The 144179-nt window shown below is 33.9% G+C and overlaps 14 protein-coding genes, 1 long non-coding RNA gene and 1 pseudogene across 20 annotated transcripts; 7 read left to right on the top strand and 9 right to left on the bottom strand.

The window, feature by feature from the left end:
* Positions 1-16783: 16783 nt before the first annotated feature.
* LOC122582802 (RHOMBOID-like protein 13) lies at positions 16784-18130 on the top strand. The gene has a single exon (XM_043755240.1). It carries the CDS (start codon positions 17091-17093, stop codon positions 17883-17885), a length of 795 nt encoding a protein of 264 aa, XP_043611175.1. The 5' UTR covers positions 16784-17090; the 3' UTR covers positions 17886-18130.
* Positions 18131-20055: 1925 nt separating this feature from the next.
* Positions 20056-25863, bottom strand: LOC122585931 (BTB/POZ and MATH domain-containing protein 4). Its single transcript, XM_043758047.1, has 4 exons — positions 25250-25863; positions 23388-23730; positions 22475-22751; positions 20056-20537 (listed from the first exon to the last, which is right to left on the bottom strand). Exons 1-4 carry the CDS (start codon positions 25639-25641, stop codon positions 20344-20346), a joined length of 1206 nt encoding a protein of 401 aa, XP_043613982.1. The 5' UTR covers positions 25642-25863; the 3' UTR covers positions 20056-20343.
* A 2199-nt stretch (positions 25864-28062) lies between these two features.
* LOC122585930 (laccase-17-like) lies at positions 28063-30575 on the bottom strand. The gene is made up of 6 exons (XM_043758046.1): positions 30424-30575; positions 30157-30308; positions 29809-30053; positions 29552-29680; positions 28487-29437; positions 28063-28383 (listed from the first exon to the last, which is right to left on the bottom strand). Exons 1-6 carry the CDS (start codon positions 30523-30525, stop codon positions 28253-28255), a joined length of 1710 nt encoding a protein of 569 aa, XP_043613981.1. The 5' UTR covers positions 30526-30575; the 3' UTR covers positions 28063-28252.
* An 11133-nt stretch (positions 30576-41708) lies between these two features.
* Positions 41709-45370, top strand: LOC122586030 (protein PATRONUS 1-like). 2 transcript variants are annotated; one of them, XM_043758147.1, is made up of 5 exons: positions 41709-41755; positions 42006-42100; positions 42811-43071; positions 44740-44780; positions 44879-45370. In XM_043758147.1, the coding sequence occupies exons 2-5, from the start codon at positions 42034-42036 to the stop codon at positions 45062-45064; spliced, it is 555 nt and encodes a 184-aa protein (XP_043614082.1). In that variant the 5' UTR covers positions 41709-41755; positions 42006-42033; the 3' UTR covers positions 45065-45370. The 2 variants fall into 2 exon arrangements, with proteins under 2 accessions (XP_043614082.1, XP_043614081.1); XM_043758146.1 differs by lacking the exon at positions 41709-41755 and having other exon boundaries at positions 41931-42100.
* A 391-nt stretch (positions 45371-45761) lies between these two features.
* LOC122579901 (mitochondrial fission 1 protein A-like) lies at positions 45762-47521 on the bottom strand. Its single transcript, XM_043752164.1, has 5 exons — positions 47335-47521; positions 47093-47228; positions 46766-46887; positions 46233-46296; positions 45762-46084 (listed from the first exon to the last, which is right to left on the bottom strand). Exons 1-5 carry the CDS (start codon positions 47428-47430, stop codon positions 45990-45992), a joined length of 513 nt encoding a protein of 170 aa, XP_043608099.1. The 5' UTR covers positions 47431-47521; the 3' UTR covers positions 45762-45989.
* Positions 47522-51621: 4100 nt separating this feature from the next.
* On the bottom strand, positions 51622-70887 carry LOC122602184 (proteasome adapter and scaffold protein ECM29). The gene is made up of 35 exons (XM_043774903.1): positions 70624-70887; positions 70031-70198; positions 69824-69913; positions 69204-69340; positions 69020-69110; positions 68843-68925; positions 68610-68716; positions 68252-68404; positions 67005-67069; positions 65562-65649; positions 65376-65454; positions 65179-65287; positions 65026-65085; positions 64757-64875; positions 63604-63985; positions 63344-63528; positions 63164-63236; positions 62914-63064; positions 62653-62822; positions 62179-62526; positions 61672-61839; positions 61271-61564; positions 60608-60784; positions 59768-60031; positions 58508-58606; positions 58196-58380; positions 57241-57576; positions 56289-56442; positions 56081-56191; positions 54251-54418; positions 54011-54137; positions 53605-53760; positions 53414-53526; positions 53281-53340; positions 51622-51989 (listed from the first exon to the last, which is right to left on the bottom strand). The coding sequence occupies exons 1-35, from the start codon at positions 70783-70785 to the stop codon at positions 51795-51797; spliced, it is 5427 nt and encodes a 1808-aa protein (XP_043630838.1). The 5' UTR covers positions 70786-70887; the 3' UTR covers positions 51622-51794.
* Positions 70888-75026: 4139 nt separating this feature from the next.
* On the bottom strand, positions 75027-77350 carry LOC122593310 (annotated as a pseudogene).
* Positions 77351-78632: 1282 nt separating this feature from the next.
* Positions 78633-88132, top strand: LOC122604256 (stomatal closure-related actin-binding protein 1-like). 2 transcript variants are annotated; one of them, XR_006324527.1, is made up of 15 exons: positions 78646-78930; positions 80014-80316; positions 80390-80518; positions 80697-80789; positions 81052-81192; positions 81792-81860; positions 82152-82235; positions 83516-83696; positions 84479-84595; positions 85869-85927; positions 86446-86580; positions 86914-87063; positions 87155-87272; positions 87714-87813; positions 87925-88132. XR_006324527.1 is itself a non-coding variant. In XM_043777147.1 (13 exons), the coding sequence occupies exons 2-13, from the start codon at positions 80035-80037 to the stop codon at positions 87200-87202; spliced, it is 1488 nt and encodes a 495-aa protein (XP_043633082.1). In that variant the 5' UTR covers positions 78633-78930; positions 80014-80034; the 3' UTR covers positions 87203-87344. The 2 variants fall into 2 exon arrangements, 1 of the variants encoding a protein (XP_043633082.1); XM_043777147.1 differs by lacking the exons at positions 87714-87813; positions 87925-88132 and having other exon boundaries at positions 78633-78930; positions 87155-87344.
* LOC122604264 (mitochondrial fission 1 protein A-like) lies at positions 88091-90499 on the bottom strand. 2 transcript variants are annotated; one of them, XM_043777153.1, is made up of 9 exons: positions 90307-90499; positions 90003-90132; positions 89784-89908; positions 89440-89503; positions 89231-89325; positions 89040-89079; positions 88783-88913; positions 88534-88627; positions 88091-88437 (listed from the first exon to the last, which is right to left on the bottom strand). In XM_043777153.1, the coding sequence occupies exons 1-9, from the start codon at positions 90412-90414 to the stop codon at positions 88352-88354; spliced, it is 873 nt and encodes a 290-aa protein (XP_043633088.1). In that variant the 5' UTR covers positions 90415-90499; the 3' UTR covers positions 88091-88351. The 2 variants fall into 2 exon arrangements, with proteins under 2 accessions (XP_043633088.1, XP_043633094.1); XM_043777159.1 differs by having other exon boundaries at positions 88091-88425.
* Positions 90500-93638: 3139 nt separating this feature from the next.
* LOC122608160 (UDP-glycosyltransferase 83A1-like) lies at positions 93639-95346 on the top strand. The gene is made up of 2 exons (XM_043781256.1): positions 93639-94144; positions 94254-95346. The coding sequence occupies exons 1-2, from the start codon at positions 93673-93675 to the stop codon at positions 95168-95170; spliced, it is 1389 nt and encodes a 462-aa protein (XP_043637191.1). The 5' UTR covers positions 93639-93672; the 3' UTR covers positions 95171-95346.
* A 174-nt stretch (positions 95347-95520) lies between these two features.
* Positions 95521-97705, top strand: LOC122585461 (pentatricopeptide repeat-containing protein At1g05750, chloroplastic). Its single transcript, XM_043757590.1, has 2 exons — positions 95521-97234; positions 97372-97705. The coding sequence occupies exon 1, from the start codon at positions 95554-95556 to the stop codon at positions 97060-97062; it is 1509 nt and encodes a 502-aa protein (XP_043613525.1). The 5' UTR covers positions 95521-95553; the 3' UTR covers positions 97063-97234; positions 97372-97705.
* A 617-nt stretch (positions 97706-98322) lies between these two features.
* Positions 98323-99946, top strand: LOC122584747 (extradiol ring-cleavage dioxygenase). The gene is made up of 2 exons (XM_043756800.1): positions 98323-98724; positions 99258-99946. The coding sequence occupies exons 1-2, from the start codon at positions 98452-98454 to the stop codon at positions 99816-99818; spliced, it is 834 nt and encodes a 277-aa protein (XP_043612735.1). The 5' UTR covers positions 98323-98451; the 3' UTR covers positions 99819-99946.
* A 1222-nt stretch (positions 99947-101168) lies between these two features.
* Positions 101169-110529, top strand: LOC122608628 (membralin-like protein At1g60995). Its single transcript, XM_043781722.1, has 14 exons — positions 101169-101446; positions 102000-102062; positions 102763-103176; positions 104501-104582; positions 105377-105438; positions 105989-106083; positions 106338-106417; positions 107205-107285; positions 107786-107902; positions 108199-108284; positions 108390-108496; positions 108775-108866; positions 108951-109027; positions 109725-110529. The coding sequence occupies exons 1-14, from the start codon at positions 101294-101296 to the stop codon at positions 110199-110201; spliced, it is 1986 nt and encodes a 661-aa protein (XP_043637657.1). The 5' UTR covers positions 101169-101293; the 3' UTR covers positions 110202-110529.
* An 18230-nt stretch (positions 110530-128759) lies between these two features.
* On the bottom strand, positions 128760-133662 carry LOC122607750 (vesicle transport protein SFT2B). The gene is made up of 6 exons (XM_043780784.1): positions 133385-133662; positions 132321-132374; positions 131147-131220; positions 130217-130334; positions 130052-130110; positions 128760-129045 (listed from the first exon to the last, which is right to left on the bottom strand). Exons 1-6 carry the CDS (start codon positions 133535-133537, stop codon positions 128967-128969), a joined length of 537 nt encoding a protein of 178 aa, XP_043636719.1. The 5' UTR covers positions 133538-133662; the 3' UTR covers positions 128760-128966.
* A 918-nt stretch (positions 133663-134580) lies between these two features.
* On the bottom strand, positions 134581-137110 carry LOC122584902. 3 transcript variants are annotated; one of them, XR_006321617.1, is made up of 9 exons: positions 136962-137110; positions 136725-136796; positions 136057-136199; positions 135771-135931; positions 135564-135659; positions 135357-135408; positions 135204-135271; positions 135010-135136; positions 134581-134915 (listed from the first exon to the last, which is right to left on the bottom strand). It is a non-coding gene; the product is annotated as an uncharacterized LOC122584902 (long non-coding RNA). The 3 variants fall into 3 exon arrangements; XR_006321615.1 differs by having other exon boundaries at positions 135204-135251; XR_006321616.1 differs by having other exon boundaries at positions 135204-135251; positions 136725-136764.
* Positions 137111-138566: 1456 nt separating this feature from the next.
* On the bottom strand, positions 138567-141002 carry LOC122609538 (peroxidase 47). The gene is made up of 4 exons (XM_043782576.1): positions 140625-141002; positions 140346-140534; positions 140085-140247; positions 138567-139180 (listed from the first exon to the last, which is right to left on the bottom strand). Exons 1-4 carry the CDS (start codon positions 140835-140837, stop codon positions 138789-138791), a joined length of 957 nt encoding a protein of 318 aa, XP_043638511.1. The 5' UTR covers positions 140838-141002; the 3' UTR covers positions 138567-138788.
* Between the last annotated feature and the right edge of the window lie 3177 nt (positions 141003-144179).

Raw genomic sequence — 144179 nt, 5'->3', positions numbered from 1 at the left:
GAAATCTCAAGAGAAGTCTGGTGGCCATCAAGAAAAGATCGGTTCACAAAAATAACTAATTATCTACTTGGGTGTGCAGGGCGATTGAAAGAAGAATATATGGTATCTGGACAACGCTGCTGGCGGACTATGACCGGATGTAAGTCCCTGCTGGAAGAGTTCACTGTCCAAGATGGACCGGCAGTGACATTTGGTAATGATGGAGTGGAAAAACTGAAGGATATGGTGTAGTTAACAATGGGCAGGTCCAGTTCACAAAAGTTGCATTGTTAATGGTTGAAATATAACCTGATAAGTGTCAGTCAGTTGTGATGATGGATATAAGGTTCTGTTTGATATTGCTCAAGGCACCATATTTACAAGGATTGGAAAGTGGTAATGATTGCACCAAGGAAAGGGAATGTGTACATAATGGACATGGAACCAGCTCCAAAAGAGCATTGTTTCTATGCTAAGGCAGATGAGGACACCAACTGGCTATGGCATAAAAGGTTATCCCACCTCAATTTCAAAAATATCAATAAGTTGTCAAGAAAAAACTGGTGGATGGGATACCTTTAATTTCCTTAAAAAGGAGAAGCCATGTCCAGGGTGTGAGATGAACAAAAAAGAAAAGAGCCAGTTTCAAGACCAGACAAAACTTCAGTATCACTGAACCTCTTCACATGCTTCATATGGATCTTTTTGGTCCAGTGAATGTTCAAACTAAAGTTGGTAAAAGGTACACTTTAGTTGTTGTTGATGAATACACCAGGTATTGTTGGGTGGTATTTATCAGATCAAAAAGTGATGCACCTGGTGAAATTATCTCTCTTATCAAGAGAATTGAGCTCAAGTATACCAAGAAAGTCTGTCAGTTGCAAAGTGATAATGGAACTGAATTCATCAACAAAGAATTGGAATCATTTTGCACTGACACTGGCATTTCTCAGAACTTCTCATCAGCTCGTTCTCCAGAGCAAAATGGTGTGGTTGAAAGAAAGAATCGCACATTAATTGAAGCTACCAGAAGTATGTAATCTGAATCTGGTCTTCCCACCTGTTTTTGGGCTGAAGCTGTGGCAACTGCTTGCCATACTCAAAATCGGTCAGTTTATGTCAAGAGACATAGAAAGACTGCCTATGAAGTCCTCAGGAATCGCAAACCAAATATTGGATATTTCCATGTATTTGGTTGTCCAGTGTTTATCTTAAACGATTCCAGTCAGTTGGGAAAATTCGATGCAAAGGCTGATGAGGGTGTTTTCGTGGGGTATTCAGATATTAGAAAAGCCTATAGAGTTTATAATTATAGACTCCAAAAGGTACATGAGACAATTCATGTCACATTCGATGAATCTAATGAAGCAATCAATAAAAGACCTAGCCTTGATTTATCTCCAGTTGTCCAGTTGATTTTGGTGTATCTGATCAAGTTCATCAATCAGTCAATACACAAGAGATGTTTCCAGTCACCAGGACTTGGAACTAGTTATACTAAAGAAAAGCTCCTGTGACACTCCATTCTATCCCTCCATCAGTTTCAATGTACCACAGAAACTGGTGATTGGATCAGATGTTCGTGCCACAACAACGTTAGAACCAGATCAGACTTCTCCAATCCTCAAAATATGCCTTTATTTGAAGATAATCATGTCAACACGCCAGTTGACACTGATGAAGAAGTTGAAGTAGTTTGGCTGATCCTTCTTCAGTTGCCATAACTGTTGAAGATCGTCAGGTGTCTTGCACTGATGTTGTACAAAATCAACCTAGTCAAACTAAATGGACAGTTGCTCATCCCATTGAGCAAATTATTGGAAATCCAGATAGTGGGGTTCAGACTAGAAGAGCCACAAGTGAACAATGCTTGAACGTCACCTTCTTATCACTGATGAACCGAAAGAAGACGAGGCTTGGCAGATCCAAGCTGGGTTGAGGCTATGCAAGAAGAACTCAACTAGTTCGAAAGGAACAATGTTTGGGAACTTGTTCTTGTCCTCCAGGGTTAAAGAAAGAACCATTGGAACGAGGTGGGTCTACTGAAACAAGATGGATGAAGATGGCAATGTTGTTAGGAACAAAGCAAGATTAGTTGCCAAGGGCTATTGTCAAGCAGAAGGTGTTGATTTTGATGAAACTTTTGCTCCAGTTGCAAGACTTGAAGCCATTAGAATTTTCTTGGCTTATGCTGCTCATTTGCAATTTAAAGTCTTCCAGGTGGATGTCAAAAGTGCGTTCCTAAATGGAACTTTGGAAGAAGAAGTGTATGTTCAGCAAGCACCAGGGTTCTTGAATGAAAAGCATCCTCATTGGGTATACAGACTTAACAAAGCATTGTATGGTCTTCGTCAAGCCCCAAGAGCCTGGTATGACACACTGACCAAACATCTTACCAAAAATGGTTTTGAAAGAGGTGCAATTGATAATACCTTGTTCATCTTAAAAGAAAAAGGTAATATCTTGCTGGTACAAATTTATGTTGATGACATTATTTTTAGCTCGACTGATGATGCAATGTGTGAGAACTTTTCAAAAATCATGTCAAAAGAATACGAAATGAGTTTAATGGGTGAATTAACATTTTTCTTAGGCTTACAAATTAAACAAACCATGGAAGGTATTTTTGTTAACCAAGAAAAATATGTCAGAGATTTGTTAAAAAAATACAAATATGATTCAATCCCATCTAAAAACACACCCATTGCAGCACCCTTAAATTTGGATTCTGACCCAAATGGAAAACCAGTGGATCAAAAAGAGTATCGTGGAATGGTTGGTTCACTGATGTATTTAACTGCCAGTCGGCCAGATATAATGTTTGCAACATGTTTATGTGCCAGATTTCAGGCTAACCCAAAAGAATCACATTTGCATGTTGTTAAGCGCATCTTTAGGTACCTGAAAGGGTGTCCTAGCCTTGGTCTTTGGTATCCCAAAGGCTCAGGGTTAGATCTGATGGGTTATTCAGATTCAGATCATGCAGGTTGTAAGATTGATAAAAAGTCTACAACTGGAGGTTGTCACTTCCTAGGGGGAAAACTGGTGAGTTGGACCAGCAAGAAGCAGACTTCGGTCTCAATGTCAACTGCTGAGGCAGAATACATTTCTGCGGCCAGTTGCTGTGCCCAGATTCTTTGGATCAAAACCAGTTGCTCAACTATGGTATGAAATATACCAGAACCCCAATCTTTTGTGACAACACCAGTGCAATTGCAATATCTCACAACTGGTGATGCACTCCAAGACAAAACATATTGACATCAGGTATCATTTTATTCGAGATCATGTTATGAAAGGGGATATTGAAATTCATTTCATTCCCACTGACAAACAATTAGCTGATGTGTTTACAAAACCTCTTGATGAAAAGACTTTTAAACATCTCATCAGCGAATTGGAATGTTAAATCCTTGAATTGGATTCTTCATTCTAGGGGGAATAGACTCAAAATGTTTTTATGACCAAAACTTATTTTTGTTCAAAATGCATCTGGAGAATTCTCCAGGTGAAACTGACTAAAATGTTTCTTTTGTTGTTTAAAATTTTGCAACTTGAAAATCTTTCCAGTTGAAACTGGCACCGGACACTCTCCAGTGTACATGTTTGGTCTTATCTCAAACTGGTGGTCAACCAAATCATCATAACGGTAAGTATACTTGGTCAATACTTGTGACACGTTATGGTATTCGAGTGTCTAAACCCACTCCCAACTGTCACTTGACGTGTCAAAACCATTTTGATAAAAGGAATGCAGGTTTTATGGGGATTGTTGCAGGTAGTGGGCGCGTGAGAATACCAGCCGTCGTAGCATTTAATGCTTGATGAGATGGTATTAATTATTTTTGAATTTCAAATTTTCTAAAAATCTTTTAAAACACGATTTTGAAAATTTAGGGATTAAAAATCTTTTCGTATATATTTTGGTATTATTATATTACCTATATATACCCCTACCCAAACATTTCTCTCATTTACTTCGCACATTCATTCCCTTCATTTACTCTTCCAATCATACAAAATTCGAGATCCTTTCTCTCTTTCTTCTTTAAGTCCAAAACCCTAAATCCTAAATCAATTTCACTTTCACAATCTGATCAAATGGCACCTAAATCTTCTTCATCTTTTTCCTCTCGTACTCGTGATGTGAACTTACTCACTGTTGAGTATGTTCCATCTGATAATGTTCACCATGCTGTTGGGGCCCCCATGAACTCCAAAATAATTAAATTAAATCCAAACAACCCCATAGCATCACTTCAAGGGCAACAGGCCGCTGATACTCTAATTGGGAAAATCCAATCCTTCTTCAAGGATTCTCCACTCAGCGATGCCTTTTCCTTGAACCCATACAAGATGTACCATGATTACTTGTGTGAGTTCTGGTACACGGCTTTTAACTCGCCTGACTGCTCATCCGTCTCTTTCACCTTAAAGGATGGGTCAGTCCCGTGTACCATCACCACTGAAACTTTGAGGGATGCCCTTAACCTCAATTACTGGAGAACTGATGAACGTCCAGTGGTGATCCCCAGTAATATAAACTTCCGCCAGGTCTTTCTTGACATGGGCAATAATGAGGTCTTGGAAGGTGGAGTATTGAGAACCAAGGGTCAATAACGATGAGAGGGCTTTCACCCTCTTGGAAATATTTCATGGTTCATCTGGTGCAGAGTTTAGGAGGAGTTCTAGTGGTTTGGACCAGATAAACTCTTCCAGGCAGAAATGCATATTGCCTTTGGTATGGACTGAGAGTAGACTTCACGAGCATCCTCTTCAGAAGCCTTGTCTTCAAATTGAAAGGTAATAGGGGTCCATGTATCCCCTTCTCTCGATTTTTATCTCTTTGTTTCAAATTAATTCTGGGCAGAGACGAATATAAAAACACACAGTCTTTACTCTGTGCCAGAATTACTGAGAAATCTGGACAACCTTGTATCCACTGCTAACGAGGTCCAGATTCCTCCGAGAATGATACTGGCATTCTCTAAAACTGATGCAGCAATACCAGGTGAGTCAGAAAGACAACCGGGCGGGCCTCAAAAAATGAGGGACCCACCAGTTCGTCTGCTGGTAATGTGACAGTTGCCGAACCTGGGCAACAGTCTAACCCTACCAGCTCCAGTGTGTCAGTCCAACTCTCACCCACCCTGGAGACTTCCCAATAGGTCTTCAGGCTGCTCCAAAGGCACAAAGGTCAAAAACCCGTCGTAAGAAAAGGTCAGAACGTGCCACTGACATTAGTTCCCCAATTAGCCCTTCAGGTGCTTCCCAACAAGTACCTGAAGAAAGTCAAAAGGAACAACCGCAAGCAACCACTCTCGAAACTTCTTTAGGAGAGAGTGGTGAAGTATTACTGGGTCAGCCCAACCCAGAGTAGAGTCCGTGTCAGCACTCAACTTGCAGAGCCAAACTTCTGACACACTTGCACGAACTGACGAAGTCTCTGGCCAGTCACAGCTGGAGACCGAGGTTCCAAATTCTACGGCCAATGATACCACGACTGAGGAAAGAGCAGTTGTGGTTGAGGCACAAGTGACATCTTTTCAGGAAGTAATTCCGACAACTGGTCATCAGGAGCCTGAACAATCTGTTCAGCCACCCCTATCATTTATGAATCTAGGCATATTTGAGGGTGAAATTCAGCTTGAGTCCTCGGACTCTTTTGAAACTAAATCTGATCAGGAAATGGTTGATGCATCTGTACATGATCAGCTCCCTTCCTTTTCTGATCAACCCCTAGATCGCCAAGTTTCAATTTCACCTCCTTTACCAGAAAGCTTACAAGAACCTCCTATATTCGCCTCTCGCCAGCTACTATCTTCCATGGGTGTGCCTAGAAATAAACACATCCTAACACCACCGTCGCCGTCGTTCACACCTGAGCATTCTCAGCATGAACGACAACTTGAATCTCTTCCCATCATTTCTTCAACAACTCCTCTTCTTTCAACTGTTGCTACTACAACTGGTGAACCATCATTTATCTTACCTTTTCCAGTTGTACCTGTAGCCCTTCAAGCAGGTCCAGTGACATCTTCCCCTCCGTCACTGGATAGTCAATTTGTTGCCTTTCAATCCGATCTCTCAAACCTTCTTACGAGGGTGGATGAGATTCAAAAGGCACTTGATAAAAATGCTAAGTCCCTCTTCAGGTACCAGAAGGAGCATATCACAAATGTTAGAGTGGTTGACCTGGGGATCAATAAATTTTCTGCTAATGAGGACTTAGTGTTTGGCAAGCTCAATGAGTTGGTGCAGTTCTCCAATCAACTGGCAACATCATTAAGGGAGGCATTTGCATTAACCCAAACTGGTGTCACATCTTCCATCACCAACTTACTAACTAATATTGTCAGATCTTCAGAGGTGGATGTGAAGGAACTTGAAAGACAGGTTAAGTTGCTCTTTGAAAAACCTGGTCTTAATGTGACTGAGCTTGGTAACCAGTTGGCCACTTCAGTTGGTCAGAAGATTGAAGACACTTGGCTGCCAGAGAACAAGTATTTTTGGAAAAGGTGATATCTGAGATCACCAAGACTGCAGCGCCCTAGGTTGATCTCACTCCCATAACATCTGAGATTGATCGGTTGAGGTGCAGTCTTGATACTCTGGCCAGCAAGGTATCTGAACACTCTACTGCTCTAACCAATCTGACAACTGAAGCTGGTAGAAACAAGAATGAAGAGTTGAAGACTTTGTTGAAGGAAGTTCTTCATGAGATGGTTCCCTCTAGTCTCTCGCCAGATGATACGAAGCTTTTAACTGACATACAAAAGAGTCAAGTGCACACCTTTGAAAATGTTATGACTCAATCTAAGGAAATCAATCATCTATGGAGGACTATGAGGTTGGTTTGTGGGACTTTCAAACAGTGTAAAGATATGCAGTCGTGGCAGCCTCTAGCCAATTTGCCTTCAAGCCCTTTAGATTTTGATAGTATTCGTAAGGGGCTAGATGCTGCCAAGGGGGAAAGATCTGTGCATACTTCTTCTACTGCCCTTGAAGTTCCCAAAACCACTGGGAAAGAGCTGGTAGCTGCCACCAGTACTGAAGCTGGTGGGCATATTGATGATGTTGTGCTAAAGGGGAAGGTTGATAAAGGAAAGGCTATGGCCACTGATGAATCTGACAAGCTGGCCACTGATGCACCATTATTAGAAACTGGCAACATTGACCAATTGCCTCCAGTCACTGAAAGTGAAAGTCAGAAGCTAGCAAGGATTGGGTATCTGGTTAAGGAAAGAAAGAAACAAATGAAGATTAATCAAGAAGAATCTAGGAAATCTTTCCCACTCACCCTTGTTGATGCAACTGACGCACAACTCCTTGGCATACAACTGGTGGAATACAAGAAAATAAAAGAAGATGCAAGGATTGTGAAATGTGTGAATGAAATGCTGGAGGTTGAACTGGACAAACACTATCAAGATGATGAGGCCAAACTTGATGCTGGTTGTCTAAATGTATCAGTGGAGAAGGCTAAGGAAATAAGGTCAGAAGGGATTTTGAAAAGGACTGAACAAGTAAAGAAGATTGTAAGCCAAGTATTGAATCCACCCAAGGTCAAAGGAAAGAAACATAAGACTAAGGCATTGCCCAGAGATGCCAATCTAAGGACTTGGGTGGAACCTTCTGAACCAACCAATGATGACATTCGAGCAGCCACTCAGAAGCTAAGCACAAGCCAGATCAAGCTGACAAATGAATCTGAGGCTCGAACATATTTGCAAGATGTGCGGCGTCGAAGGCATAACAAGGGCAAAATTCAAGATGTGCAAGTTTCAATCAAGCCAGGTGCCAGACATTATGTGGTTAAGGTACAATACTTTGGTGGACCAACTCGAACGACTGAAAATCCTGATATTCATCAGTATGGTCATTCTGAACATGTGGAGATGTTGGATATTTTGGCCAAGAGGCAACACAAGAACAAGTTTGAGAAAGGCTGGGAGTATATATTGCAGAACCTGATCAAGTTCAAAGAAAATGTTGAAGAAAGATTGGGATTTGATCAGGAAGACAAGCAGTCGATCTCATCAGTTGCCAAGAAAAGGAAAATTGGCGAAGGGCCACATTCTTAAATTTTCCTTTGTCTATCTACTTGTAATTTTATTTTACTTTCTTGTAACTGATGTAAAATTGTTGTATATACGAGTTGCCAAATTGTAACCCACAAGTAGATAGTGATAAAATCTAAAAACATCTAAAATTGAACCCAAGGCATTTGATGATCTATAAGAATGCATTGGAAAATTAATAGGTTTTATCAAACTCAAGTATTTCAAACTTACACTTGTATAGAAACAAGTTTGAAAATACTTCACAATATTTCAGGACAATTAGGGGGAATTTGTTAGGTCCAGTTTTGGCTATAAACTGGAGCTCTCCAGCTGCATCTGGAGAGCATGATGAATTGTCCGAAATATTAGAAGTCCAGTTGCATTGTACAGTTTAAGCAACTGATGACTTCCTCCAGTTGAGATCTGAAGACTTAAATCTGAAGACCTTCTAGTTGAAGTCGAAGACAACAAATGGAAGAAAGGAAATGACAATGGCAGCGAAGCCCAGTTGACATTTCACCAGATCAATCAACTGGAGATCCTTCAGTGTAAATGTCTTTACAAAGCTTTACACTGATTACGAGGAGGACCTTTTACACTACATCCTTTTAACCGGACAATAATCGTGTCTATGGATAAAAGTGCAAAGATGTAGAGTGGTTGAATAAAGTAACATTTTGTCTTACTTTATTTAGCACACACACAAAAGATTATATACTAATACTTTTGTGTGCTGTCAACCATACTTGTACTTCGAAATTGAGATCCCAATGCTCATACTTCGACTATAAATAGAGGTCCTTGCCCAAGTATTTCAACAACTTTGCAAACACATACATTCTGCAATATTGGTGAACTTGTGCAATATTCTCTCAATCGCAAAAAGGAACATTTCACAACTTTAAGTGTTTCGATTGTTAGGAGAATTTCCAAGTATAGATCAATTGTATTTCATAAGTTGTTAGGATATTTACATCTTTGTATTATCTTGGTTCCGCAACAACCTTGTATTTTATTTAACAATCAATAAATAAAATACACTTGAAAAATACATATTTTCTCATCGATATAAATACTTGTCAATTATATCTATTGCATTGTATTTACTTATTTACATTGTCACCTTAGTAAGTAAACCTCCAGATTACCTGGTACACAATTACTCTAAACTGGTCATGTCCAGATTAAGTGATTGTGTTGCAAAGTACACTCACCATTGACATAGAGGTGTCTTCAGCACCTATCTAGAAATAGTTGGGACTTACAGTTATTAACATTAAGTTGTGCATTATTGATTCATACACTTTGAACTCTTCGTACTATAACCCAATGTTTTAAATATCGGTATATATCGGCCGTTATTACTGTTATCGGAAGATGCTCCGGTATTTTAAGCACAATATTTTTTCAGTATTTTCACTATGCAATATCGGCCGTTATTTCCGGTATTCCGGGTATTTTCTGGTATTATCATTCCGGTAGATCCGATATTTTCATTTCTTTTGAATCTTTTTTAAAATTATTTTTATCATACTTTAATATTGTTTTTTTTGTTATTTGTGAACTTTAAAACTTACATTTGTTATGAAATACCTATGTTTGGTATTATTTTTGAGTGAATTATAATTGTATTTTGACTATTTTCGTTAGATTGCAACACGTTTTGTAGGATTTTTATAAAATAAATTAAAATAGTCTTGTCGACCGATATTTTCGATAATACCGGAATTTTATTTTTACACCGGGATGACTAAAATACCGGTTTTTAAAACATTATTTTACAAAAAGTTAAACTGTGACACCCGTCACAAAAATCGATAGTTTATAATAGTCTCTAACTTGAATTCCTAATTTCTCGACTAGTCAATGTGCTTACAAAGTACAACAAACATAAAAATGTTGTGATCAAGCCAGTAAGTGATTTCTATTACTCAAATTTCATTAAGTAGGGTTTAGTCACTTTATCTTCCAAAATTTAGACAGTTATAATTATTTCCGTTGATATTTAGACATATAGTTATATGTCATATTCACTTCTAGACATAGATAAATTTCTATACACTACTTAGTGGTGAATAAGGTCTATGAAAGTAAATTATAATAATTATATATATGTAGAATAGTAATTATAATATTAAATTATAAGTTAATTAAACAAATAAATAAACGATTAAAGTTCAATGCAATTAAAATTAAAATGAGTTTATAAAAAAAATACCAAATCACATCCTCCAAACCTCTTGGAATGGATTTACGGATAAAAGGGATTTACCATCTCATCCGAATTTTTTTGGTTTATAATAATAATAATTTAATTATATATATCTATATCTATATTAAAACAATAAGAATCCTAGCCTTCTAAAGCCTTCTTTCAATCTAAAGCTAATTTTAAATATTGCCACATAGGATTTTATCCTACATGGCATCTCCATACATTTTTTACAATATATTTATTTTATAACCTTTATTTATTCTCAAAATAATCTATTTTATTTTTCTAAATATAATATAATATATTAATCACAATTATATACACAAGATAAAAAAATAATATCAAAACTCATATTAAAAAAATAAAATAGCGTCCATGCATCTACTAAATTGGCACACATATTTGACAAAAATAATATTATTTATTAAAATATATATACAACTTTAAAGACTATATTAAATTTTAGAAATTATTTTAATATATTATTAGATTATATATGACCAATCAATTTTGTTGTTTTTTTTTTTTTTCTTTTTGCCGAAACTTTAACTAAAGTTGGTTGTTATTCTAATCACAAAACAAAGTCTATTATATAATAAAAAGCAAAAACTATAATGATTTTCTCTTATTTATCTTATCGGTTTTTTTTTTTTACTTATTCGTATTGTATTTATGTGTATTTCATATGACTAAATTTATGTGTATTTTATATGACTAAATTTTTGTCATGTTTGGTTTTTTACTTTGTACATATTATTATGTTTGATGAATAGATAACATGCTACATTATCGATTTACGTTTGATTTGTTGTAGTGTTAATCTGTAAGGTGAATACATTTTTACGCGATTTATGGCTACACAAATGGTGTTGTTGATGATATCAAAATATCTTAGGTTAAATGTTCTTAGAAGGGATGTGTAATCACTATAGTAGGTTAAGTGACTGTGCTATCGACATGTCTGAAAAAACAAAGGGTGACCAGAGTGATACATGAATTAACCATGAACTATAACATAATCAATTTTTACATAATAAACCTATAGAATAGCTATTTACTAATGTATAAAATAATCATTTTAGCTAGCCGCGCATCGCGCGGGGTAAAATACCTAGTATATATATATATCCTAATGGTAAACAAACACTAACACTTATCTCTACAAGTATGGGATATAAAAAAAAACATTATTAGTTATCATAAAATATCTAAAACACAATTACCTTTCTGTTGCGTTGCTCCTGCCATCGACCCAGAGAAAAAAACAAAGGAAACTCTATCAAGATCAAAGCTATAATTTTTTTTTGGTAAGCTTAATTTTAATTCTTATGAATCTTGATTTAAATTACAATTAATAATAAAATTCTTAAAGATTATATTCTATTCTTTTTCAAGGTATCCAAAAAGGAAATCATCAATCTTGGGGTAAATCACTTGTCTTATCTTTTCATATAATATATATATAAGCATATATTTTTATTTATTAATCTTTATTTATAAGTAACCTATGTTGATGAATATATATATATATATTATGGCAAAATTTATAACAATGAATGAAAGGTGTTTTTTTAGGGTTAAGTCAAAAGCTTGAAGTATAAATCATATTAATGTTAAAAGTTTAAGTATTTAATGTAGCATAATAATTAATGTAACTAAAGAAATCCAATTATGAAGGCATGGAAATCATAATAACATATGTAAATAGGTGTTGGAAAGATTTGAAAGTTTATATATGAATATTTAGTTGTGATAGTCTTTAAAACAGTAAGTTGAGTTATTTCAGAATCTGGACATATTCGGTTTGTTAACTTTGAAAGGTTGTATCTTGGTCATGAAAGAAGTTTAAGTCACGTTTTTTCTGTCTAAAATTAAGTTCAGGAAGTCTACTTTCTGATGGAAGTGGTTTCGTGTCAAAACATGAAGTTTAAGTTTGTCAAATGAATTTTATAAGAAAACTGCGCAAATCTGAGTTTTCCAAACAGATTTGAGTCGACTTCAAATAGTCATATCGTGGGATTTTATGAACTGGAAGTTTATTTTTTTCCAGAAACATTTTTAAGATGTTAAGAGTTTACAATAAAAAAATTGGATTTTTTTGAAGCTTCCAAGGTCCTTAACTTTTATAAAACATTTCTGTGCGCCAACAGTGAATTTTCTGACTAGTCTGTAATTATGGAATTTTTAAAAATAGTTAACGTGCCAAATAAATTAAGCAAAAATTCATGTAAGTATATAACACTCTAAGGTTACAGTGGTTAAGATTTGAAAGCTTGAGTTATTCGTTTCATCCTAATAAAAAATAGATAAAGTTACCAAAAATTCCAGTGAATATGAACTTGTAGAAACCAATGATATATCATTAAAACAAATACACTATATTAAGTTATGTGACTTTTAACTTAATAATACATGACAAATCAGTTGTGAATATTTTGAAAGTAGCCATATATGTATATCATCAAATGCGGGTTACAATGGACGGTTATTGACCATGTACATAATTATAACTTGTACATATATATGTTGTGTAGATTCTAGTGATCTTTTGGACTTTGCACAACTGCTTGCTGATTGAGGTGAGTTTCGTGGCCCCTTTTTATTTTATTTCTTTGGGGGAAAATGATGCTCAAAACACTTTTCATTTCTTTACTAACTGTGCCAAAACTACTTTGTTTTATTGGACAAATACGTGTAATTATGAAATGTGTATGTTAACTTGCTTGTGTTGATTTCTATGATGCAATAGATGTCTGTTGATATCTATTGAAGACTATTTGATAACTATCGATCAACTTTATACTCCAGGTGGTAGTTGTTGGTATTCAGTGTGTGATTGAGTTGTTGGCAGGAGTAAGGGGTTATGTTGTTGGATAACTATGATGGCGTTGATCGATATTGGTATGCATACATGCTACTACATGTTTATATTTACACAATTGTCCAAACTACTTATATCATTGCACAACAAATTCATTTATATTCCTTTAAACCTACGAACTCACCAACATTATGTTGACATTTTCGAGCATTCATTTTCAGGTAATAACAATGTTTAAGGAGACTGAGTATAAGGACTTTAGGAAGACTAATAAAGAGATCATTCATGGACTCCTGGTTGCATTTGAACATTGAATTCTATTTGCTACATCATTTGCTATTCGTTGGGCGTGTTGCCTAGTCTTATCCCGCTTTTGAGAATTACATTTATGGATTTCATTTAGTATAACTCTATTATAAATTCCATGTGCTATGTTATGTCTTTTTGTCATATCCTACGATTCCGCCTAAGGTGGGGTGTGACATAAACATTATTAATTCTCATGAATATTTATAAAGAATTAATAAGAAAATATAACTTAAATTGCTAAAACACATTCAAAATTTCAAAAAGACAATTTTTTTAAAAAAGTTTTTACAAATTTTAAATTTAAGTTTGCAATTCCAAAAATCGCAAACTATGAGCTTGCATTTTTCAAAACCACGGACCTTGAGTTTCGATATGGCTGGATCGGATATCGCAGGCGCTGTTAGTGTAGTCAATTTTAAACCACTCAATATATACTATATGTATGATATTGTGTATTTGATTAGTGTAGCCAAAAGAAAAAAAAGGACCGAGTCAAAAGCCGAAACTGTTATTATCAGAAGTAATAGATACGCCCTCAAGAGTCAAGTCTTGAAACAACCTTTAGTCAATATATGTCCAATCGCATTTATAATTAAAAAAAAAAGAAAAGAAAAAAAGAAGTGAACTTGGAAAAAAAGGGGGGTTAACAAAAGAAAACAAGGAAAGTATCAGGAAGTGGGCAGCATCTTTCGGGGGACATATGGATTATATCTCAAAATGGCCCCTTACGACTTATTAGACGACCTTCCTCCCAATCAATATATACACACTAGTACACTACTACCCTATATTCACAAATCACAACACTTAAAAATGTCGTCAACCATGGGTACTCCTATGAAGAGAAAGTTAAAAACAGAAGACGACTATTGCAACGACTTCAAGATAACGCCTAAAAGAAGTTCTTCCCTATTTCATCCGCTTAATAGATCATGTTTCTCTACTACAGCCAGTTACGTTAATGATACACAAGAAGCTGATCACATCATCAGCCAAGAATGTGCTAGCAGCTCATCAGTTGGTTCCAACGATGTAGCCATAATTCCCTCTTCTGATGACGCCGATAACGATGAGGTTGAGTCTCCACTATCGACGCCTGCTTCTGATCAAGGCGAACATGTCAAAATGGGTACCAATAAAAATATGGTTGATATAAAGGAAGAAAAAGCAGGGGAGATTCATATGGATACGTGGGAGGTGTATTGCTTGTTAACTCCTTTCTTCAATATGATTGATGAATCGCTTTTACTTTTACATAATCAATAATAATAATTAATTAGGCATAAGAGGTACTTACTATATAGGTTGGTTTCGAGTAAGATTTAGCTTCTTTTTTTCTTTTTGGACTGTATCCTTTGTTTGAAGAACATTACTTTCATCATGAACAAATGAATTTATATGTGATTTTCTTTTTTTGATATTTATAACATTTAATCTTACACTCTTGTTCTACCAATATTCGAAGAAATATCATACCTTGATCTTCTTCACAATTTATGAAAAGTGTATTCTGTTTTCACTCAAGGGGAAAAAAAATAGATTCCCTTGTTTGTTATGGTTACAATTGGTTACAAAGTACGAGTAGATATCTATACCTCGTTATATTTTACGTTTATAAAAAAATACAAAACTTTATGTAATAATGTAATATATAAGTTAAATAGTTAAAATAAATTAATGAACTACTAATTGAAAAATCCACAGATTTTGCGTGTGCAATTTATTCTGAGGGTAAATTACATTTTTTTATCCTTAAAGTTGGATCGATTATCATTTTTCATCATATAACAAAAATGTCCTCCAACTATGCGCTTTTTATTTTTGCAATTTTTGTCCTTGGTGCCAACAACGTTAACACTTGCGGTTAAGTTGGCAAAATGTCAATTAACATTTTTCACAAGTGTAAATGACAGTTTCGGTCCGTATAATTCTCAAGTTGTTTATTTTTCATCCTTGAGTTTTAAAATAATCCCTTTATTAATTTTTAATTTTCTTTTTTACATTAATAGTCTACACTCCTCGTTGCCGTCGTTACCACAATCAATCACTGGCGCCACCACCAAACACCACTACCATCTTCGTCGCCTCATCACATCAACATTTCTCTTGTCTTACATAAATTGTAGTTATTTATTTAATTACTTAACTTTTAGCTAAATGACTAGCATGACCTTAAAAACTTAAACATTGGTTTATGGGATAAGATTTATGTGGTAATTATTCACACATGAATATAAGTAATATTAACCATAACCTGATGTGTTCATATGTGAACGAATTTATTCACATATTTATTCATAGAAAATGATTGATATGCCTAAATAATAAGCCTAAAGAAATGTGCCTAAAAATCTAGGGTTAACATGTGACATGATTAAAGGTGTAGATTAAGAAAGAGAATGAGTGGTATCCATATGTCACTTATAGAATTTATTAGGCATGTTTTAGGCCTATTACGAAATGCTTTTAAAAACCTTCAAAATAGCCTTTTGTGAACCTGCGAATTAATATGTTTACGTTTTTGTTCACATGTAATCAAACGGGTATATATAAGGTTTTGAAAAAAACTTTCCTCTGCAACATATATTTTTATAACTTTTCACATATGAATAAACAAAATAAAATGTTATTTATATACACAATTTTAGAGTTTTCAAGGTTTTTAAAAATTGAGTTTTTAAAATAAAGGTCTCCTATTTTTTTTTTATAACTACACCTTTTATCAATTTTATGTTCTAAATACATGTAAAATAATATTAGCTCATTATAAATTACGAGAGCAAGTATCCGTGCGTTGCGGTGGTGAGATGGCGGGGTGATACTTAGGTCATAGAGTATGATAAGTTATAGGAGTTGATATGTCATAGAGTATGATAGTCAAATGTCTTAGCCGTACGGGCTCCGCCCTCGGATTTAAAAATTTGTCGATAGTATATCGAATGACATCTCTAATGAAAGAGCATGAAATTTTAAGAACACTCATACAACTTTTATAATTTATCGATGTACAGTTTTTGAGATAAAATTTTTTGAATGAATTGGAGGAATAAATGATTTATGAAGAAGAGGGAAAAAAGATGATTGGTTGAGATTTGAGGAGAGAAAAAAAGTATTATAGCTATTTTAGATAAATATAGAATAGATAGCAGAGACATTTTAGAGAAGTACTTAAAATCAATATTGAAAATTTCAAGTTCAATGTTGAAAATTTAAGGAAAATCTGCTATATAATATAGTAAAAATTATTATTATTATTATTTTTAATAAAAAAAATGATTTATTAGTAATTGTTTTATCTAAAAAAAGAAAAAGTTAAGCTTAATCTATTCGAATATTACTATGTGATGTGATACGTTATAATATATTCATTTCTTTATACCAACTCTAGTAAGCAACATTAAATTCTTTCGGATATCGTTTATATTAATAGATTTATCGATTATTTGTCCCGTAATTCTATTCCATCATCAATGCATAACAACAATTTTTTTCCTGGTAACCCAAGGTACACAAACAATCTAGAAATCTCTATTTGCATCACCGACTAATCTTTCAGTAACTAAAACAAACACTACTTCTATATCATCATCACCACCATTAATCAAGATCTACAAAATTCCCGTTTGGGTTTCATCAAGGTAAACCCCAGATCCAATAAATGTTTATAAAGTTTCAATCTTTATTATTTTTGTAGATTATAAATATGGGAAAACCATTGTTTTATGAAATTCTTGAAAAGCCTGCAACTAGCTGTATTATAGGACTGTGCACTTTAATTTGGTTTTATATACAAAAGAAAAATATTGGTTACTCTCATGTAGGCTTAAGTTATGAAACTGCAATTGAAGGTCATCATTGGAGAATTATAACATCTGCTTTTTCACATATAAGTGTTGTTCATTTAGTTTTTAATATGAGTGCACTTTGGAGCCTTGGTGCTGTTGAACAATTAGGCCATTTGGGATTAGGTGTTAGTTATTATCTTCGATATTCGCTTGTGTTGGTTGTGTTATCGGGTTTGCTTGTTTTGGCAAGTTATCATGTTTTGATCAGTAGGTTCAAGATTGAGTATTTTAGACGGGTTACGGCTGTTGGGTATTCGTGTGTTGTGTTCGGTTGGATGACGATACTTGCAGTGAAGCAACCGTCGTCAAAGTTGAATCTTTTTGGGTTTCTTTCGTTGCCCATTAGTTTTGCTCCATTTGAGTCGTTGATATTTACTTCGATTATTGTTCCACAAGCGAGTTTTTTGGGTCATTTGTCTGGGATTATTGTTGGCTATTCGATTGCGTGGGGTTTGATTCATGGGATCAATGATTATTGGGCGGTTTCTATGTTGGGATGGACGGTGATTGTGTTTGTTATCAGTTTGAAGCAAAGTGGTGCGTATGATTTTGAGTTTCTTGAGATTGAATCCGTTACTGATCCTACATTGCCGGGTACTGGCCGAATGTTGCAAATGAGTTCCCTTTTGGAGGCTCATGATGAACTTGTATAGTACTTGTGAAAAGGCATGTAATTCTTGACTATTCGCTTTAACATTCTGATTTATGCTTATAATCTTTATGTTAGTTTCGTATATGTGCCTAGAGAAGTAGTCTTGTTCATTGTTGCCACAGTAGAACTTTGGTTTGGACAAGCTTGCGAGGAAACTGGCGTTTTTGTAAACTTATACATGCCTTTGGAGTTATGTGTACAATATTAGAATTGGTTATTTATGGTGATACAGAATAAAATTTTACATCTTGCTCTGTGTACCTCTTCCTGCATAGATATTTTTGTTCATACGTTGATTTTTTTTTGACTTAGTGAGTGCCTTAGTTTTCACCAGGAGGTAATGTTTATATAACAATTATTAAATGTTCGTTATGAGTAGTTACACCTAGAATTTTGCATTATGCAGTTTTTTGCTGCTGAGCATCTTCATCAAGGCAGGAATGTAGGAACTAGTTTTTATATGTCTGAATGTTGTTCTAATCTACCAATAAACAAACTTGAGATGTGGCAAACATGGGATTTGGATACCATGATAACTAGTTTGAAGTGTTGGACAGTTTTTTTTTATATTTATTTTCTGATATTGATGTTCTAAATATCTGGATTAGGATAAGCAGGTAAGAAGTTTCTTATAGAGTACTGAAAATGGAGATAAATTTGAAGTTACTTAATAACTTCACCACCTGATTATCTCTTGACTCGCCATATCGCAATGATCATAAGAATGAAAATCTTGTTTGTGAAAATAAGAATGAAAATGTTGCATCAGGTTATCTCAAAATGAGGGAAAGTGCACAAGTGAGTGTTGATTGCTATCATAGCTTCAATTTCTGATTCAGTGATTCATCATTGTGAAATCGTTTTAGTCTTCCCTGGGAAGTGTGAGCAGTTAAGCATAAAGCACTAAACGAATTCCTCACAATGAATATTAGAAATTTGGAACCTTTTTCCTCCTGTTCAAAAATAGAATAGGCGTTTCAGCAAGGAGCCTAGATGATATTAGCACATGAAGAAAAAATGTTGTTTATAATGTATTTTACCTCAACCTGCATATATGTTGAGGGTCCAAGATCTTATCGTCTTGCTATAATAGGGATAGCTTTCACTATAGCTGCTACAAGTATCCCCTATAAAGTTTTTTGTATTGAACCAAAAAATTTATGTTTCCCATAGTGATTAACATTTCAAAATCTTTTGAAGAGATGTAGTTTTCGAATCCCATTAGGCATAATTTTGGGGGTGGTCAGGGAAGACTTGCCCTTCCCGGGTAACTTGAACAGTAAAAACGTCATCCGTTTTTAAATGTTTGTGCACTTACAGAATGTACTTCCACTTTTTTGACATTAATATATTAGAACACATACAAAACTCACCTTTCTTCTGATATGTTAAAACTGCCTACAATATATCGTATCTATTTTCGAGTCTAACAAGCAAATATTCCTCTAATGTGGAAGGTCTACCAAAAGTCTATTCACTTGTTGAGGATTGGCTGCCCATATAAGATTATAAGATATTGTTTCACAGAAAAAGGATTAATCTTTTAAGTACACAGTTTGGAGGCATAACTACATAATGATAGAGCCTTGCATGCCGTCGTCACTGCATGGTGGACATGTGGCCTGAATCAATGAATGTGGTAAACATGATACTGCTAGTGTGTGTGTATGTCTTCTCTGATATTTAAATGTTAATTTGTGGCACTACAGGTAAAACAGGTTCATGGTATTCTAACGACAAAGCAAAACTTCAGTGTTGTCATTCTGGGTGACAACACCGTGTATCCTATGATCTGACCAAGAGCCTGTTATATCCCGACACAGATACAAAGCTTATAAAACATACTCGTTACTTGTTGTCTGACAGTAGTGTGTATTCTCATTTTTGACTAAGGGCCGTTTTATTCTCAGTCCATATACAAAAGCCTATCAAACATGTTCATTGTAGTTGCTTTTGAGTGACAACATTGTATTATAAGATCTGACCAAGGGTGTGTTATTTCTCGGTACAAATACAAAGCTTTTCAAGATGCTCATCGTATTCGTAGTTGCTTTTGTGTCACAACACCATGTATATCCTAATATCTGACCAAGGGCGTGTTATTTCTCTGTACAAATACAAAGCTTATCAAGATGCTCATCTTAGTTGCTTTTGTGTCACAACGCCGTGTATATTCTAATATATCTGACCAAGAGCTGTGTTATTTCCCGGTACAAATTCAAATTATCAACATGTTCATTGTAGTTACACAAATACTATTATACATAAAAAAAGAAAAAAAAATAGAAACATAAAACATAAATAAAAAAAGGTAAAAAAAACAAAGCCCAACAATCATCATATCCATTTCTAAACCAATTCCTCTTACCATGATGTTCACAAACTTCCCCACATCCCGAACACCACTAAATTTCTTCAATAAGTAACAGACCAATCAACTTTTATGACCATAATCATAATCAAGTCCTCCGCCTTACCCTCCTCCCATTTGTGTCTCCCCCATCAGAAAGTTGAGCACAAACACTTCGTGATTTTGCTCCATCGCCACCACTGCTACAATCATCTTCACAGCCAGCTACCATCTTCAGAATTTCAGACTGCAAACTCGGGCAATTTTCTTTAAGATACTCAAACCCGTCTGATCGCATTACAGCTATATAAAAAAAGAAAGAATAAGAAAGCAAGAAAGAAAGTTGGTACATACATAGAAAGTTGTTTGAATCTGCATGTATAATTGTATATATGCATATTATAAGTTACACAAATACTAGCAAAGAATATTGCATCTAAATTCAAAAAATGCCTTTAAACTCCAACCCGCAAGAGGGGACTTCACGTGATTATATTATAGGATGGTTGTGTGTGGGAAGCTTCTTCAATATATTATAAAAAATTCCAGGTAATTACGTGTGACCTCAAATTCTAGTTCCCAAGAAAAATACTACTTACGGACTTACCCAACTTTTTTCTTTTTATCTCAAGTCCTGAACCAAGCAATAACTCACAACTAGTTGCTTCTGCACAACATTCTCATTTATATGATGCTATTCACATATACGAGTAATCCCTTCCGCAAGCCACATCTTAATGCTAAATGAACGTGTAGTGTTCTTCACTCTAGCAATGTACTCTTTTTACAGATCTTTATATCCACTTACAAATCACTCCAGTCCTATGTTCCATTATGACTTTTGACGCACTCGTCGCTTCATGTTTCACCATAACCCAGATCCAATTGTAACCCGGAGTTTTTTTTTCTTGCCTAGTACAGCCTTACTATTAGCGCTTCCATGATCCATCTTCAGATCACTTTTTAAAAAAAAATTCAATACAATAATATCTTAGAACCTTTGATGCTAATTAGATATCAAGGTTTCCAAAAAAGATTTTGGAGAGTGTGAGGATGAGTACTTTGTTAATGCTTCAGTTCCCTTTTAAATTGCTAATTGGTAAATTCTGGATTTCCGTTACTAGCATGTTAGGAAATAAACATCTAATATCAAATTCACGAGACATGGTAAGACTTGCGGCCTAATTTTCAAATCAGGTTCAAACTGCCTCGACTACAAAAATTCTTGCAAAACCTCACAATTTTAAGCTTATTAAGATCAAGAACCACTTGAGACCTATCGGAGTTCTTGCAAAACCTCACTATCTTGCAAAACCTCACATTTTTAGGGTCAGAAACTAGATTCTCAAATTCAAAAAACAGGCTTCTTGACGTAAAATTTGTTGAAAGAAGAATGGCAGCACAATTACCCATTTTAAGTTGATAGAAAACCCCACAAAGACACATTTCAATGGTCAACGATCTAGCTACAACAATCTTGCTATTAGATGGATCTTTGCTAGAACAACTTTCTCCACACATGTTTTAGTAATATTATATTGATGAAACTATATTCAATAGCATGGGTATACTTCTTTTGGCAACTATGACGAGGTATTTGAGACACAATCTACCCATTTGTTCCTAACTAAAAACGAAGATATTGAAGTTTTGTTGGTTGACTAAACTGGGTTTCCTAGAATAGTGACTAAGTAAGGAGAAAGTTAAACAGACATCAGGTTATACATTGCCAGAGCTAGCTTTAGATAGGAAGTCATGACAAATGAAAGTATGCAACTCATTTTACACTTGTTCTAAACCTCTTTAGGCTTCTGAGTTTCTCAAGTTCTGCCTACATCAAGCAATTGAGATAAGAACTCCACAGAAGATCAACTAAGATTTATTGATTAAAGTTTGGACAACATGTCAGCAAATATAGCCTAACAAGTTCATATGTTCAATAAGCAATATGATTAAAAGGTCGCATATTTCACAATTCCGATTGACCTGCTAGTGAATACTAAAGCTCTTGAGCAGTTTTCAGAGGTACCACCACTACTCATAATCAATAATGACGACAAACAAGTATGATACTAGCTTACTAGTAACAAAATAGCTTATTAATACTGGAAACCAGTATCAGGTGATGGGAGGACTAAAAAACATAGCAATTTTGTTTCAACTTTCAAGTAGCGGTGAAGTCACATATATGATTGACCAGATTGAGGAGAAATAATAACAGAACAGAGATGAAAAAGAACCTGCAAGATTTTCAGCAGCAAATCTAAGGCAAACAGCTTTCAATTGTACGGCATGGTGACGGTCTGCAAGCGCAAGAGCTCTACCAACAGAGTTTACAGATATATCCTTGCAGAGATGAGCTTCACACATACGTCGGAGTCTGGCCAAATCATACTTATCGGCAGCACCTAATAACTTGGTTATTAATGTTTCAGAAAAATTGGATTCACATGGAGAACTAGAAGTAGCCAACTCATCTTCCATGAGTTCATCTTTATAAATGAAGTGGAGCAAAGCCTGTTGCATTATGATACATTTCAGAAAAGGTGGGGATAAAAATAGTAACTTCATACGTATTACGTATGAAGTACCAAAAATGGGTATATCATTTACACTATGTTCTTGAGTTTTTTTTAAGAAAGAAAAGAAAGGAATCTAATGAATTATAAAACTAGTTGTGTTCTTGAGTTTATTTTTAAGATAGAAAAGAAGAGAAATGATATGATTTGAGGGGTAATCTAGTTGTTTTTTGTCTAAAAAATTTTCTCCCCATATTTGGGATAATTTGAGAGGAAGCAAACTTATCTTCTAATCTTTTCTTTTCTTTTATAAATCAATCTCAAGAGCACAGGGTTAAGGAGCATAAAAGGAACATATATTCTGGTAAGCAGCCATTATTGATGAGATGAGACAAGATATGATACAAAAAAGAAGACATGAAGCAGTAATTTGAAAGTACTTGCGGAAGTTTGGAGGTACTTGTGAAAGAGCAAGTGCCTAAATGAATTCATTAGAAAGAGATAACACTAACCCTTGTTTGACCAAGAATTGGTCCAACTAAATCCATTTGACACAGATTTTATTCCTAATTTCATACACACACACAACAATTCTTCCACTATACCAATAGCAATGCAAGTATGGTACAATTACCTTAAAAACCTTTGGTTCCGTATCAGTAACAATAATCTCCTGGTCATCTCCCTCTTGTTTACAAAACTCAGAACGGAATACGGGGGATCTAGCAGCCAATACCAACTTATGAGCATGAAACTTTTCTCCAGCCACATTGAAGATAACATCCGCACCTTCCATATTTTCCAACAAGCTACCAAAATGCGATCCAATATCAGACTCTGGTACTTTGATTGAATGTAACCTAGAGCCTTCTGTTGCAGAAACAACCACTCCTACCGTACAGTTAATTTTCAAGCAGTCGTCCTTGAGATAATCTGAACTTTCTAGCATTGCTCGCCTGTAAAACCGCTTGTATCCCCTGGTCAAAAGAGTCCAAATTCCAAAATGGTAAGCTGAATTTGATTTTAAAAAATCTGATAGTTGATGAAAACTTGTAAACTGTGAAATTACTATGAACTACTTAAAGAATGCAATAATCATTATTTCTTAAATAAATAGTAAAACAATAAACCAAAAAGTAAAAGAATGAACAGCATCAGATGTGAAACTGTTTTGAAAACAAGCTTTGGGTTCAAACACTGTATAATCCCTTTTAGGGTTCTTGACTGCATCGCCTTGGCTGGTTAGATCTTAAGACTAATGGTAAAAATCACGCCAGAGGTCAATGTGAATACAACACCATTGTTTTTTGGAAAAGCAATTATGGAGATCCTTAAACAGCTTGAAACACACTCCATGACTTTCTCACATTTATATCAAGCACCAGAAAGGTTCATGTCAAGGAGTCCCTATATAATTTCAGACAATGAGACAAAACAGGCTGATATGATTGTTGTAAAAATTTAAGTTGACAATTAAAAATCATCAGGGATGATAAAGATAGCTTACTTCCCTAATGTTCTACATCCTAACAAATATTTTAACCCAAATATATGATAAGTCTTAACACCTTAAGCAGTGAGGTAAAATTCCAATAAGCATATTGTGATAGAGAACATATGTTCTTGATTTATTAGCTAGGGTAAAATACTAGATACTACTGAATTCATTTTACAGCCTAAAAACTAAGTTTCCTCTAGATGAAGGGAAATTTCCTCGTATTGATATCGCTCAGACTGTGGTTCGCAGGACTAGTTCACGTGCAAGTAACCAGCATATACTAAGGGAAAACTAATTGCAAAGGTATCCTGTACAAGGCCAGGAACATACTTAGGATGATGCAGGTAGTATGCATCGCCAAATGTCTTCTATAAGATGGTACATCGCATTCCCGAGTTCTCTTCTGATCAAGGATGCCTTTTATGTATATAATTTCTTTTCTTTTTCTATCCTTTCCATTCCCCTCCTTTCTTTTCTTTCTATTTTAAAATCAAGAATCAGTGCAAGGGAATTGCAGCGCAGAAACCAATATGCCTAATGGGATTATGCACTTGTATCATTAACTTATGACAAAGTAAGTTACACAAATGTGCAGCGTTATGATATAATATAATGATTACTGCAACAGACCAATGTGTGGCAACTTAATTCACTAAATTTAATGGTATAATATGAATAAAATCCCAAGACTATTCATATAGCCCAAAAAAATCACAAACAATTTCCTTTTTCACACAACGATAAACACATGAAACCAACATGGCAAAATCCCCTGTTAATCCAAACAAAGATAAATTCTATTGGCACATTCCATACTAATTTCCTTACCCATTAACATAACATAACGAACAAAACGTAAAACGTAAAAAAGACTAAAACTTTATCATACCAACATAATAAATCAACTCTAAAACACTTCATATAAGCTATGGCATTGTCAGTATCATCAATATATATATATATATATACATATATGAAAACATAAAAAGCAGACATACCACATGCTGCCTCTATATTTCAAAGTATACGGACCGCTTTCCAACGAACGACCAAAATGACTATGAACTTTATGTTTCCCTTTCCCACTTTGATCAACAAGAGTCAATTCAAACAACGCCCTAACATCGGTACCTTCGCTCGCAAGCGCGATAAAAACCGACACATAAGTTGAATTATCCTCAGGGTTTTTACCATCTGGGTAAAAGTAAATTGCCCATTGATAGCCACCTATAGTAAAATTATCACTAGCTATATGTTTTCCAATCCCCATACCTTTGGCTAATGAATAGCCCTGAATTACAAACCTGTGGGACCCATTTACGGTTTCGGTTATGGATCGGGAACTTGTCGGTGAGTTTGTTAGGGCTGTTGGTTTGTTGGTTTCTGACATTTTTTTTTGTTTCTTGGATTTTTTTTTATTTAGGGTTTGGGGGAATTTGAATTCATGGAAATTAGGGTTTGTAATTTGGGGGAAATTTAATTGGATTGGATTTGGAAGCTTTTGTTTAGGGGAATGATGATGATTGTTTAAATACGTGTGGTTAATTTGTGTCTGGAGATCTATTTGGGGGGGTTAGATATGCATCGCATCAATAAGGAAAGATTAGGTGTTCCGTTCGTAATATTAAAGTTGGTTACGAAATGATGTGTTTTCAACTTTATAGGTTTTTTTATTTATTTAAATTTATTTATTTGGGCTTTAGTAAATCAACCAATTAAGGGTTATAAAATAGTTTTACTCAAAACATAAAATTTAAAAGTTGATTTTTTTTATAAAATTTTTTCTTTTAGTATAGAGTTTTCCAAACAATATTGCCTCAAAGAATGTGTGGAAAGAAGATTGAAATTGATAAATCTTTTTCTCAAAAGTATTAATTTATTTTTCAATTTTGTTTTTAGATTTTTTTTTTTTATTTTGTATTAGGTCATTAAAAGCTGTTAACTTGTCTTATCTAAAAAACGTTTTTATTCATACTAGTTCACTAAAAGATTTTAATGAAAATCACTTCAACCTTTGAAATTATCACGATCGTTTGTTTCTTAAATCGTTTTTATGAATTTGGAGTGCATGAGCCCTAAAATCGTTGATTACATGCCATAAGTCATGTCATCATGATCAACATCTTTTGAAAATTCAATGATCTAGATGGAATAATTTAACAACTTTTTAATGACTTAATGGAAATAAAAAAAGTTTGATGACCTGAAAGAGACAAATTAAAAGTATATAAGATTTTAGACAAATTTAAAAAACTATTAATAAATTGATAACTTTTTTAATCAAAGTTTTGATTGTAAATTTAATTAGTAAACTAATAAAAAACTGTTACATTTGTTTTGTATATCTATAGAAAATTTAACTTCTTCATCATATAAGACTCATTTATGTTTTTGCATTAGGTCACCCAAAAGCTAAAAAACTATTTATCATTTTTGACAACAATAATTTATAAAGTCTCTTTAGGATATAGAAAATGTGAGATCTAACATAATCATAGATACCTTTATATTGAACCCATTAATTTAGTGGAACCGGATGCCAAAAGTGTCTCAAACATTAAGATATGAAAACTTCCCCTACTGAAGAACTTTCTATAAAAGTATAATATCAAAATTAGCATATCTAACTAGATGACTAAGTAGGCATTGGCTAAGTTGTTCGCTTCTCAAAACCAATATATCTAGGTTTTCCAAAGTCCGGCTTCAAACTTATTAACTCCTGATTTCCCAAACCATGCACCCCATCTATTGGTTGCCTTAGAAGCTTATAAATTAAGACGTGTCAAAATCAGGGAGAGAGGTTAAATCTTGGTTTAGGAAATCGAGAAACAACGTAGAAAAGATCTAGAAAACCCAAATATATATTGCGTCTACAAACAACTTCATTAACCATTAGCTTATTACGGGGTCTTAATAAGGAACTACGTACAACAAAAGTTATCCAATATAACAATAAGAGTTTTATAGAGAAGCTTAATAAATAGAACTACTAATTAACCTAAACATACAAAAATGTAAAAAGTTGATCCAACTTTATAAAGTTGGATCAACTTTAACCATTGGATTAAATTCAATAATTAAGATTTAAACATCAAATTTTAATCATGACCATTAGATTTAATCCAATGGTTAACATGGATTTAATTTTACCTATAGAGTTGAATCAACTTTAAAATATCCTAATCCAAACATAAAATGTTGTCATGTGTTTTAATTAGTCTAATTATATAAAAGAGAATTGTCTACTAAAATTATTTTTAGAAGAAGTATTATTTGACATCTCTATATTTTTTTTCAAAAGGTTTTTATTTTATTTATGATGTCATATTTAGTATTGAACATTTTTAAAGATAAATAACCCATTAAATACTTATTTTAAATTTCTAATTTTGATTGGAAATGTTCTATTATGTTTTATTAATGCAATAAGTATTTACATATAAATGTTATATTAGTCAGTTTAATATCTTCAAATCAAGTTATAATGTATTAAATAACAAAAATTACAAATATTTTTCTTTACATTTTATTTTTATTTAAAATATTATTTAAAATGTCCAGGTTAAACCGGGTTGATTAAGTAGTTTATTAATATATAGAAGTTTGGATTACGAGTATAGTATACAAAATAGTTAATAGACCCTTAAAATATAATTACAAGTGGCATATATTCTTAAATAGTTAGGCTATTTTTAATTGTTTTTGTTAGATCTCCTAATCATTTTTATCCAGTAATGAGATATCACTGCAAATTGCCTTTTAATTTTGAAAAGGCAAATATAAATAATGATGTAACATTCACCAACAGAAATTTGGAAACGGTTTCTCATATAACATTCAACAATAGACATTTTGGATTTGGAAAATGACATGCATGCCTTCTACTCGATCAATGTAACTCGCATGGGATAAATTCAAATGTATAGTATACGAAAGCAACAAAGCCGATAAAAATTGAATTCAAAAGAATCAATAATGGAACTAAAAGGAAACAGCTTTAATTAGCACTTTGGAAGATCAGCAGGTGGAGGCAAAAGCTTCTGGTTAGGGAGTTTTCCATCCAAGACAAGCCAAGCCATCTTCAATCCCCAACTTGTATGCACTTCCAAATGGCAATGCATGAACCACACCCCTGCACGTATAGTACGTTAAAAGTGAAACAAATGAATCACAATCTATAGCTAAACATGCTTGTATTGTATGTAACATGACTGAAGTTGTATATATGAGCCTACCTGGATTGTCCGCAAGAAATCTTATAGCAACCCACCCGCCAGATGGCACGCCTATCGTGTTTCTCTCAATAGGGTCCACAAGATTAAAATTCTTTGGGTCCGTATTGGGATTGTAGTTTCCGAACCCTTGACCAACAACGAAGAAGTTGAAGCCGTGGAGATGAAGAGGGTGGCTTTCGACTCCAAGAATGCTGGTATCTTGCATCACTAACTCCACGCTCGTATTATATGGAAGAACCATCAGTTTTGTACCATTGCTCACAAAGGTATTATTTGGAGGGGTTCCTGTATAGTTGAACCAGTTCAATGGGCTGACCGGAAAATAAGGACTATAAACACCCTTTGATTGATCAAAGTAGTGGGACTGGAGAAGGGCGGTGCTTGGTTGCACAAACGACACATTGTTGATCGAGGCTGCAAATCTAGTTCCATTCGGTCCTTGGCATGTTTTATTTTTCTCACAAGGACTTGTCCCGAGACCTACGGTGAAAAACAGATGTTTGTCCACCTTTTGTGGGACATTAGCCGGGAATTGTGCACTAGCTAAGCTTCGAAGCCTGTTTGAAAACTTCGTCACGAATGAAGTGTCATTCAAAGACGGTAGTGTTGGTTTAAAAAGTGGAAGATGTTTCATGGAAATGGATGAGTCGTATTCAAGGATACCAGCAACCGTGGAGTTGTCAAAGGTTCCTTGGCCGGTTACGTATGGGCTAGCCAACATGAGAAAGTTGGCACCAGGAGTTTTGGATTTGGTCTTGAGCAGGACATTGGTTGTCTGACCAGGAGCTAGTACAAGTGTTGGAGTGTCGAAAGGTTTAACATAAATGGCATCAGCCTCAACAACTGTGAGGGTGTGGTTTGCTATACTGAAAAACAGTTCATCATTGAGTGCTGCATTGATCAGCCGAAGCAGGTATGTCTTTCCGGGCTTGACCTTCAGCTTGAACGTATCTGCCAGTTTCATGAACATAATCAGCATGATCAGCCGAAAGAGGTATGTATATAACTGATTAATATACATGCCAGTAGTTTACATTTATTGTATAACAATGCAAGAAATATTACCTTTAGCAGAACAGTTATACAAAGGACCGGGAAGGCCATTGAAAGTATAGGCATCAGAAACATTTGGACCTCCACCAGTTTGCGTTGCCTGCGCAATTATGGCTTCTGGATCTGTATTAAACCACTCACCTGTGCGCAGTAGGGATGACGACAAAGGGTCATACCATAAGTCCATAAGATATCATACAATTAACTATGTACAAAGTGATGGACTTCAAGAATTTGACTAGCTAATTGTAGGTAGTATATTTAATTACCAAAGATGATGGGAACTTCTTTGTGGGGCTTTGCAAAAGGGTATGGGACATGGAGCTTTGGGAGAATGATAAGGGGACCGTAAACACTAGCTCGTAGCCATGATATATGTGCATGCCAGAACAAAGTTCCTCGTTGTCCAACAACGGTATAGTTGTACACATAACTCTGTCCAGTTTGTATGGGGCATTGCGTAACGTAAGCTGGCCCATCAGCCCATCCGCTTCTTAGCTGCCGAATACCATGCCTGTTTAGTTAGCATGGAAAAAATGATTATAAACAAAGAGTAATCAAAACTGTATCTATCATAATGTCTGTCAGAAATACAAAAGATGAGCTCTGGTACGTACCAATGGATAGTAATATTATCGGAGACATGGTTGTTAACTTTGATAAGCAAGCGGTCACCCTCCCTGGCAACGACACGTGGGCCTGGAAATTTGCCATTCACCGTAACCACGCTCCTGGTGTGGCATAGCCGCGTCACATTTTGCAGCTGAATCTGTAGACAGAATTGTATGCTATATCAATCTGCTAAATTACTACGTACACACCAAAAAAAAAAAACATATTAACTAGTCAGATATAACATCGAATTGGCATTCAATGAGACGCACATTGAACTCGTATTTCCTGGTAGCACCAGAAACAGCATACACAGAAAGAAGGAAAGTTATCGAAACTAAAGAAAATAGCACAGTTCTTGCAAAACCACCCATATTTCAATTCACTCTCTTTTGTTTAATTAAGAAGCTGAAATATAATACTCCGTACGTATTTTGCTACTGCCTAACAAAGCAATGAAGCTTGAATATATATAGGTTTGAACTGAAGGATGACAAATGAAAATTTCAAGAAAAATACATATGTTTATTGGACCATGTACCTACCGTTGTTAGAATGCAACTTTAGAGTGCTACAAAAGAGATAAATATATACGATCCGAGTCTATCTGTACGTGTATATATGTATTCAAAACCTTTCCTTTGTCGTTAGGATTTGGTCTGTCTTTGTAATAACAAAAAATAAAAAATGTTAAATTGATAGAAACCGCTTGATCCCATATACCGAATTGGTACCCACATAACCCCCACTAGGGATAGTGTCAAGGTAAGTCAACCACCTAAATTCAATTCTGCCTCTGCCAAGATTCGAACTCAGGTTGCTCCTAAAAAGTGACAGCTGGGAAGAGTTGGTTTTCGTAATAACGCACACAATATAAATTAATACTGTTAATATAGATTCACTTATAGGAATTTATAAACCAATAAAAAAGGTGTATATATATATATATATATATGCATGCTTAATTTTAAAATGGATTAAAACTGGTTCGAGGCTCAAAGCGAACTTAACTTACAAACCAAACAATCGCGGATCTTCAAGTTTTTAGTTGAGGGGCTAAAGTTTTTTGTTTTATGATTATGTTTTGGATATTATATTAAGATCCTTTAATTCGGATCGGGTGAAACAGAAGAAAAAAGACTAAAGTTTAAACTTTCTTCAATAATTCAAATTACCGTTCTTACCAATTAAAAGGTAAGTACATAGTTTCTAACAACCGCAAACTTAAATACTTTTTTTTTTTTTGACAGGTGTACATCGCCGACACACTCCCTATCATCAAATGGGAAGGACCATCTCAGCAGTGGGTAATCGATTGTCTGAACTGGATCTATGAAAATACCGAGAGAAATTGTATACACTAGCTAGCTAGTAGAGTTTTAAGTCAGCCTTAGATATGATCTTCTAAATCTTAAATGAAATGAATTCTTAATTGGGCTAAGTGTTATGGGCTATATAAATTAAAATAGTTGGACTATTAAAATGACCCACCCCCAACACGGCAACACCCATCTGGATAGCGTAGGTGAAGAGTTAAGTTTTTCCATAAAAAATTAGGGATAATGACATAAGTAGTTTAAGTACCTATGACAAAATGGTTATATAATATAACAAAATGGTTAAACTGATTTAAGTATTTAAACCTTTAAGAATGGAGTAATAGATTATATTACTGTAAGTTATTGATGGTGGTGGTGGTGGCGCGCAGCGATGGTGCTGGCGGTGGTGACGAGTAGTACTGTAAGTTATTGATGTAATGTGATTCAAATGTATTGTACATTATGCATTAGCATGTGTACATTGTTGAAAGTTGAACGTTGAAAGTTGAAAACCCTATTTCCTCTATAATATAGTTTAAATATATAGTGTGTCAAATATTTCAGCAGTATATTTTTGCTTCTTGTAATAATATATTTTAAATATATAATTGTTTTGTTGGATTTTAAGAACCAATTAAAAGACTTCTCTTAAAATAATCATAGAACAATAAATGACTAGAACTCGAGAAGTAACAAAATAATTGATTTGTTTTCAATATACGCACGAATTTTGGTCAATAACTGTTTATCGTCACTAAAATTGGTCACCCCTATCTTAAATTTTTGGTTAACGCCCGGTGTATGTTAAGGATGCATGAATCATGATGTTAGCTAATTAATTAGGTGAAGTCTAGAAAAATTAATATTGTTGTTGTACCAAACTATATATATATGCTGATCGATCTTCTATATGTGTGTGGTCTCATCCTGTGCCAGCCTCTCTTTTCGATCTGTCTTGTCTTAATATACATTAATTAGATGCAACAGAATTAAAACATGTTTGGCAGAAAGTTTACTCAAACTAATAAAAGAAATGCATATATATCCTTGTCAGTGATAGATATAATGTGCTCGTTAATCAACGACATTTGAGTACATTTTTCTATACCTACAACTTTTTTCTAACAATGACATAGTAGTTGATAAAGATTTTATCTGCCGAAAGACTAAACGTGTTTGAAGATCCTCTGTATTTTTAAGATATATGATTACTGTTGGAATAAACATGATTCGATTTGAGTGATAAAACATCCTAGATCGTCCTGTGTAACCTATAAGAGTATAAAGCATGATTGCTATTGATTTCGGGTTCCCATAACAAGGTGATTGAGTAATAATGGGATGAGTAATTCGGCTGAAACATGATGCACGAATTTAGAGAGGAGAGACACACGAAAATTAGGGCATTATGTGTGTAGGGATTAACCTTAACTTAGGGTTAATGACTCTCTATATATAAGGAGAGTATTTATACTTTAAACCCCTTTGGTGTTTAATGTATGCACCTTTAATCCTCTTAGTTACAATCACCTAATGGGAAACCTTATACTACGTCTTTAAGAGTAAATAAACCCATTATATATTTACTAGACATATAGATTTCAGTTATCGTCAATTATCGTATCAGGAATGATACATAATCAGTGACGATTACACTAACGTGGTTCCAACAATTACAACTTAAGAAAAAGTACACTAAAATAAAATAAATCACTGTATTCGATCTGTTAGGTTATATATATGTACGTGTGGTATATCAATTCTGCAGATTGGGACGTACAGATGAGTCCTTACGACAAAGGAAAGGTTTTGAAACAAGAGATATGATCGATAATATCATGACAGATGGAAATGATCTCTTTGGTAGCACTCTAAAGTTGCCCTTTAACAATATAGTAGGTGACCCAGTCAATATATAAAAACTGTATCTTTCTCGAACCTCCTAAATTTTACTCGTAGCTAATTGGTTCATATATGTTGTAGCAATTAGCAAAAGCTTTCACCTTCTTTGAAAAAAAAATAAAAAAGACAGTGTGTTGCAAAAATTCTCCTCTTTAGTAACATTAGCTTCACTGCTTTCAATCTATGCTAATCATGAATTTTTTTCAAAATGAAAGGCAATATGCCTCATTTGGCACAAAGACTAAGTTTAATTATGTATGATGCATCATCAGATAAATATCAATAAAGATTATTGTATCGAAAATAAAAAATTTCGATAGTTTTTAGACTAGTTAGACCAGGTCCATAAGGTCCCCGTACTTATTTTTGCAAGGGAGAAATTACATAAAAAAAATATAGTCTCGAATGATATTACAATCCCACTGGTATGAATACGTGTAGAGTGCTGTGTACCTCATAATACAAACTTAGATTCTTATACCCAAAGCATGGTTTGGGACTTTAGGTATATTTGAGATTAAACATTTATAAGGGGGATTTTTTTTTTTTTCACAGCTGTGCATAGCGCATGGCATCTACAACCATAGTTATCGACTCGGTATTTTTGACTCGACTCGAAATCTGATTTTTTGACTCGTGAATCGAAACGTGACTCGAATCGTAAGAGTCATGATATTTGATAATATATAATTTTATGCTTATATATAAGTTTTTTTTTGTAGAAATATAGTATTTTATTGATATATTATGCTAAAAATAGTAAACATTATTAAAATAAAATCAAATTTGAAAGCATATAAGAGAGTTATGTTATAAAAAATAAAAATAAACTAAAAATAAAAAAAATTATATTTGTTACAGATGACTCGGAGTATGACTCGTACCGACTCGTAAAACAAAACACGGGTCATGCTACGAGTCTGGAGCAAAACGAGTCGTCCACCGAATTGCCTCGTTTTCGCTTGATTTTGAGTCGACTCGTGACTCGTACGAGTTTGACAACTATGTCCACAGCTAACTTCAGACTTCAGAGTGAATGAGCTGATGGGCCAGCCTACATACAAGAATGTCCAGCCCATACAATTTGGACAGGCTTATATTTCACAACTTAGCTAATACGGAGTTACGGACTATATATTATGTCAAAAAAAAAAAGAAGATTTTTTTTTCTTTTTTCTAGTACAAAGTTTTATACAGTAATTTATATGCCCCTGAGCCCTGAGGTCTTGCACTCATCAAACTACTGGACAAACAACGCACGTGAGAGAGGCAAACCAAACATGCAAAAAGGCAGGCTAAAGTGAAAAGTGAGGAAGTGAGTGCAGTTCACGTGAATGGATTCCCTCTTTTAAAGCACGCTCGGGTATTCAAAGAAGGCTACTTCACCACATAATAAAAAACTTTTTGTAGTTCATCAAATTAATTAATAATTAGGATAAACTTTTAATGTTTATTAATCCCATGTTTAAATAGAGATCTTGCTTTGAGATTGTACTGCAAAAAGCCTACGATTTTGTACTAATAAAGATCGAACTTTTGTTTTGTATACATTGAACTGTTGCAATAAAGATCGAATGTTTGTTGTGATTAAATTAACCTAAGACTCTAATTAAACACTATATTATATGTATTTTCATGCACCCATATTCGTACCATGAAAGCTAGCAAAGCATTGTAAATTTGTCATCTAGTGACCTTCATCACTACATTACATTGCCGACCACCTCGATCATCGTCCCTAAACCACCGTCCACCACGTACACCCGGCCTTCTATATTTGCCTATATAAACCCATTTGATTATTTCGTTCTTGATCAATCATAATTACCTACAAATTAGTATACTCCAGTTTTATTAAAATTATCCACAACTTATTATTACTCAAAAATATGGCAATTATTAGCAAGACCTTCGCTCTCCTTTTCGTGTTGCTCATCATCTTCACATCTCGTTAGTGTCTTGCAACTTATTATTATTTTTTATTGACAAAAATAACTTACACATGTAAATATGTAATTGGTTAATATTATTTAGGTTTTTATATAATTAACATTATATGCTGCTTATTTTTTAACCAATTTTAGTTTTTAATGAATGTGTGATTAATTATATGATGTACATGCAGAAGAGGGAAGTATACCGGGAGCAGACGCACGAGTGTGCAAATCACAGAGCCACAAGTATCATGGAGCGTGTTTACACGACCATAATTGTGCCATGGTCTGCCGTAATGAGGGTTTCTCTGGTGGTGATTGTGTTGGATTTCGTCGTCGCTGTTTCTGCACCAAACTTTGTTAATTAATTGCTCTTAATCAATTAGCTAGCTATTAAAAATCAATTGCAGTGTCGATCCTTCCGTTATAGCTAGATAGTTTAATGTCAATCCCTCTTTTTGAATAATAATAAGCACAGTGAATCTATGTTTGTACTTGCAGTACTATAAATTAACTGCTTTATCTTTTTTAGCTTTTTATTGCGGGCAACTTAATTTGGTATCCACTAGTTTACTACTAGTAATTAATTTGCATTATACGTGTTCATATATATATATCCGATTCATGCGTATATCTTAAAGCTTTTCTGCATACTTTGTCATTTAATTTATAGGTGGTAACTGATTATGTAATATACATATCTTTATTTCTCAACGGTTTAGAAATGTTGATGTGAAAAACTGATGAATGAAAGAAAAGGTTATTGTTAATAGAAATGTAGGTGTATGTGTATCACTAAATAAAAATTTCTTCTTGGTTTAAAAAAAATGTTTTTCAAACATCTCCAACAAAAACCCATTAGGCAGGGCAGTTGGGATTGTTTTTTTATCCGAGTTCGCTCCGGACTTCTTAAGTCATACTATCAGTTACTTAGAAAATTGAAAAAGGTAAAACTGAAAATTGAAAATAGGATTTATGGTTGAGGACATGTCATAAAATGTTTGCCGATCACAAAGAAAAAGAAATGAAATAACATGGTCAAAACTTGGTCATGGAGGGACTTGACTAGTGACAGCTAGATCAAATAAAAACATCATATCCCAATCTCGTGACTTGATGATAACTACTATGCATACGCAACCTGAAAGTAAATAAATAAACCTGACAAGTTCTGATCTTTAGATGGATAGCTCCATGATATAACCCCACCCACCCCCACTTGACCACTTCGCCCACACACCATCTCGATCATTCATCTATATATCAATCCCAACCGCATCACCGGCCTTCTTCTATATATACATACCACCTTATCATTCTCTCATATATTTCAAAAAACAATATTCGATATCTCTCAAAAACATTTAATGGCAGCAATTAGCAAGACATTTGCTCTCTTTTTCGCACTCCTCATCCTCTTCACATCTCGTTAGTATCTACTCTATATTATCATACACTCGTAGTATATATCTTCATTTGATACAAAATTGATCATACTTCTAATTTTATCATAAAAATATAACATTATATATATATATATAAGGCTGTCATTAACTACGTCCTATATATATACTAAATGTATGTATAAGATTTCTCGAGGATAAATTGTTACTCTCACAGTCCCACTAAACTTATTGTCCGCTTTTAAAATTTCATAGTTAAAATGTACCGACTTTGACCATAAGTATTTTTATTTGTGTCATATAATACTTAATAAAAGTTATACTAATGAAACATACAATCTAAAACATAATCAATTCATATAATTTTCGTTAATTATTATATAACACAAACAAAGATATTTGTGGTTAAAATTTATAAAGTTCGACTCGTATAAGCCAACTACAGTAGTTTTTAGTGCCCCGGGATATCAGCAGCTATATATACTTCCATAATTTTGTTGACAAAATTAATTATTATATATAAAAAAAAAGACCAATTAAGCCCATCCCATTTACAGTATTAATGTGATGTAATTGTTGTTTATATAAATGTATATGCAGATGATGATGAGTGGAGCATGGTCAAGGTTGCAGAGGCAAGAATGTGCCAGTCACAGAGTCATATGTATCACGGGGCTTGTCTACGTGACCATAACTGTGCTCTCGTCTGCCGTAACGAGGGTTTCTCCGGTGGCAGGTGCCGAGGCTTCCGTCGCCGTTGTTTCTGTACCAGGCTTTGTTAATTACTCTACCCAGCTGCTAGCTAGCTGACTGGTTGATGAATGGATTCCATGATGTATAACGGCATGCAAACATATGTGTTAATTGTGTTGTGTTTCTAATAATTTGTCTAATTAATTAAGTGTGCCTAACTAGTTCGAGTACTAGTGCTAGTCGTTAATTGCTTTCATTTAATCTAATTTTTCTGTTTTTATTTTCTAATATTGTTTTCTGTGACAATAATGGTACGGTATGTACTGTCACTTTCACTTAACTAGTTTATGTTTATGAATCAACGCACAATGTTTCCAAAAATTATGTTTTTGGTGTCAAAATTAATGGCCAACCTTGTCGTTTAACGCTAATCCACATTCTTGTGTTACCTATAAAATTGTTTAGATCGAGGTACATCTAAACATATCGATCATCTTTGAGAAATTATAACTTTTTTTTGAAAAATGATAACTTGATAATCTTAATATATATATACTATAAGACAGTTGAACTAATTACTAATTAACCAATCACATCGTTCGTTTTCATCAAATTGACTTTTGATGATGTCATCATTTAGATAAATTACAAATTAAAAATCCTAATAATCATTATCCAAATATATTATTATATTAATATTTATATTAATTTGTAGAAAAAGTCTCATTAATTTACATTCTTTTGTTTTCCATCAATAATTTACATTTTTTAGCCCTGATACTTAATTTATATTTATTTTTAACCATCAACTTGAGAGAATTTTTTAAAATTTACAATCATTTAATTAAATAAAAAAAATTTAACATGTGAAATATTTTCTACAAAAAATTATTTAAAAACTTAATAACTTATTAACAAATATTTGAAGAGTCCTAATTGTTATCAAAAAATATAAAAATAATCCTAATTGTTATCATATTATCATAGAACAAGTGATTGAAAATAAACATATGCGTGTTATGAACGCGTATCATGATTAAATACATATACTTGAATGTCAAGTTCGGGATCACACATATGTTTATATTTTAATTCTTAATTATTTTTCCTAATAATATCACATTATGAGTAAATCTGTTTCAAAATATATTATAATGGAGAAATTATTATATATAACATGTGTCTTGTGGAATGACTACGACAAACAATTCCATCAATATGTCTAGGCTAATAATGACAGTGAGTTCCTATGATTATTATACTACAACTTGTAAAATATAACACTTAAAACCGTGTTTTTTTTAAATTGTAAGCTTTTATGATTTAAATGTATGAAGATCTAATATTGTTAATATCGTAAATCTCGTGTCCAGTGTTGGACACGGGTATAAAATCTAGTTAGATAACTAAAATAGATGTCATACGTGATCAAATTAGCATCCATGATGGTTAAACTATATATCAATACGGAATTAACTTTCGTTTGATAACCGGCCAGTATATATATGGACCTACGAGAATACTAGTAACAAATAGCGTCTACTAAATCAGCCCACAACAGTAAGGAAATCAACATCAACACACAAACAACATAAAAGCTGGATATAGATATATACTCAAAGCAACACTTGTGCTGCTTAATTAAATCCATTACTATCAACAAAAGAGCAAATACTAACAAGCTAGTCTCCTTTAGACATGCTAGAGGTATACAATAGATCTCATACTTTTTGTAACGAATCATCAAGAATTTCAAGATATATGGAATTAAAAGAAAAACAAAACAGAAATAACGTTATGAGAAAACTGCCCTTTGTTCCATTTCTTGCATCTCGAGCTTAAGATCGACCACCAGATACAAATTAATTAGTATAGTAAATACTAATCTTTTAAAAGCTTAGAGCGCGTTTAGTTAGTTGTTAGAAAATGTATTTTAGTTTTCTATTTTCAAACTTTTAGAAAATAAAATAAGTTTTTCATCTCTAACAAACAAATGATAATTTTGAAAACGCGTTCAAAATTACAAAATGGAAAACAACTTGAGTTTTTTTAAAATTAAGAAAATGAAAAGTGGAAAACAATAAAAAAATATTTTCTAATTTTTCATTGAAAAGTGGAAAACAATGTTTTATGTTTTCATGGAAAACCTTTTTAAAAACTATGATTTGAACGCATTTTCTGTTCTTTATATTTTTTTAGAAAACAAAAATGAAAACATGATTATTTTTCCCAACTAAACGCAACTAAACGCACCTTAATACATAGAACCATTCCAATCGATGACCCTACTTGCATTAACCTCCAGAAACTAGTTCAATTCAGTTAGAGAACCTAGCTCTGATCCTACCCTGATGGGAAGTACACCAAGACAACAAACTAAAGATGTGGATTTAGCAACACTTTCCAACACGTATGAATCTACGAGGATATTACCAAATATATAGGAATACTAAATTCAATCCAAATTAGCCCCCCAAACAACAATCAACACACGAAAACACCTTAAAATCCAATACTACCAACATGATGAAAAAAAAAAAAAAGTACTAGATGTATACAATGACCACCTTATTTTTGAAATGAAACTAAAGACAAACGAAAAATAACATTACTAGAAAATTAAACTACCCTTTTATTCCAGCTCATAAAACTTGAGTTAGAGACCACCCAAGACAAATTCCAATATCCAAAATATTTTCCAAATGCTGTGAAGCTATACTGTCCAAAAATAGGGATGACCGAACCGCGGTTCAGTTTTTGGAATTCATTGTTTTTTGGACTAGGGTAGTAAAAGACGAATATTTTTATTGTTCTTCTAAATATCTAACTTTCAATTCCCCGTTGATTGACTTAGTCAGTAAACCAAGTGTCAAATAACTAATTGATGGTTTTATCCTCGTGGTTCAAATGAAAACGAAGACCAACATTTAGCTTGTTAAAATATTTTAGTCTACAAAACTTTAATCCATGAACGAATCTATATAATTATTAAAATAATATAAATTCTAAAGATTCTAAAGGTCTAAAAAATAAAGCCTATTTTATAAAAATGTCACCTAGGATTAAAACTTATGTGTCATTCTTATACATTTTCCTCATTATTTCATGATAAAAAAAAGTGATAAATTTGATTATATATTAAAAAAGGTTAAAAAAAAAACAAAAGACAAACAAACCGTCCAAATAGAAAACGGCGAAAAAGTAGTATACTATAGGCAACAAAGTAGTTCAGCATTTTTATACATTGTATCATATTCTTTGACAATTATTTTCTTTTTCAATGTACCAATAATAATAATCATAAATTAAATTAAATAAAAATAAAAAAATAGATATAATTCTAATTGCATAGATCTATATCCCGTATATATTCATCACATATATATCCTCTTTTCTCATAAGATTTAATCTTTCAAATTATATAAACCCTTATATTATAGGAATTCAAATCTTCATAATTAGGAATATGATATCATTTACGCAAAAAATACATCAATGTTCATCTTATATATATATATATATCGACCAAGAGTTTTTGAAATTATCTTCTCCTTCCGTATCTTTTTTTTGCTCGAAATCTGTAAGATTTTAATTCATTTATTTATTTTTTTTAAACTGTTTTTTATAAGTATATCATGGTTGAATTAGCTGTTGTGTAAGTTCTTATATTGATTTAACAAAAACATATAATTTTAAGATTAATTGACTTATTAATTATTAACTGTTATCATGGTTGAATCAACTGTTGTGTAAGTTTTCAAATTGATTTAACAAAAACATGTAATTTTAAGATTAATTGAGTTATTAATTATTAATTGTTCACCAAAGAAGGTTAAGTGACTGTGATATCGATTGTGATGTCAGAAAAGATAAAAGGTAATCAGAATGTTTCAGGAATTAACCATGAAGGCATGAACTATAACATAATTGATTTCCACAAGATAAACCTGTAAATTAACTATTTACTAATGCATAAAATAACTTTTTTAACTAGCCGCGCATCGCGCGGGGTAATTATATATTTGTTGAAAAAGAAAAATACATCGCTACTGCATAATATTAAGTTGGTTATAAACGTATCAAAAATTTTTAATTAACATATCAAAATAACTTGTAAATTTGTAATGAACATTGAACAATAAATAAAACCTTATGATAAATGTATTTAGAGCCGTGTGAAAAGGTAAGGTATTGGGCCATTGTGAAATACTGAAATGGGTGGCCCAAAGCCTCAAACCGTCAAAAATAACATTTGAAATTTTTCCAAAGCGCCAATCGAATTAATTAAAAAAAAAATCAGACATCTCATCCTTGCTGAAATCAATAAACTCTTTCTTTCTACCAAAAAGTGGGGTAATTCTTTTTGTTTATTGAACTTGTTAATTATAATATAAGTTTTTTACTGATTGTTAATGCGCTTAATTTCTTTATATAAATTGTTAATCGAATTAGACCTGATACGATTTTATACAATAGATTGTTGAACCAATTTTGCATCTTATTTTATCTGGAATCTTGTTTTAATTCAGCGATATTTAAGTGTTACATATATATATATATATATATATCTTACTAGAAAGTAGAAAGAACATTTGTGTTGCAGAATCAGTATCTGCGATTTCACAGGAACAATGTCAAGTCATCTCGTTCAACAACGCCTCAACAATCAAAATGAGAATTCCAACATCATTCGGAACAGTATTATTCCTCTCTATTCTTTTTCATCGTATCGCCTTTTAGTTTTCTTGATTGTCAAGTTGTATGATTACAGTATGTATATATATATATATATAGAGTAACACTCCGGTGAGAACACTTTTAAAATAAGAACGGTGAGAACACCTTAAAAACATCATTTTGATGCATTAAAAGTCCATAAAACTAACATAGTGCATAACTAATTATCATTATTTAAGTGTTTAACAACACATTCATCCATCAAAATCGAAATAATCATGTTTTTTGTTTTGTGCATCCATCTTGGATGCATATTCATCAAAATGATGCATCCAACAAAAAACGTGATTTTTTCGATTTTGATGAATCAATGTGTTGTTAACACTTAAATAATGATAATTAGTTATGCACTATGTCAGTTTTATGGACTTTTAATGCATCAAAATGATGATTTTAAGGTGTTCTCACCTTTCTTATTTTAAAAGTGTTTAGGCATCCTTATATCCTCGCAAAAGGTGGGTAAAGATTTTGGGGGTTCCGGGAAAAATGATTAGAAACGGGTCACGGAGATACCCCAAATAGGCTTAGACCGCTGCGTACCTTCCTCGGGTAACGTGGACATGGAAAAGCTCATTCGGTTGTACTTAAGCTCTTTAAATATGTGACAAACAGTATGACTTTTTTCTTTTGATGTATTCGTGTTGAATAAAGGTTGCGTTTTTATTTTACAGAAATGATGAATACTGAAATAAGAAAGAACTCTAAGTTGCCTTTAGGAAAACGTGGATCAGTGTTAGGAAGCCGTAAAGCACTTGGTGATATTACAAACAAACCAAGCATTCATAAAGAAGCATCAACTCAGAAAAAGCATTTACCCAAGCAGGAGTTCAGTATTCTAGAAGAGAAGTTTTTGCATGACCACAACAAGTGTATCGAGTCACAAAAAGCAATGTCAGAATCGGCGTTTTTGGACATAGTTCTTCCTGGACGTGGTAATTTCTAGCATCCCTTCATTCTTCATCATTATGTCATATTGAAATATCTTATATTTTTTGGATATTTTCATTGATAAAAGATTATCTTGAGTTCTTGACTAATGGATCTAAGTGAAAGATTAAAATGGCTTAATAGAGCAGTCAAATATAGTAACATTGTTGTGGGATATTTGCTTACTTTTCACTGTACAAATCTTCTGAAATTTCATGGGTTACAGCTTTAACAATGTACATAGTTTGAGCTTAGTTTCATCAGCTTTGAGACAACATATAGTCAGGGAATACAACTAAATGATATGAACAGCTGATGATGTTGATATAATTGTTCATAAAAAAATGTTTTTACCGTCTGTAAAGTGTAATCTCAGGGGACACTGAACTGCAAAAAAAAAAATTAATCTGAATGACAAATTGACAAGTAAAGCTTTATTTCTTTTAGAGAAATGTGAGATAAAGAATTTAAAAACTTTCAACTTAAACGTAAGTTTGACACTGTACACACTGTGAATCGATACTTAGAATGTCAACCTTTATATCTAAAGGTACGATCGATAGTAGTACAAGTAAAATTTCCAAAAGTCATGCTATCTTTGAGAGAAGCCTAAGGGGAGAGGATTCTGAGTTCATTAACTGCAAAAAGAATGGAACAGGCACGTTGGGTATTCACTAATGAGTCAAAATGACCAGCTTTGAATTGGCCTGCCGACACAATTTATTTAATATTTTTGTGCTTTAATACAATTAAATTATCTGGTATGATAAACTATTGTAATCCTATGTTTTGGATTTACTCGTATGTGTCATTTCCGTTTCCTTTGATTTTAGTGTTTAAATTTTGCCCTTTTCCCATGAAAGATAACCCAACACATTGTATTTTTGTGTATACCTATTTATGTTCTGAGCATTACATAATCTTGACACATAGATATGATGGTAAGAGCCACAAATAGTTGTTTATATAATATTTTTAAAAGTTATGCCACCTTAAGCCTAGGGGGAGGGGAATTTGAATTCATTAGCTCCAAAAGGAATGGGTCGGTCACATTGGGTAATGAGTCAAAATAGCTCACCTTAGGCAAGAAAGACTCACCGTGTACCGACACATTATATCATTTTTGTTTTTGTATGCTTTTTTATATAGATAATGTATCAAGTGTGATTGCAAAACTTATATTTTTATAAGACTCTGATGTTTTGAATTGACCCATTCAAGTCATTTCCATTTCATTTTTAAGTTCTTAAATATTTCTCTTTTGACATATGATAGATAACCCAACTCTTAGGTGATGGACCAAAGTCTCCCTTCTGCTCACTTGACAGAGTTACGAATGAATCCATCAGTGAAATCCTGTTAAGGAATCTGTTCATCACTTTGAAATATTTCAAGTTCTGTGTTAAGATATATCATGAAAAATGGTAATGTTTATCCTCTTGGAATACCACCAAGCTTAAACCTTCCTGACTCTTTTCAACAATACAGATATTTTTAGATTTTTCACCCCAAAGATATTTGACTAATCTGGCTTCCAACACTTATAACAGAATCATGTGTGATATCAAATTTGCAATTTTTACAAGGCAGTGTAGAGGACTAAATACATGCTTGTTTGCTTAACTTGTGTTGATATGTCATTTATATATAATCTAAACTTTTCATACTTGCAGGTCCTGTGCTTTCGGAATTTCCGGTATCTGATTCAGCAAAGGTTCTCAGCGGTCTTATCTTGGCAAAACATTACACTCGTTTATGTACCTTCATTTCATTTCAAATTTCTTGTTTCTCATCCCTCTCCCTGCTATGCAGATTGATCATGACAGCTTTGCTTGTTACCCAAAAATTGAAGAATTGCCAATGCCTGACTTCTATGATTGGTTAGGGTCTACACCTCGACCGGACTCTCCATTGCATCTAGATTCTCCTCCATGTTCCCCTCGGTCTTGGATATATGAAGAAGTTGAATACCGATTGAAGACTGAAAGTGATGAGTGAATTGGGTTTCCTACTGTTTCATTCTGATATGATATGGATCATGAAATACCTGCTCTTGAAGATGACCCTTGTAGCAGTTGGTCTTTGATGTGTTGCTAACTCTTTTATTTTATCAATGCTGTAACTTTGTAGTCTTAAATTTGGCCTTCAGATATTAGATTAGGTCTAGCTTTAAGCAACATAGAGGCTATAACTGGTCAACTCCATTGTTGCTGACTTGCTGATTGGTCTTGTATGGACCGGTCTTTAGATATTAGATTAAGTCTAGCTTTAATAAATTGTGACACTTTCCGAATTCATTTTCTACCTTACGTTGATAAAGTGAACCTTGTTCATGTTCAAACTTGTTTTCTCAATATATTTATTCATCAATTATCCCTATCATTGTAAGGGATTGCCATTTTTATGCATATTGCTATATAAGGTGGCATATCACATTCAAATACGAATGACTCTATACATAGAGCTATTGCAGATTTGCAGAGCAGTTTGATAGAAATTGAACTTTCAAAGGCTAATGATAGCATTCATGTAGTCCGAATGTAAAAGACTTAATGATTGCATTCGTGTAGTCTAACTAGCAAGATACCTGTTATGAAGGATAATTAGAAAAAGAAAGGAAAAAAAAAAAAGGAGAAGCTGCCAGCAATGAAAAACCCTCTTTTAAAAAAGACATATCTACCAAGAAACAAACAAATACACAAACCCAAAATCATTCAGATTGAATCATCAACCTGTCAAACCTGTAACCGAATTTTTTAATTTTGCAAATTTTTTTTCATATCTAGTGTAGAGGTAACAGTAACACAAAACTACATATTTAAGAGAAGTGAACTAATTCATATGTTTTGTTTTACAGAGGTAGGACATATTCCGTTTGGTATCAACATCATGAAAACGATATTACATCACATGTCGTATGTTGTCATTTCTTGCGAGATAGTGCGGCTGCTAGTCCACCAGCCAATATACCAACAGCACCAACGGCAGTGGCAGCAATACCGATGCCAATCATTCCATCTATGTATACACAGAAGAAAAATAAGTGACAAACCATCAATTGCATATCTCTAAAGTGTTTTGACACGAGAGAATCCTCCATTCCTCAAAAACAAAAACAAATGCAGAAAGTATTAGAATATTAAAAGTAACAGAGGTGAGTACATACCTTTCTTAATACGATCTTCAATTGCCTTGTTGAGACTAATTGCCTGCCTCCAGTCAGGTGCAATCTGTGAAATCCACAAATTTTATAGAGCAATGAATTTATAAAAAGTAGCATACAGGATACATAGCATATCAACGAATAGAATAAAACAGCTCCAAACACTCCCAAAGTGACCAATCTGAAAAGGATAACATACTATGTCCCATCTTGTATATGGAGCTATATTTTGACAATATACGAAAGTGCAATTTCACAAATCCAATCTATGCTACAAGATTGCGAGACAACAATGAATCCTAACTACCATGGATGCAGGCAAGTAGGAGTAGCCGAACCACCCAAAGAATCTTTAGTATTATCTTTCCAGCCATTTATAAATGTGTTATTGGCTGAATGCACCTAATTCTCATCGGCTTTAATATAGGGCTAGTACAGGGAGTCTCAACTCTAAACAAACATCTTTTCTTGCATTTTATCAAGTGTTATCAGCCATAGAATCCGAAACAAGTATCAAAAAGAAAGGGATGATATACCTCCAAACAGCTGTCAACAAGTTGCCTGCTTCTAGAGTAGTCACCACTCCTATAATAACCAACAGCAAGCAGATACATCTTTTCTCTCATTTGCAACGGGTCACTAGTCTTGGCCATTGAACCTACGAAAACCGGTTATTATCTATTATACACAAGTACCCTAGTCGGAAAAATCGCAACAGACGTTGAACGAAATAAAGGGTTATCTTTAATTACTTCTTTTAACTTAATAAACTGACAAAATCATCAAACTTTATACTTGTATACAACTTATTATTATAAGTAAAGAACAGACTAGCATATTAAAAATTAATAGTAAATGGTCACCTTCAAGCATAGCGATGCCACGTTGGACATCTTCGGGTCGCTTTGAGTGAACAAGAGACCAAGACAAACGTAGCCGACACTCATTTTTGTATTCCTCGGAAGCGTTTTCAGATCCAGCTACCTCACGCTCACAACCCTGTTATTGTTGTTGTTAACAAAAATTTTTTTGGATAATAATAATTGTTTTAAAATAAGTAAATAGATAAAAGAAGAAAAAGGGGGAATATGATCGGAAAACATACAATAACAATGTCGGAGTCGCACCAGGGAATGGAATCGCCGCCGCCGGTGAAGAAGTCGCCTATCGAGTCAAACAACTTTCCGATCTTCACATCCATCTTTTTCTTTATTAATTATTATTATTCGTGAATTATTCTTATATAGTTAATAAAATGATCCTTACTCAACAAGTAAAAAAAACCCCCAAAAACCACTACCTTTTTATCCCTTGTATCAATTATATGCTCAGCGCGTATATAATTTCTTTTAGGCTTATTATCCGTACGTGTTTTTCTTTTTTAGCATACGTGTTGCACACGATATTTTTATTTGTTATTTTACTCTTATATATCTAGTTCATTCTCTTTCCCTGTTTTGTGCGGGCGAAATTCTCGCTAATGGCTGAGATGTTCAGTCGGCTCCCTCCCCCTTTGTGGGGTCCGGACCCCTACGAGTATGTTTTTTTTATATGACATGGGTATGGCCGTATGGGTATTTGATTTCTTATATAACTAGTTACGTTACCCCGTGTGTTGTCCCGTGAGACATAATGTTGCTTTCACAAACCTTATACAAGCGGGAGACACATTCATTTATTTCTTATTTAACGTGTGTCAGAAAATGCATTGTCGTGCATAAACATTTAGTATAACAATCATTTACATATTCAATTATCACAATAGTTCAAGTAATAATAAACGAATGTTAATTATGTAACTACATTACGTATGATTAATTTAAAAAAAATTGAAAATGTGACAAAACTGGGGAAAAAAACCATATACTCTTATACTACTCTTATATCCGTTAAAGAAATGAACCTGATTTGCAACAGTTTTTGTAACTGTCGTAAGACATATAAGAGGCATTTAACCAAAGGACCTGATTTGCATCCGTTACTTAAACTTCTGCGCAAAAGAAGTTAACGTTAGTCAGCTCTCGTTAGAGTGTTTATAATGTATTGTTTTGATAAGGACGATTGTTGCACATATATATAACGATAGAGACTAATGGTCAACAAAGAAAACTTAAAAGGCGTGTACGCCTCACAAAAATAATGAAGCGAAATAATAAACGAAATTAAAAGAAATGTAGCCCTCACCGAATTAACAAAAAAAACCTTAAAAGAATTGTGGTCCCCACCAGAATTATTAAAAAACTAAACTTGTGAGGTGGCACTGAATTTCATGCACGGTTTTTAATCTATATATAGGAATATGGGTAGGTATGGGTATTTGATTTGATTTTCTTATGTTATATTTTATTGAAAATTAATTTGTTTTTTTATATATTACTAACTGTAGGGCTTAAGGCAGCGACTGAGCGTCAGATTTTCAATAGGCTCTAAGGGAGGTGAGAAGAGAGCCAATAGCTATTATAGAAGGACTTTAACAATTCATGGTATGAATTAGAGTTGAAGGATAACTTCCACTGCTTAGCTATAGTCTTTCATTCCATAGCTTAACCATAGGAAAGAATATTCATCATGTCAAGCTTCAGGCAAACAATTGGCTCCAAGGGACTTTAGAAGAAAAGCAATGAGCGTAATGTTGAACTCTTTCAGTAAGCACCCCTTTCCGAAATAGAAATCTATCCTTGATTGACATCGATACGTCCTCCCCAACTAGTCGTTACTACTACCAATGACTTTCTCTTTGTTCTTTCTATATCCCTCTCCTTTGTTCTTAGTTACTCATAAAATATATTATTTTTTTTTTTCATTTTTGAAGCTATTGCCGATCCCTTGGTGAAAAAAAAAAAAGAATTAGCGTTTTATGAAATAGATAAAAATAAATTAGTTTATTTCATATAACAATAAAACTGAATACAAATAGTATAATGGATGATTTTGAATTAACTAAATGTATATTCGTGCAATGCGGGTATGGGTATTTGATTTGATTTTCTTATGTTATATCTTCTTATGTATTTGATTTCCTGTGAATGGGTCGGATTTGTGTTTCATGTCAAAAAGATCAGGCAAATCAAATACATAAACAAGGCTAAAAAATAAAGGACAAAAAGGATCAAATGAATTGATAATACATATTGTGAATCGTGTACAGGTACAAGAAGAAAAAATCGGGGATAATTCCGTTTTAGATTGATTAAAACCCCCAAACATTTATATAAAATCGATGAAATCTTCTTTCAAGGGTTTTTTTTTAGGAGATGAAGAAAAGAGGGAGAAAAGGAAGGTTACGTTGTGACACCGGCCAAATTTCAGATTTACCAAAACCTATAATTTTACACGTATAATCTAGGAAGTAAAAATTATGTGCATATATATTATACATATTGGACTCATGTGTTACTCGAGACAAATTATGTGTCTGACAATTATTACCATTTGATATGTATCTACATCAACTATGCCATTATAAGTGTACGAAAAATATTAGTAAATATTAATATTACAAGAAAATAATAATAATGATAATAATAAAGTTAATTATTTTATTTACAAGTTTTAAACAAATAATCTATTTTAACTAATGTGCTTTAAAGTGATTGAAATATCTCTTATTGTACGTAATTAGTATTCTTTATGAAATAACAAGAAAATTTACTTCTTTTTTCACATGTAAATGTCAACACAATACAAAAGTGTCACTTGACTCATTACTATAAATGGTATTATTGTTACACCAAATTAAGTAACCAGAGTAACCAAATTAGTTAACTAAAACAAAAACCATATTTTGTTACCAACCAAAAAGAAGTGTCCAGTCAGCTCCACTAGCCTCTATCCAAAGAAAATAAATAATTGATGCCTTTATAAATAGTAAATGGTCCCTTTGACTTTTCTTTACAGAATATGTACAAGTAACACAAGCAAGTAAAAATATCTATCACTCTTCTTTCTCCCTTCATTATTCTGATTATTCCGACCAGCCAGCCACCATAGTCGGCGACCACCAACGTAGAAGCGGCGCAGTACCACCAGGAAGCCATCGATCGTCCATCACACCCCAACAACACCCCATTTCATCTTTCAACACTAGATTCTCTCTTTTACTTAATTATATTTATATAATATTGGTAATGGTATTTGATTTGATTTTCTTATGTTATATTTTGTTGAAAATTAATACTCTCTTCATTTCACTAAATGTGTCATGTTTTGAATTTTCAAAGTTTTTATTCATAAACTTTGACCTTAAATATTTTAATTTGTGTTATATAATATTTCATGAAAGTTATATGAATTGATTGAGTTTTAAAGGTATATATTTAATTGGTATAATTTTCATCAAATATTATATAACACAATTCAAAATATTTAAAGTCAAAGTTTATAAAGGTTGACTTTTAATATTCAAAATATGACACATTTAGTCGTACGGAGGGAGTATGTCTTTTATATTACTACAAAATTTACTTGTTTGGTCAAACTGAGAAGGGGTGGTCTTGCTTTGGACTACATTTAAATAAAACGACCAATTTGGTCAAAAGTTGTGGCCTACGGTGGTAAAGTACACGAATTCATTCTACCCAATCACCATTTGACACTTAGTCACTTTTTCTCTTCCCTCTCTTTCTTCTTCCCACACCCATCCTTTTTTTCTGCTCTTCGTCATCTTCAAGCCCTAACTTTTATACACCTTAAATCTTATTTTACAATATCTTATTTTATTAAAAGAATTATGAAATTATGTCTAAATGTTTCCGCTACTCGACACATGTTCTGTTCGTTCTTGTCTATCAAATAATTTATAGCTCATAATACTCGTTTGCTAACACATTCATACACAAAAATGAGTTATTCAAAAGAGAGAAAAGTTTAAGGTATATTTAAGATGTAATGACACCAAATGAGGTGTGTTTATACCAACTAATATTAAGCACTCATGGTTTAGTCAAATATGTGGCTAGCAAGTTTAGTTTGGATATAATGACAGGTCCGTTGTCGTATAAATTTTCTAATAGTAATGAGTCTTATGAAGTTAATGATGATGATAAAGTTGCATTCTTTACCTGATGGGTATATTCAAGCAATTTCCCTGTGAATGGGTCGAACTTATGTTTCGTGTCAAAAAGATCAAGCAAATCAAATTCACAAACAAGGCTAAAAAATAAAGGACAAAAAAGGTCAAATGAATTGATAATACCTACAGTGGATCACTTACAAGTTACAAGAAGAAGAGAATGGGGATATTTCCCTTTAGATGATCCTATCAAACTTATTAGAGATCTATGATTTCTTGTATTAGAAAGCATATGATTGTGAGATGAGAAAAATCGTGCCCAGAAAGAAAGAGAAAAGGGGGGGGGGGGGGGGGGGGGGGGGGGGGGGGGATTAATTGTGGTTTATAGCAACTTTGGTCTATTGTTTAACAAAAAATCAGAGCTAACAGAATGAACTGCATAGACAGCAGAGGCTTCAATGAGATATAAGCCAACATTAATGTACAAACTGTGAAAAGATAAAAATCGCCACGAATTTGGCTACATGATAACCTATCGTTGCACAGAGGGTGCTTTACATACTTCTTTGTTCTACACTGTCAATAATGTCTATGCAGTTCTTCATTAATGACTTGGCCTGCTCGTTCTTTTCAATCTCCCACTGATGAACAAGCTCACTCTTAAACGGTATTTCTGATATGGGAATTTCAGGAAGATCGCTGTATAACTTGGTGAGTTCCAGAAGACACTCTGAAGCTGCAATGTGAACCTGATATTTTAAAGAGAAGCAATGCGTTAGAATAGTTGCTGACATTCTGCATAATAGTCATACAATTGGTTTACGGTTTTCGAATAAAAAATTAGCAGAAGATTCTTCTATTCTATGGTTAAAATTTCAATTTTAGACATTCAAACAAACTTTTTCATGTAACAGGTAAAACATTCCCTAAGACGACTAAAATGGCCCACAGCTGAAACTTTAAGAAATGTCCCTAATTGGTGGCCAGAGGGGAGGAGATTTGAGAACACATGTAGTAGTCAACTTTGCTTATATTCATTCTAGCAAATCTAGTGGGTAATATTGAAAATTCAACTAAAAGGATGGGTCAAACTGTTTAAAAGTTACCCCAATCCAGTGTTTAAAACCTCCTGAAGCTTTTTTGCTAACAAACTTTGAGTCACGTTATCAAAGTGTTGATATAATGTAAAATCGGTTTTACGGTATGACTTATTTATAAAACTAAAAGGTAGAGAAAATGATAGACGGCATCTCTAGACAACCCAATCTCGCTTTTACTCAATTGAAATGAACCCGACACCCAAGCCATATGTTTGGCCACCTATTCTATTGTGTATAAGGACCCTTGGCAAGACCTAACTAGTTCCAGCCCAAGACCATGTTATTTGAGGCAGTCACAGTTCTGGGCTATTTATGCACCTCTACTGGCTATAACAACCCAAAGCCTAGCAACCTCTATAAAGTATAAACCATTTAATCAGTAAATGTATACTGCTTGACTTGAGTTTCTAATCCAGGGCTCCAGGTAATATGAAATAAAGAACAAAAACGAACGTACAATTGCTAGCAATTCTATTCTTTTTTAAATAAACCATCCAAATGTTATGCATAAACTATATTCATTAACCGATTTATATCTGGATGTTGGTCAAACTCTTGTATGTCATGTCTAAACACTCATCCTTTAACAGTCCAACTCTCACATATAAGATACCACATCCAACGCAAATGAACTACATTATCTGATTTCAAAGAAAGTTCAGTTAACAAAGTAATTAAGATTCATCCAATATCTAAAAAGCTGTCTAATACAAACAGTTAACAAAAATCATATCAACCCATATATGATGATAGGCAAATTTGCAATTCCAACTTAAATCTTTCCGATAACGTGCTGTGAAGTCTTATGCTACCAGTGAAGTACTTATTTATCAGGGTTTTGTTAATCGTAAATGGCATAACACACCATGCAGTCATGCACGTTCTCGATAAACAATGTAAAAACTAAGTTTTGTCAGAAACTAAGAAAAAAATGACATGCCTGGGCAATCTTGACTATGGAAATACAATCGATCACCTTCGGTGACACAGAACAAAACAACTGCGAGTAAAAACCAAATTATCAATAATAATCCGAAACTTAAAAAAGATGGCTGATGATGAAATTGTACTACCTCTATAATTAATGCTGATATATCAACATGTTCGTTAGATTTATCCATGTCTTTCAATCCTTCATCAATCCTTGAACATAGTTCTTTAAGTGACGTGAAAACTGAAACTTTAACTGTTGACAACAAATTTAAGTATGACACCAAAGAGATAGCACAGTAAAGTGGATTATATAAGAAAAATGAGTGCATACCAATCCAAGGAATAGCAGGTGCTAGGGAATTTGAATATACATACACCAAGTCCTTTTGCCATTTGAGAATGTCAGTTAAACGGGCAAGAAGGACACATGACGTAATGCAATCAATAATTTTGTCATGTGGAATTGCTGGATTTTCTGTCTCTGCCTCTGCATTATAAAAAAGTAGAGATCAATAAACATCTGGGTAAAAAGTGATATATCTACTTCTCTCTATTTCCATCTGCAAGAGATTATGATCATGCTCTAGTTCACAACTAAAATATTATATCTGTGTCACAACTATTATCACAGTTATACAAATTAAAAGAAATATACAACAAACCTATATGTCATTATATGTACAATGCATAATAGCATTTATTATCTGGGAACCTTGATGAAAAAACGTATATCTGACCTGCTTTATCAGCATTATTTAGTGAAGACACTTGTTTCGATGTGGAGTTGAAGGCTGCATTGCACATTTCAAACAATAATGGGAACACCACACCAAAGAAGTCTGGATTTTTGAAAGCTTTTAAAACCTATAGAAACATGCCAGCCAAGTCATTTAACAAATCATTGCTTGATAACAATGAACTACACCTACTAACAATGCATACAAAGAGCAGACATTGAAGAGGAATGACATTTTTACCTTCTCTAGACATCGGAAGGCTGCATCACGAAACTTCTTGACTTTCTTACTGCATGCTGAAGTTACAACACTCAAGATTGCACTCTCCAAGGATGAATCAGCAGCGGTAATAGCTGTATGACAGGAAGTACAAAGAGAAGACAGACCTTCCAAGAGATCCTCCTTTCCCTGTCAGATATTACCATTAGTAACTAAAATACTACCTAGTATATCAACATAAGCTCATAACAGTGACCCGCTCTGGTGTTATATATTGTTAAGTTTTGTAAGACACCGAACATTTTGGTAACTAGCATGAATACCAAATATCTCCAAGTTAGCAAAAATTTGGTTTTTTTATGTGGCAAGGAGTTGCTTGCATATCTGAATACTCAACTATGGCCAACTGATACTCCTTGATAGCGTATAGGTTTAATCCTTTTCAGGGGGTTTGGAAGAAATGAGTGTCACGAGAGATATATGTAAATTTCCTAGTATAATTGCATCAGTGCAAACTACACAAAAATGCTAGGATCATGTTTTCTATTTGGACATATTCCTAGGCCCCTAGATGCAATGTTTCCTAACTTGTTAATGACAATAACGCATATACACGGTTTGTTAGGATTTAAACCGCACACACACACAAGAACGAGAAAATAACAAGAATGAAGGACACAAGAGATTTAAAGTGGTATCTCACACTAAACTGTGTGAACTAATCCACGGGGCTGCAACTAAAATACTTTATTAAAGCTTTCTGCCTCTCAACACTCGTGATGAGGAATTACAAGTACATAACATTTATATTTATACTAGACACATTAGGGTTAATGAATTAATCCCAAAGTTACCAAGCAACCAGGCCTAAGTGAATTAAGGGGCCTGCTACTTTTGTCTTAAGGCCAGTTGTCTTAACAGCCTTTTAAACTGGGATGGACTATTAATTCTCCATAAACCCAACAACAGGAAAGAAGTTCTAGACATATAAATAACATTTCTTTAAACGTAAATAAAACAGCGAAAGAAGAAGCAAGAGAAGATCCCTTTGTCATGGGTGCCAGTTTTTGTGACCATTTTTCTAACCCAAGGGAATCATACATGAATAAACTGCCACGTCATGAGATTCGGCAAAAAGATGTGACAACGCTAAAACAGGTCAAACATGATCGATCGATTTCAATTGTAGGCTGTAGCACCAAAAATCAAGATAGCCTTCTTACATTAATTTTTTTAAGACCATACAATTATCAGTTTTATTAGTGGAGTGTGATGTATTTTGTGTTAGAATCCATCTAAAGGTTAGATATAGTTGGGAGCACATGCAACCAAGCATCATAAAGGTATGATCCACTTTTCATATCCAATTCTAAGGTAGTCAATATTGTCATCTGATAAGCTCATAATCCGAAATGAATAGACTGTGGAAAGGTTCTTAAGGTATCAGTAGATTAGGAATACGTAAAATTTAAAGAATGTAAACAGAAACATTTAAAATAGTCAACACTACTACAAAGGAAGTCATCATTAAGTCATGATTAAAAATAGGCCCTGGTTCACCCAAGTCACCTCTCATTAAAGGTCTCTTCAACCCCCTCCTTTATGGTTAGGAGATAACCTCCCATTATTAGTCAACCCCTTAAAAGATTAGCAAATGTAAAATTTGTGTCTGGTTGTGAGGAACTACTGATATAGTAAGAAATAAGAAAGCACCTAACATGCTTATACACAAAAAGGTGTTGCGTATGGGAAAGGTAAAACAAATTCCGTATCCAAAGGAAAAGTGAAGTACACATAAGTATTTGCAATAAACAGTCTTCTGGTACTTGCTGATTTACCAGATAAACTTACCTCCCAAATACGACCAGGAACTTCAGTCATAACAGATGTGAGCAACACTCGATGATACGAAGAAACAGATTCCCCCAAGACTTCACAAAGCTTTACAATTGCTTTTGCTGCCTACAAAGTACATAAAAAGCAACAAGGTAACCATATGAAACTAGTGAAGCATCAAATAAGAATGGAAGCTTAAAAAGGTGACTGTAACTGAGATTACCTTCCTTTTACTACCCCAAGATGATGATGCAATCCCCTCAGTTATAAGAGTAACAATTTCACCAATATACAACTGAAGGGTGAGACGTTCACTGGTCATATTTTCTTCCCATAATTCCTCATATAGACTGGAGACATTCTTGTCGTCCTCAAACCTGCACAACCACCATAAGAATTACATATGGTTCATGTAGGTATAGTAAATATCATATCAAAGGCAGTGTGCTAATGTGATCAGAAGTTGTTACATAAATTATACTTCGATACCTAATGAAATAAATATCTGAAATAAACATATTGGAATCAATGGGATAAGCTAGCCTTTCATCCTTTGACTGAAATTTTGGCTCATTAAATAGTTTATGGTAAGTAGCACGGCCCTAACAATACACATAAATGTATAAACACCTGTATATAATCCAAATCTGACACCTGAACTCCCCTACCCTTTATATTTCCTTGCCTATTTAAAACAAAGCTTTATCTTGCTTACTATTCTACCTAATAAGATTAAACATAAACTTCGTATTGTGGCATTGTCACATCAACTCAGCTGGAATCATGGAATAAGACGCTGATTGTATGATATTTATCAAAAAGGCATTGCTTGAATCAGTCTCTAAGGAGAGTTAACAATGCCCATTAGAATATTCATTTACATTGAGATTCAGTTATGAAAATCGGGTAGTAACAATAACTATGAGGAGTCATTCACAACAACTAGATTCAGTTACGTCATTCAACTGTGGGATATAGGTTGTGTATAATTGACTAATTGTAAAATAATAATAGACCTAAAGAGTCCCTCACTGAAACCATACAATTTAAACTTGCAAGCATATTTGACTATATATTAGAAAGAGAAGTATGATGATAGCATATGCTTATGTAGATTTCAAGTATCCAAATGAATACGATCATGTGAAAAGAGAAGTAATGTTTCTGAAACTAACCTTGAAAGAAATATAACTGGAACAACTGTCGCATAATATCCTGTCAAGATATCAGAAGCCGTAGATGCAAAACTTTTTAATAGAAACGCGCATGCGATCTGTGAATTTCTATCACCAGCATGCAAAGTGGCAGTTTCTTCAATAAGTTTATGAACTTGGGAGGGAGCTGCATATTTGAGAACAAAAGCACAAGAATTTGCAAAGGCACGCTTCGATGCTGCACTTCTCTCCTCCTTCACCACTTGAAACAGGAGCCTCAGTAACAGGCTCGTGAATGGTTTAATACTGTCACCAACCTTTTGAACCAACAGGCTTATAAAGCTTGCAACACCAACCCTGTGCACATATATAAAATACAAAAATATCAATTTGAATAATGCAAATGCACTTCATGGCATGATAAATTTACTGTCCAAGACTGCCGTAATAAATATCTTTTGTAAAGCTTTCTTGCAGACATCAGATTCTTTAGATCTAATCACACTGAGCTGTATGGTCATATTTGGAAACGTGAGAGACATGTGATGATATATATATATATATATATTATATGTATTATTGGGTAAGGTTCATTTGAGAACTATTCACATATGTGAACGAATATGTTCACATATATCATTCACATATGAACGTCAAGTTATAATATAGAAGTTCTCATGGTTCTTTCAATTCAAATGGTTCTCACTTGAACCTTTTCCTGTATTAGCGCAATTTATCATTTTAACCAGATAACTCAGTGACAGTAAATGTAAAAATGTGTTATCACGGTATAATATATATAAAAAAATAGTTCCTATCTGTGATGTCAGTAACCAATAGCTCTTTAATGCTTTGAATAAGATCAAGTGAAAAAAGTTGAACACAAATATGACTTCCTATAAAAATCTTACAACTAAACATAACATGCTAATAAAGGTTTCAATATCAGTCAAGGCATGTGCACAATGAGCTATACCTAGTATTCAGACCAACACCAGATCGAGCCAACTGAGAAAGACGAGGCATCAACTGCTCTAACGATTGGTCATCAACAACCTCTACACACAAGTCAAGTGTTTCCCACAACGGAGAGCCCTTGGCAATTGAAATTCGTAAGTTTTCAAGCTTCTCTTTTTGTATCCCAGCATTTTCTGCATGCCTCTGTTGTATAAAATGAATAGAGAGAGAGAGAGAGGTGTTGAATTAAGAGAATGTAATCAAAGATAACTAGAAAGAGTGAATAGAACCATGTGTATAAGAGTTGATGGTTGTATACAGTAAAACAAACCTCGACATAATTCAGTCCTTGGTCCTCAAGGCTTGATAAACTCTCAAGCATGCAAACAACCAATTCAGATAAATGAGGACGAATCGCAATGCCTGCACCCTGTAAATATGAAATCGAATTCAAATAGAATAGAAGGAAAGCATTCCAGAAGCTGATTTGCTAGTTCCAAGAAAAATAACATAATAATTACTCATGAGAGCAGAATAAAGAAGACACCAAAAGATTCCAACCTTGTTATGACTATTTTGTACATAATACTAATAAATTACAAATATTGCAGAAACACAATTATAATGTGCAAGGAAGCCATGAAAACAATTTCACGGCAAATGAAAGAGATGCAAACAGAGGACATTTTGTTTTCTAATTGGGTGGCAAGTTGTATTGAGATTCATTTATAAAAGAAAGGAAAAGATTGGATATTAAGTTAATCACCCCAAATATGGGGAGAAAATTATTCAGACAAAAACAACTAGATTATCCATTCAAATCATATCATTTCACTTCTTTTCTATCTTAAAAATAAACTCAAGAACACAACTTGTTTTATAATCCATTGTATTCCTTTCTTTTCTTTCCTTAAAAAAACTCAAAAACATAGTGGTAAAGTAACCAAAGTAGTCCTCATAAGTTATAGATAAACAAGAAAAGTAGAATATCCCCAAATGGGATGTTGACATATCTATTCTGGGGACCTGCATAACAATAACTCAAGAAAAATCTTTGACATATCACTCCTCCAAAAAAGGTAAGAACTGGATCAGGATGTGGTATCTTCTCAACATGTTTAGGATCACACTACCAAAAAAATGTTACACTTATGTTATTGGACTTTTGGCTTCCAACATACTGCATTCCTTTGACAGGCTCGCAGAGAAGGTGGCTGGTTTAAGGGTTTAAAGTGTTGTTTTGTATTGCCTTGGAGTTTAATCCCACAATCAATGTCATTTTTATGTTGCACAGGTCAAATTGCACGCTGTTTGTTGCTCTTGGTGAAAGACGGATAGTCAATTTTTCAAGGTGATGGTCTCAAAGTAGCTCATGATTTGACATATAGCAACCTCTACTGATATTCTCATTTGCATCTATGAGATCCATTATAAATTCATATTGTTAAACAGCAGCAGTAAGTCAGCAACGACATCACCCAATCCCACTGGTGTGGGGTATATGGGAGATATGATGTAGCAAGTCATTTTGCTAAAGAAGAGACTTTCAACATATAATTAGAGTACGTCAAAATATAGAACACCAAATTACCTTTGCAAGCTTTGTAACGATTGTGATTGATGCTTTGCGAATATCATCTACTTTACTCATTATTCCATCAGTCAGCAACAAAGGCAAAACAATATCCATTGCTTTTCTTGCATCAGAAATTTCTGTGAGAGAGATGTCACATAGCCTCAATGTTAATGTAGTAACAGCACGGCATAGTCTTTCCCCGGAAGTTCGAACAGTTTCCTTTATGTCATCCATAGCACGAAATGCAACTGTCCATATGTTCTTTAGATGCTTGCCAATCTACAGTGATATAGTGTTAAGTAGCATGAGTGATATAACTAACACAAAAGACGCGTGCAGAAGGGACCAAGGCAAACCATCAAAGAAAATAGCTGGAAAGCAAGGAAAAGATTAAAAATTTTACTACATGCAGTGTACTACCTCATAAAGACTATAATTTAATGCCAAAGCCATTCATAAATCCAAAATCATGTATTGTGTATAAACTAATAACAGGATCAATTAAACACGAGAATTGATCTCCGTTTATCCTTATAGCAGTTAAATAGATTTAAAATAAGTACATAATGATCGGGTGGAACTAACATGCTCTAGAAGATAGCATTTCAAACTTTTGAAATAAGAAATTAATAACAGAGCATATATTGGTTAAACGATAAATCTTCTTATTAAGAATCATAGAAGGATAATTGGCCTGTATTAATTAAATGCTTGATGTGTTCAGTTTATTTTCTTGAGTTTGTCATTGCCATGCAGTTCCGATGTGGCTTCCATGCAATTCTTCAAAACTTCCAAGTCCCAAGAGAAACACAAGCAATTGGTTAAATTAACTTCTGAGAAAGCACAACTAATTACCTGATCAAATTTACGTCCTTGAATTAAATCTGCAAGAGCAAGACAGGAAGCCTCACGGGAGCGCCAAAGCCTGGATCCACATTGTACCAACAGATCTTCAATGATAAGATCCAAAAACTCATCAATAGTTTTCTTCGAGTCTGCAACAAGTGATTTCCAAATATGTCCCATCGCATCCTACATAGAATGAAGATTCTATAATAAAGAAAGAAATGACCAGGTTTACATACAATCAGAACATTTTAGTTCATGATGTAGCACATTTTCTGAGTACCACATTATCGACAAAGGATCAAGTGACACATGACCTAAATGGTATTAGAAGTTTGAGAAAGTTGATAAGACCAGCAGATCAAATGGGTATAAATTTGCTAAAAAGGAAACTATGAGTCAAACGGGTTGGAAATTGCCCAAAGTGGTATTCCGAATGCATACAGCCTTTTATATCTTTTTATTCATGTAATTAGAATATTAGTGATATAATATTCTATCAGTAATTATATTTGATACACTAATTGTTTGTGTGAGCAAAAAAGCTTGGATAAATCCTGTTTTGGATCCAGCCATATAGAACCTAATCTATTTTGACCCATTACTCAACCTGCCCGGCACACTCATGTTGCATTTTCTAGTACAGACACATTGAAACATAAGCATGCACACCTGCACATTTTTGTCAGGATCATACTGGTAGCGTACAAGCCTTGGAACCAATTGACGAAGATGCGGTTGTAGTGCATCTCCTGCTAGTTTGGCAATTTTTGAAAATCCAAAAGCTGCACCTCTCTTGGAATTCAAAGAAGCTTGATGATTGGCCAAGTCCATGAATTTATATATCAAGTCTGGTTGTCCCATCTCATTTGCCAGATTGCATAGCTCCTTGTAAGTACCAAGTTTTCCTCCACTAAGAGTTCCCCCAATGGAGCCCTCTTGAAATACTTCAGTGTCATCAACAAGCTGAAGAACAAAATCCTCAAAAGATTAAGTTTACGGAAATAAATAAAAATCTGATTAAAGTTCGATTGTTAAATATGTAGCCTTCTTCGATTGTTAAATTTACAGACCTTCACTGCTCTTTTTCTCTTTCCTGAACCAGTCAGTGTGCCAACTAGTGCATTAACCAAGTTCTTCTTCATTGATTCATCACCAAGTTCATAAACAATACTTAGGCCTTGAGATGCCAGTTCTTGTGTGAGTTCATTCTGCTCACCAATTAGGTGTGAAAATGCTTCCTGCAATAAAGGAGCAAGAAAATGTACACTGATACTTATAAAAGACATAAGTCAAGGAGCCTCTAAAACAGAGCAAGAAAACTCATGCAAAAACAAAAACAAAAAATACAACTACAATAACAAATTGATCTCTCAATACATTCAACACCGATGGTTTACTCCAGAAACAGAGACAGAGTGGAAGAGAAAAATAATTAGTTGACTCAAAAGATATCAATAATAAGTACCCAGGTCACTGTGGTGATGTGGGTACTCAGAATTGAGTCAAAAATACTTGGCATATGAGAGATCAGAAACATATCTCAATTTCAAGTATAGATACATTGGCTCATGGTATACCTGAATATCTGGAAGTAGCTGCTGAATTGATGGATGTAGACCACAATACATTGTCAGTGATACTAACCAGACAGTCCCACTACAGCGCTCTTCCTTTTTGGTACTGTACAATAGACCATCAAAGAGCTTCTTTGTAATCATATCTCTAGCAGTTATATGGCTCTCTTCATTTCCTTCAAGGCCCATAGAACTTGATGTTGACACAGATGAGGATATATCTGCCATCAGAAAATTTGAAGTCATAGAGAGCGAACTGTAGTCGGTCTTCAAGATCATATCGGTAGTCACTGGCACTCCACCCCATAAAAATGAAAGAGCTTCTCCGGCCGCAAAAAGGATATCCTCAACCTGCTCGATTGACACATGAAATAAGTGAGGAGAGAATCGGGGATAAAGATTCCACTACATGAAAACAATATAAAATGCACTTATTTAAAGAGGTAGATCAGAGCAACTGAAAAAAATTTGATATACCTTAGACCGACCAAGACTAAAGATTAAGTCGAGCGCATCACCGATGATAGAAGAAGATGATTCCTTCACACACATATGCCCCAAAGACAGAACAGTTCTTTGGACTGCTTTGGTATCATCACCAGAAAGAATCTTGCTTAACTTTTCACGCAAAAATGTCAACACATCATCTGAAGTTCAAAAAATCATCATATAGATGGAACCAGCATTATTAGCATTTGATATAGCTCTTTACTTTCTATGAAGAGTTTGTAGATTTACCTGTGCGGGAGTCATCAGCCAACTTTGGTAATGGGGCGGAAAGCCCAAGATGACCTAACCCTTGCATTGCAACAGAAGCTAATGTAGCAGTTTCTGAATTGACTACATCAACTAGACATTTCAGAGTGTTCTGAAACATGGAATCTGTGATCTGCGGAAATTTTAAGTGTCATATCTTTATCATTAATAAAGATGGAAGATTAATAAAGTACAAAGTAAAGCGAACTGTGATACGTTCAGGATGACTTACAGTAGGAGTTCTCAACAAACAGTTTGCAGTGACATACCCAAGAGCACATATCAATCCATGCTGAGTTTCAAACCTGACGAACAATAATCCCAGCTAGTAACTTTATTATTTTAGAACAGTTATATTAATAGATACAATACTTGTAAGCATACATAGTTAAAAACATAATAATGTACAAACCTTGACTTTACTAATCCTGTGATGGATGAAATCAGTTCATGAATAAGATCAGAAGCAGCAGACAAAGGAAGTCCACTAGATGCAATTCCAAGTAAACGAGCTGCACATTCTCGTGTGTCTAGGTCCACATGGGCTAGTAATTGCTTTAACCATGGTATTTTAACAGCATAGCGAGAAGCTAACATCTAACATTGAGTTGCTGTATCAGAATTAAGAACACAAATAAATAAAACAGCAGTAGGGATGTCCATGTAGCACACCTCTGGAAAGTGAGATCCAATTTTGATCAAAGCCTTAGAGGCAGTAGCATGCAACTCAACAGAGCCTTCATAGGCCATTGCATGCTCTAACAGTAAGCACATATTCCCTAGCGAAGACCAAAATTCGGGAGTTTTTTCGGTTACAGTATTATGTTCCGCATCTGCCTCAAAGCACTGTAACAAAAATCTGATTGCAGCAACATATGTCTGAGATGGGAAAAGAAGCCGCTCTTCCCTAATTTCGCTGGATTCTAGCAATTGAGGCTGTTGTTTAACAATGTAATTCAGCATGTCTGCCAGTGTAGGGTGCTTGACATTTTTGTTTCCATTAGTGGACCTTCCTTGATCTTTACCAAGGAACAGACCTTCCAGTGCCATTTCCCTGTAAAAAAAATCAATTACAGTAGCAATCTTACTATATTCTGAAAAAACTAATATGAAAAAGTATGTTTATGGAACATGATACTTGTCAGAAGGACACATTAATATAAACTCATGTAGAGCATGTAACACATCAAATCTAGTCTTGCAATCAGCAAAAACATGACTCCGGTCAAGGAAAAGATACTAACATACATTAGCAAAAACATGACTCTTGTATAACATGCAATACATCAACTCTACATTAATATAAACTCTTGTAGAACGTGCAACACATCTACTCTACTCTAGCAATCAGCAAAAACATGACTCCAGTTCAAGAAAAGATACTAAGATACAATTATACAAACAACAAATTCATTCAGAAAAATCAGTTGACCTAAACAAACCATCCTAAGATCACACAGAGATTAATAAACCAGCTATAAGTCATCTTAATGAAAACAATACTAAAATCTTTTGTACAGTGACCAACATTTGTAACTTTTGAAGTTGCTAATCAAATAAGAGCTAACGATATTAATCAAATCAGGGGAATTACATGTGAGACCTAACATTTTATCTAACAACATTCAAAAAAAAACATTTTTAAATTTGCATAAGATTAAGGCTCTAAAAAAAAATAATAAAAATAAAAAAAGGATTAAGGCTCTCAATTTTCAACTATGAGACTGGACCGGAAGCCTCAAATCCAAAGGTTGTGATCATACATTGTGACTATCATCTTCAGTGTAAACATAAAAATAGCATAAAACTATAAAAGTTAACAAACCTTATATCCAGTTTAGTGTCTGCGGCAGCAAGCATACAGATAAATCGACTTGGGCAATGCTGTGAATCGAATAAAGTTGTCGCCCATCTCAGTGCACAAAAGCGAACTTCACCTTGTTCCTTGTACCAATAATATCATTATAAGAAGAAATTAATGGATTAAAAGATTATAAGTTAGTAAGTAGCTTAGTTGAAAACAATAAAAAACATACGACCCAGAACAATAATATAACAAGAGATATGAACGATTATTATGTCGACGGATTATACCACTTGAGAATTTTCCAGCAGAAGCAACTCTAAATCATTTAAGACTGTTATTGGTGCATCCTAACAATCAATCAAACACATAATTAGAACTCACTGCCTAAAGAGAAAAAAGAAGTAATAATTACATATATTCATAGTAATTGAAAGTAATACCTTATATGCAACAGCAAGTGAGTTTGTTGCTTCTTGAACGATTAAGCGAATTGATGGAGACTCTAACTTCAGAGCATTGAAAAGCCGAACAGCCATGTCAATTTTATCTCTGACAAATAAGTTTACACCACAATGTTACTTAATAAGTTAACCATGCTAAACCAAAAGAAAGTTGCTAGAAAAGGAAAAAAGAGAACCTGAAAAGTTGAGGCAAGCGCTTCGCTAGCAACCCAATTGCTTGGAAAGCAAAGGTTTTGGTCTCCCGTGCAATTGTATCTATGAGATTTGAAAAGCTCGGATTAAATATTAGCAGAGTTGCCACTCAAAGTATAAGCACGGTTGAAAAAACATGTCAATTAACATCAAAGCTTCAAGAGAAATACCTGATTCTGAACCTGTATAACCATCCAGGGACTTAAGAACGCCGGTAAGTATAACAGGTCCCATCAGTTTGAGTTGATCCATTTCTGCCTGCATAAAGAAAGGATAATTGAATGAAAAAAGATGTAGTAGAACTTCAGAAAGCCTTTGGATCTCAAGAAATAGCATACATCCATATTTAATGAACTAAATATGGCAAAAAGAAACCCTACATTTTCCATTACTAAAAAGCATGCAGACATGGATGTGAAGGAAAGAAATAACCAAAAAGGTATATACAGATGTATTCTTCTATCCGGAACAGCATAACAGGCTGAGTGGAATAAACTAAAGTATTATAGTAGAATCAACAGCAGATCTCTCTGGTCATAGGCATGTTAAAGGGCAAGAAGAGAAACTTGGTTGCTATATGGCATGGCCGTCTTTGCAAGTGAGTCCTAGTTTTAAGTCGACATATAGCTAGGATATCTACAGATGATCCTGATATAATGTTATGGTATTTTACAATTCTTAGAATTGAGATCTCTTTTGAAATGAGTATATCATTCAGAGTTCCAGTTGCCAACTAACTTCCGATCTTGGTTCCTCGAGATGATCTGATACATTACTATATATATAGATAAAGATGAAATAGTTATCTTACTCCACCAAAAGAACAAAAATGGAATTTTTATACCCTACAAAATATGACTCCTTATTCCACAACCATAAGCTTTTATCCCAAACTAACTGCAGTAAATCAAATTTTGACTAACACTTGTATTCAGAATTGAGAGACCATATCATAAGACCAAGAAACTCCCAAAGATGCAGACTATAGATGAACCAGATGTGGTGACCAAAACATACAATGATATGAACTAGTGCAATTTGGACTGTATGTTCACACTAGGGGATTTTATAGTTTGTGTTGTACACACATGCACTCTTTAAAAATACAAAAAAACCAAAAAAAAATAAAAAATGAAAGAACCTCAGAAAACTACAGAACTGGAAACTCGCTAAGCAAGCAGTTGATACTATAAAGTGACTATAAGGTACAAGTTTATCAGAGGCTTCATCCAACCATGCCCCTCAAACTGCCAGGGAGCGTAGTAGGGTGCAAAACAAAGGTAGTGTTATCCATGGCCATGAAAAGCATAGTCCAGAAGATTACAAGTAATGATATATGTCATCTTGAAGCTTCATTCTATTCTCTTGATTGTGACCTTATGATTTTAGATTTCAAAAATGGAACATCATTTAAGAGGTCCACAACTTAATAATTTGTTGGCCAGCTCCGAGTAGCTTTTTTTCACATAATGATACCTTTGATCTCTTCAAAAGACTATTTTAACTTTGAACGGACAAAAAGGTATCTCTTCATGTAGCGTCATCCCTAATAATTTGTATGACAATATGCAGCACAGCCTTTAATCTAATTTGACAGACAAAGTTGTACTTACATGTTTAAAAACCCATACAGTGAACTCCATTCCTAATTGCTTCAACCTTGATGTGGTACCATTTCCTGGAAGTAACAGATCCCAACAGTAAATACATTTTCAGCACAGTATACACATCATAAATCCAATAAGGCAATAACAGATAGACAATCGTACTAAACAAAGTTTGACAGTCAAGAAGAAGCATCATGGTGGTCCAAAACTAGATTTACTAAAGAGTAACAAGCACCAACATATCAAATTATGCTATTTCTATGACAGTAACCCATAACTCAGTTTTAGATTTGATATATGTAAGTACCACTAGAGCTATTAAAAAAAAGCACTAACACAAGAACACATCATATGATTCAATGTAATCTTAGACATCACCCCCAAAAAGATCCTCTTGGATGATTTCTGGGGCGGGTAATTGGAGAGGGGGGGGGGGGGGCAAGAATGACAAATTCATTAAAAAGCTATAAAGCATGAAGTCTACTAAAGATGCCTTAAATGGAAAATTTTAATGGAGCTTATTCCAGTTCTAAAACTTGAGAAGGATAAAAATACCCTCACTTATTTTCTCTACTTTTAAGGGCTTATATGATCATACAGAACCACAAAATAGATAAAGACTAATTCTAGACTTACAAATATTATACAAACAGTTTTTTACAAACTAAACTTCCACCAATTAAATCATGCCAATGTATTCTTCCTCCTATTTCTCTCTCTTTGTTGATTGGACCACCTTACATGTCACATGCGTTTGTAAAAGTTTATTTGTAAAAACTTGTCACTCTAGCATTGCTCATAAATAAATAAAAACAAGAGATAACAATGTATGCCTATTTCAGAATAAACCATCAATGGTTGCAAACTATACTGGGGTGAGGGTGATTACGGCAAGCCAACTCCCCCTAATGAAGTCTTGAATGCTTATATTTGTTATAAATGGGGTATATGTGGGCAAAAAAAGAGAGGGTATATGTGAGATTTGTTTATGTGGGACCTGATCCAGTAAAAAGCCAAACCAATCTTACACTGGAAAACCTAGCTACTTATACTGTTAATCCACATATACAATTCACGATGTGGACCTATCAATAAACATAAGTACATCTGAGCATCGAATGTTGCTATGAAGTTGAAAGAAATCTCAAGCCTTAACAAGGTACAAGAGATAAATCCACATAGATGGGAATGAAGTTATCAACAAGCCACTTTGGATAATTGGATGTTGGAAATATCAGGGAAAATACACATACCATATATGCAGCCAAATATGCACTGCAATGTTGAAGGAAAACTGTTGGCTGCTGTGACTGAGCGGCAAAATACTGACATCAGCCTCACTCTTAAAGCAGGATTTCCAGGACTGACTCTCGAATCTACAGCAATATGTTCAGCTCCAACTGTCCCTGCATGACACAAAAAAATTGTATATTTAAGATTAACCTATATGGCCATATTATCTTAATGATGAAGCCTAAATATACAGAAAAGTTGGTGTTATCAAAAAGAATTAAGATCAGTGATGTAGCCAAAAAAAACAATCACCAAAGATGATTTTGCACTAGAATATATAAATAACTTCAAAGCCTAAAATTGTTCAACTTTCCATACCATTGAATAGTAAAAACAGCCTATTTATCAGTTTGGGATCATCCAGCTGTACTCCAGAAGTTTTCTTCTTCAATAGTTCCTCGCCTCTCTTGATAACAGGCTCATGTCTGGAAAAAAAAAAAATATATATATATATATATATAACAAGCCCATCCTTAGCTATAGCAAGCAAGCACAAAATACAGAAATCGGTAGGAGCCGACTCAGTGAATAAACAACAAACAAGCAACTACCTGTCTATACATGCAGCAACATAGAGAGGGTATACAAGTTCAGCTGGTAGCTCCATGGCATCTAAAACATTCAACAGACCTAACTAGAAACCAGCAGAGAAGGGAAAGAAAATAATCAACAATATAAACACTTGCTAAAAAACATAACTAAGTGCTAAAACACTCTAGTAGCTTCACCTTTCTAATTAGAAGCATTTCATGACTGAGTGGAGTCTTCCCTATCACACGGTTGCTTTGAGAGACCGAGAGCCCAGGTGGTGATCCCCCACTGCAAAATTGGGATCAGTTGATAAGGTTTGGCAGGAAATGATGATTTTCTTTTTAATAAGAATAAGTACTAAAAAGGGAACAGGATCCACACCTAGCAGATGGAGGTTGATACAGAAGCGTATGTAGACAAAACTCAACAAATATCTCCCTGTCTTGAGCTCCACTTATTAGTCGATACTTTGCAGCAATCTCATCACTAATTTTACTTGAGTGGCAATCGCCAATTACCTACAACCAAAAAAAAGGGTGTAATACAGTAATGGGAAATGGTTTAATTAACACCAACAGTAGCAGATATGATAGCTAGAGAAGCCATAAAACCTTAATTTTCAGTATACTAAAGGCAAAATCTAATGTCACTGTACACGTTTTCGGGATGATGCGTTTCATGGTTAACTTATGTAAATATCCATGATTTATGCTTGAAATTTAAACAAATCATATAGATACACACACAAATGTGTACATACATATGAATGTGGGAACAAAAAAGGCCTACAAGTAGTTGGATGCAACATATTAATGGATGCAGGAGCAAGTGATACAACTATGAGTTCTCATACAGATAAGCAGGTTAATATTAATAAATGAATAAGTGTAAGGTATATAGTGCAGATGGATAGCATGCATCAATCATCAGTTATACATAGAGTAACAAACTAGTACAGAAAACTGCATTGTGATTATGCTTCGAAAGATGTCAAAACATACCTTTATGACTATTCTCAAAATTATATCTTGGTGTTGAGCAGGAAGCTTTGAGATGTTAGCTATCATAGTCGGCGCAATATTTTCTTTCATCTGAACAAAGAAAAGAAAATTTTCAGAAAAGTGATTTGGAAACATTTAGCCAATCCATGCAAGATGCAACAAGCATCCTCAGAGAGCATATACACAGAAAAGATATCAAAAACAAACCTCTTTGCTGACACGGTCGAATGCCATCTCGACATACACAATGCAAAAGTTTCTAACCATCGGAGCGCAATTATCTTCCATATATAACTGCCATAATTCTTCCAAAGGCAAACCTATCTGTTGCTGGTGTTTCACTCTCTTGTTGACATGGCTTAGAATTTCCATTACCTGGCATGACCAACGAAAAACCGACAATTTTAGCACAACTTCTTCATAATGAAAGATAAACCAAAAATCAGCCAGAAACGTATAAGCACCAAATTAGTGTATGCTCAAAGAAAGCACGTGAAATCTATCCCTCCATATATACAATTTTCACGAAAAAATAAGCCGCATTAATTACAGTTTTTCTTACACAGTGTATATGTTTTCATCGTCGATAGCAAATTTTTAATCACAAACAAGTCTAATAATAAGTAAAAAAAAAAATAAGTTTCTATAAATTAAAACCTAACTGGAATAATAAATATAATTAACAAGTAAGTAACAACATATAATCAAACAATTATGATAAGAATTAAAAGACCTATAGATACAAACTGGATTATATAATGAATTGAAATTGAACAACCTATAGATATAGATAGATATACCTTGGTTCTGACGAGGGAAGAGGGACGAGAAAGTGAGGAGATAGTAAGAGGAAGTAACTTGGAGAGCAAGTTTTGGAGCTGAGGTTCATCACAAAGCGCCAATCGAGTTAACATTCGATCAAGCATTTCTTCTATTTCTGCATCTGATTTCCCTGTCGCCATTCTTGTTTTTTCTTCCTCGGGTTTTTTCTTCTTCAATTTTTTTTTTCTCTTTATAACTTGTGAGCACAGATTATTCTATGATAATTACTCTGAAATAACAATCGAGAAGAAAGACACAAGTTGATTTGAATTGGTTCGGTTTGGGTGGGGTATAGGGGAAGTCTCAACAAACATACTATCGGCACCATATAACGAAAAATTAATTTGTAAAGACGTAGTAGCATATACATTAAAATAACTTTTAACTATCTCGAATTTTTAAGACCAATGAAAAAATTAAGTTTTATTATATTTTTGACATTAAAATAATTTTCTAGTATTTTATTTTTGAATATGGACTTAATTTAGTTGAAACTTTAATGGATAGCAGGTATTTTGCTCACCAAAATTAGTTATAGCCTTTTTCCATTTGTGACTCATACTACTTCTACTATTTTCTTTAATCTTCTTCCTCTTTCATTTAATTCAATTTCACACTTCCAAATAATCAAACTCAAGTAAGTAAATAACAATCACCATAATAATAAACTACAATTATCTTATAAATTAAAAAGTGAGAATTTGTATATGGTCGTGGTGGTGGTGAACGAAATTATGAATAAGGGGGAAGGAATTGTGATTTGGATTCTTGATTTTACTCTTCCATTCCTTGAGGTAATAATTTTCCTTTAACCTAATTTTGATTTCTTGTAGAAATCAGGGTTGTTACTATTAAATTAAGTATTTTTGTATTTGTTTTTCTTTATTTTGAGTTAATTGTTTTAATACAAGTTAGGGTTCTTGTAATTTAATCAAACTTAGGGGTTTTAGTTGGGTTGCATGAAGGTTTTGATGAATGTTAGTGAGAATAAAGAAATTGACATATTCTGTTTCTGATTTTGTGACGAGTAATACACCCATGTATCAGATTTTTCACTTGTTGATTCCTAAAAAGAAAATGTAACTATATGCGTTAACTTGAAGTTGCTACTGGAATGAGTTAAAAATATGGTGTAGAACTCCAGTTATGAATATTTAAAGTCAGTATGGTAATGCTGATCTTTCAACAAATGATTTTGTCTGTTTTTGAAACGACTAAAACACACTTATCCGGGTCAAATTTTGTGTTGGTCACTGAAGATAAAATGTAGTTATATGTGTTATATTGAAGTGGCCACTGGAATGAGGTAAACATATGGTGTGGAACTCAAGTTATGATCATTTGAAGTCAGTAATGTCAAAGTTGTTTTGTTAATGACAACAACAACATTATTGGTTTTTAAAACCGACCAGAAATCACCTTTGAGGACAATTCATATGTTGTTCACTAAAGATAAAATGCAGGTATAGGTGTCTTCTAAATTTGGCCAATGGAATCAGGTAAAAAGGTTAAGTGGAACTCGAGATATGCATGTTTGAAGTCAGTTGGTCAAATCTGATTTTTAGCTGAAAAAATTATTCATGTTCATGGAATTTTAACTCTAAATTCTTGAAGATTAAGGACTTTGTACTTTTTGTATAACATATTTCGTATATTTAGAATTTAAAATAAATTAATGGGATTTTTCAAAGATTGCTTTGACCATGAACATGTACACAACTTTCTGTTGCCCAAACAGTAAGAAATTTGAGTTGCTGGGTTTAAAGATTTTTCAAAAATAGTAAACAATATCCATAAAGTAAAGCAAAAATCATGGAGAAACTAAACACCTTGAATTTACAGTGTTAAAAATACCATAACCCAAATCTTTGTTCTTAACCATAAAATAATTAATGAGAAACGGTAAAAATATGAAATTATATGTATCTTGTTGAGTTGAAAAGAGTTATTGTGATAATAATATTGTGGGTGGCCTTATAGTCAAATATGAAAATGATGATTTTGTTATGAAAGTGAATTTGTCCTTAAGATAAAGATATACGAGATTACAAAAGAAAAATTTGGTGTTGAGATGCTATTGTTTGTGGCTAGATAGCCTAGTATGAGATTGATGATCTTATATATACTTGTGAATCATTGCTAGGTTGAAGCATACATTTTGTTTACTTGCGGTTTTGTTGATTGTTGATTTGTGGTCGCGAAGGAGATGAGTATTCTTGCATACCTTTATATATGCGTTGGGTCGATTACCATATGATTGTTGATTCCATGTGTGGTAATCTCTGGCTTCGGCCCTTTTCTTTTCTTCTAATTAATTTCGGCCTTAAACCCATGTGATGACCTCTCATTTTATTTCATTAGCCAAATCCCATATGAGCTGCTTTCCATGTTGATCGTATATGACTAATTTCAACCAAGTCCAACTAATGCATTTTGGGCTACATGAGCTCTAGTGGGCTGCCAATTAAGTACCGACTTTACAGCCTTTAAGGCTTTACTTTCATGCCAAATCAAATGCACCACCATATAATATTGTGATTTAATGTATGTTGTTAATTCTTTTTCCTCTTAATAGCTTGATGCATACTTAAGTTTCTAGCAAAGCCCACCTGTAGCTTTTGTCCAAGTTTGCCAAAAGTATTTATGTGACACATACAAAGTATATATATATATCACATTCTTCATCTTTTCAGCTTAAATCTCTAAATAATCTTCATTTAGCACACTTTCATCGTATCCCATCTCATATACCTATAATACAATAAAATCACATATTAAGTATAAAGGTCTATTAAAATAAACATAAATTTAACATAAAAGAGACGATATCGCATAAAATAAATATATATAAAATAGGCGATATCAGTGTATGTTGGTGATTGTAAAAATTTTATGAGGTGTCCATTCTCGTGTGGCTGCAATGATAAATTATTTCATGTGGATTGTTGGTTGTTGTTTAGTGGAATAACGTGGAGACGGTGATTGAGTGAAACAAGAGGCATTTAACGGTGATTAACAATGAAAACTAATGATATTACCTTTGTTGGGAAATTTTTAGAAATGAAATACTTTTAATAGACAAAAAATAAATAGGTTCTCCTTATTAGGAATTGTGAGTAAAAAGGTACCTTTTTATGGAATTATCTCTTTTTTTATATCAACTTAATTTAGTTTTTGGTATTTTGTTCATTATTTGATATTGAATTGCCATGTTATTGTTATTTTTCAACTTTTTAAATTTATTTTGCTGTCAATTGTAGGTTGATCATGACTTATTTTCTACAAAATGTTTTATTCTTTTAAATTTATTTTTCTTATTTTCCTCATTAATTTACTTTGCTCACTATTTACATCATTCTTTTTTAAATTTAGAATATGCCATATATTTTTGTTATTGTTTGTTAGATGAAAATAAGACATCGTTGGTTCATGCTAAAAATTTAAACCCTAACACATGTTATCATTTTAATAACTACCTTTGATATTTATATTTTCTGACTATTCGTCTATCGGACGGGGTTGAAGACTAGTATTTATATATCTTACACCGATTAACAGACAAGATTAATAAAAGACTTATATAATCCGCAAAAAGGTGAAAAGTTGTATTCACATTCCTCTACAACTATTTGAGAGTTGAGACATATTAAACCATCCTTTTATCTCATTGGAGACCTATTAGATATGTTGAACATGTATCTAAATTTTGATAAAAAAAACTTTTTGATAAATTTATCATGCGCTTATTTGTTTGTTAATAATCTATACCATTTACTTCACTATTTTTTTTTTAGTAAAGAATCCAAATTGTATTATTTTTATTGTTTGTTTATAATAAAACATTAAAAAATATGATATTACAACAAGAAATTTCAATTCATTTTTCTTATATTATTAACAATTTTATTTCAACAACACAAGTTTTTTTTCAAAAATCTTTATATTACATGAGTTTTTTTTATGTAATTTGTTAGATGCATAAATTAAAAAAGGGTTTTTCTACTATGTGCCCCCTAGGCACATGATACAAATTTATTAATCTTTACTATTTTCCATAAATGAAAAATCATTAATACTACTATTTTTTTCTTTTTCTTGTTGGTTCCGATTTTACCCTCTTCATGATTTAGGCAATTATTTTTGTACATTGTCTTGATATTCTAATTGACTTTGCAATGATTTAGCCGATTTCTATTTTACATTGTAATTTTTTGCTTGATTTAAATCATACAAATTCAAATAGTAAATGATGGTATCTTTATTTTTCTAGTTAAATAACGATAGAGACTAGGCAAATGATATCTCAATAATAACTTTCAATTGCTTGTTACGGATGAAAAACTAACAACAAAATTCCAAATAAAGTTTAACAGTTAACAAATTAAAACTTTAAAGAGAAAATGGGATTTAAATCTTGGTTCTCCAACATGATTTTCTTCTTCTTAGCAGCTCTTATTGAAGTAGCATCTTCATTCCCAATTTTTTCTTTTTCTGGACATGTACTAATATTATGGCCCTCACATTTGCAAAGACTACAACATCTTACTTGTTTCGTTAATTCCCTTCCACCCTTCATGCGCTTTTCTTTCGAACGTCCTTTTGTTTTTGAAGTGGGAGGGCATCGAACCACATTTATAGCATTACTCACAGCGTCGTCATTGTTAGTAGAAGTTGAAGTCACATTTTCTATATCGCTTGATGGCAAAACGACTTCTCGACTCCATCATGAAAGCCAATAGGAAAGAGGAATATCAAAACAGTCTTTATGAATAAAAACACTTAAAATATGACGACATAATATACCAACAAACTCAAAGTTCTTGCAAGTGCACTTTGCAACGCTAGCATTCCACACCACCTCATGCTTGTTACCCCATGTCTCTTTATAATGCTTGACAATGAACTTGTTATATGTCATTTCATGAACCTTATATTGAATTGCTAGCCCAAACTCCCCTTGAAACTTTTGAAATGCATATGGAGTCAAAAAGCGGTGACCTTGTTCTTCCAATGGTGATAGTGACCTCAAATTTGAGCCTTTGTATTTTTCTTCATACCGTCATGGGTTTGTGTTTGTTCCACATGCTCAATTGCAAGCTCAACCTAATTACAGAAGTAAATGAATTGAAACAATATCACATATATAGTATATAGTTAAAATAACATAATATGAGAAAAGAAACTTGCTTGTCTAACAAATTGATTTAAACATGTGTTAGAAGATATAAATCTCTTTATAAAAGCGTTTATACTTTCGGACCTCCCGGTTGTTGTCATGCCACAAAAAAAAATATTCACGAAGGTATGCCGGCACCCAAAATCTTATAATCTTATACAATCCATTGACATGTTTATTTTCATCCAAGCTATAAGAGTTTATCACAGAAAACCATTGTTGTTCAAATTCTTCAATTGTGTCCAACTTGTACAAGTTATAAAATTGAGAGCACCAACTCGAATAATCGGTCCTCAATATAGAATTGAACCAACCACTAAATTTTTCAGTGATATGCCATATGCAAAATGCGTGTTTTGTAGAAGGCATTTCTTTTGCAATAGCCTCTGTAAGCCAAGGATCTTGATCCGTCAATAATGTCTTAGGTGGGCTTGTTATAAGCAAAGAAAAATTCTACAATTTCATACCAAATTAGTTAGCAAAATAAACAAATCAGCTATAAATAATTGGAAGAGTCTAAATTGAAATGGAATATACACGGCTGCATTTATTAGGCCCAAGGAAAGTAAATAAATCTTAGGAAACCGAATTACCTTCAACAACCATCTAAACGTACTTGTTGTTTCGTTGCGTAAAAGTGCGCATCCAAATAAAATGGTTCTTCCATGATTGTCAATACCAACAAAAATACCAAAAGGCATGTCATAAGAATTTATCTTGTATGTAGTATCAAATACCACCACATCTTTATATTTTTGGTACCAATCAAAACAACGACGAGGAGACCAAAAGATATGCTCTAACTTATTATCATCATCAAGTGTAAAGGCATATTGAAAATTAGGATTTTCGCTCTTACTTTTCTTGCAATACTCTAAAAGCTCTTTTGCATCATTTTGAGAAAGCATGACCCGAATTTTAGCAAAATAATTATGAACATCTTTAGTAAGAAAAGGAAGTTGTCCATGTGGCAAATCTTTTTCAACCTCCATGATACGCATAATTTGTCTAACCGACAAACCAGATTCTTTGAGCATGAGTATACGTTTCTCATCTTCGGTTGTAATACTATGATATGATGGAAGAAAACGTACCTCATCGACTGATGACAACTCATGATTGTGATTTAAGATAAAGGTAGTAACTTGCCACTCTTTTGGAAAAATGTCATTTGCTTTTCTCAACTTTATACGCATACGAGTCTTGCATTCGCATCTTGTAGAAATTCGATTTCTTTGTTCTTTTGTATAAGCAACTATTTTGGCCTCCAGAAGTCCTTCCCGGTGACAAAAAAAATCTCGTCGATTCTTTTCGCCATTTTTATTGACAAACCTACCTTTTCTAATTAAAAATCCGTTCTTTTTTGCAAAATTTTGATAAAACGAAAATGCTTCTTCTTCACTAAGAAAATATTGAGCAACAAATGGTGTATCAAAAGCTTGTTTTGTGTTTTGAGACATGTCATCGTGACTTCCAAAAATTCCTTCTAGTGGAAACTCGTTCAAATCAAATAGATTGTTTTCACTCATTTTTTTGCAAATTAAAAGGCTAAAAATGAAATCAAACTTACTGTACATATTGACTTAAGAAACAAGAAACATTTATAGTTGACTCTATAAACAAAAGGAGGGAAAATACAAAAGGAGGGAAAGTTAAGTGGGAAAAATCTATGAAAATTTAATTTGTAAAATTCAACCTAGGGACACCAAAATTTACGTATTTTATTTGATAAATGAGAGTTTATTTTAGCAAAAAAATTGGTGTAGTTATTATTGTTACAACTAGCAAATCGGATGACAAAAAAATTGCAAAGTCAATTAGAATAACAAGATAATCTACATAAATAATTGCCTAAATTATGAAAAAGGGTAAAATCGGAACCAACAAGAAAAAGAAAAAATTTATAGTATTAATGATGTTTTATTTATATAAAATAGTAAGATTAATAAATTTGTATCATGTGCCTAGGGGGCACATAGTAGAAAAACCCATTAAAAAATACTTTTGGTATTCCTAATATGAGTAAAAAGTTATGTAGTTATAACTTGGTGTTAATAAATATTATATATTTAATATTTCATAATTAATATAGTGGTGAACTGTACTTATTAAAATATACTTGTTCCATGCATATATTTTAATTTTACGGTTGAAGACCATTATTCATTAACATAGACCATTATTCGTTAACATAGTATTATAATTGTAGTTCAAAAGTTTATAAATATTTATTTAGATTTAATCGTTTTCATATATTAACGATTTTTAATTAATGTAAAAAAGAATATACAAATCCCACGTATTACGCGGATAATAATCTAGTTTTTGATATTTCCACTTCACAATACAACATCATGTAACTATATAAACTTATCCATATTTAACTAGCATGTTACCCGTTTAATGCGGCGGTATTTGTTGCGGCGACGGTGTGGTTGTGGGGGAGGACAGTTGGTGGTAGAGGCGGCGTCGAGTGATGTAAATAATTGATGTAAAAGGTTAATGAAGATATTTTAAAAGATAAAAGACTGATGGTGTAATATAATCATTAAGAGTATTTTATAAATTTTTTCATATGTAACTTTTAACATGAGACTATTTTTTTATAATATATATGGAATATAATCTAGTTAATATTAATATTAATTAATAATGATATGATTTAGAAAGAAATCTTTATAAATGGGAAAGAAATCTTTTGTAAAAAATAATAAAATCCTTAATCTAACAGAAAAAAAAAAAAAAAGAAAAGTAAAAACACATACCTGCATACGCACCATGACGAATGCAAGTGTCCAAAACAACTTCGTTGGTGTGTGTGAGAGAGAGAGAGAGAGAGAAAATCTCTCACAGAACAGAAATCCTCAACATTTTCATGTACGCCTTTTGCTGCTTTTCAAAAAGTAAACCAAATTAATAATAAAATATAAATAATACTTATACTCACAATGATCATTTATATTTACATTATATTATATATCATATATTTCCCCTAATCTTACTTTTTCCAACAGCAAAAAATCATAATCGAAGTATTTGTTTATTTAGTACTCAGCTCAATTCAACATAAAAACCACCAAATTAGTGTGTGCTCTCGTTTACATGTTCTGTAAGTACTACTATTTACACCTTATTCTATTTTACTTTTTATTCTATAAATATATTAGGGTTTCATTTGTTACTACTGTTATAATGTATGTTTTTTTTTTTTTTTATATATATTTGATTTGAATTTTGCCTCTTAGATTTAGCCATTTAGGAGTTTGCTATGCGTATTTAAAGAACTGATTTTTTTTATAACCAAATAAGCATATACACAGTAGCATTTATTAGATATTATTATATTGAATTAATGGGTATTAAATTCATTTTCTTTAAAAATTATGTTGAGCTCAATAAATAAATACACATTAATCCGTGCTCGCGAGAGCGGCACAAGTAAGCAAAACTCTTTTCGGTCAACGAAATCATGTCAAGATTTTGCATTTGAAGATTATAAAAGTTTGTTAACTTTCATGGAAATTACACGTGGATCGCATGACCGGTTTTCCTATAAATAACGTGCTTTATCCTTCAAACTTTGATTGTACCCTCTGTTTGGTATTGCATATCTAGAAGAGCGTTTTCATGAAAGTGCATTTAACGTCAACGGTGCTTATTCGAGTGGAAAATAAGCACTTTTCTATGTTTTGAACCAGACACTCAGAAAATGCTTATTACGTTTAAGAAATGGAATAACGTATAAATAAGCACTAATAAAGGTAATTCCACACACCATTTGATAGTCCTTACCTTGGAAACGTGATGCTACTTTATTCGGAAGCACGTTGAAAGAAAGGATGATCCATGCTGTATTTGAATATGGTTTCAATGTGACTCTACAACTGTTGATGTCTATCTAGATAAAGCATCATAAGTGTTGTACGATTCCAAGGTAAGGACTGTCGGTATAATTCTAGAAGTCAAAAGAGAAAACATGTTATTTTGCGAAAATCACTAGGACGCTCTGTGTAATTTGCTCTTAATTGTTGATATTCCGTTTCCATTGACCAGTTTGACCAAAGCAGCCAGCTTGATATTCCATTTCCATTGACCAGTTTAAACGTATAGTGGCAGTATATGTTTATTTGAAATGGATTGTTCCCTTTGTGTTGTGTTACTAAAGGTATTTAGGATACATTTTCTTTGGCAGAGCTATATTTAAAGGAGAAGCATGACGAGGCTGAGCCGTGATTTTAGCTATAAAACACAAAGAGATGCAGCTTCCCCAGTGTCAGTAGATGTGATTTTTGCATCCAGTCGATTTCCAAATTACGGATCTAGAGCAAATAGCAACATACTAGAGGTGAAGGAAGATGCTAAGTTAGCTTCCATGAAGGAAGGTGTTCGAAATGAGACTGCCAAGTTGATAGATCAGGAGAATCGCCTATCTGTTCGTGATCTTGCTAGTAAATTTGAAAAGGGCTTAGCTGCGGCTGCTAAGTTATCTGATGAGGTTGGCCTCTGAAATTTCATACATTTATTAAAATCGTTTCATTATACTGAATGTTTTCACTTACGAGGGACAGGCTAAATTTCGAGATGTGGCCTCATTAGAGAAACATGTGCTTTTAGAAAATCTTAGAGATGCACTCGAGTCCTTGAGAGAGCGTGCAGCGGGTAAAACCAAGGATGATGTTAACGAGGCTATTGCTATGGTAAGCATTTGCATCTCTTTGGGCTGATTTATTTATTTTTATTGTTTACCCCTGTTAATTTTACACAATACTAACTCAATATCACTTTTTGACAAACTCTCGTTTTCTTGTCTCTTTCAGTTTAGTTGTTAGAAATGTTCATTTTTGATGTGTATAGTTTTTATATCCATCATTATAGGTTGATTCTTTGGCGGTTCAATTGACTGAGAGGGAAGGAGAGTTGGTTCAAGAGAAGGATGAGGTTAAAAAGCTTGCAACTTTTTTGAAGCAGGTTCGTACAGACATGCACTGAGTTTTGTATCATCAATCTAATTGCGTTACTATTCTTATAATTTTGTCGCAGCTCTATCATTTTAGTACATTGGTTGAATATTGTATGCGGTTCACAGGTAGTTATGTGAATTAGTTTCGTTTGCAATTGCATAATTAAAGGCATTCTATGTTATAGTGTGTTTTAGCCTTGCACCATAAAGAAACTGGTTTTCTTATTTATCAATGCTTTCTGTTTTGCTAAAACTTCTATCTTTATGCAGGCTTCAGCAGATGCAAAAAGGCTTGTTGATGAAGAAAGAGCATTTGCACGAACTGAAATTGAGAAGGCTAGAGCTGCAGTTCAGAGAGTTGAAGAGGCTCTTCAGGAGCAAGAAAGAATGTCCCGAGCTACTGGGAAGCAGGTTTGTTCGTTCACAGTTTTGTACATTGCTTAGTCCATTTCTAACTAATTGCCATTGTAGATGTGCGTCTATGAAGCTAAATTATCATGACCCTTTGTTATGATAATATCTAAAGCAATAGTACAAAATGTACCTTATAAAGAAACTACTTGAACTCCTGAACTGATTATAATATATAGAAACTAAAAGCAACACCTGCTATGTGAGTCCATAGAGTGGAATAGGTTCTAGGAATAGTTTTTGAAACTGGTGTACATGAATGTAGGCTGTACATCGAGTGGATAGGAAAATTATCTGCCTTACGTTATTTCTGGGAATCCCAGATTTTGTAAGATGAAAACATGATCTTATGGTTTAAATTCAGCTTCTAATATAAATGATGGTAATGCGTTAGTTTGGACTTTTTTAATACTATATTAAATGCAAAATGAAAATCCTCTTGTTACGAATGGTGAAAATGGGCAGAAACTTCATGGCGTTTTGATGTATGAATTATGTTACCTGTATAACAATAGAAATTGGTGCATTAAAGAGTAAAGATAATTCACTGCAATCCATTACAGTAGTTTATAGTATTTTAATGTATTCATTGTGTTTAGGATGTGGAAGAACTAATGAAGGAGGTTCAGGAGGCTAGACGGATCAAGATGCTGCATCAGCCCAGTAAGGTACCATACTTACTCTGTGGTCTTCCCAGTGAACGGAATGTTCAAACTCATGCACCTGTATAATGTGTTCAAACTCAGAGGTTAATCTTTGACACAGCATATTTCACCATAATATAATCGGGGATGTATATAGTTACGTTTGTACTTGGCTGGGATGTATGACTGTCTTTTTAACTAAACATTTGTACAAACCCTTGTTCTGCAGCTGTATAATGTGTTTGCACCTGTAGTGGGTTAGTTGAAAGTGCATTTTGTTTATCAGCAGTATTAAACTAAATGTTATCCCCACAGGTTATGGATATGGAACATGAGCTTCTAGCATTACGAACTCAACTAGCAGAGACGTCAAAGTGTTCACTGCAGCTCCTGAAAGAGGTTAAAGTGTTATATTTTTCACTTTTGTGGTCTTTATTGATTAACGCTTTTTAAACAACTTTTTAGTAGCAAGTTGGGTACGCTGTATATCGGCTTCCCCATGAACCATAGGTAGGATTAGAAGTAAGCATTTAGTATTTAGTGGTCATAGGAAGTCAGGAAGAGTATGTGCTATATAGATAAGGGGCTCTGTAATAGCTCTGTATATAGATAACTAAGTAATAACTCATGTCACTTGGCTAAAATGTGAAATTCTGAACTGAAGATACAAGATGTGTAATCATGTATATCAATAATACTTGTATGCAGGAAATGAGGTAACTTGTTTGAAACTGCTGTTTTTTCTTTTCATAAATCAAATTGTGTTGGACAATAGGTTCAGATAATTTTTGATGTGATTTCCGAAAATCATTTGAATAAGGGACCCTGTTTTGGCATCTAAACTTAGCTTTTAAACCAATGATATAATGTAATATTATGTGCCTGGTCATAACTCGAGTAACACAACCTTGTATAGAGTTTGTTTATGGATACTATATTCTAGCAATTGCTAATTTGCCATGCTCTTAGCTTTTAAAATTATTCAAAAGTTACCATCACTTTGTTTACTAATACATTTCACGGCATAAATGCCTATCCTATCATGATAGACTTATTTTAAAGATGGTTGGTATATAGTGTCAACTTCCCTCTAATGAGCTCTCGTTAGATTTGGGTTTAGAAAACAATACCTTAGAGAGAACAATTTGGCCCGACATATATGCTCCTATTTAAGGAGCATTAGATACGTGTAACAAGTCTGTTATTTGAGTTTGTCTCTGTGTTTAAAATCTGCTTAAGATTTTTCTTTCTTAGCCTGTTGTCGCATTTTGTATTCTGTTTTTTGATCATGCTATCCAAGAACTGTTGTTACAGTTGTGTAATAATTAGTCTTTAAGAGTTTAAGCTTTTGAATAGGGATGTGCACGGGTTGAAACCTGGCCCGACCCGTCAAGACCCGCGAGAGCATGAAAACGTGACCCGTGACCTGGCCCGTGAAGGGTCGGGTTCGGGCGGGTCGCGGTTTCCTTCACAAATTTTCGGTTTTTGCCTTCACCCGACCCGACCTGACCCGTCTGACCCGTGACCCGCGAATGCAATAAAAACGTGACCCGTGACCCAACCCGTTAGGGTTTCGGGCGGGTCGGTTGGCGCGGGTCAGCGGGTCTTTTGCTCATCCCTACTTTTGAAGTTGGTGGTTTTCTGGAAATTTGTTTTATTTATCTCCATTTCTATTTCAGTTGGCGATGAGCAAGCGGGGAGCGGAAAACACACCATACGTCTTTGAATTAGATGGTATAGAGGCTTTAGGTTCGTTTTTGCAGATTCTGCCATGTTCCAGTAAAGCTCCAGAACTTCTAGACTGTTTGATCCAGTGGTATCGCTTGGCATCTGAAGATGGAAAAAAGGACCTTATTTCAGGTAACATGATACAATAGTTTTTCAGTCTTCAACTTTAACCTCAAGTGGGACCAAATTTGATTCTGTGTTAGTAGTTAAAACTTGAAATTTGAATTACCTATATGTTAAAATCAATAAATCACAGTTACCAGAATGGCATATATCAGTGGTCAGTATTAGCCTGGCAGCAGTGATTGGGTGGAGTAGCAGATAACTGCAGTTATATATCTTATTCTATCTTGTGTGAACATCTCACCTATGTACCTTGGTTTCAGATTGTTACTACTTACTGTAGTATGGATAGTTAAGAGGCTGTACACTGCTCTTTACACTTTTAGTAATTGCTCCATGTATCTAGTCATTGTAGATCATCCATAAGCTTCCTCTAGGGTTTTTTGCACTATAAAGTTGGAAATATCTCACCTATGTACCTTGTTTTTTAGAATGAACTTCCTGGTTAGAGTTCTGAGGCTAAGCAAATTACATTTGAAATTCATATTGATATCAATTGTGACTACTTACTGTAGTATAGTTAGAACAGAGGCTGTACTCTGATTTTTACAGTTTCAGTAATTGCTCTATGTATCTAGTCATGGTAGATCATCCATAAGCTTCCACTAGGGTTGTTTGCACTTTAAAGTTGGAACGTCTTGTGGGAAACTTGACATTTGTATCTGTTGACCTTATCGATAATACTTAATGTATTGATATGCTCATTATGACTTCAGAAGTTATATGCTGTTCAAAACACCAATATGCTAGATATTTTCTTGTTATCACTAAACAGCACTCATCCTTGTTAGGTGCTACTAAACCAATTTATGCTCCTGAGCCCTCAGATGTTGGCCGAGTGCTTCAAGCCGAGGTCATGTCAGACGGAACAAGTATCACATTGACTACTTCTGGTCCCATAGATCCAGGTTGGTCATGATAGAAACTATCTTTGTAATTTTAGCTACAACCATTATTAGTTTATAGTCTTGTGTAAACTGGGGAATATATATAAACTTACAGTCAATCATTTTAAGATTAAAAACTTATGCCATTTCTGATAGATGGTATTTGAGCATTTGTCGTACTATGATTTGAGAATTTTTAATTTTAGGAGTATGATCCAAATTTTGATAAACTTAAATGACATATATTCAAACGTAAATCGAATATTATTCTTTCCGCAATCTAAAAATAACCAATTTATATATTTAATTCATTACAGCTGATTTATGTAGTTTTACATGTTTATAGCATATATTACACAAACTAACTTATATAGTTATATGTTTTATAGTTATCAACTTATCACTTTATAGCTATTATAAAAAATACGATCCATGCATATTAATTGTTGATTATATTATAGTTGCATACAAATAATAGTTATTAATAAGTAGGATGTATTTTAACTAATAATTAATAATTATAAAGTTTTTGTATTGAAAGAAAATTATGATTTGTTTCAATAAAAGTCTACTAATAAGCATGATGTATTCTTATCAGTATTTACCTTTATCATAATTTTTTATTTTCATTTTTATATATTACATAATCATGTTTTTTTAGTAAAATGTGTACCTAATTGGCTAATTATAAAGCTTTTAATGTAAAACTAGCAATAATACTAAATTCTATTGGACTATCTAAAACCCACATGGCATTAGCTATCTAACATTTTGCCACATCACAAAATACATCTTAACTTTTCTATGCCTATAACCCCATGTTGAAAAGTTACGATTTTTGGGACATGCGAAATGACCATTTTTACTTTAATGAATTCATTTACACCACAAGTCCTTAATCCGTTAATCTTCTAAAATATGTCCACTACTCCACTACCCTTTACATCAATTACATTTACATCAACCTACACCACTTGCCACCGCCACCACCACCAATAGTTGCCGCCACCAGCAAACTACCCTTGCGCCATCGCCGCTGCATTGCTTGGGTACCGTGCTGATATGTTTGTATGTATAGATCAACAAAAAGATTATCCACAATAATTGCATTTTGATGGCTGCAGCCACCAAATTTACAAAGATTCTGAATGTTTTTGCACCCTGTTGTGCACTCGTATTACATAGCCCTAGGCATTTTGTACCATATTGTTCACACCATGCATGTGTTTCTCCCCGTTAATGTTCTGTGTTGCGCTCACTCTTGGCATACCAACTGATACAGTGATTTAAACAGCTGCAGGACTAGGAAACTATGTGGAAGCATTGGTACGGCGGCATGATACCGAGTTTAATGTATGCCAGTTTCCCTCGTATTTCTCTCTCTCTCTCTCTCTCTCTCTCCAAGTAAAGAGATGCATCCAGACTTACGAATTCTTCTAAACGGGTGCTCTATAATCTTTTGGATCTTTTTCTCCATTCATTTATCACCTACATTTGTATTCTGTATTTCATGTTGTATAGTCTTAATGTGATTGTCAATTCTTTTGACACATTTAAAAGCTTACAAAGATATTGATGCTGACAAGTGCTAAAGATATTTTGTATGGTTAGACAATCTTAAAATTCCACTTTATATGTAAACTTTCAGGCAGTTCATGCAGTTTTGTGGGAAGTCATCCAAATGGTCTGGTATTTTAAAGCATGTTGTTGCACTTCTTTGTGCAATTATTGTTAGAACAATATATCCCTTAATTACCTAACAATATGTAGCATGTAGTTGCTTGAATGTGTTGAGGAAAGTGATTTGAACTTTTCAAAGTTGATCTTTTGTTTTTATTTTATTAATGTAATAATGTTGTTTCCTCTTGCAGGTGGTTATTGTCCAAATGAATGGGGATGAACATCCCTCAGAGTCTATTCATGTGCTTCATGTAGGAAGGATGAGGATGAAACTTTGTAAGGAAAAGACAACACTGGCCAAAGAATTCTATTCGCCTTTTATGCAGGTATTCTATTGTGGAAGTTTAATTTCTGTGTGCAAAGTACAAATTAACAAGTTACAGTGTGGATTCTTATCCAACAGAAAATACGAGTAATCTTTATATCCTATAACCAACGGGTTTTTTTCATCGACCAAAACTAGGATCACTTGTTGCCCGAACAGAGTTTATTTGTTTACTCCTTTACATTAAGCACTTTAAGGATATAGATGGCTGTGTGGATATAGATGACTGTATGCAGTAAGCAGTGATAGTTTATTATTGTTAACTAAAGATTAGTCATGATAGTAAAGTACAATAACTTTTTCCCTGTCTCACCAATATTATTCAACAAACAAGCTTTGCGGAGTTAGAGGTGGTGGTAACGCTGCAGCTCAGGCAGCATTCTGGCAACCAAAGACAGGGATCTCCTTTGTACTTGCATTTGAGTCAGAAAGAGAAAGAAATGCTGCCATTATGCTAGCGCGCAGATTCGCCTTCGATTGTAATGTAAGCTTGGTCTCTTTTTCCCTTGGTAGCAGAAAACAGTTACACCTCTCATCTGCAACGATTACTGACTTGTTAATGTTTATATCTCCAGATCATGCTTGCTGGCCCTGATGATAAAGTAACACAGAAAACAACTTAACTGTTTAAGTTAATTTGTTTTGTTGTGTTTAGAATTTGTAATTATATCGAGTGTCTAATGTTTTGTAACGGTATGTGTAAGTTTCTAATTCTGATCATTCTGGCGTTGCTCCTTGATTGTGAAAGTGCTTGTTTTGTTATCATTTTGTAGGCATTCTTTTATAGTTTATTTGCTATTTTAATATTGGCGATAGACTACATGCTATTGTGTGAATATTATATAAGAAAGATATACTTGCAGCTAGCAATATATTATATTTTCAGTAAAAGATTCTGTAGTAAATTCTATTATTTGAAATATTATTATTTTCACGATAACTTTTGGTCGTTTACATGTATTGTAAAGTGGTGATGATTTGCAACTCCTGCAAATGAGGATTTTTATGAATTCTGGAAACTGGGGTTAGTGGGGTACTGGGGTATGTCTTGTTGGGTTTTTGCCTTTTGGGCTAGAAAATTTTCCCTAAAGATTCTTAACAAAGAAGTAACTTTCGTACATATATATATTGCAGCATGTTTCATAAAGGTCGTCTACTATGGAGCACATGACACTATGACACCCGTTTCCATAAGTTGCTACTTCGAACAAATTGTCAATATCACAGGTTAAAGGTTTGTCTCATAGAAATAGAAATAATCTATCTTGGTTCCCCAAGCAACTAAAGTATCAAAAATCTTGTGACCCACTTTATACGAATAAACTAGCTTGTGTCTCGTGTTCAGCCTAGCTAGTTATGGAGATGGGACATTAGGAAAGTATCACGGCTTCAATCCCTACCCGAGTTATGAAGGTGGATCAATTGGTTGAGCCACAATCTTAATGAGCTGATATGTGAGCATAATTATTTTTCGCATGATGGCCTATTGGAAGTCTGACGTGGGCGATGGGTTGTTGGAAAATCTAACATTTTCAGCATTACATGTGTCATTTATCATTTGCATTGTCTCTTTACAAGTTAACAAAATTTTCATGTATTTCTTCTTGCTGCTATTCCAGTTCTCAACGATCTCTTTTTCATACTCTTATGCTTTTGCGCAATATCCATCAAGTTATCAACATGATGACAAATAAGCACAATTGCATGTCTGAATCTTTTTGCTACATACTGGAATTTAACTACAAAATCCTAGATATGACCTATATACAATGTCATCTTCTGCGCCTTGATAAAGCCACAACCCCGACACCAATTGCTATACAAATCCACAGGCCAATTGCTTCACCTGCATACCACACTACAAAACAATGTCAAACCATCAATACTACCATTCCTTAAGAAGTGTCTACCAAAAGTTGAAGTGACAACAGTTTCGGATGATTATTTTGAATACCATATTCATTTGATTGCTTGACAGTTATTGCTGGTCTTTCTGCAGATTCAAGTATTTCCTTGAGTTTTATTGCTGGCTTCCATTCAGGGTCAATCTGTAAATATCGATCAGATTATACAATATCAACCAGATACCCTTCAAAATTGCTATATGTCGTTTCAAAATGGTATGTAGTAAATCAAAAAAATGATTGACCAATTTAGAAATATATCTCAAAATTTGAAGTGTATGATAAAAAGAACAAAATACCTCCAAGCAGTGATCAATAATGAGTCTGCTCCTCAAGTAGTTTCCTCTCGTATAATACCGATCAGCAAGTGAGCAAATCTCTTCTTTCACTTGCAAGAGGTTACTAGTCTCGGGCAATAAAGCCGGCACACCTAAGTATAGAACATAAATATTAGTATAAAGCTAGATAGTTAAAGGTAAGCACCACACAAGCTCAAGAATCATGAACTCCTTGACAAGAATTGGAAAGTCAAAGTTGAAACAGTTTTGAAACTTACCTTTAACACGATCTTTGATCAAATTCATGAATGCCAATGCCTGTAAAATCAACATTTTACAATAGAGTGTATTGAATAAGAGATTAACAAGAATATATCAATACGAAAGAACACAGCCAAACTCACCCAAAACTGAATATAGTCAAAACAAGTGAAATAAAGTATAGAAACTAAAAGAGAATAAGGATCACCTCGGAGACCCATGAAAACAGGCTAGTATGTCCAAGTAAGCTAGAGACAGCACCAACTATAGTGACAGCATCAATGAGCTTATCCTTTATTGCCTCTGCATATCATACAACAAATTCGGAATGTCTTATACGCCTTACATTGTACTCATAATGATAAAAATTGTAGGCATAATTCAAATGTAGAAGTTACAACAGTTTTCATGATGTACCTTTATTAATACGATCTTCACTTAACAACTTGAGATTAAGTGCCTTGAGCCAGCATGGTGCAATCTGTAAAATCCATATTTAATACTAACATTGAGTAAAAATGTAGCAAATACATATATACACTACAGAATGATCAAAGCATCTAATGAAACCGAATGAACCAAGTAGCTAGGATAGGAAGCTTGATTCTGACTATATACCAAAGTGCAGTTTTGTTTTTCTAGATTATGTATCGTTACCTCTAGCATCTTGCTAGTGGTTTTATCAACAAATTTTAGTTTATTTCCGTTCAAAAAAAAACCAAATTGCAATTTCACAACTTTTGCCCTTTCAAAAGACATACCTCTAGGCAATCATAGACCAGGTCCCTACATTTCAAGTAGTTTCCACGTTTATAGTACCCGATGGCAAGTAGATACAACGCTTTTCTCCTTTTCTTAGGGTTGTTACTCGCGCTTAGCAACAAACCTGCCACGGACAGGTAAACGAATTAAGCACAACAGAATTCGAAGGACGACATAGTAAATAAGATAATCATGAAAATTCTCATAAACTCAATCACCTTGAAGCATAGTCATTGCACAAAATACATCTTCGGGTTGCTCTGAGTGAACAAGAGCCCGCAATAAGATCTTACGGACTCTGTCTCTCCGTTCACCAATGGCAACAACATCAAACTCAGACTCATATCCCTGTTACATAATTGAAAATTAAAACAATTAATGAATGCCACAGGAACATATATGTAAAAAAAGCGTAAATAATAGAGTTTTTTTTTTAAAAAGAAAAACAAAAGGTTGCCCTGGTTCATAATTAGTTAACAACAGATTAGTTAAGATTAAATAGCAGAGTAGTTAATTAATTACAGAAACATATGCGTGGTCGTAGCAAGGAAGAGCATTGTCGGTACGTAGAGGGAGGAGATACCATGACACCGTTTCTTTTATCATGTGAAACTTGCCAACGACTTCCATTCTTAATTAATTACTTTCGTATGCAATTATTATCATAAAATTATTATTATGGTGTATACATATTATTATAACAAATCCCTTTTAATTGTTGGTATGCAAAACCGACTCGATCAATTAAGCGCCAAAACAAATTATAAGGAAACAAGGACACATCAATTCTGTACGTGTTCGATTTGTTATACAAGTAGACAACCATTACTACTGTATTAATTAATGGGTCCTGATTCGCTGAAAAAATTTATTTATGGGGACACAATAGTAAATGACTTTTCTATCCTTTATATAAAAAATGAATATTTAATAACACCCCTCCATAAACCTTTTTCACTTTTGGGTGATTTGGTTTTTACACCATCTAGCAGCGTCGTCTCATTCATTGAAGTTTTGAACATCTCTATTTAATTTACCAATTGTAAGTAACAAACCATATAGTTAAAGATTCACGTAATTATATGTTGATTTCATAGTTATTTAAGTTTGTGTAACCGTTTGGATTTTGTTTTTAATTTTTTTAGTTTTTTGCATAATCAATATTATTGTTTATGAACAATTTCATTTAATACTTTCACATGTATAATTATTAATAAACTTTAAATCCTGATTTTAGATAATCTTTAGGTTAATGGTTATTCTTTTTTCTTCTAAATGTTTTTGTAGAAAATTTATATGTTTTATATTATTAGTAGATGTTTGGGATTTCGTTTTGTTGAAGATTTTATTGATTATCACGATTAGTAAACGCAAATAATCAATTTGTAGTATTTGACAAAATAAAGTTAAAATCTGATTTACGTTTGGATGCTTTTGAAACGCTATTTAATTGGAGATGTGGCATGTCACCTAGCTACTGCAAGAGAAAAACAAAACGCTTTAGTGTAGTTAAAGAAACGACTAAACTTAATGTTCGAGGAACACTAATGTAATTTTGACATGAAAAGCAAAGTCACGTTTTCTTGCTGTATGTAATTTATCTACCGCATGTGGTTTTTGGTTTCTTTTATGAGTTTTGAAATCATCAAATACACTCTTTCAAATCTCTAAATTTAGCATACTTTAAAATCGTTATACATAATGTCATAAATTTTTTATATTGGGTATATATATGATGTTTAGAGATAGGATATTTATGCCATTCTCAAACCTTAATTTCATCTATAATGTTTTGTAAATCATTTTGTCCTTAAATATCCTTTTTATGTTTAAAAAATTAAAATGTTTAAAATATTTATAACTTTCAAAATGCCTATAATATCTTTTCAATAACATTATCACTAGAAAAATAAAACCTAGCGTACGTATTCTTAAACCACCAAACTCTTACCTCACATATCGTCACTGCCTCTATCACCAATCCACAACCATCACGGCCACTAGTTGTCATTCACCTCTCATATCTCGTCATCGTTATTATGACCCATTTCGTGGGTAAACTACTAGTGTATACCAAACTACATTCTTCAGAAACATTATACATATATGATGCATTAAAACTTATATTTAGGTATATGACATTTAGGAAAAACCCTGTAATGTAAGGTCATTGTACATCATTAATGGTAAAATAATGGTAAGTATAATGATAAAGCACCTTTATATAATTTAAGAGTAAGAGTAGGAGTGAAATAGTTTGTCATTTAAAAAAATAAAAATACTTATAATGACCTTTTAATAACAATTTCACCTTCCCTATTATCGTTACCACCACCACAATCACCCACCGCTATGACGACCGTCACCACATTGTAGGTATTTTAATGAGTTGATTTAATATTTTAATGTACATTCTTGGTGACCAACAAATTGGTTGGTGTCCTTTAAGTTGAATTTATATTTTAATGAGTTATTAGTATATATGTTAATGATTATATAAGTTGTTATGTTGTTACAACATCAGTAGCAGGTTTTGAATTGAAAATTTTATGAGTTTGTGTACATTTTAGATCGATGTAATTCGTTCATTTTAACATAAAAATCATTATTAATATAATTTTCTGTATTTCAAAGTAATTATATGCTTTTTTAAGAAAATTGTTGATTCACCACCAATTTTTACAGTATGTTTTCAAACATGTTTTAAGTAGTTGTAGCGTATAATACCTTAAAGTATATTTGGTGGTGTATAACATAAAAATTAGTGAAGATCATCGCCCATTATTCTACCCTTATCAAACTATCTTTGTATAACTAAAATAAAATATGGATAGCTCGAAATAGAAGGAGTAGTATGTCATACAAAATCAACAGTTTTCATTAAATCCAACATATATGGCTATATACAGTATCATGTTTTCAATTAATTCAAACAATTTTTCACAATTGTCTCATCCATGATTAAAATTTTTCACAATTGTCTCATCCATGATTAAATTTTTTGAACTTAAACCCTTATGTGAAAAGGGCCGGAGATATATAGTACCATTCAATGATGTATGTATCACATTTATACATCTTTCAAAATTGATTCTCTTGTGAAGATAATACTATAGGGGAATATTTATAAAGATGGCAAAAGTTTAAAAAACAAAACACAATAAAAATCAATGTTTTAAATACTGGTATTTTGGTCGTACCGGTCAGGTACCCCGTACCAGTATTACCGGTATACCGGCCGGTACGTACCGATACGGTAATTTAATTTTTGTATTTTTTTTTTATAAAAATCCTACAAAACTTGTTACAATTTAACGAAAATAGTCAAAATACAAGTACAATCCACTCAAAAATAATACCAAATAGGTATTTCATAACAAAATATAAGTTTTAAAGTTTACAAATAACAAAACATAATATTAAAATATCAAAAAATAATTTTTAAAAAAAATCAAAATCAAAAAAATCAAAATACCGGTATTACCATTCCGGTAATACCGGAAAATACCGGCCGGTATTGATTAGTAAAAATATCGGACAAAATACCAGGATAGTTGTACCGAGGTACCACCCAGTATCCGGTATTTCGGGTAATACCGGCCGGTACGTACCGGAATTTAAAACATTGATAAAAATATACGTACGTACACACTATTTATGAAGTCAAATTTATAAGAATACCTTAAAAAATGCCTAACGTTTTACACATGATTAGAAAAATTCAGGGATTAGGTGACCCCTCTGATCCATTGTGAGAGCCCATGTAATTAATGATTGTTAAGAAACAGTTCACCGTTGTATGTATCATAAATGATAGGGAGCTCAAATCCATCTATATAGAAAGTACTAATTACTTCTTGATACAAAGAAATTTCATATTAGTTAATCATGGCAAAAGCCCATGTTGTAGTCATACCATATCCTGCACAAGGCCATGTAATTCCTATAATGGAGCTTGCTCAACGCTTAGTACAACAAGGTGTCAAAGTTACATTCATAAACACAGATTTCAATCACAAGCTCGTGACAAGCAACCGGTTACCAAAAGATGGTTTCAGCGGTTTACTGCAGATGATCTCGGTCCCAGATGGGTTAGAGCCGTGGGACGACAGGAGTGACGTATGGAAGTTTACAACCTCAATATTACAAACTATGCCTGGTAAGCTGGAACAACTTATCGAGACGATTAACAAAGAAGAGAACAATAAAGTCACCTGTATTATTGCTGATGTTTGCATGGGATGGGCCATAAAGAATATGGGAATTAGGAGTGCAGCTTTCTGGCCTGCCTCTGTTGCTACATTGGCTGCCATACTCAGCATTCCTAAACTGATTGATGATGGAATCATAAACAACAAAGGTGATAATTTCATCAACTAACCCGTCTATTTCTAAATGTCTCAACTTGGGCATTGTTTTATCTTAAAAGTTGCGGCTTAGATGTGTAATTTGTATATATTATCTTGTAGGCCTACCTCTAAGTGATCAGATAATTCAGCTATCTGAAACCATGCCTCCTATAAAATCCGAGAATCTTGGATGGGCGTGCTTCAAGGATGTGCCTACTATAGAATCAGCGTTTCAAATTGTAAAAGAAGGTGAAGAAGTTTATAGAATGACAGAATGGTTTATATGCAACTCAACTAGTGAGCTGGAGCCTGCAGCATTTAGTATGTACCCGAAGCTGTTGCCAATCGGCCCGTTGCTGGCAAGCAGCCGTCTTGCTGACCAAACAGGCCACTTTTGGCAAGAAGATGACACCTGCTTAAAGTGGCTTGATAAGCAACCAACATGTTCAGTCATATATATTGCATTTGGGAGCTTAACTATTTTTGACCAAACTCAATTTGAAGAACTAGCACTTGGTCTTGAACTTAGCAACTTACCATTTTTGTGGGTCGTGCGGCCAGGTATGACCACTGCCGCTTACCCAGATGGTTATACAGACCGAGTGGGCAGCCGTGGAAAAATCGTGAGTTGGGCACCTCAACAGAAGGTCTTGGCTCATCCTTCGGTAGCTTGCTTCATGAGTCATTGTGGATGGAACTCTACTATAGAAGGTGTAACAAACGGAATCCCGTTCTTGTGCTGGCCATTTTTTTGTGATCAATATAATAATGAGACTTACATATGTGACATATGGAAGATTGGGTTAAGAGTTAACAAAGACGACTCAGGTATCATCACTCGAGGAGAAATAAAACGTAAGCTAGAGCAGTTGCTTGGTGACAAAATGCTTCAATCAAAGGTCTTAGATATGAAAGAAAAGGCTACAAGTAGCGTGAGAAAAGGCGGATGGTCACACAAAAATCTTAGCAATTTTATCGAGTGGATACAAGAAGAAGAAAAGAGACAGGCCATGGATGATCTTGCTCTAAAGGCATAAGTAATACAACTAGTCATCTATATTTGGGAGTTGAATCGACTTAAACTGTAGCTTTAAGTACATATCTGGTGTGCAAGTCCTATCCGCCTGTAAATATGTAAGGACAATATTATATCTTGATTGTAATAAAACAAATAAAGTTATAATAATGATATATTATCTTAGTTAGTTCGTTATTCTAAAAATCATCTGTACAATAAGATGATAACACGAGGAAATATCAAGTGATAAAATTAAGAAAGAGACTTAAATGTCATATTTATATGATTTTAGGAGGATTTTTGACGAAAATTTATTTATTTTTTCAATAAACTTAAAAGAGACCTTCAGAAGTCACCTTTTGAACATAATTTTTCATCTCTTTCAAAAGTCATCTTCCAGAGATGAGCCTTTTGGTATCAACAGCAACAATTACTACCATTAAAAAACCAAACCATATATGCAGCAGCAGCAGCCCTAAATTCACTGATAATGAATCCAACAATAGTAATTCTCTCGCAGTTTCATCATGGACCGCTTCGATATCTCGATACTGCAAAACCGGTCATTTAAACCACGCTGCAGCCGAATTTACCCGAATGAGAGTTGCAGGTCTCCAGCCCAACCACATTACTTTCGTAACGCTTCTTTCCGCCTGCGCTGATCACCCATTACATGCTCTGTCCTATGGAACTTCATTACATGCTCTTGTTTTTAAATTCGGTTTTCATACAGATAATGTTAAAATAAGCACTGCTATAATTGACATGTACTGTAAATGTAATAATGTAAATCTTGCTTATTTATGTTTTGATAACATGGGTTTTAAAAATAAGGTTACTTGGAATACTATGGTTTCAGGGTTGATGAGAAATGGGCTGATTGATAAAGCAGTTAAGGTGTTTGATGAAATGCCTGAGAGAGATGTTGTTTCGTATACGGCTTTAATTGATGGGTTTGTTAAAAAAGGTTGTTATGAGCATGCATTGGAGTGGTTTCAAGAAATGCAGGTGTGTGGGGTTGTACCTGATCATGTTACGGTTGTTTCTGTGATCTCTGCGTGTGCAAATTTAGGTGCGATTGGATTCGGGTTATGGCTTCATCGAGTTGTATTGGAAGGGGATATGAAGGATAATGTTCGGATTAATAATTCGTTGATAGATATGTATTGTAGATGTGGGTGCACTGAGTTTGCTCGTCAAGTGTTTGATATTATGTGTAAACGTAATTTAGTCTCGTGGAACTCGATTATTGTGGGGTTTGCTTTAAATGGAAAACCTGAAGAGACTCTTGGGTATTTTTATCAAATGCAAAAAGATGGTTTCAAGCCAGATGGAGTGACTTTCACTGGGGCTCTTACTGCGTGTAGCCATGCTGGTTTGGTTGATGAAGGTCTGAAAGTTTTTGACTCGATGATAAAAGATTATAGGATATCCCCTAGGATTGAACATTATGGGTGTTTAGTAGATCTTTATAGTCGTGCACGTAAGTTAGAAGAAGCCCTGAATGTAATACAGAAAATGCCGATGAAACCTAATGAAGTTGTATTGGGATCAGTTCTAGCAGCATGCAGAGCGGCTGGTGATGCAAGATTAGCTGAGAAGTTGATGCGATTTATTAGTGAGTTAGACCCTGGTGGTGATTCAAATTATGTTCTTCTCTCGAATATATATGCTGCAGGAGGAGATTTTCGTAAGGCAAGCAATGTGAGGAGGAGAATGAAAGATAAGGGTATCGAGAAGAAGCCAGGTGTGAGTTCTATTGAAATCAATGGTATTGTTGATCAATTCGTGGCTGGAGATAAATCTCATGTGAAGTCAGAGCAGGTTCACACAATGCTAAAATGTCTGTCTCGTGAACTGATGATCTATGGGTATCTTCCTGAAGTTAATTTGAGGGAACAATATGAATGAACAAGAAGACTTAGCCAATTGCTCTTTTGCATATATGTATGGAATTGCAGATTCCCAAATTCTAAGAGAAGGTTGTGACTAACTTCAAGCTGCTTAACTTAACGTCGACAAGGTTCACCTGGAAGGCCAATAACTGGCATGGTCACAGACTTGTATGCAATTCTAGCTCAAGGTACGTATTATTATGTGTTGTACCACAATAGGGCTTATTAGTCATTGAAGTGGGCTTTTCATGTACAGGTAGGCAATGATTACAGTTTACACCAATAGCAAATAATTGATATTACTAGTATATGATTTGTGTCTCAGATTCTTGTTACAAAAAACACAGCTCAACTTTTACTTAAACTGGCTAGCATGTTGTATTGTTAATTCGGCTTGTAGTCCTAAGTTCTAACCTTAAGGGCTGTATGGTAGAGTGGATGGAAAGGAAGAACTATGAGCCTTGCCGCATCCTTCATTTGAAAGGATTGCCTGTAAAGGTTTTATTCCCACAGGCTATGCTTACTGGCCTAGATCAATGCACAAAACAAGTTGACTGGCTAAGCTAGTTGGTTTTCTTTTGTTGAGATTTGTAAATATGTTTAGCTTCTAATTGATGTATATGTATTCTGAAGTTATGTACACTTATGTATTTTTGATATGGTTGCTTGATAGTAAAACTGTACAATAACAACCTATCAAAAGTAATCCTTAATTACAAAAGAATGTCAAATGAATCATAACATAACGATGACGATAATTATAGGAATGTCATAAATAGTGTTAAACGACAATTTGTCAACGGCCTCTTACGAGAATTAATAAAACCATAAAAAATAGTACAATGAGAAATGATAAACATAGTGTTTAATACGTTGTTACATGCGTTAAAGGATATACATTACATATCAGTGCGTAAATGTATGAGGTGTTTATGATGTAATGTACTAATAACGTATTAAACATAATGTTTATAATTTTCCAAAATACAATGCATAGATATATTTGTTATTATCTGACATGTAATAAAAATGCCATTGTTGATTTGTGACGTAAACACAATTTGTTGATGGAGAACCGCGTCTGCTTTTGACGAGGCTGAGAAAATATAAATTACACGCGCAATGTAACACGACTGTCCCGTTCATCATACGTCAGCAATGACTCATTCACCCATGTCGGTGGGGGGTTTGGTAAACCCAATTGTATAACATTAAGCTTCTTTTCAATTTTTTTTTATATAAATATATATATGTTCCTATTCCTATATAAACAAAAACACACTACCAAGTCATACATCCATCTCCATTTCTGATCAAACCACCAAACCAAACAAACAAGTAGTTTATCTTATATAAATTATATATATCAACCAGTCAATCAAATAATTTATCAAAGTAGAAGAGGATGATGTCAATGATGAACGGGATAAAGAAGATACATGAAACTTACTACATATCACACGGATCACCAACCTTATCCATAGATAAAACTATGCCAGCTCGTCATTTTCTTGAGTCATTTCAACAGAAAGTTTATCCGTCCGATGCCCCTCGGCCTTCTTCAATCCTAATTATATCTGGTCACTGGGAGACATCTTATCCCACCGTTAACGTCGTATCCGATGGCCCTTCTGACACCATTTACGATTTCTATAATTTCCCCAAATCCATGTATCAGGTACTATTTAATTACTCTCCCTACTTTATTATTACCTAATACAGTAATAATCTACTCGTATATGTTAATTAATTAACCAATCTTATTATTATACCTTAGCGTATAGTTCATTAATTAATCCAAATTAACTTATATGTTTATTTTTATATTCTAAGATGTATAATGTCACAAACTATGTTATATTTATTATATCATTAATCAAAAATATATACTACTATATGTGTGGAACCGATTATGAATATGTTTCGACTAATTTGCTGGTTAATTTGGATTGATTAATTAAGCTAGCTGATCCAACCCGACAATCACCCCTAGCTAGTTGTTACCCTATTTGACAAAATTAGTGGTTTCTGTTGAGTTTCGGATGTGTGATTGGAGAAGGAAACCGTGTGAATTTGTGACGTCGTCTGAAAGTTAATTATCTACCAGATTAAATGATGTTGATATTTGATGTTAAAAGCACTTGAATGATGGTTGCTTAATTACTGTAGGATCCCGCCTAACCTCTTGAAATTTGTTTCTATATATACTAGCTCAAATATCCAGCACCTGGAGCCCCAAAACTGGCAAAGAGAGTCAAGGAACTGCTCATGTCTTCCGGGTTTGACAGAGTCGATGAGGATAAGAAACGCGGGCTAGACCACGGGGCATGGGTCCCGCTAATGCTTATGTATCCCGAGGCTGATATTCCAGTGTGCCAATTGTCTGTCCAAACCGACAAAGATGCCACTTACCATTACAACATGGGTAAGGCATTGGCACCCCTGAAAGACGAAGGGGTTCTCATCGTTGGTTCGGGTGCCACCACTCACAACCTCAGAATGTTGCGCAACACCACATCGGTACAACCATGGGCCCAAGAGTTTGATACGTGGCTGAAAGAAGCACTAATCGAAGGAAGGTATGAGGATGTTAACAACTACAAGGACAAGGCTCCACACGCAACCGTAGCTCACCCATGGCCTGACCATTTCTACCCGTTGCACGTTGCAATGGGTGCAGGGGGTGCCACTTCCAAAGCTGAACTTATTCACCATAGCTGGGGTTTGTCGTCTCTGTCGTATGCATCGTATAAATTCACAGTACCAGCTTGATGTCCGGTCTTGAATCCATGGTTAATTCATTCAAGAGAAGCATGACTTGTCGATATATATATATGATTGTACAATATCCAGTTTGTAACTGTGTGAATCAGATAAGTAGTACTTTATTTGAACTTCAATTCCTGGCAGAATAACACTCCGTATTTGATTGTTTGGCTGCATACATTTGCAATGAACGAATGATTAATCTGAATTTAGGTTAAACATAATTTCTGTAATTTTTGTTTTCATGAAAACAGTGTCAGAAAAGCTCATGCTTATAGTACTCGACTGTTACATTTTTTGGATTTTAAATTAGTCGATCGATATTATTTTCTTTAGGTACTAATTCGTCCGTTTAACTACTTAGAGTGACTTGCTAATCTAAATTTCTAAGCCCTTGATAACTTGTTACCGGAAATCAATTTTTTAAATTATGTAACATTTTGTTCACAATATACTTACATGTTCATGTATCACTATCACTATAATAAAAACGAGTAATACATAATAGAATTAAAAAATAATACACACAGAACAAAAACCAAAATAAAGATAGAAGGATTACAACAAAACTGAATACTAAATCAATAGTTAAGAAAGTTTCATTATTCTCTTTCCAAGTTAAAGTACGGCGTATAACATAAACTAGCTTCACGTCGATGTTTTCCTTGTCGATGTTTTTTATTTTTTAATTTTTTTTATAAATATATACACTCGTTTTGTCTAGAATCATTTTCTCTGATAATTATAAAATGTTTACATGAATTTAGCTAGCTCAACTGGTATATGCATTTTCGGTTTTTTCATAACTCTTGAGTTCGATTATTTGGAGTGACAAATGTGTGAGTTTTTTCTCCAAATTACCTGTAACAGCTCATGGTTTACATCATGTAATCTAAAATACGTGCAGAGCTTCAGCATTGTATGATGTCAAATACTAATCGAGTTTTAGAAAAGAAAATGTTTACATCTCACTTTATAATATCGTATTTATGGCGTGATTATGTATTAATAGACTATTTTGTCACTAACAGTAATATAATCATGATGTATTATAATATTATTTACATTTCATTTCTAAAACTTATTTTTGAATGATGTTTTCATTTTCGAGAAGAAGAACCATTTTAATTTTTGAAAACATTCAGTTCATGTGAAAACTAAAATCTAACACGTTAAAATCATGGTTGGTAAATGAGATTCCATTATTATAATAATAATAATACAAGTTTATTTATTTAAGGATACACAAGGGAGCAAAATGTCCAATCTGGAGTAGAGTGGCGCAAACAATTAAAAAAGGGAATTCTTGTTTATCCTGGTTTCCATACATATCCATCTACTCCCATTATTTATATGATAACTTTTTTTCAGCCTTGAATTGTATTCATCATCATCTGCTGCTGCTGCTGTTAATTTAAGAATTACGCACATCTTTCTTTCTTCAAATATAATATATAGATACAGAAAGAATCTCGGTCGCTATGGATCCAGAACAGACATTCATAAGGGTTCAAGAACGATTCTCAAATGTATTAACACCAAGAATCAGAGCTTCTCTTGAATACATGTATCTCTTCATCGCCATCACTCTTTTCTGTATCCTCGTTGTTATGCACGCCAATTACGTCCAACAGGTCCCACCTCCCTATTTCTCTTTGTAGAAAAGCTTTTCTTTTTTTTTTTTTAAAATCAAGTTTGCCTTTTTATCTGTTACAATAAAAAAAAAATATATATGAATTTCTGTAAAGTGTAACTCGATTTACAAGTAGGGTAGATGACTGTCTGAGTACTTGACCTCTACTAGGAATGCCCGTTAACTAGCAGTGTTGTAAATATCGGCCGATACCTTAGATTTAGAAAGTTGCCTTTAACTGTTGTTCATGTTGCTTATAAATCAACTGGAGGGAGAAAGACTATAGTTAGTGGGGCAGACTAGAGGGAAAGATGGTATTTAGTTAACAGGGATAAACGGGTGACAAGTAGATTAGTAGAGAAGAACCGTTGTTCAATAAACAAGATACTGTTTGCTATATCACGTATTTATTATAATAAGATTCATTGACTTTTCATTTGGCACACTTATTGTGATGTTTTGAACACTACGTTTCAAATTCTTATTCTCCGTAACATTTATCTTTGTTTCTTTATCCATTGTCTGTTGCTCTAACCCGATTTCATGTTCTGTAGCCTGGCTGTTCAAGTGGACTTACCCAAGTCGCAACTACAGAGGCCCAACTCATCCGAATTAAGGTTTGCTATTTTCTAGTGGTAACATACAGCTAACAATGATACCCAAGTCCAATGCTGTTTACATATTTAGCACCACTACCAGATATCAAGTTTCTACGTTTTTTATTCTTTATATATTATATCGTTCTATATAAACTGTTTTGTTTGCTTCTTTGACTTGTTGACTTATTTGGGTCTATAGAACTAAGGATTTACTTGAGGAAGAAACCAGTTGTAGGGGGGCTCATAATATAAACTACAAAAAGAAAAATTGGTATCATGATCTAATAGTTTAGGTGGGTGGGAACTCATTGAAATGATCTAGTGGAAAATGACCCTCCCTTGTTTTTACCTATGGTTTACTGTGGCTACTATCCAGACACAACTGCATAAAGCTATAATATCCTATATCAAGGTATACCCTATGTTACTATGCAGCAGCTCTGCCCTCATAACTTATATATTTTATCATCTGCCAGCTAGCAATTACTTTAACTCACAATAGTGGATCAGAGGACACTACTTATTAGGGATCTTCTTTTTATATTTTATATCAAATATAAAGCTGAAGAAAAGTATGCATATAAACTAAGCAATCAATTACAGTACAAATATACATCCTATTATCTTCTAGCTGCCAGTTAAGACTATCATATTGCTATAATGGTAAATTCAAATTATAGTTTTCCTTGATGGCTTATGGAGTTCTCCATTTGTGCAGATCACTAGTACTGGCTTGTGGTCACAAAGTGAACCTCAGTATGATGCATATAATATTTTTGATAAAGAAACCGAAGCTAATGATCAGAAAGTTGCAGATCAAAATGTTGATGGAACTACCTTTTTGGATGCACAGTTTTGGTCAAATTGGGTTAGCTCAAGCGGTAGGAGTGGAAAATCAGCTCTAAAGTTCTGGAAGTCTGATAACGAACTTCTTGCATCACAACCTGACTCTTCTACTAGCAGCGATAGTGAAGATACTTATAGGAAAACCATGAAAGACGAGTCTCGTAGCAGGTTTCCTACGTCAGCCAAAGAATCACTGAAAGCTGCAATACTGCATATTGTCCAGAAGTGGCGTGGGCGCTTGTCATTCGTCTGGAGACATTCAACTCGAATTCTAGGAAGTTTATGGGTAAGAAATTTTTCTATGTTGTAAGTTGATATGCCATATTATACTGTGATCCTGGAATTTGCATCTGCCGGTTTGCTTCATTTCATTAAATTTAGCTTCCGAAGAAGCAAACTATTGCTAACGGCCAGGATGAATTTTCGTTTCTTTTATCCTTATTATGATTTTATGATCCGTTACACATATTCACAGCATGTGCAAATCACCTGGCTGATTAGGATTTCCACGAAAATAAATCGGATTCAGTTTTGAGTGTATTATAGATATAATTTTAGGCATTTAGATATATGATTGTTGGGAGTTAGGTATTTAGAAGTTCTAGTATCCCTTTTTTTTTAATTACTTAATGGCGCAACTAGGTATTCATTTTTTTTACGCATAAAATACCGTCCTTAAACCAAAGATTGGCTATTCTGAGGTTTTAAAATTTCTCAATAGGTGCTTCCCTTTTGAATAAGATGTCGTGGATATCATGAAAGCAGAGCTACAGGATTTAAAATGATCTGTTTTCGAGACTATTTTAGAATTTGCTTGTTATGGCCTATATGGTGGGAACTTTAGGGATTTAGATATGTAGTCTTCTCAACTCCCTCCTATCATTCATGCATGTATTAGTACTGCGCTTACAAGTGTGCGTATGATGCTTGTACCAATGTGCTCCTATATCCTGATTTCCTATGCATATGTGCCAACCCTCCTTTCAGTAGGTATTAATAACTGTACTGAAATGACTAGATTGATGATCCTAATCGTATGACTCATATTCATTGAGGTATGTGCTTTTATATGTATCGCGGCTTCAATAAATAAGACACCATTATATGGTTTTATAGATCAATCTACGAAGAGCACTATCTTTGAAGCTTGAACCCTGTATGTTTTTAAACTAAGGTTCTAAATACTTGCACGAGGTGAAAACATGATAGATAGGATTTGCGAACTATCAGTATTCTGAAAGTACTTGGCTAGGATGAGTGCTCATGTTGAAGTTTTAGCATTAGTAGAATATGTATATCAGTGAAAAGCTGTGTAGAAATGGCGACATTATATTAAGGTTTTTAAGAGGACCGTTTGGTATAATGAACCCTTGGTAATCTGAGAGACATCTATGCTGAGTAGCATGGCAAGCTTTCTTGGTGTAAAGTTAGTGGATTTTGGATGTTACCTGAAACTTCTTTTTTCTCACTCCTCCAGACAAACAATCATGCAACATAGTACACAGTCCAATTCAAAATTGTAGCTAATTTTACGTGTTCTACTCCTCACTTATTGAATTATCCGACTAGCAACTTAAGTATCTATTTGCTTTTGAACTTAAATGTTGCAGGACATTGCAGGTATCCATTTAAATATTGATATCAATAAGTGTCTTCGTATACTTCACCTGGACAAGATTAATTTATTGGCAGGTAAACCATCTACCTATATGCCTTTGACCCTACTTCATGCCTTATTGCATACTCAAGTTTTAATAGATTTCTTTATATGTCATGTAGATGTGACTTTTGATGTTCCATTATAGGGCCTTGTAGTGTAGGCTGGCTTTGTGATTTTGATGATATAAACATAAATTGACGTGAATCTAACATATACCATTTGTTTCATTAATATATTAACAATAGATGGAATACTTAAAACACGCATCCTGCACCTCACCTAGATAATTGACCCTATTACCTTCGCTGTTGATCAGAAAATTGCCTTTTAACTGTAACCTTATTATCGCCTCTACTTTATTTGTGATCGGCAGACTATGCAAAGGTCTGCAGTATATAACTGAAATCTAAGCTTTTGAGTAGAGGAATGTATTCAATTTTAGCTTAATGTTTTTATTTAAGTTACTCAATGAGGATTAGAGATGAACCTGAAACTACGGGGTTGTTACTTCAGGCATTAAGATCTCAACCATGTAACAATGGTGCAGTCGGAATTGTACAGTAGTGACTTCAATTTGTTCTTAATAGCTTGTAGCTGTCTAGATTTATTTTTTTGGTGGTTCAAGTCAGTCCTACTGTGGTTTCATGGTGTGTATTATTTTGGGGAGTAAGCAACCCTCAGCTGAACTAGATTTGCCAGATGTCTTTATTTTAAGCCTTGTTTAGTGTAAAGATGTACAGTAAGATGCAAAAACTGGGTTACTTTTGTTATGCATTCTAAAATACATTTTTCCTCACTGCAAGTTTTATTTTTCTTAATGATTTAGTGCAGTGGCTTGAAACTAGAAGCAACGCATTTGAACCATCTTATTTATATACAGTGGAAAAGGTATGAAAAACGTTGGTCGGTCTTTTTCTCTCGTTTTTATCCATTCATCACATTTACTCTTATTATTACTATTCTTTACGTTAGTTGTAAAAGAGGGCCTAGCTACCACTTATTTCTTCTTAGGGGGCTTGAGCTCTCACCTTCCCTGTGGAGAAGAAGAGTGTATCATCCAAATCAAATTATTACTGGTTCTTTGCACTTTTTTCTTCTTCCAAGTAGATAGGTGTTGGAATTTTGTACAATGGAAGCAGTTCTATGCTCACATATTTATACATGCTTTATTGATCTTCTCAAGTCTTTAGTTAGGCAAGAAAGTAGTAATCATATCTGTTCAAATGAATGAGATACATTTGTTTTATCTAGTTATAAAAACACATGACGTTTCCTACCTTTTTCAGTTTGATTTCAGTAAGCACTGCCCCCTTCTTATTTTTATGCTAAGTTTAGAAACAAAAAATTATGGACTGCATCTAGTTTCTTTTTTTTTTCCTGGAAAATAGTATTGATTTATATCATGAAATATGAAGTGTTCAAGTTTTTGTCTTAGTAGGGTTACTTTCTGCTACCTGAAAGAGCTAAATCTCAACATAACATCCGTACTATCAACATTAGCATTTCAGCACGTGACTCTTGCTTCGGGAATAGGTACTCGCGATCTGTAAGCTTATGAATGCTTCATTTATTGTGGCATAACTATTATTATCTAGAAATTATTCGTCCGTCTGAGCCAGTTTGGGTGATAGCTTAAAAGTTCTACATGATCTAATGTTTAATGAAGAATGAAGATGTTATTTAGGAAAATCTGAATGTTCTGATAAAACAGTCAATAGCAATCAGTTGTTTCATCTGTTATTAATTGTTCATCTATAAGTTGTTTTAACATATCCTGCATTCATTAGGTGGCAGCAGCTTCTGATCAACAGACTTGTAGGATATGATACCATTTTGATGAACAGCTTACTGAATTCTCCGGGTCAAGGTATAGCACAATCTTTTGCTTGGATCGATAAGTTAAGTTAAATGTCTTAATCCTTAAGTAGAACTAGGGGGATCATGTTGGTTTGTATGTGTTATCACGGTTATCTATTCTTTTTTGAAGGTCACTACCACAATTTTCTCCATCGTAGAAATGTTTTGTTGTTGTGTTAGCCCTAAATATTTTGATGCGTTAAGTATATATTTATTTTTATGAAATATTGCAAACGCATTCAAAAGTTTGTAGTGTTGTAAAAAAAAACAAAAAAAAATACCAAAATAACTTAAAAGGAACTATGAGAAAAACCAAGAATAAAACTCAAAAGAGAAATCAAAAAGAGATGCGTAGTGGTAAAAGCCGAATGGTAATATGAGGTGAGACGTAAAAAATGAAATGTTAAAAAACCATTAAAAAACAGAGCAAAAAACAAAAGTATGAATGAGCCAAATCAAAAAAAAAAAAAAAAGAGTAAATTATTTTTTACAAGAATCTAAAAAACAAAGCAAAAAACCATTATAGAAAATATACATGAATGAGCCAAATCAAAAATGAAGATAAACGAAATCCAAAACAACCTTAAGTAAAAGCCGCTTAAAAGTTTGACATATTAAATACCTATAATTTATTTAATTTGGAAAATAAGCAGACTGGCAGGCAGCTATGCAGGGTGCCAGCCTGCTTTACTGTTCATAACAATGCTCCTTGTTATATAGTAAATAAATTAGTATATCCATGTGTATGTTGTTATCATTGTCATTATCTTTCCATATTTGATTGAAATCTGATGCAGGCTACCTGTATAATTACCAGACAAAAGAATTCTACAACCTTACATATGCGCATGAGCAACCTGAAGGGTCAGCATTTGGAGGTTTGCTATTTTTTTTCCATTTATCAACTTGCATTAATGGTGTCGTGTCAAAGAGGTGGCTATGTTAGTTCTTACTGTGTGTCTGTGTATATGTAGGATATTTCATATGTATCCCACTCTTCTCACTTTGTAAGCTTTGGCACTTCCTTTGTATAAAATCCATCGAGAGGATATCAAGACTCATTAGTTTTGATTTTTTGGGTGATACCCAGAATTAGAGTATTATGCTATTACTAACAAACATCCATACATATATAGATGTCACTCATGGTGACATGGGCATGAGTGCATGGCATCCTTTAGCATGCATATTGTGAGAATCATAATGCAACCGGCATAGCCTAGAACCAAAACTTCTGTTCCAAAAATGAGAGCAATACCAAATATGAGGGCCTGTATGATTTGAAGAGTAATTTGTTGTGCATTTTTAATTTAGTTAACTTTATTTTATGGTTGAAAGCGTCAAAAGATGCTAATGATATGGCCGTTATAACTTGCAGACTATTTTGCAACCAAGTGTGGCGTTCTTATGATGTCTCTCTTTGTTTTCTTCACTACAACAATGTCGGTTTCGTTTACACTGAGAGAGACGCAGACTCGCATGCTCAGGTTCACAGGTTGGTTCTCTTATCATCTATTAGAGATTTGAATCAAATAGACTGAAACAAGAGGAAGAGAACGTAAGTTGTAGTCAGGAGACCATAGCGTTCTACCTATGTTGTGGTGTCTTGATTAGTTGGGAAATTATATATTTGTAGTTATTTAATGTATCCCATGCTTCTATATGGTAAATTAGTACCAACGAAAGTTGGTCTTGCTGTTGGAGACTTTGAACTATTTTCTGCATATTAGGGGGAGGCTCGCATGTAGTTTTCTCCAAATGTAACTTGTCTACGTTTTTGTCTATATATAGTGCAGCTCCAACACCATGCTCGACATCGTTTACCGACTTTTCAGCTGATTTTTGTACACGTAATTGAATCTCTTGTCTTTGTGCCTGTAAGTGTATCCTCTCTTTTTTTGCTTGTATTTATCTTTTGTGAATATTTTTGTACCATCTCCATATAGATCTGACATGGCTATTTTTGCATTTGGTGTCTGCAGATAATGATAGGTATCCTGTTTTTTCTTTTTGAGTTCTATGATGACCAGCTTTTGGCTTTCATGGTGTTGATTCTTGTCTGGCTTTGTGAACTCTTCACTCTTATCAGGTTTTCCCTCCCTCCCTCTCAGAAATGTGTAGTGTTTTTAAAACCACTATGCAGTATGCATGCACTGCCTCTTTACCTCCCCCGCTGTTTTTTCGGTGGATAGCTGTTAACGTGGGTGTAGTTATTTGTTCAATTTGAACTTAATAGTTGCTTATTAATAATGCACATAGAAGAACCTAAGAATACTACTGATCCGTATTATTTATTAGATCCAGAGGCCATGTTATACTGCAAGGTATATTGTCATAACCCTTGATTTTCTTTTCATTTTGTTGCAGCGTCCGCACACCAATAGCAATGAAGTTCTTTCCACGCTTCTTTTTGCTATATTTTCTGGTGTTCCATATCTATTTCTTCTCGTACACTCATGGTTTGTCACTCACTAGTACTTCTCCATTTTTAATTTTGACAATTCTGTTAGCTGTGTAGCAACATGGTTGATTGAAATTTTCAGGATTTTCATATTTGGCACTATCGACAACCGCTGCATTTATGCAACACCTCATCCTCTATTTCTGGAACCGATTTGAAGTGAGTACATAATATGCTTTCTTCAATAATAAGTGCTCTTATTTGTCAGGTTAATTGTATCCGACCCGAAAGCAACCACCATAATATCAGGAGTACTCTACTCTATTCTGAGATGCTACTATGTTAAGGACTTGTAAAGTTAACTTGACAAGTCATTATCCTTAGTAGGATCAGTAAACATGTGCTTGGAGTAATATTGTACTGTTTTCTGGAAAACACGCACACACTGACACACTCACTCACACAAATGCAATACTGGTGCTCACCTTCTAGGCATATGACTGTTAGGACTTAGGAAAACATTGTACGACCTGTAAATAAGTTGAGTAGAACAGGCTCATTTACTCTGTCTGAGGCCATGACACTGATAACCTCTTTTGATGCAAACCAATCTTCTTTCAAGTGTTTTTGGTTCGTAGTTTTACTACTGTGCTTATCTTATGTTTTCTGTTCCCATCATGATAGATAAGGTGAAAGTCAATTATAATATTGTGAGATATAACTGAAATTACTTGGTGGTCATAAATATAGTCCAATCTTCATCTATTATTTGAACGGATAGATATTTGTAGTTTTATTATGCCTAATCCTCTACTTGCCAATGTTTAGCCATCTATTAACTCTGTGTAACTTCTCAAAGTGTCTGTCTTTGCTTTTTAAGTTTTATATATGTTTTATTTTGGTTCTTATTTCGTAGGTTCCTGCTTTGCAAAGATTTATGCAAAACAGACGATCCCAATTTCAGCAACAACCAGACTTCCATATCACCTCCTCCACCATCCTCGCCTCAACTCTTCATATCACCAGATTAAACCCCCCGAGGAACGTGACAGCCCCACCTATCAGTACAGCCAATCCAATTTCTGGACCTGGACTGCGAGGAGGTCAACCTGCTCTACCACCAATTCAAACAAACTTAATGCCAACAAACACAGAAACGCAAACACTACCCCAGAATGACAGCATAAATAGGGTAGGCAATCACCAATCAGACAGTGGTGCCAACCCTGGGGCAATGAGTTCGTTCAGTTCCATGTTGCTGTGGCTATTGGGAGGTGCATCTTCTGAAGGTCTCAACTCTTTCCTTTCTATGTTCAGAGATGTTAGAGACCATGGTCAAACTTATGCAGAATCCCCACAGCAAGAAAACCGTGCAACACAGACTACTCAATGAACCCAATTTTGCAAGATTGACTGGTAATCAGAATGGGGATATTTGGGTCTTGATATGCATAAACATGTGCATGATATGCCTTGGTATAAAGCATTGTTAATATTTTGTATACTAGTTATACACAGATGCCTTAAGTTATTATGCAGATGTACTTTATTGAGGCCTGACATCAATGATCATATAAGAAAAAATAGTTATCATTGTACAGCAAGTAGCTTCTGTTTGTCAGTGTTCGAATCTCAAATTTGTCACAAGGATGTAGGAGAGCTGGTTGGACCTCGTTGCCAACTTGAGCTGGATTTCTTAACTAAATAATTTTCATGATACATACTTCATTTTGCCTTAAGTAGCAAATAGCATCACCTATATATTAAATACCTTTCATGATACATAATTCAGTTTACTTCCCTGCGCCTACCCTTAGGGCACATGGAATGGTGAGCGGGAAGGCGGCCCGTTTGTGTTGATATTTACCACCACTGATAGTGCTTTTATGGGGTGACGGGCTGACGGGCTGGACAAAAGTCTCACAAGCCCGTGGTCATAAAATGGAGAGAGAATGAGAGAGCTCCTTTTGTTAAACTTTTTTTTACCTCATTTTCAAAATTATAGCTGTTAGACATTAAAAACAAAACAAAAAAAAATTACCCTGTTTTTACTAATATATACCTATCTACTATTTTAAAACCACAACAAACATTCAATAAAAACACACCCATTTTTATATATACCCCACCAGAAACATCCAATTTTATCAAAAAAAATGTTTTATTCATCTTCTTTTGACAAAATCATCCTTTCATCTATACTTCCTGATTTATCTACGAGTAGTTCATTTTTCTTTTTTCAAGACGCGTTAGCAGATGTTTAAGAGCTTTAAGACTCGAATTATATTGAGCGACATCGGGAAAAAAGAAAACGAAAAACTTTTTAGCCGGTTATTTTTCAAACCGTTTATTGTGTTTTAACAAAGTTTTTGGCCTGTCCATTTTAGGCACTAAACTTTTAAGCCGGTTATTTTTTCAAATCGAAGTTTTATATTTTAAGATTTATGTTGTCAATTGTCAAAGTTTTGACTCTTTCTCTTGAACCAACAATGTTTTTGTATTTATTTTTTTCCCCACTACCAAAGTTTCAATATTTGGATTTCATGATTATGTTTGTGTTTCATCATTTATCGTGTTAAAATTTTGAGATTTTCTATTTTCATTAATAAATTTTGTTTTTCAAGGGCACTTCCGGTTTTACCTGTTGTATAGAGTACGTGCAAGGCATCACCATTATACGGTGAGGTTTCTCCGATATCGTATACCGACTGAATGTTTGAAAAAGAATAAATTTTGTTTTTTCTCGATTAAAGTTTTATATTTAAAGATTTACAATCCATTGTTTGACCATATAGATTTATTCTTCGTACTTGGTCCAGCCTCACAACCTTTCGCGGGTTGGTACCATATAGGTTGACCCACCCGACCTTAAACCAACCCAGCAACCTACTAACGCGGCAACCCATATGACCTTAAGCCGACCTGTTTGACTCGAATAACCCACCAACCCATTTTACCCGAAATCATCATGCTAACCTACCAACCTGCCGACCTACCAACTTGCAACCTGTTTCTAATCAGGTTGGCGGGTTACGGTTGAGATTTTTCAACCTGATTTTGATCGACAATCCGCTAACCTGAAACCTAATCGAACTGGCAGCCCCAGGTCAACCGCTTAGAATGAATCTAAAGTTTGAGAGGATATGATGTAAATGGGTCAAAAGTCGCCCAAAGTGTCATTTCGATTTTAAAACCTCCTAAATCATGCTATTCATGAAATGAAATCAGTTGACACACTATTCATCAATTAAAACTTGAAAAGTATTTCATGTCAACCCAATCCAGATTGAACCAGTTTGACCCATTACCTGCCTCACCAACCAATATTGATACATTTACTGCAGAAAGGACAAGTTTCTGCAAACTGATCAATCCGATTACTTTGTTGCAGGCTCTCTATAGTTTAGGATTCAGAAAGTTCTTTATATTGGACCCCAAGGTTGCATTACTAATCAACTAGCCACCAACTTTGCTCCACCCGGAACATGTGCATCTTTGGCAAATGACTTGGCAGTCATGTTTAACACACAACTCAGATCTCTAATCATTCAACTTAACACAAACAATACAGATGCCATATTTGTTTATGGAAACACCTACGATGCCGTCAGTGACATACTAAAGAACTCTACACTATACTTGTAACATGTTTCACACTTAACACTATACTTCACTAAACCTCTATGTGGTTGTGGTTATGACTGTAGGTGGCAAAGGAGAACACGTGTCTCAGTTGTGTACCATACACAATAACACCAAATGCAGGAGATATAACAGATACGAGTAATAAAATCAGTAATAGCGATATATATTCTAGTATATTTTACTTGGAAAATAAATTTATTTTACCATCATTATGTAATCTAAGTCGAATCAAAAGCTGCCATAACAAAGAAAGATAAATGCTACACTTACAAAAAGATGCATAGGAAATAGAATAATATATATAGGAAGTATGGAACTCAAAACTACCATATAGGCAGGGGCATAAATTGTCAACTCCACAACAATTCAAGTCTGAAAACATTATTAATTACTAATTAGAACTAGCCACTTAACCAGATCACAAAATATGCCCTCTACACATCACTCAACTCTACAAAATCACTTCTTAAACATTTCCCTCGTGTTTAGCCTGGGTGTGGGATTGAAGACCAACAGCAGACTTGAATTTCCTACAAACAAAAAAAAAAATTTAATTTTGACCAAAAGTTATTTTACACTGTATTCTCGAGTTTATTGTAAAGGATAGGAAAGGAAAAGATTGGATAAGGAAAAAAAAGAAAAAAATTTATATATCAAAAAGGCATTCTCGAGTTACATGAAAAACTAAAGAAAAGAAAAGAAAACACAAAGTTAATAGTGTTCTTGAGATAGAAAGAAAAGAAAAGAAAGGGGAAAAAGTTATAATTTTACAATTATGTCCTTTTTTCTATAAAGTTTTTATTAATTAATAAGGGTAAATTAGTAATTATACACATAACTTAAAAGTTTTCCATCCAAATCCTTCAAAAAATGAGAGGAAAGTTTTTACATCAAAAACACCTTTATTTTCTTTTCTTTCCCTTTCCTTTCTTTTTTAAAAAAAAACTCAAGAATGCAAAATAGAGAAATTTTCCAAACCTTTCTTTTCATATCCTTTAAAAAAAAACTTGAGAATGCACTCTTAGAATGACACAGTCACATTTCCTTTACTATAAAAACACGGACCTGTTGCAAGTCATGCACAAGTATTCACCAATAGCCTGAGTAGTTTTCTTCTCTTCTTCCTTTCTTTTGGCATCTCTCTTCTCCTTCAGAGCTTTCTTCCCCTCCTTTTTCATCTTGGGCTACAAACATTGGAAATATTTGATAAATAGCAGTTACACTAGCAATGGTATGGTGATGATAATAATTAGGGTTCAAGCTTTTATCCCGAAAAATAAAGGAAAATGATTAATAAAACATATACAACAACAAAGACCCAGTCCTTTAAAGATATGCTCAATAATAAATTTTTACCACTCATCATGCAAATGTATCATCATTTCATTCTTAGGCATTAACTTTTTTAAACATACCATTTACGCCTATTTATCATTATTAAAAATATATAATAATAATAATAATAATAATAATAATAATAATAATAATAATAATAATAATAATAATAATAATAATAATAATAAAACGATATATTTCTATTCATTGAAAAATCGCCGTACATCTTAAAAATCATGGTATATCACTACATTTTTATGTTACGTATATCAAAGGGCCAAAATCTTATCATACTTATTTTACATAAATATTTGGTTGACAATAACCAACTTAATAATCTATATCTATATCTATATCCAAATGTATATCTATAGCTATATGTAAAATGATATACTATTAAAACTTTTGGTATCCACTAATTCTCTTTTATAATTTTACTCCTTGATTTTTACACATGTCTTTGTTTAATAGTTTTTAAAAGAAGTTTTAAATTATTTGTTTAGAAGGATTTACCATTCCCATTGTATATCTACACCACTATACCACATTATAAAGTATTTGGTTTTTCACATTTTCTCAAAGAATTCAATTCACCAAAACACCCTTAATCAAATTATGTATATCCCTATTTTAAGAAATTCGGCAATCAAATCATGTATACTTACCTCACACCTTTGCAACCTGCATAAGTATGTCATACATCATAGTTGGTAAGTATAATATCCCTTAGCAACCTCCCATAGTCACCCATAAACATAAAACATGCAAACTTATCCACTTGGAAGGTTTAACTTATGAAAACGTATTTTGTTGTACCACCAGGTGACAAAAGATGTTATCTTACCTCGGTACAGCTTACCAACCAGTTATGAGTATCTTACAGTGCTTGTTAAGTGCTCCCGACTACCTATAATCATTGAACGACATAATGAGCTATCGATTACCTGCTACTTATGGTCATGACTCAAGACTAAATGCCTATAAACATGACCCATGACAAGACTTGATGCATCGGAGATTTAATACTTTAGAGCTTACATAACTCGAAGGAACTCGACATTCCCTCACTAAATAAACCATTCAGGAAACTTGACATCGTAATCATATTTTGAAAGCATTACTATTAGAAATTAGACTCTCTCACGATTCTGTGGATAGCTTATTTGTCAAAAACAGAGTTACGGTTCAAAAGTTATGTTCATTTAAAAATGTTAACAAAGTCAGTTACGAATATTTGTAACGGGAGTTACAAGCCTAACGGGGGTTACAGTGGAGGTGTTATCACAGTTACCCCGCTAACGGGAGTTACACAATCGTAACGGGAGTTACGACGACCAAACGTGAAAAACAACTCCAAAACCTAACCAAACATATTCCAAACGACTTTAACAAATCTCCAGGTCTTATGAACATCAAATACACTTAAAATAAAACCCATTTGACACCTCCAAAACACCAATTGATCCATGAATCATATACCAACCTTATACAATCGATTTAAAACCCGTAATGACCTAAAATCGATTATAAATGTAATTGAATCCAACCCAAACCCTATGACCTGAATTAAATCCAATCAATTGACTTATAGAAATCACAAATCAAAGGGAAATCACCTATATTACCTGTAGATGATCAAAGGGATCCGAAAACTTATCAAAACTTGCTCGAAACACCTAGAAACGAAGGATTTCGGAAGGGAATTACTTTGAAGGAGGGAAGGGGGTGGCTTGAAGGTTTTCTCACACACGTATGATCTGGAGAATGACAATTAGGGATGCCTAATTGCCACTTAACCCCTGACCATCATCTCCTAAAATTTCATCTTAGGTCCCTCGACTTCTAAACGTTACTTTCTTAGCTTAACTTTCCTACCGAGAGTCTTAACGATCTAGCAAGCACTTAACTTTCATACTTTACTTTTAATTACTTTCATTTAACTCATATTAGTCATTCAATATTAAACACATACGCATTTAATCACATAATCCCATATAGGGCACATAAACTTAATGAAACTTTACGTTGACTAACGGAAGGTCAAATAGTCAAACTTAAAAACTTTAGGATGTTACATATAATGATCACATTACATGAGTATCAACTTTTTAAGAGTAGAGGGAATGGAGAAATACGAAAAAAGTTACACCACACTCTCCTGAGATGATAAAAGATGAGAAAAAAGAGATGTAAACTAACATGACCATCTCATAAATCAGCTTGCTATTTATCTCTCATACTTTATTTAATTTTATATTTTTAAATGAAAAATAAGTTGAAAGATGAAGAAAGATAAGTATCTTTATCTTTATATATATACTAAAAGACAACTAACCTAATAGCTTATTGACCAATCACAACTCTCGATTTTATCTATGTAGAAATTGCTAATGTCATAATTATAAAGACAACAATCAATAATTTACCGATATATATATATATATATATATAGGGTAACACTCCAGTGAGAACAGTCTTAAAATAAGAACGGTGAGAACACTTAAAAAACATCATTTTGATGCATTAAAAGTCCATAAAACTAACTTAGTGCTTAACTAATTATCATTATTTAAGTGTATAACAACACATTGGCATGTCAAAATCAAGAAAATCATGTTTTTTGTTTTGTGCATCCATCTTGGATGCATGTTCTTCAAAATAATGCAGCCACCAAAAAACGTGATTTTTTCGATTTTGGCGGATCAATGTGTTGTTAAACACTTAAATAATGATAATTAGTTAAGCACTATGTTAGTTTTATGGATTTTTAATGCATCAAAATGATGTTTTTTAAGTGTTCTCACCGTTCTTATTTTAAATCTGTTCTTATTTGATTGTCCCCCTATAATATATATATTATAGGGGGACAATCAAATAAGAACAGTTTTAAAATAAGAACGGTGAGAACACCTTAAAATCATCATTTTGATGCATTAAAAGTCCATAAAACTGACATAGTGCATAACTAATTATCATTGTTTAAGTGTTTAACAACACATTGATTCATCAAAATTGAAAAAATCACGTTTTTTGTTGGATGCATCATTTTGATGAATATGCATCCAAGATGGATGCACAAAACAAAAAACATGATTTTCTTGATTTTGACATGCCAATGTGTTGTTATACACTTAAATAATGATAATTAGTTAAGCACTAAGTTAGTTTTATGGACTTTTAATGCATCAAAATGATGTTTTTTAAGTGTTCTCACCGTTCTTATTTTAAGACTGTTCTCAACGGAGTGTTACCCTATATATATATATATATATATATATATATATATAGGAAAAAGTTAAATTAGGGACTCCTTATTTTAGGGACTGTTAGGGACTCCTTCCACCTCCTTCTCCGGCCACTACCACCATCATCTCTGACCACCACCACCACCATGATCATCTCCGACCACCACCATGATCCTCCGGCGACGGTGACCATCTCCGGCGAGACTTACACATGTGTAAGTAACTTACACATGTTTTAAGTGCAATTTTTTTTAGGTAGATCACCCATCACCGGTCACCCCCTATGACCTATCGCCCTCTATGACCTATCACATTTTATTTTGGTTTAAGTACAATTTCTGCTAGCCCCGTGTAATGTTCAAAGAGTCTGTCTTTGCTTTATACATTTTATTTTGGTTCTTATTTCTTAGTTTCCTGCTTTGCAAAGATTTATGCAAAACAGACGTTCCCAATTTCAGCAACAAAAAGACTTCCATATCACCCTCCAGTTTCTGCACCTGGACTTCGAGGAGGTCAACTAAAGATTTATGCAAAACAGACGATCCTAAGTTCAGCCCCACCTATCAATACAGCCAATCCAATTTCTGGACCTGGACTGCGAGGAGGTCAACCTGCTCTACCACCAATTCAGACAAACTTAATGCCAACAAACACAGAAACGCAAACACCATCCCAAATCAGACAATGGTGCCAACCCTGGGGCAATGAGTTCGTTCAGTTCCATGTTGTTGTGGTTATTGGGAGGTGCATCTTCTGAAGGTCTCAACTCCTTAATTTCTATGTTCAGAGATGTTAGAGACCATGGTCAAACTTTTGAAGAATCCCCACGGCAAGAAAACCGTTCAACACAGACTACTCAATGAACCCAACTTTGCAAGATTGACTGGTGGTAAATCAGAATGGGGATATTGGCTCTTGACATACATAAACATGTGCATTATATGCCTTGGTATAAAGCATTGTTAATATTTTGTATACTAGTTATACACCGATGCCTTTAGTTTCTATGCAGATGTACTTTATTGATCAAAAAAAATTTAGTTGTCATTGTACAGAAAGTAGCTTCTGTTTGTCAGTTCTTGATTTTTAAATTCTGTCATAAGTATGGATGTGGGAGAGCTTATTGGACCCCTTGCCTAACTTGAGCTCGCCTTAATAACTTAAAGAACTTTCATAATGTATACTTCAGTTTAGCTTGAATAGCAAAAAGCAACACCTATGTTAATTAACATAATGCCCAATAGAAAAACTACAGTAAACTCTTGTGATATTAAGTTTAGATCGATCATTATATATTCTGGCTCCTTTGTGACTTGAATTTGAATATATAAAATTAAAGTAAAAATTAACCGGTCTTGAACAAGTTCAAGCTGATTTCAAGGTCAAATGGCTAAATCAATATTGGCTAAATCATGTGGTGTTGATTGTTAATGTACGAACTGTTAACAATGATTAGATCGTTGAAAATATTCAAATGTTTACAACTGACCTTTAAGGAAATGTACATAATGTTGATCATTTACAGAAATGTATCATTTCATATTATCATTTGTGGTGACAAAAAGTGGACGTTGAACCGGTTTTTGTCGTGTGTGATGCTTTGCATTCAATTAGACGTCGTCTTGTGGTATTAAAGTTTGCATATATCTTTGGAAACGGGAGCTGATATTGTCATGATGTATGCTTTACATTCGATTGACCGCCTCATGGAAAATGACCTTTCAATTGATTCTTGGATTAGTCATTCACAACCCCAACCTGGCTTTGTTGCATCAATTTGAGGCTTTGGGTTACTCGAGCCCAATATTTCAGCTTTTGGCTCTTGAAGAGGTAGTAAATTTGTTTACCCGAACTCATAATGACTTGCATTCGATCGTCATTATCAATAAGAGATCATTGACATTTGTACCAACTAGATAAAACATTTAGATATATTGTAAACATCTACACATCTTAGGTGACACTTGTGACTTGACCCAAACTAGGATCGCAATTGCCACTGAATTCTAAGTTAAGGTGCAATTAGTGACTGGATAAAGAATTTGTGAAAGTGTATGTAAAAAATCCCTGATGTTCCCGTCAACAAATAAGTTGTCGGTTCAAGTCTTATCACGGACAGATATGTGAATAAATGTGTGTTGTGAACAATGGCTACCAAAAAGCCTTTGGCGCGGCATACATGGTGGCCCATCAAGTAATAGGTTATGAGTTAGTCCTATCATCATGAACAAATGTGTAAAATAATTGTACGAGGTAATAATTTTTCTTCCAATAATATCACTTGGCAATTGGAAAGGGAAATGATTGATATGGCTAAATAATAGGCTTAAAACTGTGCCTACAAATCTAATGATAACACATGGCAAGATTAAAGGTGATGATTAAGAGAGATAATAAGTGACATTCATATATCATTTACCAATATATATATAACAAGGTGCTAAATTCATTCATAAACAAACAAGAACTTTTGGATGAATTTCATCTTTGATTTAGAACCATTAGATCAAATTTAATTATTTCATCTTTATTAAATGACAATATTAATACTTATACTTTTTATAACTATATTAAAAAAATCCCTCTTTATACTTAATTTACACTTTTTGATTTTTCATCACAAATTTACACTTTTTACCCAATAATTTTAAAATAAAATATTCATATGAAAAATAGTTAATATCATATGAAAAAAATAAAATATATTTTAATTTGAAATATTTAATATATGTTTCATATAAAATATATAGATCAAATCTTTATTAATAAAAATAATAAGCTATATTTTAAACAATAATAAAATAAAACTGAATAATAATAATGTCGTAACAATCTATATCTACAATATATATATATATATATATATTATATATATATAATGTCGGGTTTAGAAATTATCAACGACAGTGTTGAGAAGGCCGAGTTTAGCTTAGGTGAGTGACAACTTTGGGAACGTCAACCTTTAACATTGATCTGCAATTTTTGGAGCATGTGGTGACGGAAAAGTTGCGCTCTATTAAACAACATAAAATAAATTATCGAAATTAATGATATATAATTTAGCTTCTAAAGTTGCGCTCTTTGCCAACTCTTCGGATGATGATGCCTCACGGATAGGAAGAAACAGGGCACTCTTGGTTAGTCTATCAACTATCACCCATATTGTATCAAATTGATTTCTAGGGGTCTTGGGCAACTTTGTGACGAAATCCATGGTGATCTCCTCCCACTTCCATTTCAGTATTTCTAACGGTTGCATCATACCATAAGGCTTTTGATGCTCCGCCTTCACTTGAGCACAAGTCAAACATTTCTCAACGTACTTCACTACATCACGTTTCATTCCGGGCCACCAATACTCCACTTTTAAATCATGGTACATCTTTGTGGCACCGGGGTGAATGGAATACTTGGATTTGTGAGCCTCACCAAGGAGAACTTGCTTCAACTCACAAGAGAATGGGATCCAAATCCTCCTAAAACGTAAAGTAAGGCCACGGGAATCCTTAGCGAAATATTGCAATTGGCCTTTAATTCTTTCTCTTTTAGGATCCCGCTGCAAAGCCTTCTCTTGAGCTTCCCTAATTTGATCCAAGAAATCGTTAGTGATCAAAACCCAAAGAGGAGAAACGAATATGGCATGATGAGAACTCTTCCGACTCAAAGCGTCCTCTACTACATTAGCCTTCCCAGGATGATACAAAATCTCGCAATCATAATCCTTCAAGAGATCTAGCCATCTTCGTTGGCGATTGTTGAGATCTCTTTTCTCAAAGAAGTATTTGAGGCTTTTATGATCGGAATAAATGGTAAACTTGACTCCATAAAGGTAATGGCGCCAAATTTTCAAAGCAAAAACCACCGCCGCTAACTCCAAATCATGAGTGGGATATCGTTTTTCATGCTCTTTCAATTGTCTAGAAGCATAAGCAATAACTTTACCTCATTGCATAAGAACACAACCGAGGCCATTAGATGATGCATCACAATACACCACCATATCTTCAAGACCATCGGGCAAAACAAGAACGGGTGCTTGACTTAGCCTTTCACGAAGTTGTTGAAAGGCCATCTCTTGTTCATCTTTCCATTCGAACTTGATATTCTTGCGAGTTAATTTGGTCAAGGGAGAAGCTATTTTAGAGAAATCTTGAATAAAACGCCGATAATAGCCCGCTAAACCAAGAAAACTCCTAATCTCCGACGGACTCTTGGGTTTCTCCCACTTCATCACCGCATTAATCTTAGCCGGGTCTACCATAATTCCTTCACTATTAACCACATGACCAAGGAATTGTACCTCCCGTAACCAAAATTCACACTTGGAGAACTTGGCATAGAGCTTCTCCTTACGAAGGGCTTCCAACACCTCCCTTAGATGAACTTCGTGATCGGAAGAACTTTTGGAATAAATAAGAATGTCATCGATAAAAACAATCACGGACTTGTCAAGCATGGGACGACAAACACGATTCATGAGGTCCATGAAAGCCGCGGGAGCATTAGTAAGACCAAAAGGCATGACAACAAACTCAAAATGGCCATAACGAGTACGGAAAGCGGTTTTGGGAATATCTTCTTCACGTACCTTGAGTTGATGGTAACCCGAACGAAGATCGATTTTTGAAAAATATGAAGCCCCTTGAAGTTGATCGAATAAGTCGTCGATCCTAGGCAAAGGATACTTGTTCTTTACGGTTACCTTGTTAAGCTCACGATAGTCGATACACATCCGCATACTTCCATCCTTCTTCTTTACAAATAATACCGGTGCACCCCAAGGAGAGTTACTTGGTCGTATGAAGCCTTTGTCTAACAATTCTTGAAGTTGTTTCATCATTTCTTGCATCTCCGTTGGAGCCAAACGGTAAGGAGCCTTAGCAATGGGGTTAGCCCCCGAAATGAGATCAATAGAAAACTCAACTTGCCGTTCAGGAGGAATGCCCGGCAAGTCTTCGGGAAAAACATCGGCGAAATCATTAACAATAGGAATGTCTTGGATAATCAAGGGTTTCTTCTCAACATCAACGATGTGAGCAAGGTAAGCATGGCACCCATGCGATATGTAACGCTTGGCAAGAGCAAAAGTGCACACGTGTATTGAACGCTCTTTCCTATCACCATAAACTACCAAATCTTCACCCTTAGAGGTCTTCAAATATATCGCTTTTTCATCACACGCGATCTTGGCGTTGCAAGAGCTCAACCAATCCATGCCCAAAATTATGTCAAACTCTCCCATTGGGAAAGGAATTAGATTAGCTTGGAAGAGTTCCGACGAAATTTTGATCTCACACCCCTCATACACATCCTTCACTAATTCTATCCTACCATTACCAACCTCAACTTGCAAAGTACTTTCTAAACATGATTTAGACACGGGAATAACGTGAATTACTCTAGTTGCAACAAATGATCTATTCGCTCCCGAATCAAAGAGAATACGCATAGGCACATTATATACAAGGAATGTACCTGTGACAACATCATCGGTGTTTCTTGCTTGCTCCACGGAGAGTTGAAAGGACCTTCCCCTTTGATTCCCATGGGTTTGAGCACTCTTCCTCTCCGCCTCCCTTCTTCTTTCTTCTAACCTCTCCTCCTCTGTCAATTTTGGGCATGAGCTTCTCATGTGGCCCTCTTCAAAGCACTTAAAGCATATAATAGGTCTTTGAGGCTTAGACCTACATTCCCGGCTTGTGTGCCCCGGCTTCCCACAAGTGTAACAGCCCTTGTCCGCCGCTCTACAAACCCCCGGATGATTCTTCTTCCATTGGCGACAAAATGGGACATTTCTTTTATTGGGGTGGTTCCCGGGACTGCCCTCTTGTCTAGGCCGCTTGCTTGGAGAATTTACATCTTCGAACCTTCTTTTCAAAACACCTTCATCAACTCTTGACATCTCAATCTCATGATCTCGAGCCACATCCGCCAACATGGAGAAAGACTCCATTTGGCGCAAACTAATTTTCTCCCGGAGATTCTTCCTCAGCTTCAAGTAAAATTGCTCTTTGAGCAACTGGTCGTTTTCAAGGAATTCTGGACAAAATTGAGCCTTGTCCAAGAATTGAGCTCGGAATTCATTAAAGGTCATGTTGCCTTGACAATCATTGAGGAATTCACTCCTCAATTTGGTTACCTCGGCCTCCGACCGAAATTCTTTGAAGAACATGTTTTTAAATTCGGGCCACTCAACATCATCTAGTGCCCCCTTCTTAATAGCCAACAATCCATCCCACCACCTCTTTCCACTATTCTTCAACATACCAACCGCAAAGATCACCTTCAAGTGTGAGGGACATTGGCTAGTACGGAATGCCCCTTCAATTTCAGAGATCCACCGAGTACAAACAATAGGATCCCGATCACCGTGATACTCGGGTGGGTGACATACCTCAAAATCCCGAAAAGTGAACTTTTTCTTGTAGGCTCTTTCCCCCGTAACTTCCACCTCCTTTTCATCTTCGGTTTTCTTGCCTTTATCTTTGGCATCACGCTTCTCAAATTCCCGTTGCACATTGATTGCAACTTCTTCTTTAATCATTTGAGCGATGTGATCATTCACCGCTCCCTCCAAGGTTTGATTCAATCTCTTGAGTAAGATAGGAGTATATTTTTCTAATGCTCTCCCTATTTGATCCGATATATCCATGCAAGCCTCATCAAATACGGGCTCCTCCTCTTCATTGTGCTCGATTTCTTCATGACAGAGTTGCTCTTCCATGCTATAATAAGAATAAATGAACTAATTTAAGCACACGACCTATTTCTCCTCACGAGCTATGGTCGAAACCTATAACTTTATACTAGACCGTTCCAAAGTTTGATGTGGTTGGTTTATAAATTTGTTAGTACTTCAATCACAATAAGGCTGGCTTCTTATTGTGCTTTAATACTAGCAAGTTCATAAGCTAACATCATCAAACACATATTCGGGTCCCATATAAAATTTCTAATACCTAAGGTCGAGTCTCAACTACGGTTTAAGTCTAGGCACTCTCCATACGAGGGAATACCTAAATCCCTTAAACCTGGCTCTGATACCACTTGTAACGACACGACTCGATAACTCGAAAACACAAAAGTTTTTTTTTTTTTTTTTATATGCCCCACTGCGCCGCAGTGAGGTCGAGTGCTCCCACTGCGCCGCAGTGGAAATTCTCGAGCCAAAACTGGAAGAACCCCCACTGCGCCGCAGTGGGCTTGGCACGCTCCCACTGCGCCGCAGTGGGAAGAAAAGAAATTTTGGCAGTGGGATTCCACTGCGCCGCAGTGGGCTCGGCACGCTCCCACTGCGCCGCAGTGGCCCACAACCCATCAACATCAAACTTTGCCCACTTTAAGACTTAACCAAAACCTTTGAACCACAACCAAAATTATAAGAAATTACATTCCAGAATTGAAAGTACGAGAGTTAACCCGAAAACATTCATATTTGTCAAATTAGTTTGATCCATGATCGACCACGCAACTATATGGGTCGATTACCCATTTGACATGCTACAACCAAACCAACTATCCTTATCAACTCCAAAAGACATGAACATGACCATTTACAAAACATATCAAAATATGGCCAATAACAACCAAAATGTACCATGAGCCAATGTCAAGAGGGAAAACTAGGTTTCTAACCAAATCAACGTCATTCGCCCGGGAATGACCCAATTACCTTCAAGACGTCCAAAGATCGCTTCAAACTCTAAATCAACTATCTTCAAACAACACTCACTAGTTCCTTCCTCCGGAACTACCTATATAAGAGGGTAAACATCTAAAATATAAGCAAAGGCTTAGTGAATATACTTGCATACATTTACGAATACGAAGGAGGGCATAGTACAAGGACTTTCACATGTAACCTATGGCATCGTCATGACACATTTACATATTCACCTTGCACACAAACAATACATATATGGATCCATATAAGCTAAACAATCATAACAAAACATATCTATCGGGATTCTTAGGCCCCGGAGGTTCTTAGGCCTCATATCACAACAACTATCGGGATTCTTAGGCCCCGGAGGTTCTCAGGCCTCATAAACAATGCCCCACATGGGCTTAACGCCGAACCAATTACCATGCTTGGAACATTCACATCTCATGGTAATTGGCCCAACGTATACATAAAGGTATGCAAGAATACTCACCTCCTTCGCAACAAAGAGAATAACGCTAACAATAAGCACAAGCAAGCTTCAACCTAAAATCATATCGAAAAAATGCATAAGCTTACATTCACAACTCGACTAGTTCAACCTAGCCATTCACAATCACTAGCCTTTTCTAAACCCAAAACCCAACCCATTTGTCATTGAGTTACTTTCATCTTTAACTATAACATTAGGTAGTTCAACCTACTATTTTCATTCACACAAGAATAACTAGTAATATTCATCTTTTCTTACAAACTCAATTCATCACATGAATTTGTCAATTTCATAATCAAACACATCTTATAACTCAATGACAACTAGGTTAACTAAGGAATTGGAGAAAATGAACCATAATTCATTTTCTAGCAAAATCCCCCAATTTGGTTCATCCATGAACCCTAATTTCAAAAGGAAGATAAAACTAAATTAAGGGAATTCAATACCTCAAGATTCAAAGAGCTAAATCAAGACTATAGGCTACAATTCCTTTTTCTTCCCTTTTTCCTCTTGATTTTCAGCCACCACCCAAAATCACCAAAACCCTAGCTTGTAAATTCCTAATATAGGTGGAGATGATTAATGATTTTGCTCTTGATGAACTACTCTTTGATTTTTGAAAGAATATGAGAAGGAATGCATGAAGGGAAGAAGAAGATGAGAGTGGAAGTATGATTCATACTCAAAAGAAAATGTCTGGCACTTCCTATGGGTGCCACGACCCACTTCTCAATTTGGTGGGTATTTTACCCGCTATCCGCTAAAGTTCCAACTAAATTAATCCCATACCCAAAAATAAAATACTAGGAAGTTAATTTAATGTCAAAACTAAGAGAAGGGGTTAATTTCTTTTACCTTAAAATATTTGGGGTGTTACAAATATTCACCAAATTGGAGTGGGGACTCCATCCATGATTATATTTCATAAATTTTGCAAAGTTATTACAAAATAAAATCTAAACTCAATACTAATGCGTTGTCTATGATAGATTCTAACTTGGTAATTCAAAGTATTTAGGATATATTATTTTTCCTCTATTTCGAATGATAAAGATCACAACTTCATTTTTTTGGTGGAAGGGGTAAGGGAGGAGGAGGGGGGGTCGAACTCGGAAAATGAAATGTAATGGATCTACTAGAAGGCAATTGTCAAGTAAAAAAGTGGGTGATTTAGGTTTTCGTAGTCTGGATACTCTTAATTTAGCATTGATATTGTACAAATGGATATGACATGTGGTTCAAAATCTGAATTATGTTAGGTTTAAAATCATCGATGTGATTCATGGTTCTGAGTCTGTGTTCCTGTGTAAACAAATGTTAATAATATATGGAACCTCATTCTCTGAGGCACACTCGATTGCTAGCCCCCTTAAGATGTTATTAAAGAACAGTTGAGAGTGAAAATAAGACAAGATTCACCAAATTGGAGTGGGGACTCCATCCATGATTATATTTCATAAATTTTGTAAAGTTATTGTAGAATAAAATCTAATCTCAATACTAATGCGTTGTTTATGATGGATTCTAACTCGACAATTCAAAGTATTTAGGATATATTATTTTTCTCTATTTCGATCAATTGATAAAGATCACAACTTCATTTTTTTGGTGGAAGGGGTAAGGGGGGGGGGGTCGAACTCAGAAAATGAAATGTAATGGATCTACTAGAAGGCAATTGTCAAGTAAAAAGTGGGTGGTTTAGGTTTTGGTGGTTTGGATACTCTTTATTTAGCATTGATATGTACAAATGAATATGACATGTGGTTCATAATCTGAATTACATTAGGTTTAAAATCATCAATGTGATTCGTGGTTCTGAATCTGTGTTCCTGTGTAAAATAAATGGTAATAATATATAGGCAAATATATGTTCCTCATTCTTTGAGACACACTCAATTGCTAGCCTCCTTAAGATATTATTGAAGAACAGTTTGGAGTGAAAATAAGACAAGATTTTGGAATAATCATTGGTTTGATGGTGGCAAGCTCGCAACTCGGTTTAGAAGGTTGTATGCCTGGGCACCATCTAAAGAATTTGATATTTTTTATGATATGACATGAAAATCTGAATGACATCGAGATATTTGTGATGACATGGATAAACAATAACTTTTAGCATTGAAAAATTTATTTAATCAGTAAGACTTATGAGCAACACAAAAAGTGTTGTGAAATTATCAAGGTCAAAAAAACAAATGTTAATAAAGTGAAATTGAATATTTTAATTTGTTAACTATTAATTAAGAAAATAGTATTTTAGATATATATAAGTATAAAAATATATTTACTCGCGTATTACGCGAGACAATAATCTAGTTTATTGGATGTTTAGACATATTTTTAGGTCTTAGTAAAGACAAGACACGTGTAACACCCCATTTCCAAACCACAATATATACAGAGTGTTAGGATCGACACCAAACCATAATACAAGAGTTTCAATGAAAGACTTTTTATAATATCTATACAATTTCTTTTATAAGTTGATACGATCTTGAAGCTTGATCTTCAATAAAATCTTTGTGCGGAAGCCAACAATCCATCTCCTTTATCCTTTCTCATAATTTACCTACCGTATGGAAAGAAAATGCGGTTGAGCCTAACGCCTAGTGGACATAGAATAAAGACAAATATGAACATATTTTATACATGTGAAAGTATATGGTACAAATCAAATGAAGATGAACTAACGAGCTGAAATGAACTAAGATACCAAAGAGATATGAATAGCAGGTTTAGTGAAACACCTCTGACCACTGGGGTTTAACTCAGTGATTTGCTTACTTTTTATTAACCCGTATATTTAAATCACTCAAACTTTGTTAGTACTTATGTAATATATTTTTTTCTTTCATAACTTAATTTTTTAAACAACCAGTAAATATAATATTGATATAAAATAAACTGTATATGTTTTTTTTTCTTACAAATATTTTCAGATAATGACTTATGTATTATGTGTTCATAAATTTACTTTTTTTTACAGGAAAAAATAGGTTAATGTCAAGTCAGTACTTCTAATTTTATGATGTTTCTGAAAAGAAATTATAAAATTTACATGTGATAAATATAATGTTTCCCGGGGCAACGCCCGGGTGGTGACATATCTCGTTTCAAAGAAAAATAAAACTCAATCATAAAATAAAAGATTCTGGTGAATTTTTACCAATGCCAATACTTCAAGAGTTCAAGGTGAATATTGGATTCAACCCAATATCTGGCAAAACATCTCTTCTGGGTATATCTGAAGAACCATTTCCAATAACATTTATGACATTTGAGTTTTGTGTGACCACTTTCCCTAATCCCTTCCACAACCTAAATTACAAAGATCATCTCACCCTTTATTTTCCATAGAAGATCATTGACAGTGTACCAACTTTGATAAAATGCATGTAGATGGTAACATCCTCTGAAACACTACACATTTAATCTCGTGTCATTACTTTCATTTTAACGAATTTAGCAGTCAACTTGTTTGCTTGCAGGTTTCAAGTACATTCTCATCTCCACATCCCTTTTGTTGCAGCATAGGAAGGAAAGACATTTTTACCAGCAACGGAACAATAACTCAACCAAAAAGTACCAACTAGTTCTTCGGAAAATGGTATCAAGGGTAGTGAAACATCAAGATGAAGTTCCTCAACAAGGAACAAAAGAAAAAGCTTTGTTACAATGTATGATCAATATTACATGCCGCACCTATAAGTCTCTAAGTCGTAATCTCATGTACATGTAACAGCAAATAAGACTATGATTCTGAGTCCTGTCGGCCTAAAATTCAGTGTCAAAGCAAGCCACCATGATTTTTGAGATCATGGCCCGGGCAAAGGGAATGTAGCTCATGCTATACCTGTTCATCAAATGGGAAAGAAAATAAATTAAGATTGCCACAAAAAGAAATATCCAGAGCACAATACTGTGATTACGGAGATATAGTGATGGCCAAGTCAAGGGTCATGAAGGCCGGAAAAGATCAAAAAGTAGAGTTTGATGACAATAGTGCTTGGTGGTGATTGACTCGGACTGGTATTTCAGCTCCATTCGTATACCCTCCTTTAACCAACAAAAAACCACCTACATAAACTAATGGAGAAGTAAACACCTGGCTATTGCTACCAAAGGGCCTTTAGCCTACCCGTATCCATGGTGCCCATCAACTAATAGGTTGTTGAGTCCCATCATGGACAGATATGTAAATAGATGTGTGGTTTTAATAGTTGCTACTAAAAGGCCTTTGGAGTAAGGGTATACATGGCTGCCCATCATCTATTAGGTTGTGAGTTTGAGTCCCATCATAGACAAATGTGTGAATAGTTGTGCAGTGTAATAATTTTCTTTCACAAAAAAAGACCACTTGGTAGGATAATAGCAAGTTACCAACGACAAGACACCAAAGACTTTTGTTCACGTTTGGCACTGAATGTAACATTACACAAAGTATATCCCTTATGGCCATGATCCCTTTTTTCTATGGTGACTATACACCACCCAATTTATAGTTAACGTGGTGTTATACGTTTGGTTGTGTAAAACATAAATTGACGGTGTATGGCTAAAAGGTGGCGTACACATACTTTGGTATATGTAATGTATTTTTTTTACTGTATCCCTTTAGCATTACAAAGACAAACTGAGCAGCTTGAGAATCGGGTTTAGTAACCTCGAGACAGAGGACAAGAACATAACAAATTATGGGATAAATGTGAGGGAAGATCAAGGAAATTGGCCTATTAGAGATGGCAAATGTGTCAGGATAGTAGAGGCTATATGTGCATAACGTACCAAGATGGGAGCCTCTAACAATATACAGTTGTAAAACACCTAAACCCGATAACAAGAATCAAGTCTACACATACCAAATAAGAGCACCAAACTCTAAGATGATTGCCAGCAGTGTCAACAGCTTATTATGAACCTAGTAGTCATCAGTGAAAAATTGAATGAGAAAAAAGTAATTACTACAACAAACAACAAATTGTTGGCTGGATATACTTGTTAAGGGAAAACGAAAGGACACTTACATAGAGAGCACATAACAAGGCAAGTAAAATGCTCGCAAGATACAAGGCAGTTGCATAAATTCGAACAGGATCAAGCATCATATTCACTTGACGCTTAGGGCCTATCAAGAATCCTGTGCTGCCATACAATAGGAAGTCTTAGCACTTGTACACATAATAGATGAAAGAAAGATATATAGAATGAGGAAGGTGCAAGTACACATAATAGATTATAGAACATGTTTCGTGCATGCATATATAAATTTCATCGAATAGTCTGTCTTCTATATACAAAAGCATAAACAAACAAAAAAATTTACCCTTCATATTATAATCACAAAGAAAGGAAATTGGGGAGGGAATGCAGTCCACATTGGGCATCTTTTATTGCCCCAAAAATATTAAATATTATTTATAAATAAGCCACGCCTTGGACAAAAAGAAATACTGATCATTATGAATATGATATGAATCGGTTGAGAAAGTAGAGGGGTGTCAAGTGTCGTTATTTAATAGTTAATTTATTAACTTTAGTAATATCTTGTTCACCAAGTTTAGGGTTAGACAACTTGGTTAAATAAGGGCAACGGTTTTAGGTGTGGAGATTATTATTAATTGTTCTTAGGAACTTAGGGCCGCTGGGGCATTAATCCTGACAACCGGGCTACTGGAGCCTATCCAGATTATCTATCAATTGTTACAGCTGAGTTCATACGGCTTATCTGTGTTTGAACTTCTTCTGTTCTTAGTGTTTTCGTTGCTGATTTTCTATTACTATTATTTGGTGTCATGTTCTGCTGCTTGTTTGATGTTATAATTCAGTCAGATACACATCAAAATATGAATGGTAGAAAGCAGCAGCAGCAGCATGATATGAATACATGGGAAGAGAAATAACTTAAAGGCTATGAAACATTTTTGAAAGACTTTCAAATGCTGTTTATTACAAACCTCCCAAGTGAAAGCAAATTTCCAAAGGTGAATGCTATTCCAAATTTAATTGGATTGAAAAACACTAGCATTGACTGCAAAGAAAGAAAGAAAGAAAAAAAAAAAAGAGATAAATAAGCAAGTTAGCTGCATGCTTCTTATAATATAAACAAGATTTAAGTATTTAACCGCAGATTGCATATAACTCCATAAATGGCAATCTACATATAATAATAGGTCTTGCTTATAAAAAAACTAATTCAAGCTACAACTATCAAGTTTAATAATAGAAAATACCAAGTAGCACTGATGGTCACAGCTAAACATGTTGTATGATAAATTTATACATCAAATTCTCTATTGAGCTTATGTGTCTTCAAACACGTAATCTTAGTTAGAAAAATTATCGTATTAGTTACTACAGATAGTGTTGGTGATGTAGTTCATTGTTGACTATATAACAGATGTATATGAACCCTCCAACGTAAACAAAAAATCGTGAAGAAAAATCTTTTGCCAAACAACCAGGGCAAAAAAAAAAACTTAGTAAAGCACAACAATGCATAGACCCTCGCTATTTTCTACCAAGTGTTCCACAGGTGGAAACAGCAGTTTCGTACTCATGAAACATTGTGCTTAAAACATTAGTAAATGGAATGAGACCCATGGGTCATAATGTCTTTTTAAGAAATGTGCAAAAATATGGGGTACAAGATGGGCTAATGGGTATAATAGCTTAAAGATCCCTGATATACACTACTTGAAACCGTCCGTACAGGTGTAACTTCTGTTCTCTTTATACTGATAGATATCCCTAGTAAACCACATACAAACGCTAGTTCCTAGTAATCAAAGCTGTTCTCTAACATTTAAAGCCTAGTTTCAACCTAGAGAAAACCAAACTTCAATGATGATGGTCTATCTACAACAAATAACCCCTTGAGTTGTTAGTTTGAATCCTTCCATCTGCACTGAAATGTAAAACTCAGTCTTCACAATAAGATGGCGTTAAGTTGAGTATAACATACAAATCACTTGAGTTGTCATCTAGAGTAGAGTGAAATACACAGAAAGAATAGGAAGAGATAAGATTACTTCATCATGGACTCATGGAGAATAAAAATATATAATTCAAAGAACAAAAAAAAAATCTCCAGATGCCAAAAAGATGATGTAATATTGGTTTTGAACTTACCATAAGTGTACAAGTCAAACCAGCAACCAAACATATGGCAAAACCATATAGTCTCTGTTCAGAGGAGAGATGAAAAAAAAAGTAAGTCAGCAACTAAGAAACATGACTGATGCAGTTGAAGATATAATTAAGAGTAATAAAGACAAAAAATCAACTAGAAGAGAATCAAGATAAAAAATAACAACACGTAATACACTGGAGACAAAAATTGCAGGTTGCCTCAATATATTTTCGACTGCTCTCTGGGTAAAACAACGTCAATCATAAATTTATAAGTAAAATTCCTATCCAAAATTTGCAAATAGTTTTGCAGTATGTCAAAATTTAGAAGATAGTTGTGATTCATCAAGTCCGATAACCATTTTTAAAGACATATATGAGTATCTAGGTAGTAGCGCATCCAGATCTCTGCAAACAGAGCCTCAGAGAGTAATTGCTCAGCCATGATATCAACACGTCAAACAAGATACAAGGCTCGACCAACTAGCAGGATCCTAGTGCTAGTAACAAAGCCTCTAATTTCAACACTGCACGTTTGTCACCCCTCATGACTGCCTCCATCACAGCCCTTGGCAGGGTGCAGAAATGCACAATGCACATACGCATGTATCCGTGTCACGCCCAAAACTATTCCTTATGCAGCTAGTACTTGAAAAAAAAGTTTCAGAATTCTCATTAACTAAGCCTTGCATTTCCCATGTTCTAGGCAATGTGGCAAAGGTTAAACAGTAAGGAATCCGTAATTTTAAGGTTGGAGTGTCAAAAGTCCTATGATTTTAAGGTATCTATACTTAATGTGAAATGGGGCTGCAAACAAGTTCAGCTGAGCCCCAGATCAAACGGTCCAGAGCTCGGTTCAACTACTTTAGAAATCGCGGTGATCGGGGAAGATTCAAGATGGATCCTTTTAAAGTGGCTACACACAACAGATCTATAGATACAACTTCAAAACCCCATCATATATATATATATGATTTCAAAGATTCTAACTAGAAAGATCCCTAATTTAATACATTTGGTATCATATCAAGAATTAAAAAAAAAAAAGGGAAAAAGAGACGAACTTGTTGGGTGGTTAAAGTACAGTGGCGATTGAAGTCATCCATGAATGCAAATGTTGATTCTTCGTCTTCTTGCTGTTGTAGTTGCCGGTCATCTTCAACTTCGATTCCGACCAGCATTCGAACTTTTTCCATTGCCTGACTCATTCTCTCCATTTTAAAAAATTTTTGATTTTGATTTTGCCCTAATTTGGATTTGGGTTTTATTCTTTAATTTTTTGGTGGTGGTCAGTCAGTGAGAGTGGGAGATACCAACCGCTGGTTTAACTGTCCCTATTAGATCTCACATATGTTCATCTTTAAAAATAAAAAATATTTTTTTGTTTACATATAAAAAATTAAGATTAAAAATAAATTAAGTGTGTGATGAATAAAGAAATGTTGTGAAATATAATAATTATGAAATAATTAGAGAAGATGAAAAATGACTTTAAAGTTAGAGTTGAAAATGTATTAAACCTTTAATACGAAATAATTCCAAGAAAAATATGTGTAAATGAATGCGGTTTAAAAAAAAAAAAAATTTTGTGTGAGTGGAACCATTTATGTATCATTTGATCAACACATTTGTAAATGAACAATGTACATATTAGCCTTTTGGTTAGTTTAAAATGACATATCTCTATATTATTACCTTCTTGGATTATTATGAACTTATTCGAATATTCATTTCCTCCTATTCTTGCCGAGTATAATGTCACTATATATTAAAACTTAAAGTTAATTACTGCTAACTCAAACTATAACAAGATTATAATTGATTTTAATTTGAGGTTCAAAATATATTACACGGAAACATTAAGATATTTTAAAGCATTTGAGGATGGCTATATGTATTTTTTTTTTCTCTTCACTACTACACGTTCCTTGATATGTCACGGTTAATAAGTAAATTAGAACCCGCTTTACAGCCGTATCATATGCGAGGAAGTCCTATTTGAGGTTATAATAGAACCCGCTTCGATAGTCAGGTCCTTTAAAATAACAACCGGTCCCTTTTCAATATAATAGAACCCGCTAATTACAAATAGAACCCGCTTTTATACTTGCTGCCAAGTTTGTAATGGAACCCGCTTCTTTTGTTTTAGAACCCGCTTTCCACCACAGCCCTGTTCTAATTAAATTTTGTACTTCGATTTGGTAGACAAGACTATTATGTATCAACATGAACTATAATTAAAATGCTGCATGATGAAATATTTCACATAAAACTTGTAGATTATAAGCACCCATTGTACCAATACTAATTCGAACATACAGGAACGTGTACAAAACAGAATCAAGGGGGGAGAAAAGAACCTACGCTATATAATTTATTCAACTCTGCTTCAATACTAACATGTATGAAGCAATCAAACACAGACTAGTCAAGATATTCACAAAATGACAAGCTGCAGCAAATTGTCTCCCCAAGGTTGAAACATGGTCTTCTATTTGGCCTCAACATCGTAAAGCCAGATGACACCAGCCCATTTCTACCCACTTCCTTCAATTCTTGTAAACTTCCATGATATACTACTATCATAGTTGCGACCTGAAATATACGAGTACCATATACAAGTTTTAGCATATGCAAGTATTAGGTGTCATATACGATCATTGGTAGAGTATACTCGTTAAAGACTCACTTTTTACTCACTGTCATCAGGAGTTGCAATAAATAAGAACCGTGAAGGTGAGAAGTCAAACATCCATATCAAAGCGATGAACATGGAACCCAAATACAATATCGATGGTGATAGAAACCGCATAGATCTGAAGAAGAAAAAAATAGTTAGCAAGTACATCTTGTCTTGATTAATCAAAGTTGTTTATTAATTACCTGAAAGATCGGGGCTGATTGTGTAGTTTTTCATTCTTCGGAAAATAGCTAGACTCGTAAGCACAACACTTAAAATCAACAATTACCTTAAAATACTAAACAGAAATAGAAACTAAAAAAAGAAGAAGTTATCTTATGAATAAAATATATCACCTGCTACAGCAAATGATCATAACCCTCTCTCTTCAAGCTTATCAATGAAAACCTGAACTCAGGAAACCACAATAAGGTTATAGTTTAAACCTGCAGTTCCACTCTTTCTTCATTGAAATAGGCAAATAGCCCATTTACATAATTCACTTCATGAGATATAAGTAACCATATCATATACTTATCACCAATTTTAGAAAAATGCTTTACCTAAGTTAGTTTAGACCTCATGCTTGCAAAGACTCTCGAATCTAATGTGTTAATTACCCTCAAATTTCCCAATCATGTTTGAAACTTGAACTTCTCCTGCAAAATGACAAATTTCTGTTGATGTGATCAACTTTTTCAAACATCAAGAAAAAACAGTCATATAAATTTGATCATGATCCTAATATAATGCATTGTATTTTATAATACCGAAGATATAGATGTGCTTCCGTGCTTTGATATATGCTCCTTTAGACTTTCCAATCTTTGAGTTTGTTTTCACTGTGTTCCGAATTGCTACTGTCTTGTTGGAATCATATACTTCTGCAAATGTCCCATTATCTGGTCTTGTATATGCATGTATTTTATAGCTGCAATTGAACATTTTTTGTAAAGCTATGTATAAATAAGTACATCAATCTGGATAGTGATACTAGAAATTACATCCACATTTACATGAAAACTGGCTAAACTGATTTCAAATTTACAGACTTACACTATCAATTGCTGTTGCATGGGGGGGATCATCAAAACTACCATGATTTGCTGGGCAGACGTTACTCCACCCAAGGAAGGAGCTAATACGGCCTTATTGTTTGCCTTGTTTCTTGTAGAGCTAATGTACTATAGTGGTACATTCTACGCAGAGATGAAAAAATAAATCTATTAGAAATGGGCAATTTTAAACCACCTCACCTGCAACTCTATTTGATGCAGATCCATGTGAGCATGTGCAACATATGTAAAGCTATACATATCTGTGCCATACCCAATAATGAACTACAATCAAGTAATCAAAAGCAAATTGTACATTACGAGTATATTCTAGTCTAAAAGGAAAGCTAAGATGAAATATTAAGCAACATAATATATGACTTGTGTATAGAATCAAAAGGAATCAAACAACGCTTTCCATAATCCATACTATTTTCAAACTTTGTTTCTTAGTTTGATCCAAGCCGTCTTTTCCAAACCAAACCAAACCGTCTTTTCCAAGTTTTTTATAATTCTTATCTCGAAACTTCATTTAATAATATATTTTGGAATTAATTTCAACAGTGATTTTCGGATATAGAATTTCTTAATAAAACAAAGTAGTCAACTACAGCAAAACACCAATGAATTAAGCATGATCAATATACAAATGTGGCATAAGATGAATACCTCGGAGGATCAATACGGCTCTGTACCAACTCAAAACAACCTGAGGATCGACAAACACGAACCACTATTATCCTAATTAGCAACAAATATGAAACCCGTCATGATAGATCCTAAAGCTATACGAATAAGAGAAGTTGAATTTTATGTAAACCGCTATATGATAGATCCAAAAGTTATACAAATATTATTTACTTCCAATAAACATAAAGATGCATACAAATGAGATGATATATTTACCTTTATATAGATGAAAAGCTTTGATCTTGCATCGGTTGTGCTGGTATTAATATGTTATCTTGTCTTTGATATGAAGCTATGAATAATGTTTTGATGAAAACTGAGATAATAGTTGTAGTCTTAATGGAACCCACTACCCAGTATCTAATACTCACTGTAATTTAGTTTTTCATGAAATTCAAATTTAAATATGATTTCAGATGGGGATTTTTTATATTTAAATAACCGCCTCAATTTCTAGGCAAATAAATTCCGGTCTTTTACAAGTATACAACCCGGTCATTTTGATAAGCGGGGTCTATTTACCGGCTTCTATTTGGGAGACGGGTTTATTTGTAAATCTTTTATTATACTAAAACACAGTTGTTCTAATAACTTATCGTTCAATCACAACTCTCGATTTTTTAAAGTTGACCAGTGTTTTTAATTTTGACTTTAATTTACACTTTTTTGTTTTCCATCACAAATTTACATTTTTTACCCAATAATTTTAATATATTAAATAAATAATAATTGTTAATATATATCTAATAAAATAATAGTTATTATTTATCCAATAAAATAAAAAATAATATATATCCAATTGAATAATAACTAACATATATCAAATAGTATGTTCTATCATAGAAACATAAAATTAATTAATTAAAAATAAATAAAATTTGAGGTAAATATATTAACATTTTAAGAACAACTTCGATGAATATATTTGAAAAAAATATTTTAATATAAAACTTAAAGTGTTGATATATCGATCAATTTTTATTACTCAAAATAGTATATTATGTTTTAAATTATAATAAAAACATATAATATTGATAACATCATAAACCTCGTGTATTAGACACGAGCCTAAAACAATTGAACTAATGACTTATTGCCCAATCACATCACTCAGTTTCGTCAAATTGATTCTCGCTTATATCATTATAATCCTAATGATCATTATTAATATTTATAGCAAAAGTCTCACTAATTTACACTTTTTTGTTTATTGACCAATTACAACTCTTGATTTTTCTCTAATTTTTCACAAGTATGTTTAATATAACATTATGAGTATAAGTGGTTTCAAAAAATTTTATAATATAGAAAATATTGTAACATTTGCCTTGTAAAGTGACTATGGGAAACAAATCCATCAATATATCTTATGTAATTATTTACAATTTTCAAAGTATAACACTTGGAATCATATATGTTTAAAATTGTAAACTTTTATGGCTTAAATAGTTAATTGTATGAAGATCTGATAATATCGTAAGTCCCGTGTTCAGTGTTGGATACAGGTCTAAAATCTGGTTCTATCTAGAATTGTGTACCCGGCCTAATATGACTGGCTTTTTTATTAAGTAGGATCCTATTTGCGGGTTTTATTTAATAAGCGGGTCTTATTGAGATTTGTGTAGTAGCTTGGTGTATTCCTATGATTGTTAGATTAGAATCGTAGATAAAATATACAACTACATACGATTGAATTTACTTTTTTTTTTTTTGCCCATTTAGATTTTCTAACGTTTTTTCTCACCAATATTTTATTTTATGGTTTTAACATTAATCAAAGTTATTCTTTTCTGAAAAAAATCATTCACATTCCCAGGTATATATGCCAATCAAATTAAGTATATATTAATAACAAAAGGTAAAACTAAACTTATTAATATATATGTACATGCATATTACTACACACAATTACCCATCTTGTTTACATACATTCAATACCAATATAACAAACCTCGTTAAGAAAAAAGGGTAAAACTAGCTATCAAGCAGTATAAGTTGTTCAAACCGAAATTTTTTGATCAAGAGTGCAAAACGAAATTGAAATCAGTTGATTTTGCGACAGTTTTGACGAACTTCTCCGGTCTCTTTAACATCAAGCAATCCCATCTTCACCATGGCTCGTTGGAAATCAAAGAAGAACATGGCTTGGTTCATGGAGTACGCGTTGACAATAGGTCTGGTCTTTGGGTCAGTCATCAAGGTTTGGTCCGATGATAGGAGCCCGGCTTGCCTTTGAAGCGCATAGTAGTAATTATTATCAAACATGTTTCTTGATGTGTCGAAGGGCTGTTCAGCATTGTCGCCTGCATTACATGTTTTAGCTAGCGTTTTCACAAATTGTGCGTCGATGCTTGGGTCCACTTCGTGCGTTGAATCGAAGCCTTTTAGCCGGTTCTTGAATGATGAACATCGAGCCACTCCTAGTGTATGTCCGCCTGCGTATGGATCGATCACCAAATATTAGTTGAATTCAACTAATTAAAAGACCAAATGTAACAATTAGCCATGAGATGTGATACGTATATATACAACAAAATAGCTAACTAGTTTCTCCGTCTTGTCATATTTTGACTTTTAAAGTTTTTTTTTTTTTTTTTTAATTTTGACTATAAACAATTTTATATGCATTATATAATGCGAGTAGTTGATGAAATTTATATTTATAAAAACTATATTGAAAACTCAAACTATTAATAGACTTTATATCTATAATTTATATAATACATTAAAAAATAGTTACGGTTAACGTTCAAAGCAAAAGACTTTAAATGTCAAATTAATACACTTAAAATGGGACGGAAGAAGGTATAATAAATTAAAATAGTGAAAACATTTTAACTAGATCGATGCTATTGATATAAAACTAGTTTTAAGCCATAGGCCAAAAGTACCAAACCAATTGACCCAATACCAAACCCATTTCTAAGATGTCAAGTTACCCCTCTTAGAGACTTAGACATTTTATATGCGTATAACCAACTGAGTTGGATCAGTGGTTGGAGCTCATGTTTTTGGAAACAGAGGTTATGGGTTCGATCATCATGCCCAGCAAGGCTGAAGGTCCTTTTCTACCTATGGTAGAACCTGGAAGCAGTCTCTCTACCTTTGGTAGGGGTAAGGCTGTCTACATATCAACCTCCCCATACACTGTTGAAGACAGTATTGAGATCCAAAACCCGTGGAATACGGCATTAGGAGTTACTTACTTACTTACATTTTATATGCGTATATAGTTATTATACCAAACATGTTTTATTTATATAACTTTACACCTAAGAGTTTTAAATATTACTAAAACGTTTAACGTAGAAACAATTTAAAAAGTCTATAATTAATTACCAGAGAGAGCAACCATTTCTTGAGCAGTGAAACCATGTTGGCCAAACATTTGAATGAGTTCACTACTGTTAAAAGTTGGTGGAGGCAGGTTTCTTGTGTCTTCTATTTTCGATCGTGTTCCATCTTTTCTTCCTTTCGGTATATCATAAACTGGACCCCCTGCCTATTCGATGGCCAACAATATATACATGTCACGATTCTATAACTTGTAGCTAGAAAAAAAACTAATCATGGAATATCAAAAATTGTAAATATCCTTACAAAGAAAACAGCGTCACGGGCAGCCATTGCCACAATATCGGCACAAGATACTACACCAGGACATTGGTCTTCAAGTAGTTTCTTGGCGTCGTCGATTATTTTATAGCCTCTTAAACTCAAATTAGCAGGCGAGTCTTTCTCTGCAGTGTTGTCACTAGTAGAATCAAGCAAAATTGACGCGTCACAACCCTGTACACCGAAAAAAAATATTTATTATCTAAGATAGGTAAAATATGATCAGTGAAGTTATTTAACTTGCTTTGTGGACAAATTAAGTACCTGAATGAAGCAATCATGAAAATGCATCCTTATAAGGCCAGCCGCGAGAGTTGGATCAGCTCTCAAAGCTGAGTTAACCGAGTTCTTGACAATGAACTCAGCCATAGGGCAACTCATCAAGTAGTAATTCATGTTGAGACCGTTGCATTGTCTCAACATAACTGTCATTACCATCACCACAATCATCATCGTTTTTGTGACTTTAAATATCATGGTACTCGATGAACTTAGCGACCTTTGCTTATATATATCAAAGTGGAAAACGTGTTGCTATAAGGGCAAAATTTGTCACTAAAAATGTAGTAATAAAACTTGTTGGTGGCAAGTAGTGCAAGAATGACAAAAACTAATACAAATTAACAAGCTGGCTTTCGATAATATTATTGAGCTGTGATGAAGAAGTAACTCATCATCATGCGTCTATTTATGCACACTCAAGAATGTCACATCAACAATAATTTATTAATTCAAACTGGTATAAATGAGTTTTTTTTATTTTTAATATTTGTTTCCTTCTTTTAATGTTAAATTGCTAGCAAGTTTGCAAGTTTCTATTGGAAATGCTATACGGATTTATTTTACTTTTATCTATATAAAATGCACATTAATTTTTACAAGTACTTGTCACTTATCTAAAAAACCGTATGTTTAAGGTTACATATGAATTCGAATGATACATGTAGACAAATCTATCTGCACGTGAATAGTAAGCTAATTTTCATAGTTTCTCATAAAAATTTTCTTATCATTTTTATATATACTAGCACGATGGTACGGGCGCAATTTGGTGGCAGCGGCAGCGAGGGCCATCTGGTGGTAACGACGGCGACAGATGGTGATGGGGGACTATTAGTGGTGGCAATAGCGTCGAATGGTGTAGGTTGATGTAAATGTAACTGATGTAAAAGTCGTAATATATATATATATATATATATATATATATATATATATTTAAAAAGATACGAGTTTATGGTGTAAATTAGTCTGATAATAGTTTATGGAGTAAATTAATAAGATAAGAGTTTATAATGCAACTTAGTTCAGTAACAGTAAATTGAATAAAATTTTATAAGTATTTCTTAAAAAGAGAATTAATCAAAAGCAATTGATGAATCATTTTCAATGCTTCATTTTTCTTATTTATTTTTTAATAGAGGAAGATGTTAGAACTTTTATATATAAATAATAGTATAGCTTGTTTTACAAATTATAAAAATCATTTTTATGCTATATATTCATTAATTATAATATAATAAATACTTTTCATAAAAATAAACATAATATAATAATCTCATTTGAAAAAAGATAATTATTATTAAATTAATAAAACAATAAAATAATGTATATAAATATCTTTATATTCATATATAAAAAATAAAAAAATTAAAATTAATAATTAGGATTATGATTGATGATTAGAATTAGAATCGATGATTAAGATCATATATGGTAACATAAATACAGTAATTTAATTTAAATAGAAAAAATAATAACTTGTTAAAAATGTAATGTCGCAAAGACTAAAAATGTGACCTATAAAAAAAAAACATATCCACTCTTATATAGGAGCGGTATGACAACAATATTATTTAATTAAATTAACTAATAGAAAGATATTAAGGAAGGGTAGAAATTGCATGTAGTTAGACACGTACCAATACCCACATAACTATTCTGAATTATTCTCCCAAGTTATCATTTACATCACCATCTCCATGCATATGATTTGTCTTCTAGACAATTTAAGATTTCTAGCTAGTGCCTAGTGGCAACTGGCAACACATATAACTATTGTTGGCCGGTAATTATCAAATATATTATGGATTATTTATACCTTACTAGGATTAAAAAACTGTTATTAAAAATTAATATATTATGATTGGAAAAATTGATACAGATGATCGATTAAATTATAAACCTAAACATGTTTAAGATCAAAATGTATATATGACAAAAGAAAGTGAGAATAGAGAAAGAGAAATGTTTGAATATCTGTGTATTTAGACTTGTTTAAACTTAAAAATTTTAGCTCATATATCATTACGTTTTTATGATACCTTCCAATCTTCCATTGTATCTAAAAAATTTATTTCAAAATTGGTCAATTATTTATCCCCCTCTTTTTTTAGGTTTTATATACAAGTAACACAGAAAAAATAGAACACCTCTAACTTAATTATTACTAGTACCTTATTTACTTTGACACCTTAAGTAATGTTCTAAATACCCTTAATAATAATTTACAATATTTATCTTTCAATTCTCAAAATAAGAACAATACTCATTTTTATATCAATTATTTTTACATTGATAACCTAAACAACTCGTCGTCACCACCATTACTGTCGTTGCCACCGTCACCACACGTCGTCGAAACCACCAACACCACACCGTCATGATTTGCGTGGGTTTTCCTCAAGTCTAATTTGACTATCAATAGGTTTCTCAAGCGTGTTTACAAAGTATGAACTCAACTTATTCTGCAACTTAAAGCTTACAATTACTTATAATTCATATTTTTGTTCGGCATTTTAGTAATTTGTATAAGGAAAACTTGATGTTTATTTCGTTCACATTGGTTTGGATTTGAGATAATTCAAAGGCTTCAGTAGTCCCTTATTCCCGTATTTTGTTGGGGAAACAGTAAATAACGAACATAAACTGGATATAATATATCTCACGTAATCGCTCTCAGATTAAATCAATTTGGCAGTTCATCCAAACTATTCAATCGGATACAATCAGAGATTGAGAATTTTATGTGCGTTTTGTGTTTGAGAGAATATAAAACCAGAAGAATAAAAGATGTCGACCATAATGAGATACAGGGATTAGATATATGCATGTAGGTCCCAATAACTATTAAAAGATACTCGACCCCAACTAGGGGCTCTGCCCGTTGAACTCCACTCCCAAGGGCACTACCTCTGGACCTCCGTACCTTAGGGGTTTCGCCTCTAAGGTCATAATAAATTCAAATAGGCGTGCACTGCGCACCTCCAAGCCTAAATGATATATTATTATGACAATAACGGTCAAACAAGGTTATCTAATTACAAAAATATCCAACTTATTTCACAATACAAAATTATTGGGTTTAAAGTTTAAACCAGTGTAAGACCTAGTGCACTTTTTATTTTGTTTTGATCCATTGCATTTCAAAAAATTAAACTCTTTTATCAAAATTACAATTATGCAAAGAAAATACGTGGTTGACAAGCATATCCTGATTAGTGGAGTTTTAAGGTTTTTGGAGTTTTTAAACGAAATCAATTTTGGGGGCCTAATTCATTACCCATATAAATAAAAGTATAAACAAAAAAAAATAGCTCGACTTTTGTTACAAAAACCAACAGAGTGTTACTGCAATACAATATATATAATGATACTTAGTCCAAAATTCAAATATTAAGTCTAATATACAGAATATTGAGACCTTATAATTTTGAGAGACTAAAATGATCACCTAGTCTCATAGTATTGTTGAGCCACCTTTGACCTTAACATGCATCATCTTGAGAACTCCGGCCCTGGTCGATTTAAATTTATTTGGGT

This window comes from Erigeron canadensis, chromosome 1, assembly GCF_010389155.1.
Source record: "Erigeron canadensis isolate Cc75 chromosome 1, C_canadensis_v1, whole genome shotgun sequence".
Lineage (NCBI taxonomy): Eukaryota > Viridiplantae > Streptophyta > Magnoliopsida > Asterales > Asteraceae > Erigeron > Erigeron canadensis.
The sequence above is the reverse complement of the archived record's forward strand: the minus strand, read 5'-3'. Positions and strand labels throughout refer to the sequence as shown.

Bases quoted from the DNA above. Each gene is read 5' to 3' on its own strand.
- LOC122582802 (XM_043755240.1), top strand. From the start codon at position 17,091: ATGGGAAAACCATTGTTTTATGAAATTCTTGAAAAGCCTGCAACTAGC.
- LOC122585931 (XM_043758047.1), bottom strand. From the start codon at position 25,641: ATGTCAGAAACCAACAAACCAACAGCCCTAACAAACTCACCGACAAGT. The intron at 23,731-25,249 runs GTATGTCTGCTT...TCTTTTGACCAG, and splicing joins AAATATAGAGGCAGCATGTG to GGGATACAAGCGGTTTTACA. The intron at 22,752-23,387 runs GTAATTGTACCA...ATAATGCAACAG, and splicing joins CGGAACCAAAGGTTTTTAAG to GCTTTGCTCCACTTCATTTA.
- LOC122585930 (XM_043758046.1), bottom strand. From the start codon at position 30,525: ATGGGTGGTTTTGCAAGAACTGTGCTATTTTCTTTAGTTTCGATAACT. The intron at 30,054-30,156 runs GTACGTACCAGA...CTAACTAAACAG, and splicing joins GATAATATTACTATCCATTG to GCATGGTATTCGGCAGCTAA. The intron at 29,438-29,551 runs GTAATATTTCTT...TGAAACTGGCAG, and splicing joins GTATAACTGTTCTGCTAAAG to ATACGTTCAAGCTGAAGGTC.
- LOC122586030 (XM_043758147.1), top strand. From the start codon at position 42,034: ATGTCAAGTCATCTCGTTCAACAACGCCTCAACAATCAAAATGAGAAT. The intron at 42,101-42,810 runs GTATTATTCCTC...TTTATTTTACAG, and splicing joins TTCCAACATCATTCGGAACA to AAATGATGAATACTGAAATA. The intron at 44,781-44,878 runs GTTCTCAGCGGT...CCTGCTATGCAG, and splicing joins CGGTATCTGATTCAGCAAAG to ATTGATCATGACAGCTTTGC.
- LOC122579901 (XM_043752164.1), bottom strand. From the start codon at position 47,430: ATGGATGTGAAGATCGGAAAGTTGTTTGACTCGATAGGCGACTTCTTC. The intron at 46,888-47,092 runs GTGACCATTTAC...CGGTTTTCGTAG, and splicing joins TGGCATCGCTATGCTTGAAG to GTTCAATGGCCAAGACTAGT. The intron at 46,297-46,765 runs GTATATCATCCC...TGGATTTCACAG, and splicing joins TTGTTGACAGCTGTTTGGAG to ATTGCACCTGACTGGAGGCA.
- LOC122602184 (XM_043774903.1), bottom strand. From the start codon at position 70,785: ATGGCGACAGGGAAATCAGATGCAGAAATAGAAGAAATGCTTGATCGA. The intron at 61,840-62,178 runs GTATACCATGAG...CCTTTATTGCAG, and splicing joins AGCTACTTCCAGATATTCAG to GAAGCATTTTCACACCTAAT. The intron at 51,990-53,280 runs GCATGTCATTTT...TTAAAATATCAG, and splicing joins CCATAGTCAAGATTGCCCAG to GTTCACATTGCAGCTTCAGA.
- LOC122604256 (XM_043777147.1), top strand. From the start codon at position 80,035: ATGACGAGGCTGAGCCGTGATTTTAGCTATAAAACACAAAGAGATGCA. The intron at 80,317-80,389 runs GTTGGCCTCTGA...TACGAGGGACAG, and splicing joins CTGCTAAGTTATCTGATGAG to GCTAAATTTCGAGATGTGGC. The intron at 83,697-84,478 runs GTAACATGATAC...CATCCTTGTTAG, and splicing joins AAAAAAGGACCTTATTTCAG to GTGCTACTAAACCAATTTAT.
- LOC122604264 (XM_043777153.1), bottom strand. From the start codon at position 90,414: ATGGAAGTCGTTGGCAAGTTTCACATGATAAAAGAAACGGTGTCATGG. The intron at 90,133-90,306 runs GTAATTAATTAA...ATTATGTAACAG, and splicing joins ACGACCACGCATATGTTTCT to GGATATGAGTCTGAGTTTGA. The intron at 88,438-88,533 runs GTATTCAAAATA...ATTGTTTTGTAG, and splicing joins CAAGCAATCAAATGAATATG to TGTGGTATGCAGGTGAAGCA.
- LOC122608160 (XM_043781256.1), top strand. From the start codon at position 93,673: ATGGCAAAAGCCCATGTTGTAGTCATACCATATCCTGCACAAGGCCAT. The intron at 94,145-94,253 runs GTGATAATTTCA...ATTATCTTGTAG, and splicing joins TGGAATCATAAACAACAAAG to GCCTACCTCTAAGTGATCAG.
- LOC122585461 (XM_043757590.1), top strand. From the start codon at position 95,554: ATGAGCCTTTTGGTATCAACAGCAACAATTACTACCATTAAAAAACCA.
- LOC122584747 (XM_043756800.1), top strand. From the start codon at position 98,452: ATGATGTCAATGATGAACGGGATAAAGAAGATACATGAAACTTACTAC. The intron at 98,725-99,257 runs GTACTATTTAAT...TATATATACTAG, and splicing joins TCCCCAAATCCATGTATCAG to CTCAAATATCCAGCACCTGG.
- LOC122608628 (XM_043781722.1), top strand. From the start codon at position 101,294: ATGGATCCAGAACAGACATTCATAAGGGTTCAAGAACGATTCTCAAAT. The intron at 105,439-105,988 runs GTATGAAAAACG...TTGTCTTAGTAG, and splicing joins ATTTATATACAGTGGAAAAG to GGTTACTTTCTGCTACCTGA. The intron at 109,028-109,724 runs GTGAGTACATAA...CTTATTTCGTAG, and splicing joins ATTTCTGGAACCGATTTGAA to GTTCCTGCTTTGCAAAGATT.
- LOC122607750 (XM_043780784.1), bottom strand. From the start codon at position 133,537: ATGGAGAGAATGAGTCAGGCAATGGAAAAAGTTCGAATGCTGGTCGGA. The intron at 131,221-132,320 runs GTAAGTTCAAAA...CTTTCTTTGCAG, and splicing joins GTTTGACTTGTACACTTATG to TCAATGCTAGTGTTTTTCAA. The intron at 130,111-130,216 runs GTAAGTGTCCTT...GATGACTACTAG, and splicing joins CCTTGTTATGTGCTCTCTAT to GTTCATAATAAGCTGTTGAC.
- LOC122609538 (XM_043782576.1), bottom strand. From the start codon at position 140,837: ATGATATTTAAAGTCACAAAAACGATGATGATTGTGGTGATGGTAATG. The intron at 140,535-140,624 runs GTACTTAATTTG...TTCGGTGTACAG, and splicing joins TTCATGATTGCTTCATTCAG to GGTTGTGACGCGTCAATTTT. The intron at 139,181-140,084 runs GTAATTAATTAT...ATCCATACGCAG, and splicing joins AGAAATGGTTGCTCTCTCTG to GCGGACATACACTAGGAGTG.